This window comes from Paramisgurnus dabryanus, chromosome 1 (assembly GCF_030506205.2).
Source record: "Paramisgurnus dabryanus chromosome 1, PD_genome_1.1, whole genome shotgun sequence".
Taxonomy (NCBI): Eukaryota; Metazoa; Chordata; class Actinopteri; order Cypriniformes; family Cobitidae; genus Paramisgurnus; species Paramisgurnus dabryanus.
In genome coordinates, this window is record NC_133337.1 from 52,663,585 (window position 1) to 52,784,199 (window position 120,615).

Consider the following 120,615-nt stretch of genomic DNA (forward strand, 5'->3'; position numbering starts at 1 on the left):
ATTACTTATTTATTTCTGTATTTATTAATTTATTTACACTTAAGTCATTTTCGTCCTGCAAACAGGGAACATAAAGAAAGTCATGGCCCCTTAAATGCAATAATTAAAGATTTGGTTCAATATTAAATAGTCAGGGATATCCAATTCTTTTTTGGTCTGCAAGCCATTTTTATGTTCCAACATCCAAGTGAAAATATTTTTTTTAGCCTTGAATAATTCTCACTTTTTTCTGTCTCACATAAAGCCAAGTTTGGTCTCAGAGAAAGCCGAGCAGAACAGACCGTCGTCCCTAATACCTTCGATCGTCGTCACATCTGAATCCAGTCCCGCTCTTTTCTCGACAGGGCGTATCGGCTGTTCCTCCAGTCAACAGACAGGTGCTTTGGTGGAGTCAGAAACTATCACTGTGGATCCTCCTGGGATTGACTGAACATGGGCTAAATTACTACTGACTTTACTGCCGTATACTTCAAGACACTTTCTAAACAGATTTTTGGTTATCTGACTTTACAATCCCTTTTCCATATTATTCTTTATACAGGGCTTTAAAATAGCACCTGCTATGTTGTGTTATTGTTCAAGCAAAGCTTTGCTGAGGTAGAAATATAGGTCATGGGGTGAACAGGGTCTATAGTTTTACAAGAAAGCAGGGTGAGGACCCCACCTTTCAGTGGTACAGTAGGTTGAACCCACTGATCTATATAAATGACTGGATTGCGCATGACGTCACACTTGTGAAGCCACCGCGCCGCCATGTTGGTATACCCAAACGTTCTATTAAATCAATGGACGTTATCAGATTTTAATGATAAAACATCACTTTACTCGTCTTCGTTTTTATATGTGAAGTTACCCTGTACCAGGGGCGGAGTGGGACCAAAAAATCTATCGGGAAATTTCGTAGACCACCGGCCCTACATGGTCAAAAATAATAATAATTTCTAAGGTCTTGTATTTGTAGTAAAACTATGGTTATACAAATCGTGATCAATCTGCCCATAAAAAAAATCATAAAATCATGGCTAATTTTCCTCAATGAGTAACTATACAAAATGATAGGCCTATAATGTGGTATACTGCAAAGTTACCCTGCAAATTTTTCTTTATGATAGGCTATATGTGGAGATAAAGAAACCTTTGCAATCCATTCATGTCCTGACCACCAGGCTAGAGATTTTAAACATCCTTAATCCACACTTACTACTAGTCTATAAAATAGTCTATCTGCTGGACGGATCAGACCGCATATGTACTGCAATAATCAGGCGTTCGGCGGCTTTTTACATCAAAGGCCGACAGGCTATGCCATTTGGGGAGGGGCCGCTCAGCCCAGACGGGGTTGCTATATAACTCGCAATGTATAACTATTATAAGACCGGCCCTCGCGGCCTCAAAACACTACCGGCCCACCGGGAAAAGTCCCGACTCTCCCTATTGCCACTCCGCCCATGCCCTGTACATTATTACAACACAAACGTCCAAAGCATGTAAATAGTTATTTACTGAAAGTTGTACATTTTGCGTTTTAATCAGTTATTATACATTCATCTTTATTACAGATTCAGATCAGCAGACAGACCGCAGAATATTTAGTATTAATGACAATAAACGTGCTCATTCTGAAATCTAAATAAATAATGATACTTTGTACCGTATGCGCATGCAATAATTTGCTAGTTTTGTAATTATGTTGTAAACTTACAAGTTACCTAAACTTATTTAGAGATATAACGCTGACCGTCACAGTGTAGCTGAATGTCAAAAAAAACTTTATTTATACCCGTGTCATTAACAAATGCAACAGACACACTCACCTTAACGGTTTTTTATAAATCCATTATCCTGCCCGATTAAAACATAAACATTGCAAATAACACCAGAATTAACAAATAATTAACGTACACATATCCTAAAAATTTACCTTGTGTAACTGATACGCTGTAAAGGGGGTAAATTTTGATCATGATTTTGAATGGAAGTCAATGACGCTCTCTGCCGGTTGGGTATACCAAGATGGCAGCTCGAACTCTGCGCTGGCTTCACCTCACGCAGTTACGTCAAGCGTTCTATGCGCAATCCTTTATATAGATCAGTGGTTGAACCCCCCTCTCAGGGATAAAATATTCCTAAAGCCTTGAGTATAGTCTGTTGTTTTACTTGTACGCCAACATTTGACTCGTATGACAGCACCAGCCTGTTCTCTTGTAGGCGCATGCACAATGTACGTGTACAAAGTACATGCCATTTCAAATATCCGGTCGTGCACATATACAATACGATAATTGCGTCACATGCACTGTAAACAGACCATCGTGTACGCGTAAAAGATGGAGCATACTTTGGCCTTGCCACCTAGAAGAATCTGTACATGTGAGCTTTGACAGTGTCTCCGTTGTGGAGTTTGTCCTGCTCTTAAGATTAATTTACATTAATTTACATGAATGAGCAGTTTCATGCACAAGATCAAAAACAACTATATGACCTGAAGATGCACTGATCTGAGTACTGTATGAAATGTTAGTGTATAGGTATAATCTCAACTGTTAAATGCTCACTAAGTAGATCTTTTATGAACTTTAAAGGTGTACGTGTGTAATTTAAAGAAGTTTTCAAAATATTCAACCTTCTCTGCCTGTGGTCGGGCAAACATACCTCCGATACCTCCATCCCAAACTAATGCCGCTGGTTAAGCCATTGTTCAGTCCTTCCAGAAAAATGCAGTGTTTTTTGTGATTGTTGCGGGAAAAAATCCTTGATCTTGTAGCACGTTTCCATTAAAAAATGCGATGGAATATGTGGGATATTTATGGAATGAAATTGCAGGAACTTGCCAAAATTGCAGAAACTTGCAAAAACTGCGGGAACTTGCAAAAACAGTTTGCAGCTATTGCAGCTTTTCATTGATGTCCACGTCGTGTAATTACGTCACTTACGTATTTAAAAAAATACGGCCCCTGCATAAATATGCGGACTTTGGCTGATTATGCATTGAATCATGCAATGCATTTTTCTGGAGGGACTGATTGTTGCTGTGCTATGTTGATTGGGATGCCAAACAATGTTAGATGTGCCGCAAATCCACTGTTTACATTTTATCAGGGGAGTCAACTTAAAAATTACTTGCATTAAATTTTTTCTGCAATTTCAGCTGAAATAGGAACAAGTAAGAAGAAAATATACCTCACCTTTAAATTAAAGAAGTGTTGCCACCAATGTTCTCATGACAAATCAAGCATGTTAAAGGCGGGGTGCATGATTCTTAAAAACACTTTAGAGAGTCGGGCCGAGTACCAAAACTCACTTGTAGCCAATCACCATTTCGTTGCCTGGTTTGCGTGTTTGTGGGGCGGATCTATCAAAAGAAGGTCCAGATTCTATTGGGGTAGGGGTGTGTTTGTTTATGTGATTTTAAATATCAACATTGTCTTTCAGAGATCATGCACCCCGCCTTTAACATCCAAGACATTTTCCTGATGTTACGAAATGTTGTAAGTGTCTCATTTTGATTATTTTTTTAGCACTAGATGGTTAACACGCATATAAAAATATATAACATTGAATATTGGAAGTGTTATTGGAAGTATGTTCAATAGATGATATTTACTATATAATTCCTTCAATGTTGTGACGCTCCTCTACACTTTCTTTACTCAAAAGTTGTCACTAGGGTGTTATCTTTTAAAAAGGTCCTAATATATACCATTTTGGTACAAATATGTTCTTTTGAGTTACCAGTATGTACATCTAAGGTACCAGTTTGTACCTTTGAGGTACTAATATGCACCTTTTAGGTACAAAAGTGTACTTTTTAAAAAGATACCGCCCCAGTGAAAACCTTTTACCTTTTTTTGAGATTGTACTTCTGTTAATTTTCTTATTGTAAGTAATTGCATGCATTTTTTATTAAAAAAGCATATTTGGTATAAATATTTGATTTGAAGGTTCTCAACTGTCTGTACAGGCTACAATTCGATTAAAATGTGAAAATTGTCCAACTAAATTTGAAATGACTGATCGCAGAGGCCATGTCTATACCTTTCAGATGCAGATTTGCCTTTCTAGTGGATTTTGGAGATGCTTTAGTGGGATTAATACACCAGCATCTCCTAAGGGATTAGAGGAGAATGCTTTTAACAAGATTAGTTTTTGAGGTTGTGCTCAGTGATATCTTTCAAATGACTGGTGTGCACTTAACTTTACATAAACACTTTCACAAACGTAGTGTAAATCACAGCTCTTGTCTCTGTTCAGTGAAACTTGTTTATTAGGTAAAGTTTGTTAAATGCTGTTGTTCTTCTGAAGGTTGCTTCCAGTTCTAGTTGCTCAGCTAGTAAAGCAGTAATATGAGTAAACGCTAGGGTCCTGGGTTTGATTCATAGAGAGCATGAGCTGATTAATACAATGTATGTATTATGCTTTTTTTAAACATTTTATTTGTCCATGCATTCCCTTGGAAAGAAACCCATGACTCTGGTGTTGTTATTTCCATGCTTCACTAGTTTAAGGAATTTGCACTTTGCTACTTTGGAAATAAGTGTGTGATGAACGCATAGACAGTAAATGTATGTGTAAATGCTCGACTGGTACAGTATACTTTCTAAAGTTACCAGGGTGCTCTCTTGATATTATAAATAGCCTGTTGATTTTAGTATCCTATCACTTACAATCAGCAAGGGTTAGATTGTCCATTTTAAATCATATATAATATTGTAGTTTGGTGCGTACATGTATATGAGCACTGTGTGATAAGGGCTGCAGGTTGTGAAGTTAAGACAAGCTTAAAGGAATATTCCATTTTCTTAAAAGAAAAATCCAGATAATTTACTCACCACCATGTCATCCAAAATGTTGATGTCTTTCTTTGTTCAGTCCAGAAGAAATTATGTTTTTTGAGGAAAACATTGCAGGATTTTTCTCATTTTAATGGACTTTAATAGAGCCCAACATTTAATACTTAACTCAACTTTTTCAACAGAGTTTCAAAGTTCTAAAAATGATCCCAAAGGAGTCATAAGGGTCTTATCTAGCAATACGATTGTCATTTTTGACAAGAAAAATAAAAAATATGTACTTTTAAACCACAACTTTTCGTGTACTGTAGGTCCGGTCCAGCGTGACCTAACGTAAATGCGTAGTGACGTAGGGAGGTCACGTGTTACATATATAAAACGCACATTTGCGGACCATTTTAAACAATAAACTGCCACAAAGACATTAATTAGTATCAGTTGACATACAACAACGTAGGAACGGTCCTCTTTCAGGACGCTTGTAAACACTGGGGCGGAGTTTCGCGTTCGTCCTCTGTGACCTCTTGACGTCATGACGTATTGCGTGGGGTCAGCTGGCGCATCACGACCTGATCTACATGACGAGAAGTTGTGGTTTAAAAGTGTATATTTGTTATTTTTATTGTCAAAAATGACAATCGTTTTGCTAGATAAGACCCTTATGCCTCGTTTGGGATAGTTTAGAGTCCTTTGAAACTCCGTTGAAAAAAAAACGTTAAGTGTTGAGTTAAGTATTAAATGTTGGGCTCTATTAAAGTCCATTTAAAATTAGAAAAATCCTGCAATGTTTTCCTCAAAAAAACATATTTTCTTCTCGACTGAACAAAGAAAGACATCAACATTTTGGATGATATGGTGGTGAGTAAATTATCTGGATTTTTCTTTTAAGAAAATGGACTACTAATCCTTTAAGCTTGAGAGCTTATGAGCCAAAGACAAAGCTAATATTGAAATCTGTCAGACAGTCTGCATCACCCCTACCCACATTGAAAGTGAAAGCGCACATTCTGCAGGGCAATGATTTGTTATGGCACGACTTCGTCCCTGAGACCAAAGCAATTACATGTGTTCCCTGTCACAAGTGCTGCAGATTAGATGGTGACAAAGTGCTGGTGGCTGATGTTGTGAACCTCAGGACAATGTGCCTGAATACACCAGCCCACATCAATTAATGTCCCACACCATCTTACAAGTCTTACAAACTCACAAACTCTCTTTCCCTCTGCATTTTTTCAATGTTTTTTCTGTTATCACTAGACAAAAATATGTTTCACTTTCGTCATTTTTACTGCATGCATGTTTTCAATAAGTATTATGTGTTAATAATGCACCTTTCTTAAAAAGTCTATAGACCCTAAATTTAATTTATACATCCCAAAACCTTGCATAGATTATGTCAGTGTAAGCAGTAGGGATGTGCATTTATGTCATTTTTTCATTTCGATTAATCCATAGGTCTGAAGAACGAGTACTCGATTAACTGGGGGCGGGGCAATCAAAGGGGCGGGGCGTACACGTCATGGTGAAAATGAAAATATTTTGATTGAAAAACTCAAATAAAACTTAATTTTGAAGAAACTACGACAGAACAATGAAAACAAACTAGATTATTAATGAATTAAATGTTTTTAACAGAAACCTCTAACAGGAAAAGCTGCGTGATGAAGTGAAACTAAAGGGTTAATAAACACAAACCGAAGCCCTTTCTATTTGACGCACTCTGCATAATATTAAGCCTTTATACAACATAAATATACAACGTGCATCTATCTGCATAAAATGCAAGACTTCAACTAAGGTTTCAACTAAGTTATCTAAAAAAAAAGAAAGTTTAATTCCCTTTGTGGATGTGCATCAAAAACAGCGCACTTTTAAACACGTCCAGTCAAAGTTCAAGCTTCATAACATTAAGCAGCTTTAAGTATTTTGCTATCATGCGCGTTTAGCTGTGTCGTGTCGTCCTCTTACCTCAGTCAAGATGTAATGGTAATGCTGTATGGCTCTCTGGTATCTCTTGACATTTGATGTTTAAATATGAGATGATAATCCATTGAACTTTTGACGGCGCTGTACATTTTGCACCTGACTGACTGTATTTCCGAAAATCACGACATCCTTTTAAACCATAGGCCTCAGTGATGTGAGTTGTGGCTGGCTTCACGGGATCGGCGGGCTGGCGGGCTGCCGCGCATTGCGCGGATCGGCGGGTTTCTGTTGTGCGGTCGCGCGGAATTATCTGTTTGTTTTTGAATCACGCATGGTAATGTTACTGATGTCATACGTCGGTCTGCGTAGCTTGACACGACGTCAAACACGCATCTCCAGACCCAGTCTTTACTACCACATGCGCTTGTAATGCTAACCAGACATCCAAATGCCGCCATATCCACAATAAATAAATAAATAAACCCACATGATCATCGTTTTCGTGATCGATCATCGATGCCACGTTCGAGTACTCGAGCAATCGAGTACTCGTGCCCATCCCTAGTAAGCAGTAGGGGAAGTGTGCCTGTGCATTTATGTAACAGATTCAGAAGTGTCTGTCTCACTCAACAAGGTCACAAGCCTCTGGAGATAAGATTAAAGAGTAAACAGCTCTATGGCATTGACTTGTTCAATTGCAGCATCTTATAATGGAGTAGAAACTGTAGCCTGCATGGACACAAATTAGGGGTCATCCGAGTATCTGAGCTGACCTTACAGTGAGGGCCACCATGTTTAATGTCTGTAGACTGAAATGTGTTTTTATTTATTTCAGTATGTGTATTGTTTCGTTTAATCTGTAATTCTTGTTTGATGCTACTGTCTTTGCTTTTCCCCTTTTTTGATAGCCAAAAGCATAAAAATGCCTTCATAGTTTAACTTGCAAACACTTTAAAACATTTTTAAAAATTAGACTGATTTGTTAAATGATGAGTGATAGGTAATAAATATTAAATTCTAATGTGTATTATGCATTATGCCTAATTTTTTGTATGAATTTGTATTTATATTAAGTGGTATGATTTTCACACTTTACAATAAAGTTGTTAAAGTTAAGGTATTAGCTAACATGTGTAATACTATATAACAATAAGCAGTATAGTTTTTCAGTATTTATTAATCTCTGTTAAATGTAGTTAATGCCAATACAATTGTTCATGTTAGTTCATTGCGCATTAACTAATGTTAACAGTTACAACTTTTGATTTTAAAAATGTTTTAGTAAATGCTGAAAATAACATAAGATTAAGAAAATGCTGAAGAAGTAGGCTATTGTTCATTGTTCACGTTACCTAATGCCTTACCCAATTTTAAGAAAAGCAACCTTATTGTAAGTGTGACAAAAATAACTTAAATTGAGCAATGTAGTTCTGTGTTCTTTTAATGTTCTGTGGTCATTTATTTTTTAAATAAACCATTTACACAATTAGTGAATCAAAATGTTGCATTCTGTTGTGAAGATAATAAATATTTCCATTAAATACAGTTCAGTTGAAAAAGAAAAATAATCATTTACTTTGTTTTTTAAATTCACTGAAAACCCTAAAAAGTTGACTGAACTCTCCCAAAAACTTACATGTTAAAGTTCACTTAACTTGTTGGCCACAGAGACTGAACTTAAATGGAGTTCACCAAACTTGGAGTTTGTACAGTGCACTTTAACAATTAAGTTAACTTGGTGTTCATAAAGACAGAACTTAAAATGTCATTTAACTTTATATAACAAGGTGTAATGAAAAGTATTCAGGACTGACACTTTTCATACAGTATGTATCTTGATTATAGACCCTTTTAAAGCTCACGTGATCAAATAGCCTGCGCACGCATTTTGGCAACAGAAGTGGTGTTATTCCCCATTGGTTCTAATGTGTTGCAACTCAGAAAGTTTATTAAAACGGTTTCCCAGCATCAAAATGTCTGGTTGTTGCGTTTGGTTGCACTAATACTAATATACGTATATGTATCTGGCAACTTTATTTTTGGCCATCTGCTAACGTCTTCTATCCACTCCACTATAGTACACAGATCTGGTAGCTGTGTTGAAAAAGTTGATAAAGTCAACTTTTGAAAATAACTTTCTTTCTCTGTGTTGCTTCACTGCTGATTCTTGCCATACTTCCGATGCCTAAATGCGCGCGCATACGCTGTCATCATTGTGTACAAACAGTAAAAGGGTCTATAGTGAAGATAAATACAATAAGTTGAATGTGATGCATGGGTACCACCACGATCCTGCCACATGAATTATGAATTACTGTGACAGACTGGCAGGATCATGACATAAACAAGGTGCTTAGGCCATGTGGCTTGGGGGCAATTGTAACACAATATTACAATTGCCCCTGATGTATGATAAAATCTCCAAAGCTAAATTAGAATAGGTTAGCAATTTTTTTTTATCAATAACCCAAAAAAAATCTAAACTTTAGGCAGCAGTACAAAAATACTGTACTTCCAAAATTTGTCATACCTTTAATTCAGTGTTTTGTTAAAAACTTCTGCTCAGATGAAATTATTATTTTTCATATGCAGAGAGAGAATCCTACTGAGCATCTGCAGATTCAGTGTCATCGCTCTAGCTTACTTCTGATTGGGGGAATTGAGTAGGTTATTGCCCTCTGTTACAATTGCCCCCAGTCTCCCCCATCTGCACAGTGACCCAGCATATATGCTCTATGACTGGAAAGAAGCCATCTGTACATTATGCAAACTTGTGTGTTTTGATGTGATTTAATTTGCATTTGCAATAAATGAATCACATCAACTCAGTATAACGTGAGTTAGTTTATGACTCAAAGGGAGCTTACGTTTTCACCAGCATGGTTTTGGTAATAACAGTTGTGAGGATGAAACCAGAATGCTTTTGTGACACTACAATAAAAGCTTCACTGACAGGGTTCACTCAGTCAGAGTGACCTTAGTAAATGATAACTTGGATCCTTCATATGAAAGCACCGTGGATGGCACAGGATGACTGATGGAGTTTTTTTTTGAAAGTGCTGGCAATGTCAGTCATCATTTCTGACAATGGACTACTTTCATCTCAACTGTTGACGACAACGAGTTCAAGAGATTAACAGACATGTTCGCCAGTCTCGCAAGTGACCGTCTTTCAAACTCTGTCTGATCCCTGTGTCCCTCACAGTATTAAGAAAACTTATCTTTTCCCAATCCTACCTTTCTTCTCACAGGTATATCTATAACAAGTTTTGAAATGTATTGATTCAATTCATTGCCTGCTAGAATGAATTACTTTTTTGAGAAAAAATAAAGTGATAGGTTTACCAATAAACTAATCATTCTCATCATTTATTCAAAGCTTAGCTATAGCCTATTAGCAGTCAGAATAAAAGAGACTTTAAATCTATGATCATATATATATATATATATATATATATATATATATATATATATATATATATATATATATATATATATATATATATATATATATATATATATATAAATCTTTTAAAACAAATATAAATGCTGTGGAATGCTTTATTATGATTGGTTGAGAAATGTTCAATGGGAATGCATTGTTATCAAAGAGTATAGAAGTACAAGAAGGGAAACTCTCATTCGTTTTTGCAACAGTCACTAGGTGGCGCTTCAGTAGCGCGGCCGCCATTTTGGAATGAAAATTCTCACAGCCAATTCATTCTCAGCGAATCTCACAGCCAAATCAGAAGCGCAATAGTAAGTTTCTTAAATTAAAATTTTGTTCACTTGCTACACCTACACGAAACGATGTACTGTCTTGTATGTATGTGTTGATTTGTTGTTGTTATCAGTTGTGGATTCCAATCATTAATACACATTTGAGGTAGTTTTTTCTTGCTTTATTATGTAATTATATTTTATGCTACTTTACCCAATTACGACTATTATTAGTTACCAACTCCACTAGGTATGAAATATATTTTGTTCATATTAATCCCCTGGATCCCGCTACAAACATTATAATCTTATAGAACATCATGCATTGTTCTGTCTGTTATCTACATAAGTATAGTATAATTGCCACTTTTGGACAGTGGCTGTGTTTTTTTTACTTAATCCATTTCGAGCAATTCAGATGTATATGTGTGTATATGTATGTATATGGAGCCAAAATATTATGTGTGGATGAGTTTATGTCAGTGTATCTATGTAAAATTAGCCTATATAAAAGTGGAAGACTTGTCTAAATATCTGAAAATAAGCTGTAAAAAGGGATTCATGATCACTGGTCTGATTGTATGTTATTCTGTGTAATCATCATTCAGTTTGAATTTGATCTTTTAATGTACAAAGTAGCTGATATTGCCATTGCTAGTTGACTCCCGATTCGCTTTCATTCCAAAATGGCGGATTAGTGGGGCTCCTGCTGGGCGCTGGTGTTGCAATGGAACGTTCTATTGAGTTTCCCCTCTTGTGCTTCTATACTCTTTGTTGTTATATTGTATTCTTGTCTAAAATTTCTTCTAAAAGTTACACATCGCATCTTTAAGCTAAAAAATTATCCTACAACACATCCATGAGGTCGCTTTAGAGACTGAGCATGCGCACAGGTTGACAAACACCTCATCACACTATAAAGAGCCCATCCCCCTTCTGAAAAAACCAGCATCAAACCAGCATGGGAATTATGCTGGTCTGTGCTGGTTTAGCTGGTGGTCACAGCATACCAGCACCAAAACACAACATATGCTGGTATGACCAGCATGGGATGCTGGTGCTAATGCTGGTTTAGCTGGTGCTAATGCTGGTTTGTTGCTGGTTTAGCTGGTGCTAATGCTGGTGCTGATGCTGGTTTGATGCTGGTTTAGCTGTTGTTCACTAGCAAACCAGCACCAAAACACAACATATGCTGGTCTTGCTGGTATGCTGGTTTTTTCAGCAGGGCCCACCGGGGAATGGTGGGACATTCGTCACCAAAGCGGCCATATTGAGTGTTGAATACAGTATCCTTCATTCAGTGCTCAATCTTGTTATATCTATTATCTTTGATAGTAGAGGACCATTAGTGTTTTTCCTAAAAATAAAAACTATTACAGTATACGTGCAGCTTTTGATACTGTAGGCTTGGATGAATCAACTTTACAGAAGAGATGGCTGTCAACACATTCACACAGGATTTGTAAATGTGATGTCTCAATCTCTTGAAATTTAAAGAGACCTGGAACAAAGTCCTCAGAGGATTCACACGAGAACGAGGTGCCAATGTGTTGCATCACTGTTATGAGGATAAGAGTGTTCCTGGAGCTGCTAACACCAGAGGTTTGAATCCAAGGACTTACTGCAATAATACATCAAATGATGTTGCTTTTTATATGTCTGCCAAATGGAAATGAAGAAAAGGCTGTAGATACTTATGGTACAGCTGTAATCGGTCTCACAACCTTAGTCAAGTTTGCCACAAGAGTTCATATAATGGCTTCTTTTGGTTATTAGTTGCTTAATATCCACACTGCCCTGTGAGTGGGCGACTATAGGAGTACAGTGGAAAAATGTGTTACCCTAAGAAAAGGCTATATTCGCCATGTGAATCATGGGGGGCAGGCATCCGGGGGTGTCCCCTTACACACCATATAAGGGCCCCCCCGTGCTTGGGTGTTATCACTTTCTGCAGAAGAGATCTATTCTTAGGCTGTCTGTCCAGGCCATCCGAGCAGGCAAGAACTCTTCTCCTTATGCTTTTTAATTGACTGAAAAATCTGTGTAAACAGCAGTGGGCTTGAATTCTTTGTTGCGTTAAAGTCTGATCAATTGTGTGGTATGTTTTGATTTTGTGTGCATAGGCAGACTGTATATGGTTATATCTGGTGTATATGATTTTGTGGAGACTAAAGAACATAAGGTGTCACTTTGTTTTTCACTCTGTTGGTTTCTTTTTGTTGTTGTTCTGTTTTAGAAGCTTCTCGGTGCCTGCGCGTACCCGGGGGTTTGGTCATCCCGACTGCAGGGAGAAAGTAAGGAAGTAATTGATCCAAAAAGAAGATTGTCTTCAAAATGAGCAATTACACAGTGACTCTGAGTGGACCTGCACCATGGGGATTCAGGCTGCAGGGAGGCAAAGATTTCAACATGCCCCTGACCATCTCTCGGGTGAGACCACAACGCTGTCTTGTCAATAAAATATCTTTATGTATTGATATTGAAAACATATCAAACATTGGTTTGACCTTTTCTATAACTTTTTTTTACATTTTGACCTTAACTAACAATAATAACGCAAGCAGCCAGTCACGTTAGGTTACATCATACGTTATTATTATTATGTAACAATACGGTTCAGCTGTTGTATTGGTTATTGCCCAAAGAGTTTTGGCCCCTTATGCTTAAGAAAGATGAGAAGTGCTGTGGTGTATTTACAGTGGAAAAGTCTATTAATAGCAAATGTGATGCAAGCCATTAGAAAACAAATCTGTACATGGCTCAATGACAAAACAAGCTTCGAAAAACTAAATATCTTTTAAATATTATGTAATGTGTGTTTTGAGTCAGGCACAATGTGTTTAATTTTTTGTTTTGTTTGTTAAACAACATTTCAGTACATTTTTATGATTTTTTTCCACAATTGTTTATATCCACATTGCCAGGTGGTACAATCAATCATTGTCTATTTGCCAGATAAGTTTTAATGCGCTGCCCATGCCATGCTGATTGCTTGTTTATTTGATAGTGGCATTTACAATTATATTCCTGAAAATAGTTTACCAATTTTACCATAAAATTACCATTTGATCTAAAAATTTAAGAACCATAAATAGTATCATAATAATTATAGACAACGTTAGTTTGTATTTATTAAAACTTAACTAAGCTTGCATTTATTTAAAAACAATTAGCTAAATTATATAGCTATTAAATTATTAGCTTAATGTTTTTTTTATTTCTTATGGGCATAACAGTTGTACCCTTTTGACTTATTGACTGATTGCACCACCTGACCTCTGCAATGTATTTTCATTTAACATGACTTCTACTTGGATGCTGGTATATTTATAAATATACTTTTTAAATACAATTATAATGTGTTTGATAAATATAGTATTTTTTCTAGTTTTACATTGGTTGTACCACCTGACTCATAAAGCGTTCCAGGCTACCCATTATAATAAGGAGCTATCTATTTTTTCCGTATTTGAGAGAAAAACTTTATTCAGTAATAAAGACGTCTGGGGTTCACCGGAAGAGTATCTCAAAATGTCATTATATAGTCATGTAAATTTTTGATACATTTTTCGTGATATTATCACGAATTTACGTTTTTTCGTGATCGTATAATGAATTTCTGTTTTCGTGTGATTATCACGTATTGTCCTATTTTCTTACCATTGTCGCTTCGGTTTAGGGTTAGATTTACATAAAATGACATCCTTACCCAAACCCAACTCTAACGCTAACGGCAGGTGACATATAAAAAAAATTAATCAGAAAAAATAGTATAAACTAATACACAAAGTGACTTATAATGCAAACACCAAATCTAACACTAAACCGAAGCGACAATGTTTGAAAATAGGAAAAAGCAGTTGAGTGACCAATACGTGATAATCACACGAAAACAGAAATTTGTTATACGATCACGAAAAAAGCGAAAATCCATTATACTATCACAAAAAAAATTCAAAAATTTACGTTACTATATAACGAACTTACGTGAGACTGTGTAGTGATATCATGTTTACTATTTGAGAATATCCAAAATGTTGGACAAAAACTACTGATATTTGTAGGTAAGAAAGGTTTCGAACATAAAATAATAATTTTTAAAAAGTCATATTTTTAATTTTTAATCATTTAAACACCATTTTTAACAGTTGTCTTAAACTCATAATTTGTATGGACATTGCCCCGCCTGCCTTCGAGGTACTTATACACTGTAAAAGAAATTCTGTAGAAATTACAGTATTAATGGATATTACTGGCAACCAGCTGCCAGTAACTTACTGTAGATTTTACATTTATGTTATTTACTGGCAACAGTTTGTTCAAAGTTAAATGAACATGAAACATTTTCAGTCTTTATCTTCTACAGTAAGTTACTGGCAACCAGCTGCATAATTACAGCTACTTTTTTTACAGTATAGGAACTCTTTAGGTGCAAAAGATGAAAGGGTACAACCCCGTTGACAACAAGAGACAATTTTTGACCATTTTCTGACAGTGAAGTGTCTTATGAGAGTGCATTGAAGTTCATGAAATTCATGTTTGGTTTGTCTCACTATACTGTTGGTTGTTTAGGCTGGACAGATGTAAATACACTCATGTTTTGTGGCTCAAATTCTCCCTGGCCTGCACAGAACAAAAATTGATCCCCATTCAGCTGAAGGCTGCTTTCCAAGAATCTCTCGGTCTAAATGGCTTCACAAAGGTGTTGTCTTACCTTGCCAAGCAAAACAATAAGCTGTGCTATTGACAGAGCAGCACTTATGCCTTATGTAACAGTATTGTTAATACAAATCACCTTGTGCTCCATGACATACTTTATGACAGTCTTGCACTCATATAGAAATTCTCATTTCATGGCCGAATCCCTCAGAAGTCTCATTATGGATTTATCGAAGTGTATACTCTCTCAAAAGATTGTATTGTGTTGTACTTTCATAGGGTGCAGTGGTTTCTATCTGCTCTGACAGTAAATCACTGACCTTTCATAATGAATCAAAAGGCGTACGTGCGTTTCACACCAGATACCTTTCTTGACGTTGATCAGCTTTAACTTCAATTCAAGGAAGAATCAGTCTTTGTTTGTCAGGGTCGTGGTATCAATAAAGCTTCTCCTATGAGATTATGCAATGTCAATAAAACGGACATCAGGCTCGGATTACCTTTATTTGATCAGAATAGTCTGTGGTACATTAGTTGAGGCATCTTTCTGGATTTTAGATCTATAGTTTCTCCCAACTCATGTGTCACTGAATATAGATGTGGATTGAAATGTGGAAGGAGTCTGTGTGTAGGACTGTTAAGCATTATACAATCAAATCTTTATAAAATGTAATAAGAGATTTGCCGACTTTCCCAAAGCACTGCACAGACAATCTACATTAAATCTTAATCCTGGTCCCAAGGCAGATCAGTCTGCTGGCTTCCACAAAGACAGCTGGTAATTGCATGCTATGTTAACTACATTTTTTAAACACTCTAATTTTACCCTGTTTAGCTATATTATAAAAATATGCGGTGTGACATTTATTTGGCTGAAGACATATAGGAAGAAATTGATCTAATTTAATACTCAGTAAATCTCGACAAAACTAAATGATTTTTTGTCCTTAGTCTGAATCTTTATGTGAAAATACCCTTGGATATGTGATATTAATGTCAACAGAGGTTATAAACAGCTAATGATTAGATTTTTTACTGTGGCTATTGACAAATGGATTTACCCTGCGGTGCAACCTTTTGAAATATATCTCAAACTTTTTCAATTTCAAGTTTTGACCATGCATGCAAACTGCAATCCACCTTTAATTTAAAAGACCTAACCTTAGTTTTGTGTTAGACAAAGACAATATTGAGTGAGTGCTGTGTGTGTGTTTTGTAGAGAAGGGTGCATATTTTAAAAATGCCATACCACACTCATAAAATAAAGGTGAAATAAAAGGTTATTCAAAGGGGTGCCATAAAAGAACCATATCATCCTTTCCATTTGATAATGTAAAGAACCGTTTGTGAAACTAAGTAATGGTTTTTTAAGGAACCATAGAGCCAAAAATTGTGCTTTGATTGCATTGCATAGCACCTTTATTTTTAAGAGTACATGATCCTTGTGAAACATTTTAACCTGCTATAAACTAGAAATTCAAAAACTAATGACTTCTGAATCAGTAGCTGTTTAGTCTCATTTGCTACCAGATATAACCATACAGTCACATTGCCAGACACTTTTGGCCGCTGGCTGCACGCCTGACTTATGGGCAGATTTTAGCCAGCACTGAAGGTCAGGCAAGCAGAAATACATCTGAGGGCCATATTGGCAAACAGTACAGAGACAATGGTTTATAGGAAACAATAGATGTACTATGATACAAGCATGAGGTCATTGTGAATAAAAAAAACTGCATTGAAAGCGTTGCAGAAAAAACATTTCGATGAAGAGCTACGTAGACATTCAGAAACACCGAAATAGTTTTTAATTTAAAACATTTTTATTTTATTCATACTTCTTGTGTCTTTGTGTGAACCAAAATATTGCATAAGACAAATGCAGTTTAGAACCCAAATAGATCTCATTTACGGCAGCTTCCACATAGTGGCAATAAATGTTGATAAGAGAGCTTGCTAATGATGCATTTAAATGGTCTGATATTTTTTGAGAATCTGCCAACGCCAAACAGCTTTGTGAAGACTAACACAGACAGCAGAAAGTGTTTTGACTATGTGCTCTCAGTTTTTCCCGGTATTACATAGTGTAAAATATTGTTATTTTATTACAGATGCATGCTTAAGTGGCTTTCCTTTAGCTTTCTCTATATTTTGTGCTCCTGTGTAGCTCAGTGGTAGACCGACCATTACTTTAGCAGCGCAAAAGGTCATGGGTATGAACAGAACACACGTACTGAGGAAAAATAAATGTTTACTTGGTATAGTACTGTAAGTCGCTTTGGATAAAAGTGTCTGCCAAATGCATAAATGTAAATTTATTTGCATTTGTCAATTGTCACCTGAAGCCTGTGTATGGCAATATTTTTTGAAATATTTAAAAAATGTTTTCGAAGCTGCCTGCTGTATGACGTCGGGTAACATTAGGCCTTGACAGAGGCATAAAGGTTGACAGGGTCGGGCCCTGTTACACATACAAGTGTGCCTGTGCTTATTAACAGAAAATCTAAATTAATACATTGCCTCATCCTTAAGAAATATGCACATAACTATTAGCCAAGATCATCTGTCCAACTTATGCTCCTTCTAGTCAGATCCAGTCAAAAGCAGACAAAGCACAATTAAAGCTGACATTTAAAGAGCTCTACCTACAAAAGAGTACCACGAGCTCTGGGTGCCCAATTTCTCTCTAACCAACTGACAGTGCAATTCCCCTTTCCACTTCTGTATTACTAAACAGTCCCAGCTTCAACAAATTGTCTATGGTCTGAAAAGCATATTGGACTAAAAATGCTGGGTTATTTTCAAAAAGTGGTGAACCTAACCACAATGTAAAAATATCTAGTGTTTTTGTCAAATCAACATATATTTTTGTTACTTTAACTTCATTTTTTAAGTTAAACAATATCAACTTGATTTTATAAGTTATGTCAACTTTTCACAAGCCAAAGCTTAAAATAGTAGGCTGAATTTGACTTGCAAAACCAAGTTGTTTTAACTTCATGCTGCATTTTTTTACAGTGCAGTTAGGTTGTAATTTAACCTATGCTGGGTTGGTTCAACACAAAATGCTTGGTTGAATTAACCCATTGTTAGTTTAAGGGAGGCAGCTTAATTTAGTGGTTCAGCAATGTGCACAGATCCCATTAATCCATTCTAACAAAAATGAGCTAGAATGTATTTTAAGTTGCTTTGGACAAAATCTGGCAAATGCATATACTAATGCATATACTTTAAATCCTTGCTAATATACACAGTATGTTTGTGTTTTATGATGTAACACACCAGAAAAAATACATATGCAGTTATACTAGCGTGATTTATTCTATAGCCACAACTTTGCCGTAATGCAAACCTCTTCATTATACACTCTCAAAAAAGATTAAAGAAGATGCAAAAGTTGTCACTGGGGCGGTACCTTTTCAAAAAGTACAGTTTTGAACCTAAAAAGTGCATATTGGTACCTCAAAGGTACACATTGGTGGAACATAATGGTACTTAAAAGGTACATATCTGTAAAGGTACCATTCCAGTGACAAATTTTGAACATTTTGATCTGAGAGCATGCAATTAACCCTGGCCTTTTTCTAGTGTATTTTTTGTTGTATTTACTTGTTTACCCAAATGCTATAGCAGGAATATTAAACTATATGAAAAGCCACACTGTAAAACATTAGCTGTAATTATGCAGCTGGTTGCCAGTAACTTACTGTAGAAGATTAAGACTAAAACATTTTCATGTTCATTTAACTTTAAACAAACTGTTGCCAGTAAATTACATAAATGTAAAATCTACAGTAAGTTACTGGCAGCTAGTTGCAAGTAATACCCAGTAATACTGTAATTACTACAGAAATGTTTACAGTGCATTAAATGTTTGAAACTAAAATATGAAACCAGGAAAGACACTACAAAAAAAAAAACATAAGTTGTGTAACTTTTTGATTCCAAACCTTACAGTTAATGAACTATATATGACCTATGAATCTTTTGACAGATAGATTTGATCAAAATTACACCACATACATTTATCCTGCTTTATTGCTTTTTGAATTTATTTGATGTGATCATGAAATTCATGCTGTGAAGTGTTGATTTTGAGTTGCTGTTGAAGACCCCCTAAGTGCGCTTGACATGTTGTTTCCGTGTAAATGAAAATTTTTATCAGACTCTTAATGGGTACCAACAAACCTGGATTTCTTAATAGCCTGTAGCCGGGATTAAGTGGATTTGAAATGAAAGTATTTGATAAACGTATAATAAGTTATCTCATTTTTGAAAGAGTTGGCATTTAGCGGCTTTTGCATCTGAGCTTCCATGATAAATAAATCAGTGCTTCCTTATTAACAAAACAGATTATGTGTAGTTTGGCTGTAGGATATTTACTAAAATATTACATAGAGGAGAAAAGGAGTATATCTGCGTCTGGGTTGAGTAATGGCAGCAGGTGCGACAGAAGGCCTGGCGGCAGGATCCCAGAATACAGGGTTAACGCAGTGGGCGTCAACAACAACCTTTATTTTTAACTTTTTAATGAGCTGCCTGAAAATGCAGCCAACTACGTGCTTCAAAGATGGGATTTCAATCTCTGTTCCTTTTTGAGATTCTTCAGTTCTTTATGAATATGTTTACCATGCATAAGAAATGAGAAATAATTCATAATTAAAATTAATTCACTATGTCTGTTACCAGATCTTACCAGGCAGCAAGGCGGCAAATGGAAGCCTCAATCAGGGTGACATCATTACAGCAATTGATGGAGTCAGCACTGAGGGCTTGACCCATCTGGAGGCCCAGAACAAGATCAAGTCTGCCACCTCTAAACTCAGCCTCAGCATGCAGAGGTAAACATCAAAAATATCCTCTCAAGCTATTAACTATTAATGCTTTAAGCCAACACAAAACTTACAAAGAACGTAGATTCAACTTGACATTTTGTATCATGGGGTCTTGTATCTATGTTTCACATAGGCTGTGATTTTAAAAAGATTAGCCGAGCTGTTTCTTAAATACACAGGTGGTCAAAATATATACCCCAGCTGTCTCTGGAGCATTTATCTTTTAAAAGGGTCTAATAAGCACCGTTAGGTACAGATATATATACATTTGGTATACATTTGAGATACTAATATGCATCTTTGAGGTACCAATAAACTTTTGTAGTACCAATATGTACCTCTTAGGTACTAATGTGAACTCTTTAGGTGCAAATATATACTTTTTGAAAGGGTACAGACCTTGTGACAGCCAGGGTACATATAACCTTGACAGTGAACAGTGAACAAAATTAAACTGGCAGCTGTCACTTAAATTGGTTGGATGAGAATTAAAGGAACTCTTTCTCCTAAATGTGCTGATATAAGAATTGTTGCACACTGTAAAAAATACTTTGTGGCCTTAAATTTTTTTGTTGAATCAACTCGGATTTACAAGTCATTTCAACTTACTATTATTTATCTTGACTAGAGATGAGTTGTTATAACTACAGGTGAGTTGTTATAACTTATAAATTTTTCTCAACTATATTTTATAAGTTGTGACAACTAATCTCTGTTGACATGACTTGTAAATCTGAGTTGATTTAACAAAAAAATTTAAGGCAGCAAAGTTTTTTTACAGTCCATATAAAAAACTGATAAATCTAAGATTATTTACCAAACATATTTACAGAACAATCTGCATTGAATATCTTAATTGCATGAAAAAAGCAAGAAGATTTGCTCTTCCAAACAAAGCCATTCATATATTGATGAAATCTGTCACAATCTTTTTATGTCAGTCTCCAGTCAGGGTTCATCTGACTGTATATGCAGTGTTAGCTGATGGATTCCAGGAAAATGTCTATGCCCACTGACTTGTAAAAAGCCCCCCAGTGTTACAGCCTTAATTTGCCCTTGCAACAATAGTGAGGATTTTTTAAATGAGATACTAGGAGTTCACTCCAGAATCTTTCCTTGTAGTATTTTTAATGCAATGGCTATGGATAAAGCATCTCCAAAATACATAAATAAAAATGTAGGTAAATGCAAAATCAATCTGTACAGTTTAAATCAGCTAATTTTGAAATCAAGCCATGTCCGTGTCTATATTTGCTGGTAAAATATATGTGCTTTGTACAAGAAGAAATTTAGAAAATGTCCATGATGTCATGCCTTTCAACAAATGATGGAATGCAAATAAAAATCTAAAATATTTCTTTCTCTCTATTTTTTAACCATTGGTTATGGGCATGACATCAATTCAGTTGTCTTGGTTTTTAAAGGCATAATTAAAAAAAACTTAAATCACTGTTTAAAAGCTCAACCTAGTTTTGCCAAGTGAAAGATGTCCTCAGGGCAACATAACTGAACTGAACCCTAAAATCAGAGGGAAATGGTGAGTGAAAAACTATTTTCTAGATGCAGCTAATCCTGGTTTTAAGCTTAAACTTGAAACAAACTGTAAGCTTATTTTTGAAATCTGATTGGTTGCTTGAAATGTTGTCCCAGGGTCAACATAATGTTGCCCTGAGGACATCAACCACTTGGCAAAACCAGGATAGCCATCAAGGAGCTCACACAGTGACTAAATTACGTAATCACTATGATTTAATGGGGATGCAACATGACCCACTTGAATGAATACAATCATTAATTTAAAGTAACTGACACTGAAGTTGACTTATGACGCATATAAAGTCTTATGTTTTACTATTTCTGACCTCTGCTTTGAATTCCACACTGGTCCCAGGTCGAGACGTCCCGCTCCTGTACCCACAGCCACTCCGAGAATGGACTCACCCATGCCAATTATCCCTCACCAGAAGGTAAAGTCACATTCTCTCCCACTAAAACATTCCCTGTGTCAAGTGTACATAACTAAACAGATTATTTCCTCCCTTGATTTCTGATGAGTGAGATGCAAAATATGACCTGCATCTCAAAATACTGACCCTTTTATAGAGGGGTCTATGTATTAAATATGTACCCCAGCTGTCACTAGGGCTGTAACCTTTCGAAAATTACAGCTTTGGACCTAAAAGTTCATATTAGGTATTTTGGTACCAAAGAGAGCTTATTAGTACATCAAAGGTACATATAAGTACCAAATGTATATCTGTATCTAATAGTACATATAGGACCTTTATAGGGGTACTGCCCTACATTTCTTTAGAATCATCTTAATCCCTAATGGAAGATCCGAGTGAGAAGGTAAAATGGGAAGAGATTGTAAAAACAAACATTTTCTCTGAAGCTTAACACTCAACTCCCTCTACAGGCCTCTGCGGGGACTTCCTACAAGCTGTTTCTCTCAAGTTTCCCACTGGTCCAGATCTCATTTGCATTGTTGTTGCCTAATGAATTCTGTTTGATGTTCTTGTGCTTCTCCATACCTCATTTGCAACTCTTTCCATGGTTTTCCACAGTCCAAGAAACTCTCCTAAAATCTCTCATTGCAAACCTGAGGTGCATCCCCAAACCTGAAGGAAAATGCAAAACATGCCAGTGTTCCTCAACATTTTATTAATGATCATGCTAAACCCCATGTACCTCCATATTTCCCGCCTCGAAACCACCTCCAACCAGAGGGGGCAGTATAACTCTCTATATGCTTCTATTCACCAGATACTAGTCAACAGGGCAGGGCAATCTAAATGCAAACCTGCCTTTCATGGGCTAGGTAACCTGATAAGACATAACTTACATATTTGCATATTCATGAGTAATGCCACTAAGTCAGTTACATATCCACATGCTAGCTGCTAGTGCTAACTTTCCAATAACAAGAACTGTGGAGACATTGACTAGCCTCACCTGTATCCACCCATTTGGGTGAAGAATACCCAGAATATCCATCATTCCCTCTGGACATTCCGCTCACACATGCAATGGATCAGCTGGGAATGTACTTGGCAGCAGGGGACCAGCGATCCGTTGAGCTTACCTGACCCCCCTGCCTGCAATCCAAGCGGGGCCCGGCCAACTCATATCTGTATCTATAAATGTAAGCTGTTTCCAAATGACAACATACTACGGTTATTTTGGTCTTGTGAGGTCTACATATCCTGCAATTATATAAGGATTGACATGCTTGGAATATGCTCAGAATTGGCATATAAATTAAATGGTCTTGTTAAACATATATTAAACGTTATTTTAACAGGCCCAGAATGTCGCAACTCATTGATCACAATGATGCCGTCAAATCTTCCAGCTTCTACATGCAGCTCACAGAAACAAGAATTCACTGAGCATATGCATCCATTGACTTTTTAACCTATACTGTAGCAAAGTTTTAATGCCCCAAATTATTTGTCAATTTCTTTATTAAGATACAAACAGAAAATACAGGAAATATGTACACACACTCACACAAAAAAACAGAAGAAAATTGCTTTTTTCAGGCAAAAGTCAGTGTGTGACCTATCTTGCACTCTTTTGAGAAGCTTGAAGTCCTAAAGTCGTTAGATTAAAAATAAGGCTTTCATTTCATTTAGGTTTAAGAGAGCGTGGATGTTCCTGCTATTGCTCAAGTGTTCGCTCTTTATACTTGACACTTTTATTAATTTTTTGCAATTTAAACCTTGATGTATTATATAATGCAGTTGGTAGTGTAAATCTTTGAGCTGTGTTTGGTTATTTGGTTCAATAAGAGTTAAAACGCTGTTTAGCTTTCCATGACCGTTGTCCACTCCGGGGGTCCCGCTGAAGCCCAGCACCTGTTCCAGTCAATCATTCTGTTCTGGGAACAAATCAAGATGTCACTTATGAGAAATGTGACCAGTATAACCATCTGTATTATGTCATCTATATTATTTACAGATTACAAGAAATCGGAATAGTGTGTTTCTCGTAATGTCTAATTGGAAAAATAAGCAGGGTGCATATCATGAATATGTTGTGCATACATTAGCAATCATTTGCTTGAGATATAGCAATTCAAGGCTAACGTTGGCTTTTTTGTCTCTTGTTCTCTGTTTGTAATCTCTATGTTGTCACAGGTCATTGCCAACACACCTGCCAAGTCAGTAACAGTTTTCTGATATAAAATAGTTGAGTGTGAATGTGTAAGCTCTGAAGCATGGCGAATTGTATTCATAGTTGGCATGCATATAATTTTATCTCTTGAATGTTCAGATTTGGACGTGATGAAATCCTGAATGCTTGTTAGTGAAATATTTGAAATATTTAAATCTGGACCATTAAACTGTTTAACTGGCAAATAGTTACATTAACCTACATACCTAGTGTGTGATGAGTTTTTAGCCTTGTGGCTGTTTATGTTGTATAGTAACCCACTACATAATGTCAGTGCTGCATCCCACAAATTTGCACTAAACCATATCATCTTCAGGATAAAATGGTCTCATATAGTGCTGTTTTAGCTGTATGCTTCAGATTTTTTGCTCACCCCCAAGTTTTTCATAATTTTCTCACCCCCATGGTGTTCCTTTATAAATAAAACCTAAATGCATTTCAATCTGAAATGCGACAGTCATCATTTACATTCATTGTGTCTTTTGTTCGTACATGAAAGCGAATGGAGACTGAAGCTTTCAGCTATTAACATTTTGTTTTATAAACCATCCCTTAAAGCAGTGGTTCTCAAACTTTTTAGTGTGTGGCCCCTCTTGTGTACGGTGCATTTCTTCGCGGCCCCCCAAAAGAAAATGTATGAAAAATGTGTTTTAAAATGTAAACATATTAATGTATACAAAGCAGTGCTGTTGGTTAGTAGCCTTATTTTTTATGTTTAATTACACAAATTCATGATAAATTTATGTATTTTATAAAATGTCATAAAGCTGGGGCCCCTGGCACCATCTCGCGGCCCCCAGTTTGAGAACCACTGCCTTAAAGAGTTTAATAGGATTAGTGGCTTAAACTAAATGTTACTTCACGGTTAATGATTACTCTTTAACTGAGTACATATAAAGTAGCTCCAATTGAAATAAAACCACATATGATACCCTGTTACTGCAATTTAGTGCTATTTAATTACACAAGCGCATGTAGTAAGTCAATGCTTAACTTGCTCTCTCTCTGTCTGTCTCTCTCTCTCTCTCTCACACACACACACACACACACATATTTCTGATTTCACATCTAACCCTCACATGGTTTCTACCCATGGCCCTCCTTCAAACTCATCTCACCTGAACACTACAGCCAAGAGTACGTTCCCAATTTCAACCCCATCGCACTGAAGGACTCAGCATTGTCCACTCACAAGCCTATCGAGGTTAAGGGCCCCGGGGGAAAAGCTACTATCATTCATGCCCAGTACAACACTCCTATTAGCATGTACTCTCAGGATGCCATTATGGATGCCATTGCTGGTCAGGCCCAAGCCAGAGGAAATGAGGACCCCGCTGGATCTCCCCTGTCGTAAGTAGTGTATCACAATTGCATTCATACAACATGTTTTCTTTTCTGTTAACAATGTATTAACTAAACAGTGAAGTGAGCTTCTTTTTGGGTAAATTATTTCTCCTCGTATGAGCACTCTGTATCCAGTTTTATGAACGTCAATTGCTGCGTGTCTACATCAATTTAAAGAACACAGATAAACGACTTTTCATGCTTTTGTCTTTTCTGGGGATTAGTTCACTTCCTGTGAAGGACCCTCTTGTGGACAGTGCTTCTCCTGTTTACCAGGCTGTGATCAAACCTGATAAGGACCTTGAGATGTCAGAGTGGGCCCGGCGTGCTGCAAACCTGCAGTCCAAGTCCTTCCGCATCCTTGCTCACATCACAGGGACGGAATATAGTAAGTCAAGTATTTGTGTAACACACTGTTAGACACTCTGACAATACTGCACTGTAAAAAAAACTCAGCATGAAGTTAAAACAACTTGGTTTTGCAAATCAATATAACATATTTTAAGTAACATAAAATGTATGTTGATTTGACAAAAATGCTGCATATTTTACTTTCAATAAATTTATTTTGAAATTTATTTTTGGAGACTGGAGTTCCAGGTTAATAGAGAATCATCATTTTATTCATCATTATTTATCTTTTCTCCTGTAACAGTGCAAGATCCAGATGAGGAGGCTCTTAGAAAATCAAGGTAAATTACTTTGCTTTGACACTTTTGAGCCATACAAAGTTTTATTGATTAATTGAAATCATTATCATGTGGTTTTATTTCAATTTTCCTCTCTTTGCACTGCTGTCTTACAGGGAGAAATTTGAATCAGAGGTAAAAGGCCCACGGTTCGCCAAACTGAAAAACTGGCACAATGGTCTGTCTGCACAGATCCTTAACATCCAAGGGTAAATCCCAGCTGATGTTACTGGATAGAGGTTACGGAGGAGATAACAGTCAAGAAGAAAAGGGGGATGCAAAGTCAGGGTGTGATAGGCCGAGAGGAGGATTCTAGTGACTGGAATGCGAGTTAGAGTTATAAACTAGCCTGTAAGTTAATAAACTGAAAGCTTTGTGTTTGATGTTCATACGTCTGTTTATTTAATGTAACTTTCTGCCACTGAAGCATAGTGTGTAGTTCACAGTTGTCTTTTTTCTTTTCATTCTTCATTCTTCTTTTTTCATTCTTTTTTCTCTTTTGGCTGCTCTGTTTATCCTAAATTATTGCTGAATTACGAATTGCCTAAATTAATTGCTTATGTACAAAATTGAACCTGAGAAAAATGATAAGATATATGTACCACATCCATCGCAATACACCACAGCATACACTGAAAGAAAACCAAATGTACTGTTGTTCATGTGAATAAAATATTATTCATTTTAACCAAATAAATGTGAACATTTTTGGTGTGCATGCTAAAAGCATGTAAATAATAACAGAATTGATATTTTTGGATAAACTCTATTCGCTGTTGCTCTATTGGGTGAACTCAGACATGCACAACACAAAGACTGTGTGTTTGCTGCGTCAGAAATGATCTACTTTCATATTTTATAGTAGGTGAAAATCAGTAGTAGGCTATGTTTAACTCCATAGTATTTGAAAAACAGAAGCCAAAAAGCACCCGGATGCCTACTACTTCTTGCTTGATTTTTATGTGTGCATTTAATGGACACTTACTATCCCATGGGGCCATGTGAACTAAGGAGCCGCCAAATTCAAAAAGGTGAATGTAATAAATATATCGGAAATCTTTGAAGTAGTTTGTTCGTTAAGTTAATTAGGTACCAAGAACCATATTTTTGTAAAAAGACTGTACCAAGAACCCGAGTGTAATATCTAAAAATGTCCTTAGTTTCTACAAATAGAGTAACGCAGAGATGATGTATTCTGTAGGTCAAACTGAACGTTAGTGGGACAGTTTAACGTTTTAACGTTTTGTCCAACAAAATAATCTTCACAGATGAACACAACTTGAATTTTTAAGTCTAAATGCGATTATTAGAAAAAAAGCTAACCATATAGGCTACAAGTGAACTATACTATAGAGTCTCTCGACATCAACATCATCATCACCAAGCTTCAAACAGCTCTTTCAAACTTTATTAAACACATTTAAAACCATGTTTCCTGATAAGGAAATACTCTGTGAATGAATCTTTGTTGAGAATTGTGCCCATGTTGCATTGTTTTTGAGATCTTTATGCAGGAAAAGTCTCCAACTGTCTGTAGTTATGTAGCAACTTTTTAGCAACTGCCCTAAAAAGTCACAAGTTGGGGTATACCTGGTATGTTGAAACATGAAAATATCTTGGGCTTATGATAACCCAAAATCTTATTTGAGAAGTTTCACCAAAACCCTATTCCAAAAACCCATTGACTTCAGGAGCCTAAAGTGCTAAAATGCTACCTTCCTACGGGGTTTTGCCTACAAAAATACATCATCCCTGGCATCCCTCTTTCCACACCACATGGACTCTTGAGACTCAGACATCTTGCAAGCCCATGATGAAGTGTAGTGAAGTGCTTTGCCTGTAGGTTACGTGTATTTTTATGTTTAGCGTAGCCTATATTTACTAATGTTTATATTTACTAGTATAAAAAATTTGGTACTTTTGGTATATTTAATTAATTATTTCTGATATCATTCCAAATTGAAGACCCATTGTACTTATGCTTTGCTTTGTTTGACGCAATTCCAATGAAACAGGAAGTTAGGATGGGGCATATTTCGTGGCTCCTCCTCCCTTTTGATGAGAAGAATGATGTAATAAAATCTTTTATCCAAATTGTTGGAAGTGAGAGACTGTAAAATTTGAATGCTTATATCTTATAAATGCGGATTAAGTCAATGTTTTGAGCATTTATAGATGTCTAAAGGATATCTATACAACACGTTTATACTAAAAGCCAAAACTATTTCAATTTTGATTTCATGGGGACTTAAAAACATTTGAACGTCAAAATAATTTCCCCCCATTTGTACACCAGATGGCGTCCGCGGCTCTCATTTATGTCGGACTCCCTCCCATTCATCCATCCTCTCCCTCTCCAGAAAGTCCGTCTAGCTTGTTTTCACCGCACTAGTCGGCGAGAGAAACGCTTGCGTTCCGTCGCGCTTCCGTGATTGGAGGACCGAAGAAGCGGGCTTATGTAATTGGAGAACTGAATCAGCGCGCTGCTGTGATTGGAGGACTGTATCAGGGCTGATCGCGTTACGCTCAAGAGTGGAATGTGCCCTCACAGAGGCACTACTAGAGAGAAAAGATCGAGAGAGATCGTAAAATCAGAGATAAACATCCACAAACCTGGGGAATATAATACAAAACTTAGCGCGGAAAGATATATGTGATTCACGCTGTAAGAAGACCTTCGACCGGAGTCAAATCTATACTCATTTTTTAAGGATTTTAAGTTGTTTTCGTGGCTTCATCAATAGGTAAGTGGGAATTCCGGATATTTGCGTGGTGATTCGCTATCTTTCCGGTAGTGGCGGGGGGAAAGTTTGCTTCTGTTGCCGTGCTTTCTTTTTATGGTAAATTGACGAAACACTAACATGAATGTAATGTGTACAATAACTAAAAAAAAACGAAGTTCGCGTCTACAATGCTTTAGAAATGTGTCTGTTTACTTTATTCGTGCAGTGTTGCCTAATAAATAGCAAGCTTCTGTAAATGGGCCCAAGAGCTCTTTAGCCTTCTTGATTTATTCTGTGTTTAAAGCCATCTGGTTGTTATATTACCATATATTGCAACATACTAGACAAACCCACGCAACTGTGTTACTCCTTGTGGTTTGTGTTTTTGTATAGTGTTGCTTTGATATCATCCGTGTTTGTGTTTTGTTGTCGCAAGTTCCAACGTGCAACGTATAAAATCTATCTTGACTACTACGTGCTCGTTATGTTGTGTATCTTAAATGGACTACGGGTTATAAGTTGAATAAAACGTTTTCTTTGTTTTTAACTAAGGTCATGGAAGTGTGTACTATTTGCCAGATTTTTACTGTAACCCAGATGTGGTAGTATACTTTATTATTGACTACAGTGAGCTGTGGAAAACTGTAGTATACTGGAGTATGGGCAGGATTAACGATTAACTGATGACCTGTTGTAAATACCATAGTAATTTAATATTTACAAAACACCGTATTAACTAGGACTAAACGCAAGTATACTACTGTATTTATTAATGTAGTTAATTTTCAGATTAGCTATTTCTTTATCTAACTGTTAAGTTGCTTAAATCAAGGCTGTCAATATCTATACTATCTATGTGTATGCAAAATATGACATGCTTTTTACATAAATTACTAAAGGATTTTGACACATTTGTTGCATTTTTTGCCTTGATTTCTTTACTTCATACATGTATTTTCTGTGTTTATAGGTTGTTTTAACTGTGTTACACTTGTTGTTTTACCTTATTTGTTTGCAAACGCTACAATTGTGTCGTCATTATGGCCCATTTTATGAAAAAGAATAAGATAACTAATTGCCTAATAACTGATTCATAAGATAACATTGTTAATAGTAAGGAATTTCAATGAAGTAATATTTGTGTTTGGCTATATGTTGTTTGTTGTAGCTGGATGGGTTATTGGATTGATACAGTTTGGCCTGCTTTGTTAAACTCGTGTTTGTCATAATTTGTTTTAAAAGAGGTTTTAAAGTGTGTGAGTCTTTTAGTAAATCTTTTTTGGTCCTGACCCTCAATTTAACCCAGAGAAAATGAACAGACTCGTGATTAGTCCCAGGAGCAATTAAACATGGAGACAAGGATAAATCTCTTACAATGAGAGCGCCGGCTATATTCATATGTCTTAATTTACCGTGGTATTGGCCTTTCAGATTTATGGAGGGAAAAGGGGGGAGAAATGAAAAACAGAGAGAGCTGTGCTTTTCTTCTGGCTCTTTTAAGGAGTCTATGTTCAGAGTTTGTGTTTAAAAACACAAATATAGAGTTTATTTACCTCGATTTTACATAGTCTTTCAAGTAAGCACAGTACACTTTAGCTACTTAACATGATTCATTTGTGCTTCTAAATTTGCCACAGAAGTAGAAGCAACAAAAATACAAACCACGGATATAAAGGCATAACCCATCAACACAGACCTTGCCTTGTGGCGGTTTAGTTTATCAGTATTTTGGTACTGATGTGATGTGCGAATGATATCTTACTGGTAAAAGATGTAACATTGTTGCATGTGTGAAAATCACGTTTTTGTATTTATAGTACATTTCACTTTTTTTAACTTCAGTTATTGTGTAATGTTGCTGTATGATAAACAGTAATAAACATTTTGCAAAGTTACAATGCTCAAAGTTCAATACAATATATATATATATATATATATATATATATATATATATATATATATATATTAACAGTAATCGCTTCTTATAAACTACAAACAAATGGCTGGCTGGACTACAGTGAGCTTCTTCCTGGGTTGGTGACATCACAAATACTCCCCCCAGCTGCTTGCAACAAAAGGCCATTTTGGGCTGCTTTTTGTGTTGTTCAAAAAATGTAAACAAAGGACAACTTTGTCTGGATCTGTTAGCTATTTAGCTAAAGGCTGATTCATAATGATCCGACAAACTCTTAAGTTGGTCGCACACCGGCCGCGCAGCTCAGCATCGCGCCACGTCGACTCGCAGACAACTCTGAGGTATCGTAAAACGGAAGTGCACATTAAATAGCGCAAGCTTTGTCAGATAGTGTCTACTTCAAAATGCAAAATATACGTTAGCAGCCAATGTTAATCCTTAATGATTTGTGACAAATATGATGTTATTTAATGTTAAACTATGTGAGTGGCTCTGTGGCGCGACAGGGATTTGAGCAACTTCCTCAGTCGTAGCTGGGCATCATGGACAGGTGCCACCTGTCGGCGCCAGTGTGCGTATACTTATAGAAAGCAATGTGTTCGAGTTTTTTAGAATGGCACGGTGCTGAGCTGCACGTCCTGTGTGCGACGCCTTTACAAACACCTGCTTTTTTATATCTCACCAGTGAACTTCGAAAATTAGCTGCAATGATTAATCGCATGTCCCTTAAAAATGCCTCTGAAATCGATTTTGAATCGATTTTGAATCGATTCTGTGTTTCATGCACAGCTTGTGCGCATACTACAGCATTTGGTCAGTAGGAAGTCCTTATCAATCTAAAATTATTATGAGTCGGAGTCGTTTATAACTTGCATTTAAAAAAAGCAAGACTCGTTAAACAAAATCACTCAAAATATTATTTATTATCATGAAAATACCTGAAACAATTTGAAGAACAACTATATAAATATTCCTATAGACATTTTCTGGAAAGCGTTTGTAATGCTGCTTCTTCTGTGGCACAAAGTGAGTTTCTGCACAAGAACGCCCCCTGGCTTTGGGATGTGCTGGGATTTTACCATAATTCATTAAAATTCATTCATTGAGAAAACACGCATTTGCATGGTTAATCCTTACACCCCTAGTAGCGGTCACTAGATCCACGGTCTGTAATAAAATAATACCTGCAAATAACAGCGTGTCTAAAAAAAGATAAATACAAACAAAAACATATATTTTTAAAACGTCTTGTAAGACCTGTGCTAGCAACTACCCGTACTGGTAGGACGTGTGATGTTTTTACAATGTGTGGGATGTTTTAACGAATTGCAACACACTGGACCAGCTAACCAATATGAGCATTTTGCTTATTTCTGCTTGTTTTTTGGAGAATGGAAACAGTGTGGGTGTAGAAAGGTAAAATATGTGAAAAGTAATGTTAACACGGTTTAACGCCCCTTTAATTCATTACATGCATGTGATTTATTAAATGCATGCATTGTTTAAACAGACATATAATCAGGACTCTTTGCCTGAAGCATGTTTATAAGGTCAGCCTTGCTGCCGAAAGAGGAATTCACGTACACACTCCGTATCAGATAGCTTTGTCCTGTGAAAGTGCCTGTTCGTTCTCACCACTGTTTTGCGCTGATTTCTTGACATTATCATCATGATTGTGAATCTACTTGCATGTTTGTATGTGCAGGATGTGGGCTCAACAACAAAGCCAGTCCCGTCATCCATGGGCCTGAAAAGAGCCTGTGCTCTGCTTGCAACTAAATTAGAAAACAAGGAGTGGGAGGGGAAGAGAGAACCAAATCTAATTTTCTCGCTAAGAGCCGGGCTTTCTTTATTTATATATCGTTATGACCGTATTTAAAGGAGAAATGGTGGCCCGGTACCTCCATGCATAACTCGCTCTTTATTTTTTAGCCCGTGGGTCTTCGTCTGGCCCTGAAAGTGCCTCTTTTCGAAAAGGGGGGAGGAGGGAGAGAGGAATATGGGGGAGAGAGAAAGAGAGTCAGGTTTCGGCCCCTATTTGCTCTAAGCCGAATCCGAGAAGAAAGCAATATCACTCAGACTCAGATCTTATGTGCTTTGATTTGCTTATGGCTCAGTGTAGTCTGTGGTGCTTTGTAATGTACTAAGCCCCATTGTGTTTGCACTATGCAGTAGCCACTTAAGATGGTGTTGAATTGTTTTCTGTTGTGCACTTCACCCTGGCTGTAATAAGACGTGGTAGTGAAAAGCCTAGTTTCGCAGCCTTGAATGGCAGCTGAAATTGAGTCGGGGGCGATTGTATCACTTTTTGCAGTAACAGAGTGCCTGTTCATTTTTTTCTTTTACTTAAGGGAAAGGTGGAGCACACATTGCTTGGTCTATCTTTTCTCACTAAAAGATATCTTTGAATCTTAATGAATGCCAAGTGTACAAATGGCCTCTGTTGTGTTGGCAAGTGAAAAATGATTCGGTTGAAAAGTTTTGAGCACAAGTTGCTTCAGGTAGAAATAACACAAGAAATCTTGTTGTTTTAATCTGAATCTCCTTTTTATGCCGATTGGATGAATTCTTCAGTTTAACATAAGAACTATTTTACTATAGTGAGATTAACAGAAAGATATGCTGTATTCAGAAACCGCAAGCAAATTACCCCTTGTTAAGCCCTTACGATGCAGAATACCCCTCATGCTGATACAAAGCTCTGTGTAATACCTTACATGTCACTCTTTATCTTTCTTTGTATAGAGAACGCCATGTCTTTCAGGAGCTTTTTGTTGGGGGGTGCGGTTGTGAACGCGCAGCACAATAGAGTAGAGTTGGATGCAGTTAGCTGAGCGTGCAAAGTACACACACTACCATTATTGGCAGAGCAGTGTTTAGTTTTGCCATATGCCATTTCTGTGACTTTATACTAACATTAATCAGGTGGTGACTTGCTACTACGCTCACCTGCGTGGCATATTGATTTTACTTTATAGTTATTCTTTTTTGCATTTGTTTTCTCATTGTGCCCTGTTTAGGTTACTTTTGATACAGTTATGTTTGACATTTTATATAGAGATATTTCCATATCCAGGGAGCTACACTGCGACCAAGATGGTCGCATATGCGACCTTTTGAACTGCCGTTGCGACCCTAATTTTTAAGGGGTCGCAAATGTGCTACCTAATGTTTTAGACAGTATGCTTGATTTACTATGAGCATTTATTAAAACAGAAATGTGGATTTTAAGAATACGTTTTATAACGTGCTCTGAGCCATCAACACGTTGGCTTAATTTTGCGTGAAAGCACGTCGTGTCTCTCCCTATCAGTGTGCGTTTGCGTGCTCAGCTGTTTCTCAATGAATTAGGTGCGACGCGACGCAAGCGCAGTGTCTTCCATGTTTCTGAACTTGAGCAGAGGTCTTTCTTCACTGAGGACGCGGGACCCGTATGGTTCCGGGTTTATATTTTAAATGGTCTGTCGGGTCCGGTTAGGTCCTAGTTTAATTACTTTGGGTCCCAAGTCTGATTAATGTTGTGTTTATAACCCAAGTCGATCGGAAAACGGCCATGAGCGCTACCGCGCTAAAGCTCAAGTGCATTTTCAGCGTGCCTCCGGTTTCTATGGCGATGGTTTTTGTTACGACCACGCGCTGCGTTTTCTTTCTCGCATGTTTTTAATAATCTTATTATTAATAAACCATATATTTTCTAAAACCATATCCATATTAAGTTTGCACAGAGATAGTAGCAAAAAAGCAGTGCTAATGTCAAGCCCATTGCACTAAACGAGCAAAGCAATGTAAAGTTTGTCACCGGGACAGCAAGTAGACTTTTAAATCTGAAATAATAAGTGGATTAAGCTTTTTAAATCGGCAAGAGAGAAATAGAAAGATAGAGCAGAAGCAGTAAAAGTGCCTATTTAATAGAAATTATTACCATTATAACACCACTCATAACATCAGTCACATTTATAATCTATAGACCTGCACTGTCTATTAATATACTATACATAGTATTGTATTATATTGAGTTTGATAAAAGGGGTCTAATTGCTTCATATATCAGTGCAAAAACAGTAAGTGTTTTCGTGGTGCTTTGACAAACAGTGTCAGCTTTGTTAATGGCAAAGAAAGTTTGGGGTGGTTAGATTGATGAAATATAATGTGAAATTAATATTAATTTTCAATAAATCAAAGTATTGTGTTGTGTCACACATTATTAGTTCTTCGTCACATGTATAGTAGACCATTATTTGTCAGTGGGTAATGATTGCCCTTTTTACCGGTTACCACCACCAAGTAAATTTCAGATCTGTGAGAAACACTGACTGCAACGTTTAAGAAAACAAGAAGGCATGTGGTTAAAAAGATGGCAAGTAAAATAAAACGCATATCTGTATGCAATACAGTTTCATTATTGTTCATTATTATCCAGAGTGCCTTAATATAACTTGAAAAAAATATGTGCGACCAAATCATATTTTGCGCCAGTAACTGAAAAAGTTGGTAGCGCAAGTGCCACCAGTGGAAAAGGTTAGTGTAGTTCCCTGATATCAGAGAGAGAGCTTCAACACCCATTATTGCCTGCAAGCAATGTTCCTGCTGTCTGCATATTTACATAAGTGCATAATGTTAGGTCTGAGATAGGGCTGTGCAAAAAATCGCCATCACCTGCTTTCAGATGGAGCGGCATTTACTACACATAGTCGTATTTTACAGAGAAGCTTGGCAAAATCGCATTCATATGAAATTAATTAAATTGATATTCTGTGCGATTTTGCCTAGCTTTTTGGGGAACTACGGCTCTGTGTAGTAAATGCTGCTCCATCTGAAAGCAGGTGATGGTGATTTACTACTAATAAAGGAACTGGCTTTACTAATTAAATACGCATGAGAGTCACAGACAATTTTTTACACAGCCCTAGTCTGAGATGTGTTTGGCATCTGCACAGAACCACACAGCTATAAAATGGTGCATTTCCAGATTTGGAATCTCTGTCTGAACTTTGCATGTGCCCAAAGCACAACTGAACCTGAAAAAAACTCTCAATAAAAAGCATTCATTATCACTGATCCCTTCAGCAAGTATAACCCCCACAGTCTAATTTCTTCATCTATAAAGGTTAAATGGTTATAGAACCAGATTAATAGCAATGGCGAAGGTTTGAGACCTTAACCTAGTTACACTAAAATTGTAAACAAAAAATTATTTACTGCAGTTAAGCTTGAAATACTTCTCAGTTTATTCATTTAAAATATACGTATGACTGAATTTGATAAGTAAAGGATAAGTAGGGCTGTGACGGTTATCTTAACCACGCACTGCCGCTGTGGCGCAGTGCCATCGCGATGATGAAGTGTGACGTGGCACGTTTTTGGTGTGCACTTCACAGTCTATTAAAAATATAAAGTACAATCTCACCCAGCGAGATGTCTTTCAGTTCGTGTCAAGCAAACACGTTAGAAAGAGTTAGTCCGCTATTTGCAAGGGCAGGTTACTGATATCAATGATGATGACCCGCTGGATTGGGGACGGAATATGAAGCAAGTTATTCTCTTTGGTCACTCAAGGTTGCGAATAAGTTTCAATCTGCGCTACCAGTACACCATCAGAATGCGTTTTCAGTGAGCCTGGAAACATTATAACCCCAATAAGATTCCTTACTGGATCCGTGTTTTGTTTCACGGACGGAAGTGCTGAACTTTAATACTAAAACCATGTGGAAAATGTGAATGTGCCACTTCTTTTTAAAGCGCTTGGGTGCTCCAGAGCGTCTGCAGTTGCTATGTAACCTAACCCCGGATTTCCACCGACTGCGGAGCAGCTGCAGATCAGCTCCGCTGCGTTACGTCTCCGCACTCTGCCGTCCGCCAATACCCACCAGTTCCGTTTTTGTTGCAGAGCGGCTGCGTGCTGAAGTGACGAGGTCTCGCAAATTCACGTGATGATCGCGCGATACCTAGTTCTGTCTCTGCCCATTATGCCGTTGAATTATGACGTTTTTACAAACCAGCCTAGATCACAACACGAGATCTCGCATAGACAGAGCAGTACAACAAATCCATTCAAAATTCAAAAAATAAGAAGGCTGCTAAAACATTTATATATGCTTTATCTTTAATGTATTTATTTGAAACTCCCCTGGCTCTGTTCCTGTCTATTATTTGTTGTTTCTGTATTAATGACTTTCTTTGTGTGTGTTTGTAATGTTTGTATTGCAAAGATTTAATAAAAAAACACGAGTTCTCGTGAATTCAGGTATGATCACGCGATAAAGTCATGGCTCCGCCCTGCGGAGCTGTCCGGCATCCGTCAAAAATAGAAGCTCTGCGTATTTGTGCCGGAGGGCTGCGGATGGCCGGAGCTGTGACGGATTCGGAGCGCAGTCAGTGGAAATACACACATTGACTTGAATGGAAACCGATTGACTCCGCCGCCGTTCCGCAACGGATCCGCAGCCGTTCCGCAGTCGGTGGAAATCCGGGGTAAGCATTGCTTCACGTTGTGACAAAGCACCCACAGGTGGAAAAAGAAATTGGAGCATATGCATATTTGTTAAGAAAATTATGTGTATATCTGATCCCTGTTTACATTTTCATATTTCAAAATATATGTATGCATTATGTATAAGCCTACATGCATCAATGCGTGTGTTCACATACGTACATGCACCCCCTCCCCATAGACACATTCTATAAACACTGCATCACATATTATATTAATATAATAAACACATTGTGTTTACTCCTTAACAGCTGTAACCTATATTAATGGACGATGGATGGTTGGATTTCCTTTGTATTAGATCCATACTTTGTGAAACAAATGAGCACAAGGGCCTAAAAGTTAAATATGAACAGATGTGTTACATGGGAATATTTTTTATCATCACTCAACTATTCTGCGAGCAAAGGTAATGATTAGGGTTTTTTTCCATTCTCCCTTGTAATATCACATACAGTATCTCAACCACAGATTTTTATTGTGTTATTACTTATTTGTAGGCTTTGAAAACATGGTCTTCTTCAAGCATTTGTGTTCCCACACCCAGCGCTTCAGTGAACCATGCTAACCTTCTCATATCATGTGCTTTAATTTCAATTAGCTACGGCTGATCGTTCGCTTTGATCGTATTAGTTTCTCTTCAGAGCCTCGATTGCCTTTTAAACACCCTCGTACTTTCCTGTTGGTTTTACTAAACCCTTTGGAATTAACAAGGGTGATGGAATCTTCAGATCTTAGAAGCCCACTTCCTACAGCTGTCCATTCTCATGCTCTCTGCAGATGTCTATTAAATTTACGGTTCTAAGAGTTTGTATGCAGGCCATTTTGATAGAAAATGTCAACTATTTCCTTATAACCTATTTACTGTTTAGAGGAGACTTATTAAAGAAATCACTCCAGAAGCATCCGATATAATCGTTTGGGATGAAGTCAACATTCCAGGATTCGGGTAACGGATTTTAATCCGCTTTCTTGGTTGAGGGCTAGGGTCTCAGTTCATCCTGAACCTGTGCAGATTTGGATGTCTCCGGCTTGGTGACACTGTGTCTGAGGAGCATTTTAACTCTTTCCGGGACACTAATCCTCCTTTGTTAATTTTTTTAGGATGGCAAGAGTGATCCTCGAGAGCCCTTTTCACACAGACATTCTGGAAAATACACAGAAAATGCATCCTGGATTTTTCCGGGATCGTTTGATTTTTTTTTTTGTTCATTCACACAGCCAATGATTTGCCGGCACCTGCAAGGTCCCGGAAAGACATGTTACCTGTTTAAAGGTCTGCACTTCTACGCAACGTCTGACATTTGCATATTATTTATTATTTCTCTCTCCAGAAACCACTCGCGTGCATTTTTGTTTACTATAAGACTATAAGGAGCGCGTGATGTGCCGTTCTATGCTGGTGAATGATTTAAGCTTCAGAGTGGATATTTGACAAGCTCCCTCATCTCTGCTTTAATCCAGTTTGCAGACATTTCTCATCGTGATTGTTTATATGCATTTAAAACCCACGTTTTGAGGAGCTGAACGATATATCTTGTTGGGATGCACGCAGGCATTTTTTTAATTATAAGCTCAAATGAGCATGTGACGCAATATTCTTTTATGCTGCTGAATGATCTCCGCTTCAGCGCAGTAAGTTACGAGCTAACTTTTCTGAAATCTGGATACCTGCCAGTTTGCTGACATTTCATGAATGTGAATGTTGCATGTATATCCCTCATTTTAAAGAGTTAAACCAACTTCATGTTGCCATGACATGCGTCTCATTTATAATTTCCTGATACTTGCTTCAGTCTAGTTTGCGACATTTCTCGTTGTGAATGTTGATATTCATGTAAATCTCTCATTTTAAAGAGCTGAACCATAACTTTTGTTGTGATGATGCGCGCATCCTCACTACGACACCCATAACGGCATTGTTTCGGCTTCTTGTTCACACAGAGGATTTCCCGTGTATCTTACTAGGTCCTCTTTCCGGCAACGATCCCAGAAGATTTACGGGACGTGTTTGTGTTCACACATAAGCTTGTCTGTTAATTTTATGGGTATTTTCTGCGAACAAAGGTCTGTGTGAATGGGGTTTAGCTCTTATATAGGGACTGATTTAGTGAAGAGTACTTTCCGTTTTAGGGTTTCCCCCAGCCAATTTGTTTTTCAAATTTGTTTCCGTGTTAGTAGTCGGTTGTTAGTAGAGGTGTGAATCCTGACTGATCTCACGATTTGATTACGATTTATTATTTCAACCGTTTGATTCCATTCAATATCTTGATGCATCACAATGCGGTGCATTCTCAATTTAAAATATTACAAGGCAAGTCTGTCCCACACTTTTACTGTTGAATTTTTGACTCTTTTTGGTGATTCTCGCTTTATCCATCTGTATTTTGGCTCTTACTCTGTGAAACTTTCACATGCTGCATCTTATTTCACTTATGTCATACTGTACAAAGAGAGTCTTCCTCCTCTTTACAGATGGTGTGGCACATGACAATTTGCATGTTATCTTTGTTATCAGGATGGCTGGTAAAACCCCTGACTCCTGCTCCTCTTTGATCCCTTATATGATTCATTTACCTGGCTTAAAAGCATATATGAATGCAAGCAAGGTTGTTGCACAAGTAGTATAAGTGTCTAATCTGTATCTTTGTTTTTTAGATATTTCTATATGCTGTTATGATGTAATCCTTTCTCTCAAATAATATTGCCTAAGCATTGTTTTCTTTACTTTCTATTTCTCTTTTAGGTACTAAAAGGTTTTTCTTTGACTTGGCGGCTTTGCCCTGTAGAATCGTTCCAGTCAGAAGCCTCTTAATGTGGACACTTATGAGTCTGATGATCTTTTACTGTACTACCCCAGATCATCATGAACTTCCACACTTGCTACCCTGTGAGGTAAGACTTGCCTGTTTTATGCAGCATACCCTTGAATCAAGCTGATAAATCGGCTGGTTGTTCTTGCTCTCCTGTTTTTAGTTTGGAAGTGAATTTATCTTCTGTTCAGAGACTTGGTCTTAAATGCTTTACTTTTTCCATTGTAAATAAGGGCCTGTTGTATTTCCCAAAAGCATTTCTTAAGTTAGCTGAATGCTTTGTGAAATAGGACTGTTGGTAAATGGTTGGAGCGCTCTGCTTTCAGTTGCCAGAGGGTCAACTCTTTCAAAGGCTTACTACACAGCCAACTACATTAGTCTCCAAATCAGGCTTCTGCAATTTTTCTTTAGGCTGTATTTTTGGAGGGAGCGTACAGCAACCCTGATTACCAAAGCCCTGAGATTAACCCTTAACCCTGTGCCTGAAACAGAGACAGACGTACGCAATCAGCAGGTTTCCTGTCTTATAATTATTTGCGCTTGATTGGCCTGTCAGAGACCAGATCCCCTCGCAGCCCAACTTCACATTAATGACCCCCTGACATATGAGATCTGTGTTTACATACAGAAATTTATACTGCCGCCCTGGCGGGGTCACCGTTGGAGCCAGCACGCTGAGATTTTCTCAGGTACTTTAGGGCTTTAACTTTGATTAGGCTTTAGTGAGTGTTTAGTTGTTGCTCAGAGCTATAGTTCAATCAGGCCGTGATGTAGTGAGCCGTATGGACCTGGGATGTTTACGTGAAGCTGTTGTCATTGCAGGCTGGAGGGAGGGGCTGTTCCACTCAATTGCAGCCACATGTTTGCGAAGGATGTGGAGCTGAACGAGGCCGTGTGATCTGGCAGACTTTAAGCAGGGCCCTCGCCTGTGGGCAGCTCTGAAGTTTGCCAGCGTGTTCCTTCAGCCTCTTCGTTACTGTGGTTTCTGGGCAAACACATTGCCCTGGTGCTGTACAATTTCGCATTCATAAACCGTACTCCAGAATTCTCATAGAGTCGTTTGGACAAATCTGTTCTTGTACTGACTTACACGGACCACACACGTATGCTGGGATGGCACATGGAATATTTTGCAAATGGTGGTGAACATATGGAAAGAGCAGAGGTAGGAAAATTTGCAAATGTGCACAGAACCTAATGGAAGGTGAAAGTGGGTACATTTCTGTTCAGAAAAGTATGCTCATATTGTTACAAATCACACCTACTAAACTGTTAATGTGGATCTAAACAGATTTACTATTAAAAAGCAGAATATGATCATTATATTGTTTAACATAAGATTTGATAACATATTTGGTCTTTGTAGGTTTTGGGGCATTTAATCCCAGTTTTGATTTTAACTTGTGATCTTGGTCGACTGTTGTGCACCTGTTTTTATTTGTTTGTCGGTGCTGATTTTTGGATCTTGTGCCCAGTCATTGCCCTCATGGGTGAAATTTTCAACCAAATCAGCTGTTTATCATCAATAAACATTATGTCATGGAGGCGGTGCTATGAATGGTTTTCTTTTCGTCACTGTTGGATCTAGGATCAATGTGTCCAGATGTCACGCTTTTATCTTAAGTGAAATCTTCTACTGCTATTTTCAGTCAAAAAGAGACAAACCCAGATGTTGGGTTTAATCAAAGTGCTTTTAATTAAGTAACGTCACTCCGCCATATTTGCAATGTTTCCAGTTCTTTTAAGGGCGCACTCACATTATCCAAACCAAACCATGCCCCAGCGCGATTGTCACCCCTCCCTACTCCCCCAGGTGCGCGCACTCACACAGTACTTTTTAACGACACGAGTCCGGCACGCTTTCGTCATTAAGATGCGATTGTTTTGAAAAAAGCAGGAAGTAAAGCTCTTTCTTAACACTGGAACCCACTGTAATGATAAGTCTGTGTTTTTTATTCGGAGACGTTTGGTACGCGATTACAGACAGCCCTCTCACATGTCATCATATTGCTTAGTTGATCTGTCAGGTGTGCAGCTCGGACATTCATGTAATCCCGCTGCGCGCATCAAAAGGTTTTTACGGAGGCAGATGAAGGTGAGTGGTCGCGCAACTGACGTCTTCTTCTTTTGAATCGCGCTCAGGCGCAATTGCACTCACACCACAGCCTTCCGCGCCTGAGCCCAAGTGAACCGCGCTCCAGCCCACCTCTGCAACCTGGCCGCGGCGCAATTAACCAATCCGCACCTGGGCGCGGAACAGAGTGATCACACTAGTCAAACAAACCAGGCTTTGAGGGTCAAACGCCCGAGCACGGTTTGTAGTGAGTATAGTGTGAGTGCGCCCAAGAACAAAGTAAACGAGACATGACGATTCTGCGCATGTGCCTCTATCAGAGGATTCACGATTGGCGATTGGCTCTTTTTACTGGGATGCAGGACTAGTGTGGCCATTCTGACCGATGCAATTTCCTCTATTCAAATCAATACCAGTGATGCAGCTTGTTAATATTAAATATCATTATTATAATTAACCCACAAACTGTTTATATTTGACCCAACAGTGGGTTAAAACAACCCAGCATAGGTTAAATTGCAACCCAACGGGTTTAATTTGTCCCTTTTTGCCACAAGATTGGGTTGAACCCAGCATTTTTTTGAGTGTCGACTTTAGTCATCACAGCCATGAACCCTGATTTGCTAGTTGGTTGCAGGGGTTTTGGGGGACTGGCATTCTGTTTATAGCATTTGATTTGAAAAAAACAAAAAAAATAATCTTTGTAGTGCAAGTTGAGTCGTCATTACTTTTGGTTTGTTTTCATGGGAGATAAGTAATACATTTTAAATGCATGTATCTGCTTAAAAAGTGAAGGCAGGAAGAACATGGGCAGGAAGAAAGCCTGCCACCAGTGATAAAAACTATCATCCCACCCACGTGGAATTTGTGAGCAGGTACTGGAAAATACACCACCCCTTCCTTTCCTTTGTAATGTCATGCCTTGATGCCTCTTGAAGGAAAGCGGTACAAAGCCTAGAAGTAAACTAATTTGATTTCTATGGGAAAAACAACACCACCACCTCACACTGATAAGAAAACAGATCTCCAGCAGTGCCCCAGTATGTCTCCTCAAGCTATGTGGATAAGAAAGAAAAATAGCATGCTTTTTAAACACAATGTGGCAGACATCTCGTTCAAAAACAGTTGAACAGACATTCTGGCAACACAAGCTCTGCAGAGTGTGAAAATGATCCGTTTGAAACAGAGGAGCCTCTTGCCGCAGCCATTAAACGCCATGCCTGGAAAATTGCAGACACCGGAGACCCCTGCATGAAGTGCATTTTCATGCTTGCCTCATCAGGGCAACGTCCTTCAGCTCAAAACAATTTGCACTTAGTGTTTTTGGGGGAAAGGGGGCAATGTCACATTCAGTTGTCAGCTAGAAGACATGTGTTTCTATGCACAGAGGGACAGAGCACTTAGTAATATGGATTTTGGATCCAGAAGGCATTGGCAGAGTGGCTTACTCTCACGTCTGCACTGCGGTCTGTGATCTGTCAGACTGGAATCCATACTTGTAAAATGTCTAAATTAGGAAACTCAGCTAACCATCAGCTTGGTAGAGATCCCTAAAATGATGGAGAGGTAAACTTTTAGGCACTGGATAGTGGAGAATGTAATCTTAAAATACACAGAATGACAGATATTACAAACAGTGATCTACTAATGTACAACCAAGATTATGACTCATGCAGCTCCTAGTATTTCCAGAAATCTTTTGGTGTGTTTTTTTTCTAAAAAGGTTTTTAACTCTTTCCCCACCATTGACGAGTTATCTCGTCAATTAGGGGGAAAACGCTTCCCTACCATTGACAAGAAATTCCGGCTTTTTGACGAGTATCTCGTTATCTCGTCAATTAAGAGAAAACGCTTCCCTGCCATTGACGAGAAATTCCGGCTTTCCACAATACCGTTATTATCTTCTGCAACACTTCTGCAACTTATACAACCCAGAAGTAACGTCTTTTTAGACCAATTTTCTTCCAATTTGTCCAACAGAATGTAATGCCACATTGCGACACATCTGTGGAAACTGCAATAAATATGGCCACAGAACCCTGGAGAAGTTTTACAATTTATATGGTAGACATTTTGCCCAATTTCTGTCTAAATTCCATGACTGTAGATTAGAATGGGCCTTCTGGTGCGCTGTCCAGTAACTGACCTCCCAACCATATGCGCAAGGCCCTCTCTGGAGATCTACATTTGGCTATGGAATGTGCTAGATTGTGTGCATCTGCTCAAACAAAGCCTTATTTTCAGCTCAGTGTTGTAATTACAGACTAGGATGATTCTTTTCGTCTTGTAAACCCACAGTAGCCTCTGTGCAAGTTTCCCAGGATTTGCTTAGGACTTGGAGATCAAAATAGAGAATGTCATATGCATGAGCCGCCATTAAAGCAACACTATGTAGTTTCCATGTAAAAATGACTTACAGCTCCCCCATGTGGTTGAAAAGCGCAACAGTGCCTGGTATCAGACACTCTTCTGCAGGCAGGGGAGGGGCGGGGCTGTGTGCTCTACCCTCCACCGCCACTTTCAGCGTGTGCTTGTAGCAGCTAGGAGGCTGCTCAGGTTGCAGCAACAGTACAATTTGTCCAGTTAAAAGTTGTTCTATCACTGAAATAATTATTTAAAGGTAAAAAAACTACATAGTGTTGCTTTAACACAACACCTAAAGCCCAATGTATACTTACTTCCAATATGTAAAGTGTTTATGCGTATGGACATTGTGCCGCTTAGAAATGTTTGGTGAAGCTAGGTATTGTACTGCTCATATTTGACCAAGTTTGTGAAATCCAGGCTAAAGTCTCATAATCCAATTATGAGATTAGCAGCAACAAAGATTGATTTAAGTCATTGACTTCACATTTATTTCAAGCTTTGACGTGGCCTTACTCTATCAATCTTAAATATATCAATGTTGTATTTTCAAAGAATTTTCTTTTTTATTATGTAGTGTGATTTTATGTAGAAAACATCACAAAAATGACTTTGGTTGGTCACTTATGCTAGTGTACACAATAGAAAAAATGTATACTTTGGGCTTTAAGTAAAACGTGACTTCTGTGTAAGGGAATGTTATGCATTAAAAACATAGAACCACTGTTTGTTGGAAGCCTGCATTGGTAGGTTCTTAGTACAGCAGACGTCTCCTTGAAGTAAGGCCGAGACTAGAGAGAGGGCTGAAGATCTGGAGGCGGGACATCCCAGCATAGCTTGTAGTCTGATGCTCGTCTAGACATTTGGGTCGATGGGAGTTGGACTTTCCCTTTCTATAAAGAAGTGGTTGCATTTGTGTTGCTGCATATTGCGAAACTCACAGGCATCAATACTTTCCCTTTTTACTTAACTTGAAAAAATATATATTCTCATAAAAGAAACTACAAATCAATCGAAAACCAAAACTATTAAAAACATGTTGATTTGAATTGCTTTTAGAAAATTAATACCAGTTTTAAGAAAAAAATTGGTATGTCAACCATTAACATCGATACAGAAATAACATATCTGTGGTCTAGACCCTTAATAATAAGTCATGAAAAGGATGAAATAAAGATTTTAACACCACTTGGGTGATTGGTAAAAACCTCTGTTGACGATACACAACATCATCATCATCAGTGTACTCTTAAACACAACATTGTCTGGATAAAACAGCGTCTGTTACCGCAAAGCTACCTCCACCCTTATTTTCCTTCCTTTGAAGTTTCTACTTGTTCAACGTAATTTAACTTTTGTAGTCGTACCCACAAAAATTGTTTTTTTCTTCCTACGCTCTCTTCTCACATAAATCAGATACCACCAGTTCTAGCACATCTAAACTCACGTCTTTATTTCCCGGTAACCCAGTCATATTTCCATTAGTGTGTTCTTTGTCTCCTGAGGGTTGTTCAGACATTTGATAAGCCGCAGATACAAACCAAAAAAAAAAACTGGTTGCAGATGTGTGTGAGAGAGAGAGGGAGTGAAACCAAAGGCAGGGTAGAAGAGAGCTTTGCTGTTAGAAGAGCATGACTGAGATATTGAAAGAGCTGTGACCAGCAGGGAATGATAGATAGATGAGGGCTGAGAAAGAGAGAGAGAGCGAATACAGAGATGAGGTGCAGCAGGAGGTTTGAATAGGAATTGCTCTACAGGAACGTTTCAGTATTCTTATGGTAATCCAGCCTTGGATGAGCCTCAGAAGCAGCCAAGCAAACAATGCGAGTGGAGCCAGGAAGTCTGCTCTCCCTGCTGGCCGGCATGACTCGAGAGGCAGGCGAGGCGCTGGACTGCCTGCAAGGAGGGGCCCCCAGGAGGGGCCAAAGTAACGCATGCCAGCACACATATCCACACACCACATTTACTCCATCTATGAGAATATGGTAAATTGTGGTGAAAAACATGTTTATCTGTGTTCGTCTGATGATGAACAACACTTTTTTTACTTGAGTATTTCCTGGAAAAGATAATGTTTCAGTAACATTATGATTTGTGGTGGTCTTACTTTTGGCACTTCTTTTTAGATGAGATTCTAATAGTTTTGCATTGCACTATGGTTTGTCTTTTCATATATAAGGGTCTGTATTTTTTTTTTTTAGTAGGGCTGTACAGCGGTAACAACCACAGACTTAGCAGGATACCTGAGGTGATCCCTTTGCTTGTTAATCACACCTGCCTTTCCAAAACCTGTCTGAAAGGGGATGTTTGGCGTCTTGCGGTTATCCTTTTGTATTATGTGGACTTACCTGAACAAACAAAGATATTCAAAGGCCCTGTCAATGCAGCATTATCTTTGGGAAACAAGTGACACGGCTTGGTCTGTTCTTCCTCAGATTTCTGTCTCCAGAGTGACTTCCCCTTTCAAGCATCATATGATTGACGACTGTGGGAATGCCTTCCCAGAAACCACATGCCATGCCTCAGTGATTTGCTATAAGGTGTGGTCATTCTATAGGGTGGCTATAGCTCCTCTACCTTTTACCCGTTTTCCTCATCCCTCTGGCTTTCATCCATCCCAAGTAAATTAATGAGGGCTTTTCTCTAAAAGAATGCGGAGCGAGGCCATAAATTATGGCCATATTTATCTGAACAGCTCTGTGAAATTTTACTCTTTTGATTTAATAGTACCCCATCTGCTATAGAGATTATTGCCAGTTTTCAAGCTATGCTATTGATATAAACATTCACATGTCATTTTTTAAAAATGTTTTCCAAAAATGAAATTTGTGAGGGGAAAAATTGTGTTTGGCAATCCTGAAACCAAAACAAGCAATTCTAAACCCTAATTGCCACGAACGCACAACATTGCAAAGCATAGATAATTTAACTCATACAGGTGTGCTGACGTTCAACGTATGTACATTGCGACAAATTGCATATACATCTCTTGTCCTTCATACTCTTGTATATGTGTGCGACCTACCCATGCAATTTATGCAAGGTTTCAAAAATCCAGTGGTGCATGTACAATGTTCTAATAAATAAATTTGCATCACACAAACTGTGTACACCCACCCTCACGTATGCATAAAAATGCACTATACTTCGGCCTTTATTGGTTCTTGCATGTCTCGTGACTGATATAATAATTCGTCACTAGGCATGCAAGACGTTATCAACGTTTTTGAAATGACAAATTGATTTTCCAAACCAGGACTGTACCTGATGGTGTAACTATAAGAGAATTTTATATTTGTATGGAATGTTTCTGGATTCTTTATTGATCTCTTTGTTGTATTTTGTCTGATGTTTATCTGCATCTTGTGTGCTGTAAGTTTTGGGAGGTGTTGTTCACAGATGGTGGAAGTGTATGTGTTAGGGTCCCCATGTTTGGAGTTTAATTCTTTTAGTGCACTTCCTATCCTCAGGCCTTTTAATTTTTTTTTGTGACTAGTACTGACATGCAATTACCAGCTTTAATGCTCTTGTAAGGCCTGTGTACACCAAGAGCAAAAGCACAGAGTGAATAAAATGTATTGTTTGTTTGTGGTACAATTTGCAGCAAAAATTCACGCTTTGTATTATTAGGAATTTACACAAATAAATATTCTCGCCAGGCCTACACAGCAAATAATTTTTTTTTAAACACAAAAAAAGTATTTTCAAGGTTTGTGATTACTACAGCCTGGAGTATAGTTTGTTCTTGATTTGTATGCGAACGTACGCACGCGGTCGAACACATAGCCTTGCAAAGCATTGTTTATTTGACTTGCACATGTACGCCGATTCTCGATGCATGCGCATTGCGACACAATCTCCTGTATGCACATGCACAACCTATGCATACAAAATAAGGGCGTTTACACAAATCCAGCGATGCACGTCGTACAGTGTGCACATACTATTCTGATGATTCTCACATTTGCTCAAAAACGGGAATCTATTGTTATTTTCTTGACAAACATGTCCTGTAAATGTTCTGGGATCGCTCCCGGAAAGAGGACCTAGTAACATTGCCGTAAGATACACGGAAAGTGTTGTGTGTGAACAATACGCAAAAACAACGCCGTAAGGGATGTGCCGTAGTGAGGATGTACGTGTCATTGCAACATGAGGTTATGGTTCAGCTCTTTAAAGCAAGGGATTTACATGCAGACTAACATTCACAGCGAGAAATAACTGCTTCAGTCCAGTTTGCAGACATCAGGGAGCTCTTCACTATCCGCACTGAAGCGGAGAACATTCAGCAGCATAAAAGAACAGCGCGTCATGCGCTCATATCTTGTTATAAACAAAAATGAATCCGCGTCATCGCAACAAGAAATATTGTTAAGCTCTTTTTTTTAAATGCACAGTAACATTTACGATGAAAATGTGTACAAACTGGAATAAAGCAGAGATCAGGGAGCTTGTCAAATATCCACTCTGAAGCTGAGATCATTCATGCGCTCCTTTATAATCTTATCTTATAAACAAAAATGCACGGGCATGGTTTCTGGAGAGAGAAATAACGAATAATAAGCAAACTTCAGACACTGCAGAGAAAAAAAACCTACCAAGTGCAGGACTTTAAACACATCATATGCCTTTACCGGATCTTAACGGCATTTTTGAATGCACGCACAGAATGAACCAAAAATCAAACGATCACGGACAAATCCCGGATGCATTTTTCGTAATGTCTATGTAAAAAGTCTATGTGCAGAGAGGGATCCGGCCTGTCTTAAGGGGTCGTCTTGAACCACAGGAGCCCTGGCATTGTTTTCCCATTACCAAGAGTCAGGGAAGTGTGAAAAGTAGGTCGCAGGTCGGTCCTCTTTGTCCCCCGTCGCCAAATAAAATGTGACAGACACCAGCCCCCTCACCGCTGCTGTTAATTCAGGCCCCCAGTCCCACAGAGCCATTGGGAGCCACTTATTGCATAGAGACAAGTTAGAGCTATGAGAGAGGAGACACATTATGTTATTAACGCTGGACAGAACCCAACGGTGGCCATTCGAAAGGGGCACTCTTTAAGCTGACTTCCAGACTCAAAGGCTAGCTTTCTAGTTCTGCTCTGGTGTGGGGTCAGGGGTCACGACACTAAGATGGATTCTCAGAGGAATTTGAAAGCCACTTTGGTCTCTCCATAGAGGCTGCTTGGTTTATTTCCGCTGCCGTGCAAGGGAAGTAAGTCATGATGCAGTGATGGATTTACAACATTTAATAACTATTCCTTCTCTTCATTACAGGATTTTAAACTAGAGGAGGCTGTAAAGAGGTCTTGAAGCTTCGTCCCACTCTCTTACCCGGCCCTGTTGCCCTCACAGCCATTGGCAACTTGAGTTGTCTCAGAGCACCACCACGACAGCCACAGGATTCTGCATCTCAGCCAACAGGATGAAAAGTGACCCTGTCTTCTTCCTTGCCATTTTGGGAGCTGGTGTCCTCCTCTCCCTGCAGGCCGAGGGTAAGCCTGTTTCTTTATTCTAAAGTGTCAACACTTGGCTATTGGTTTCTTCTTCAGTGGACCAAACAGAGGCTTGGCAGTAGCTGCTCGTTTGATGCAGGGTGTCTGTTTTAAATCACAAACGAAAATGTGTTTTTGTTTTGTTTAGTTTGAGAGAGTAAAGTAAAAACTGGAGATGACTGAAAGGGTCGTCTGTTTTGTTTCATCTGGATGCATAATAGCAACATAGCAGTATTTATAATACAAAGCAGGCCGAGGGAGTATGAAACCTGATTTGCCCATATTTGGATGATACCCAGTGTTTGCAGAAGCCTTGCTGCCTGGTTTAATGGATGGTGGCCTTTAAAAACATAGCACGAGTAATGGTCTTTCTTTTCATTCCCATCAGGCCCAGAAAGCTTACAATCTGTCTGTTCACATTTGCAATGCATTAGCAACCAAACGCCGCCTGCCAGGATATCCATCCAAATTTCATTTAATTTTATTGATTTGATGCATTTCAGATCTTCTCTTTATGGGTTGCTAGTAATGGAGGGTTTGTTTCCATTTTAGGTAAATGCAGAAGGTTCTCTCTCACATAAAGGGCTGTATAAGAATGTAATGGCACAGCGTGGAATTCATGTAGATGTTAGGTAGTTCATTCATCCTCACCAGAGCTTTCTGTGATTTGTAATGTGACAATACGCATCTTAGTGCTGAGGTGTGAATAGGCCGTTGACTTAACATATGCAGAAAAACAATGAATTGGTGATCAATGAATTGGTTTGAATTTGTATGTGCTTGCGTGTAAGAGGGGGAAGTGTGTGTCAAGATTTAACCACTCTCGGACCCGTAAAACATAAGGCGGTTTCAGGGTCATGAAATGCCGGATCCGTCTGGACGAATCACCAATAGGATATAAAATTTGTACGTATACAGCTAAATGTGTCTCTGTGTAGACATGCTGTGTTTTCATCATGATGTTCTGGATTAGCACTAATATGTTAATAAGGTCAGTTGTTAAAGGATTAGTCAATTTCTTGAAAAAAATCCAGATTATTTACTCACCACCATGTCATCCAAAATGTTGATGTCTTTCTTTGTTCAGTCGAGAAGAAATTAAGGTTTTTGAGAAAAACATTCCAAGATTTTTCTCATTTTAATGGACCCCAACACCTTAACAGTTTTAATGCAGTTTAATATTGCAGTGTCAACGCAGCTTTAAAGGACTTTTAATGATCCCAAATGAGACATAAGGGTCTTATCTAGTGAAACGATTGTCTAATAAAAAATATGCACTTTTAATCCACAACTTGTCTTCTTCCTCCGGCTGTGTGACGAGCCAGCGCTATTTCATGTAATTGCGTTGTGACGTGGAAAGGTCACATGTTACATATATGAAACGCACATTTGCGGACCATTTTAAACAATAAACTGACCCAAAGACATGAATTAGTATCATTCCACATACAACAACGTCGGAACAATCCTCTTTCTCCACACTTTAAAACACTGGGGCATAGTTTTGCATACGTCATCCATGACCTCTTGACGTATTACGTGAGGTCGTGCTGGCGCGTCACAGAAATGAAGGAAGACGAGAAGTTTTTTCTTGCCAAAAATGACAATCGTTTCGCTAGATAAGACCCTTATGCCTCGATTAAGATCGTTTAGAGTCCTTTGAAACTGCAATTTTAAACTGCATTAAAACTGTTAAGTGTTGGGGTCCATTAAAGTCCATTAAAATGAGAAAAATCCTGGAATGTTTTACTCAAAAAACATAATTTCTTCTTGACTGAACAAAGAAAGACATCAACTTTTTTAATGACATGGTGGTGAGTAAATTATCTGGATTTTTGTTTTAAGAAAATTGACTTTAACAAAGCACAGATTACAGTTGCCGCCTGACCTAAAAAAAAGGACACTAGTAGGACTTTTTTTAAAGAAGCTATGAGTCAAGGTTTTAAGTGATTTGTTGCATAATATTTTATTTGGTCAACAAGATTTCCAGGAACACTGCAACAATAATGGTCCACCCATTTTGCTTAAAAACCGTAAAGTCTTGGTTTACTTCTGTTCTGACTTTAGAGTATGTTTGTTTCCAGCTGATGTCACATGGTTTTTCACATTTGTTTTCATTTAGTCCTCTGAAGTTTAGCCTATTTTTCAAAATGCCTTTCTATTTTTTTCATGATATAAGTCATAAACTCTGTCTATTTTTAGCAACAGGAAGGCCATAGGAGAGAGCCTTTTCCTGCTTTTAAGAATGAGACAAATAGCTGTTAGAAAGAAACAGATCAAAAGATTTTAAGATAACACTCAACATCAAAGATTAAATGAGTCTGTCAAAGCTTACAACCCCATTAACTCCATATAGAGTTAAGCTTGTTGCAAATGGAAAGAAACAGTCGTGTCATATATCTTGTGTGGGAGAGCATTTTACGACATGAATTTCTTACTGATATGAACTTCGGTTGTTTTCATGAAATCACAGAAGTTAGTTTTGTTTAATGCAACAGCACTGAAGTGGTTTTATGTTTATTATTAAGCCCGGAGTATAGTCTGTTTTTTACGTGAACGTACGCGCATGGTCGCACGCACAGCTTTGCAATGTATAGTTTATTTGACATGTACGTTCGACAAAATGCAATGCATCTTCTGGGCTTCATACTACATTCTCCTGTAGGCCCATACTTTGGCCTTTAGTTGGCGTGGTCACTGTGATCTAGTTTAGCCTAGCAAACATCTTTAAATATATTCTTCTTGCTTCTGTTTCACTCCTCGCAATGAAAAAAGTCACGTTAAGTCAACTAGAGGCTTTAAAACAAAGGGTAACTACTCTTGTTTATTGCAAAGATTTCTGTTAAAGACACTAAAGGGCCTTTGAGAACTAGATGAGCGTTGAACCGCAAATGAATGTTGCCGAGCGTGTTTTTATGTTTATTTTTGTGACTGCTGATCTAAGGTCAGGTCACGTCTGACACAAAGTAATGTCTACCGACTGCATATGGTGGCAAGTTTTTCCGATAAATGTCATTCAAGACCTCTTACGCTGACTTTTACTCTCTTGCTAATAAATAACTTTGTGGAATTTTCCCCCAGGAAGAGAAAGTGAGGTTGAGATTTGGCTTCATAGCGCAGGAAAACTGGCAGCACAAGGTTCTAGTTACTCGACTTTAAGGAAGCCCAAACAGGCTGAAATATAACAACCAAACTTGGTCATTTTGGTTTTGATTTACAGCAAATTCACACAGGTGTTACGCTAAATACTAAGTAATTTGCAGGCCCTCACAGAATCTGCAGTCACATTCGTGTCGAATCTAGGGCTGTCAAATTTAACACGTTAAATGCAAATTCATTTTAACGCCACTAATTTTATTAACGGGTGATTAACACAACACACAATTTCTGTTTGACCCTTGGTTTAGCCCATAGTTGTTTAAATTGAGACGCAGCCTTAGACAATAAATGTGTAGTAGATCTTAAAGTTGTCTGTCTCAATGTCAATCAAACAATAAGAAAACATATATTGATATTGTTTTTGACTTTGTGTGTGCTAAATATATTAGTTTTACGGTGATTTTAAGGTATGGATGTAGTGATTTTTGTGGTAATTTGGGATTTTTCTTAAAATTAACTTTGTTGACTGTCAAGCTCAAACAGGTGTAGTTCTGTCATGTTTTGTCAGATTCTAACACATCATGCATTGCTTTGAAGTTTTTTAATAATTTTAATAAATTTGCTCATTCTGACTCAATTTGCCAGCACGGGTCACAAATGATGAAGCAGCGAACAGAAATGGAGAAAGTAAAGGTCTTCTGAAAAGAAAATTCATGTAAAAAAAACAATGGCTGATGGTTTTGTCCAAAATGTAAACCGGCTGGTGTAAACATACATTTGCATAAAGCATCTATATTTGTCCACAGACACCCATGTTGACTAGAGTATCAAAACTTGAAAAGTGGCACATTTAGAAAAGATAAAAATTTGCGTTTATTTCGCGATTAATCGCAAGTTGACTCAGGACAATCATGCGATTAATCTAGATTAGATTAAATATTTTAATCGATTGACAGCTCTAGTAGAATCACAATGAATTTATCACTCACAACGCAGTTTAACACATTTTATCAAAACTGTTTGTTTTAGTAAAAAAAAGTGATCTGTGACAAAAATGTGTCTACTGTTTCTCTCCCCTAATTTTCTATTCTGCACCATGCTGGGCCAGCCGCCCAGATCCTACTACAGGAAGCATGTTGAGTCTATTGTTGGTGCTCTGCATTTCCCCAACACTTTAACTGTTTCCTGTATTGCACTGGCTGTCAGGTATCTGACTAAATACTCGAATGCGCTCCGTTGTCCGGAAATAATCATTACTGTCCGAGTACAAAGGCCTGTGTTAATGTGCGGGACTGTGTTTCCTTGTTTTCGTAGGCCGTGTGTTGTAATGCATTTGAATAAGGACTGTATTGAGCCATTGTGCATTGACGTGTAGGGCAGCACAATATATATTGTTTGAGCATTGCAATGTGTACATCCTCAATAGTCACATTGCATAACGTGGTAAACATATATCAATCTACAATATGTATACACTTAATCAAAACTACTATTATACCCATCTCATATAATGTGATTTACAGGTCCCTGGTTTCACAAGGGAATTTGTTGCAAACTCTTTGTGCGATTGACGAATTAAAGTTGTCATACCAGCTGTATGAGAAAAGCAAGGCATATATTAAAACAGCTTTTTATTTTCCACGATGATGCATTGCCCTACATAATAATTCTTCGCAACTACCACCCATACCGCAATATACACCGAACGAAAACAGAATATTGCATGTCGGTTTTTACAGAAATGTGAGTATGTGTTTGGCAGCACTGCACAGGGGCCTGTAAAAGGCCTTCTGAACTCTTACTTTTACAGCTTGCCGTTGGGAGCCTGGCTCTAGAGGTGTCTCCGAGCCCATTAGGCGTTAACTTTCATAAAGGCAGTCAACTTTATTAGTCTGTGTCAGGCAGGCCGTTGTTTTCCACATGTTCTTTTTTCCTTTCTTCGTTCCATTTTTTAACAAGCTGGTCTTTAAATAGTGAAGGATTATTATGTGTCGTAAGATTTCGCCCTGAAATGGGAGCCCCCGTCCAGGAACATGCGATAATTCTAATGATCATTATTAAATGATGAAAGTGAATAAATAATAATGGCAGGTTCACGTTAATGGCCACTTAGAGCTCACATCGTTCCTGCCAACCTGCACCCTACAGCCACATTGTTCAGTGTATTTGTCGCAGAAAGTGAAAAATTGTACAGACGTTTTGAATAACTGGTGTGTTAATCAAACAAATGCCTGCTGACATAGTAGAGCAAAACTCTGACGTACTCGCTCTGCAAGCTTGCATGATTCAAGTGTTATTTTGATATATCTAATGGATACCCAGTAGTGTATTTTGGAAGGATTTTTGTGTTTTTATTTACTCTCTCCTACGTTTCTGCTTCAGGCACTGAGAAGTTTGACTAGCGTCTTGATTATAGGATTGCGATCCAAACGCCCTCGCTGGGACTTGGCTGGCTCATTGCATCATTTCCTGTTAAGTCTCACTGTAGCACTATTGAAATAATAGCCACAACAGAGAGAACAGAGGGAAACTGATCTGTTTTTTTATTTTGTTTTTGAAGCTTTGCTGTCTACGAACTTTGTGTAAAGCATTTTACTTTGGCACTTTCACAGAGTTATAGCTTATCATACAGGAGACTTCTATATAATATTGCTGACACTTTTTTTGTACCTTGCAGCAATCAGAAACAGCTGGACTATTTATGAAGGTGTGAACTCAACATTTTTTAGGATCTGAGAACCCATATTCTCTCTCACCTTATGACCAACCTCCCATTACACCTTCAAAAATGACTCAGAGGTGCCTGTTCCACTCTCGACTTTAATAGGGTCAAACCCCAGATGTTTACCCTGAAGATCACAGTAAAGCCTTATACACGGCTACCACCACTTTTGACACTGCTTAACTTTTTAAGGAACATGGTGTGACTTATTAACTAAAAAATAAATTAACTAAAAATAATCAAAAATATGTTGTAAAGAAAATATAAAAGAATTGTGTTAAAACTGCCTCATTACCTTACCCTGATTCAAAATTTTAAGATTATAATTATAATAACGATTGATAATTTGGGCAGTTGGGTAAAGTTTCATTGGAAATGTCAGTGTGATGTACTTTGACTTCAACCCACGCAAAGTACATAAAGTAACCTGCAGTTTTATATTTCAGACAGGGATGGCGATGGTTGCAGCTTTAAAGGGATAGTTCACCCAAAAATGAAAGTCCTGTCATCATTACTTACAAACCTGTATAAATTTGACTGAACACAAAGGAAAATATTTGTAATCAAGCAGGGAACAGGTGCACCACTGGGTCCATTTCCATCACACTTGTAATTGCGCAAATTGACATTGTGAATTGAAAATACAGCCAATGGAAATGTATGTGTTTCCATTGGCCATATTTTCAATTCGCAATAATTGCACAATTTGAAAGGGTAAAAAAACCCAGCTGTTGACTTTCATAGAAGGAAAGAAAATTACCATGGAAGTCAGTGGTCCTTAAAAAGTGGTTTTGTTACAAACATTGCTCAAAATATCTTCCTTTGTGTTCAGCAGAACAAAGAAATGTATATAGGTTAGGACTTGAGTTAAACATTTGATTTTTCCCGTTTTGGAATCCATTCAGACGATCTCTGGCACAATGATATTACGCAGTGCCCGAAAATAGTCCCCTGTTATTGAAAGTTCCAAGGGACTATTTTCGGGCACTGCGTAAAATCATTGTACCTGCAGCAGCCATGTTACAGCAGCAACATAGTTGGCACCATAATGTTAAAGCTAAAAATGTAAAACAAATTGAAGTAATCAAGCAAATATTTATTGTCCCACCATGTTTGTTCCCCTGTAGAAATTGATTCATAATTTAATAAAAATGAAACATTGGATTTGGATGTGCTATTTGCGGATCCACTGCTTTTCAGTTTTGGAACACGAGCGCCACATTTGGGGTGACTGTGTGGAAAATGGAGGCAGAGAGAGGCCGGTTGCTCCTGTCTCTTTAAGAGGCTGATGCTTAAATGTGAGTCGAGCTGCCTACAGGCTGGGAGAATGCGGTCAGCAGGCCTCATTACTGCCTGAGTACTGCCAGACCTCAGACTCCACGGTGACGGTGAGCCAGAATCAAGCACACATGTAGGAGCGTGGTGACGCTCTGATGCTCCTTCTCCTCGAGCCAAAGAAGGAAGGGGAAAATGTATTGAGTGGCTTCATACTGTCAATGAATCACTCGATGCCTGAGAGGTTCTTCAGAGCAGATAGCACAACACGCTGCATCTGCTCTGATTTAGTAACCCTTCTGGCTCGAAACCTGTTTTATGTGTTTCAGCTCGGATAACATTCCCGAGTCCTGTGGTTGTTTGTGTGGTGCTGTTGTGGTTGTGGGAATTAAGCTTGGTCTTATCTGTTCATTGTAGATGTTAGGACGTGTAGGACTCAACACATAACAGATTTACAGACTCTTAAGTGTAATTTCGGCTTCTCGCTAAGCTAAAGCAAGGGGAAATAGCAGGGCTTTGTGTGGGCAGTTTCAAAGAGATATAGACCTGAGAATGTTCGACTAGCAGAAAGTATTTTCTGTTTTATTCTCTGTCACTCCTCCGTGATGTTTATGTTACCGGTTTCCACCTCTATTATCGCACAGGGCCCTGTTAGACACCAAAGGCGCCTGGACTAAACTGTGAAGTGATCAAAGATGTAAGATCAAATGCTTTCGACATGTATTTTACATTTTACCCTAATGGAGGGGGCCATGGGACGCCTTCATGGCTTCAAAAGAACATTTCTCAAATGCAAAAAACCGAATCCTGACACAAACAGAAGATTTATATCGCATGCAGGGACGCGGCACATGAATGGAACGGCTTGACTGAAATGGTTACGCCACGAGAGGGAAAAACAAGCCTGTTCGGTGTGTGTGTGTGTGTGTGTGTAAGAGCTATATAGACACACAAGAGTGCAATGTTGTTTGGGAAACAATAAGCTAGATATTGTTGATAAGTCTCGAGAGCTCAGTATTGCAGCTCGTGCCGCCCGACCAGGTCTTTAACCTCAAATTTACACACTTTAATCCCATCTCTTGTGTTCTTAATCTGCTCTTTCACTTTCCCTCCAAATCCCATTTCTTACTATTTCACCCCCAGGCCATTGAGCACAATGCGCAATGCTTTCGTGACAAGATTATGTGTAAGCGACGTTTTACAAATTGACTTATTGTGTTTGTCACATGTTCCAGCTTTTCTCTCAATACAACTCATTATAGCATCTGCATTGTTAGCAATGCTTTCGTTCCCAGGCGGAGTTTCATGTTTTTACTTATATAGTTTTGTTTCAGATGAGCCAATCTGAAAACCAGGGCAAATACAAAACCTGGCAGGGATGTTTTGGAATGGGTCATATTGCACATCCCAATCAAAATATTTTTTTGCAGGATCACTTTATTAATAGGATTGTCGGTTACACATATTGGAACAAAAAATATGTAATTATTTATATATATATATTATATATTTATATTTATATTTATATATATATATATATATATATATATATATATATATATATATATATATATATATCAGCCAAACTTTGAAAAAAGTGCAACTTATATATATATATATATCCCCTTCGGCCGATAAATCTTTTTATTGGCCAGTACATTTTTCTGTTACCATATTTTCCAGACTATAAGTTGCACTTTTTTCAAAGTTTGGCTGGTCCTGTGACTTATAGTCAGGTGCGACTTGTATTTCAAAATGAATTCATGTGAACCAAGAGAAACCATTACCGTCTACAGCCGCGAGAGTCCGCTATATGCTGCTCCTGTATTTATGTAATTCAATGGATTCAGTGATGTGGAATGACTTTGGGAGCTTGGTGAACTTGATTTGGCTTGTCCTGTTAACTTAGCCTTTTCAGCCTCCCAGGTATTTTCCGTATGCTATTGTTTATCATGTAAATAACTGTTAATGTTACTTGCGTTTCCAGATTAGATGTTTGTTCTTGGGCTTGGATTTTGTGAAATCATTTTCTAAATAAACACAACATATAGTCCAGTGCGACTTATAGTCCAGTGCAACTTACATATGTTTTTTCCTCTTCAAAACGCATTTTTGACTGATGCGACTAATAAAAAAAAAAAAATCTGATGTAAAGCCAAAGTCTGACATCATAACGTTATGTTGTGTTACACACACTACTCTGGTGTGCAGCAAAATTGTATTCAAACGGTACCACATTAATTAAGTCTTGTAAATATGTTTTAAGTATTTAAAGGGGTATATTTATAAATATTATGCATAACAAATGATAATTTAATTTTTCGGCAATTTTCTGTTTGTCTCTCATTTATTGTTATTACATTTGTGTTTTATCGGTCTCATATCGACCATACTGTTTTCTTGATATCGGTATGTGCATCGGCCTTCATCGGTCAACCGCTAAAATAGGCATGCACCGATATAAAATTTCTGTGCAGATACTCGATTACCAAGATTTTATTTCACGATAGGATTAATTTTATATCATGATAACGATATGTATCACGGTAGAGTTTTTTGTCTTTTGATAAGGCTTTTATGTTATTAAAATATTTAATGCTATACAATTTTTATAATTTCTCCAAAAAAATTAATAATTGCATAAAAAAGAAGATAAAACAAACAAAATTCAAGTTCACTGAAGATAACAGTCAGTTATGAAAGAATAATAATAAACAATAATGTATATTATATATCTTATTACACGTAGAAAAGTGATTTGCTCACAAGCTTTGTTGGCATTGTCACCCAATTCAAAATAATTTCACATTATAAAGCATTTTCCCACCCTTTTTGATTCCCAGGATATAATCTTTCCAGATTATTGGCTGTTTGAAAAAATTGGTGCATCCCTGATTAATTTTTCATTAGTTAAGCTGTATTTGATTTGTGACATGCTCAATGCATTAGGCAGTCTATTGAAACCATCCAACAGCTCTTTCAAAAAAACAAAAAACTCCCTCTGACATGAATGTGCCAAGTCTTTGTTTTTCCCCTGGTTAATATCAGCTCTTGCGGTTTAAAGCTTCTTGCCTTCCTGGCTCCTCGCTGCTGGGTTATCAGGCTGTATATCAGTTTAGTGGTCTCCACCCCAACTGATCTGCTTGAAGGTGTCGCTGCAGTAAAATCGTGCTGATACCATGTAGGATCTGCCTACTAGATGAAGTTTGTCATTTAAACACACTGGATTTCTACTGATTGCCCACCTAGTTTGGGAAATGAGGAACTCTTATTCTTATGTGGCCTTGAGATGAGTATAAAAATGAAAGGTCTCGCCCTCTGTCTGATGTTTATGTTAAATGTCACAGAGACCTTAAGGAATCTCAGACATGGACCAGTCTGAGGCACAGCTCTTGTAATGGGATCCTAGACGTGGAATGTGGTGTTTCGCTAAACAGCAGCACGTCTGTTTTAACGTGGGTTTATTTTGACGGAGTTTATTCTTCCAGAAGGCCTGCCCGGACCTGCACAGCGAGCAGCAGGGCTTTAAGAGGAAGCACCCGTAGCAATGCTGAACACATAGGTCTTTGTGCCCGGGGCTGTATGCACCCTGCCTGTCTGCGACACATACTTACGCACTCAGACGGATCAGGTTACAGCATTGAGAAATCTGCATGTCTGCCTTTGTCTCTCGTCTTTCGTCCCCATTTTAAATATTGTATGACTGTTTTACTCGCAGTCTGAAGTGATCTCTTTTGTGGAGTCTGTGTTGACTCCCACTTATTTGTCTAAGATCGCTAGATTGTCTGCAGCATAATCGAGAACAGGCTGAGGGGAATGTGAAGACTTGTCTCCATGTGTTTTTTTTGTGTATGTGTGTTTTCATAGCATTTTAAAGGTGGTGCTGTTTTGTATTGTTTCATAAAATGCAGCTCTAAATAAGTAAGGGATAATGTATAGCAAGGGATAATGTATACCAAAAACTGGAGGGCTGCTTTTTAGACATTTTACATTTAGGGGCTGGACACACCAAAACTTTTAAACCCGGCTGAAAACGCCTTGAGGACGCCGAATGCCAGCTGTTTTTCAGCTGAGTGCCAGCTTTCTTCAGCTGAGCGCTTTGGTAGCTGTGATACTTCAGCTGCGAGCCGGTTGGTTGCTGTGGTAATGTCCCGCCTTTCCTCCACTGTGATTGGGCGGCCGTGTGAGAACTGACATTGACGAGCGGAGCTTTTCTCCCCAAGTTGAATCTCTTTCAACTCTCGACGCTCAGCGCAGGTTTTCAGCGCGGAAAAAAAACGCTAGCTGCTGGCTTATTTGAAAAACGCCGAGCTTCCATTGGAAACAATTGAAAACATGCGCCGGCCGCGGGCGTAAAAGTTTTGGTGTACACAACCCATAAGTCTACTCAAAATCAACATGTAAACAAAAAGGTTTTGTTTTATTTTACTTGTGGATTTATATAGATATATATTTTTTAAATGTTAAAATACATAAAAGAAGCCAAGCTAATATAAAAAATGTAATAAATATTAATATTAAAATTGAGGCTATAAATAGAATCTGCCTTGGATGGGTAACTCACAGACTCTGTGTGGGCCCGGGGGCACCATGTTGGAGACCACTGATATAGGCAGCAGGTTGTTATCGCAATAAATAAGCCCCGACATTGTGATCAGGGACTTGTATCACACTGAAGGTGCTTTTTTTGCGATAACAACCTCCTGCTTGTACATTACCCTGCTATTACATAACTATTTACCTCATAACTAAGGTAAGGAACATTAAATATTGATTCGAAATAATTTATATTCTAATAACAAATGCAGACTTACGCAAGGAAAACCTGTTTACTTTTGTTTTTAAAATAAGATGTCACAAACACACTATTTGGTTAAATCATTTGAAAATATATATGTAAATATTAATTTATATATGTTATTAAAAGACATATTTATATTAAATTTTTGTGTAATATTAAACTGCATCTGTCAATTATTTGCAGCCTCCGGGTTACTGTGTGTTTATTAGTTTCAGGCAGTTAAGGGATAATGTATAGGCAGCCGGTTGTTATTACAGAAATAAGCCCTGACAGCGGGTCTATCACACTGAAGGGGCTTATTTCGCGTTTGTCTGTACATTATCCCCCCTTATTCCATTGCTATTATCCTCATAAGTATGTTAAAAACTTTGGATATTGATTGACATATTTTATATATAAAATATTTTATTAGTTTCAGGTGGTTGTTATCTTGGAATAATATACCTTGGAATTCGATTGTGGCTCTGTCTGTAGTGCTATCAAAACATTGCTTTGTTGGTTAAAGTATGACAGGTCTACCTGTACCGGTTTGCTGACCAATGGCAGACAGTGGAAGTGCTCACTAAATGTTTATTGAAATTAAATGTGTTATTTCATTTGTGGATGCTAGTGAAACACTTATTCATTTTTAAACTGTTTTTATGTGTATTTACACTACACACTTGCTTTAATGAGTGTCATACTATTGCTTCCCTAAGATGACTCAATGTATTGTTTTTCTTTTGGATAAAAGTGTCTGAAAAAAATGCCTAAATTGTATAGACAAAAAATTGCTGTTCATAACCTTGTTTAGAACGAAGGAATGCTCTTTAAAGTCCTTAAACCACTAGATATTTGAACAAAATAGATGATTGAAAAAGATAAATTAGATTAACACCCATATTTCTCTCTTCTAGGTGGTCAGAACCCAGACTACGTGCTCCACGGTACTGGGGTCAAGCCCGGATCGGATCCAAAGAAAGCCCAGTCAGGTGACGGATCCACTGTGGCCCCCGAGGATGCTGCTCGTTTCCTTACCTGCTATTGTTCGGGCCACTGCCCCGAAGATGCAACAAACAACACCTGCGAGTGAGTAAACGCTGCACACACCTACAGCTTATTCTATCTGTTAATCTTTATTCAATTAAATTGTGTAATTTAAATTGTGTTTGTGTGTCCACGCAGGACAAACGGCCAGTGTTTTGCCATCATAGAGGAGGACGAACATGGCGAGGCTGTCCTCACTTCAGGCTGCATGAAATACGAGGGATCCCACTTTCAGTGCAAGGTAACACTCGCATAGAGAAACTGAGAAAGTGCATGACAATGTTTTTTATGATCAGTTGTGATGAACTGCAACTTATGGCTGTTTTATATCCAGGACTCCCCTAATTCACAAACCAGGCGAACTATTGAGTGCTGCTCCACTGATTTTTGTAACCGAGATCTTCAGCCCACACTTCCACCTTTACCGAGTAAGTAGCACACACTGTTTATATACGTCTGTATGAGTGCCTTATGTATATATAACATTTATGTTCACGTCCCTTGCTAATTTAAGTGGCTGTGATCGTTGTCTCAGATCTTCCTTTCTGGAATGCCCACTTGCTGGCTTTCCTAGTGTCAGTGACCGTGTGCTGCATAACTCTGGTCGCTATAACCGTGGTGTGTTACTACAGGTGAGACTTTATTAACTAATGTTCAACTGTTGATATGAATAAAAGGTGAACTTCAGACTGCTAATTATTAACCAGCACACTGACATGACACATCTACATTAGATTGAATTTGAATTTAGCACCTCTTTTTGAATGTATCGATATGCAGGTGTTAATGATAAGTAACTAAAGCTTTGTAAAACAGATTATGTAAAGTGATGAAGGTGACGTAATGCTGTGTGTGGTTGTTTGATCAGGTATAAGCTGCAGACAGGAAGGAGACGGTACCAGAGAGACCTGGAGCAGGATGAGGCCTTTATCCCTGTGGGAGAATCCCTCAAAGATCTTATTAGTCAATCCAGCACTGGCTCTGGTTCAGGGCTCCCCCTGCTGGTGAGGAATTGCAAAAATTGCAATGGGCATAGACACCGAGTTATAATACATGCTGATCCAATTTTCTCTCTTGACAGGTCCAGCGCACAATCGCAAAGCAAATTCAGATGGTACGTCAGATTGGCAAGGGGCGGTATGGAGAGGTGTGGCTTGGTCGATGGAGAGGAGAAAAGGTGGCAGTAAAAGTGTTTTTTACACGTGAGGAGGCCAGTTGGTTCAGAGAGACCGAGATTTACCAAACTGTGCTCATGAGACATGAGAACATACTTGGTAGGTTCCCAATGATAGAGATCCGGAAACATATAGTTTAAAATATAATTTCATTTATTAATTCTGACCTAATATTCACGCTTGTTGTTCCTGATTTCTTCCAGGCTTTATCGCTGCGGATATTAAGGGAACAGGAGCTTTTACACAGCTCTTCCTCATCACAGACTATCACGAGAACGGCTCTCTCTATGACTATCTGAAAGAGACAACCCTGGATACACAGGCTCTGCTGAGATTGGCCTATTCGGCAGCCTGCGGCCTGTGCCACCTGCACACAGAGATCTACGGGACACAGGGCAAGCCTGCCATCGCTCACAGAGACCTAAAGAGCAAAAACATACTCATAAAGAAGAACGGTACCTGCTGCATTGCTGATTTAGGCCTGGCTGTTAAATACAACAGGTGAGAACGCTTTTACATTCACTAAAATACAGACTAATATAACACTATATATACACCACTGTAAATTTCAATAAGCAGCACATTTTTTATATTCTGTATTAATACAGTTCAGTCAGTCGTTCTGACAACCCAAGATTAGTCACATAAAGAGACACTCATTTTCCAGATCCCCTAGAGTTAAACATTTGATTTTTATCATTTTGGAATCCATTCAGCTGATCTCCGGGGCTGGCTGTACCACTTTTAGCATAGCTTAGCATAATCCATTGAATCTGATTAGACCATTAGCATCGCGCAAAAATAGCCAAAGAGTTTCGATATTCTTCCTATTTAAAACTTGACTCTTCTGTAGTTACATCGTGTACAAAGACTGACGTAAAATTAAAAGTTGCAATTTTCTAAGCCAATATGGCTAGGAACTATACTCTCATTCTGGCGTAATAATCAAGGACTTTGATGCTGTAACATGGCTGCAGCAGGCGTAGTGATATTACGCACTGCCCGAAAATAATCCCCTTGGTTACTTTCAATAGCAGGGGACTATTTTCAGGCGCTGTGTAATATTATTGTGTAAGTGGAGTGTCCCTTTAATATGTAGATTTGCACATCACTGCTTTGTCTTAACAGACATATTTTATAATTTCATAGTGATACCAATGAGGTGGACATTCCTCTGAGTACAAGAATGGGTACACGGCGATACATGGCACCAGAGGTCCTGGATGAGACGCTGAATAAGAACCAATTTCAAGCGTACATAATGGCCGATATTTACAGCTACGGTCTCATTGTTTGGGAGATGGCGAGACGATGTGTGACCGGAGGTATGTTGTGGGTTTTCCTGACTGTGTGCATTTCCAATAAGGTGCAAATATAAGATGTCATTGTTTTAATATTGGCGTTTTGTATGTGCAGGCATTGTTGAGGAGTATCAGATGCCATACTGGGACATGGTACCTTCAGAACCATCCTATGAGGACATGAGGGAGGTGGTGTGTGTGAAAGGCAAGCGACCGGAGGTGTCGAATCGCTGGAACAGTGATGATGAGGTAAGAGTCAGTGGTTACAGTTTTTTTTAAGGCCGTGTGAAATGGCATTTATATGTTTGCTCTGTTGTTGTATAACAAAAATACATTTTCGAATGTTAAACGTCAGTGGTGGCTGATGACTTCTTTTTTTTTCGAGGGCGCTCGATGCGAAGTTCATCACAACATGTATGTAGCCCATTGTGTGTGGTTCCTTATTTCAAAATGTGTGTTCTGCGCTTCGAGAAATCCTGTGTGCATCACGTGTCTTGTCAAAATAAGTGCCTGCTGCAGACACGTCTAAAGGGTTTATGATAAAAGAGACGTTCACGTTTGCCAGATACTCACATAATCTCATGCATAATCAGAGTTTATACTGTTAAGGGAGTGTCTTGCGTGTTTTTGTGAACGTGAGCGTCTCTTTTATCATTAATGGTTTTGATGCGTGTGCTCAGGCACTTATTTTGACATAACACGTGATGCACATGGTTCACATGACGCAACAAACACATATTTTGAAAACGCAAGCAACACACATGACACCCCGAACACATAATTTGAATTTGCGCCCCTCGGATGAGCAATCACGAGCCACCACTGTTAAACGTGCATATCGTCACTGTTAGCAATACCGTGCAAAATACAAAAAGCTTACATTTTGATTTCAACACAGTCTTTAACTCTCATTGTATCGTAGCATTTAATAGTTGATACTGTATCCTTGAAACTTCTCTTTTCTTTATCTCCACACAGTGTTTACGGGCCATGCTTAAACTCATGTCTGAGTGCTGGGCCCACAACCCAGCCTCTCGCCTCACAGCTCTTCGAGTCAAGAAAACCCTCGCCAAAATGGTTGAATCGCAGGATATCAAAATATGATCAGTTCATCTTCCAATGTCAGTTGCTAAGCATACCAGAGGAGGCGCTGCTGAGCAGAACATTTACCTCCCTGCATGACTGTGATTCGTCACACTGTTGCAGTTACGCTGTTAGTCTTTTAGCACCCTCTGCTGGACAGTGCGTGCCACAACACATCCCCTAGTAGGAAGTAAGGATGAAACTTTTATCAGTTGTCCTGCTTTCCACAACTCAAACTAGAGGAACCGGTACTCGCATCCTCCTCGTTTCCAATAATTTCCTTCTGTACTTCAGGCATTCTTTTATGTATTGGGAGAGAAATGATGAGCATATGGTGCTTTCTATGAAAGCCGTATAATACGTTACATCTGTATGTGAGATTTAAGACTCGGTGGCAGCGATTGCGATTGGAGAGCAGTAATGGAGCAACGTTTCCGGAGTATTTGGGAGAGGACTGACCCATCTGTCTTTGACTGAGAAGCGGACACATTCAGGGTGATCACCCTCAGTCATATGTTTGGGATGTTTCCCAGTGAGGCAAGCTAGCATTACAAAACGGACTTGAGAGAATGCATCCTTTTTAATGACCATAGCAAATGTCCTGTGCCCCATATTATCGTATATGTATAAAACATTAACTTCATAATGTGATCATTATCGTTTTTTAAGAATTATTCCTTCAAACATTTTTCATTTGAAATGATCAGTCCATCAGAGTCACAAATACAAAATTGGGTGCTAGCAATAAAGTTTGCTGTGTTTGAATGTATTTTGCAAAGGCGAAAGATTAATTTAATCAGACATGTGTCCACTGTTATGAAAAGGACGTTTTGTTCAGGAGGGATCATAACAACAGCTCTGGCTTAAAGGAATAACACCTGTTGAAGATTGCAGACGCTGCAGCTACAAAAGATCTGTTCAGCTGAAGGATGGTGACTGATCATTCTGAATGGCAGATCTGATTTGGCTTAATGCAGGTGTGTCTTTGCACCCACGTCTGATATGCCACATGACTTTTGTTTTATTTTACTCAATAGCCACCTTGGTATATCACATCTGACCTATAGGTATCATGCTGGATTTCCTTATTTAAACAGTTCTGCCTTTTATCTAATGTTGTCACCACCTGGGAATCATGTGACTGATTTCAATTCAAATGCATGTGCTATTTATTCATGTCATGTCATATAGTAGGAATTATTGTGATAAGGATTCTTTACATGCAAGATTAATAACTGACGTTTGAGCAGCTCAACCTTACAAATATTAGTATAAACTTTTTGAGATTAGCTGTTAACTTCCTCTTCCAAGTGTGTGTGTGAATTATAATTATTATTATTATTATTTCTTATGGCTACCTTCGTTCCCCTAATGTGTACTGTACAACCAGACTTTTATGTAATTTACTGAAAGGTTGAGATTTTTACTTCATCTTTCATTTACTATAAAACAGCACATACAATTTTTTATTATACTTTAAAGACTTTGAGAAAGCATTTTTACAGAACAGCTTAGTAACAAATTTAATTCAAATAAAATGTATTATTGGCATCCATGAAAAACACATGCATGTCTACAAGTCTGTAACTAAAGCAATCTGGGAAATATATGAAGATTTGACACTTCTATTGTGTATGTTTGTGTACAGATTTAGCTTATAAATAAATGGCAAAAACAGATGCGTAAAATGTTTGTCAAAAATGCTTGCAAGTCGGCCGAATGTTTTTTTTTTCGTGATATTGACAGATATGTGTTAGGGTTGGATATGAAAGGATTTTTTTTCATTAAAATGATATGATGTCCTATATAGTCAAACAAATGTGTGTGTGGATGGATGGATGGATGGATGGATGGATGGTCAGTGTGAAGATTCAGAGCGCTTGTCATCCCCACTGCATGTGTTTGTATTTTCTTCCTGTATGAGCTGCAGGTCATGTCTAATCTGTCCATTACAATGACGCCAGTTACCTTGTGAATTTAGATTTGATTATCTAATTTAAGTTCATCTGTAAACCTTTTAAAATGATTATTAAACAATGTTTTGTCTTAAAAATGTAATATTATCTAATTAATAGGATCCTTTTATTTGTATTGTGCACAACATCTGTTTTTTAGACGGGTGCATTATGTTTACCACAGAAAGCTGTTCTGTACACAGAATTTGTCCAATGTAACAATTTTTAAGTAAAGTATCTTATTTTAGTACACAGTCCTCTCGTTTTGTCTCTTGATTGCATTCTAATGATGGCATTCAATGTAGGACTGTGTATTGGCAAGACTCTCGCGATACAATACAGATCACGGGTATATTGGGGTATTTCCTATTTTGAAAATATAATAGGATATAATTTTAGAATAGCTGTCATTAAGAACACAGCACAATATGCAAAATAAATAAATAAATGTGATGCGGTCCTATGCAAGTACTTTCTATCACTGTTCAGCAATAAGGGCCGTTTCTTAATCTAAAGGCTGCAGCCTCCGGAGGTCGCATTCGTTGGCTGCATACGTCATCAAGATTATATTATTTAAAAATACGAACAATTATAAAGTTGACTGTTATTCTTAGTTAATAGTAAATTATTGTAATATGCTTATGATTTGCGAATATAATGCTCAATTAACTCATAATAATAAATAAACCAGACTAAATGACATATGCAGCCTGCATATGCGACCTCCGAAGGTTGCCGCTTTCAGAAGGAGAAGAATGCCATCTAGTGGTTGGGATGTAAACTCCAAGCGAAACAACTGCAATTTATTTATAAAACATATGATATTGCAGTACTTTTTTTAGAATCGATTGCCAAACAAAATATCACAATACTGTGTTTTTTCCTGACAAAGATTGTAATGTCCTCACGATAGGTACCATGTGTTTATTTAGGCTACTTTGCCACCGTGAAAATAATGACCGGTTTCTGTGCTTTTCATCTTCCACTGTTAAAATAATAAAACAAAAACAACAAACACGATATCACGGCTATTCGTACATAATCAACCACATTCGTACGTTTTTGTATGACTTGCTATCCCCCCATGTTGTGGCGTTAGGGAAGGGGTTTTATTGTTTTCTTGAATGTTTCGTACGATTCACTTTGTACGAATTCATAAAAATTAGCCAGCTCATAAAATTCCTTTGTGAGACTGAAAAAAAACATTTTTGCAATGATTTTTTTTATGTTGCCAATGTTCCTTGATTATATATTGTCTGCATGTTACTAAAATGTTACTACATAGCCAGTCGACATCTAATACAAAAGTAGTCCGCATCTTTACAACAAGAATGCATGTTTACGTCATATGTCTGGTGGTGATGATCCTGCTCGTGCTTACGTAACCCCCCACCCTTGTATCTCATTCAGTCATCCTCTCTTCAGAGCAGATCCTCGTGCTTGGTAATATAGAGTAACAGTCCAGACAGTGTGTTAACCCCAGGTTGTCCTTGACGTAATGATCCACGCATCAATTCTAACGTGACTGTCTCCCCTGGTCGAAGCTCAAGCAGGATGACTCGACTCACCGTCCCCCCTTCTTCCTGTCTGAGAGAGGCCACTGGGACTCCACTGCGGTTCAGCACAGCCAATGAACGGCCCCTCTGAAAGTCTAATGTCACTACGAAGAGATAAAGTCCAGCCTCAGGGGCCCGAAACATCTGTGATGAAGGACTGACAGCACCACCGTCGTTTACATCCACGTTTCTCGATGTGAGCTCCCCTTTCGGCCCTGTTCTGTGGTCCAGGCTTGCGACGAACACCACCGGGGAATGTGGTAATAAAGCACGTCCTAAGGAGATTAATTAAAAATGTTATCAATATTTGTAAAATATTAATTTTCATGTAAGAACAAAATGCTTCGTCATAGTGTAGTTCCAGTGTTGTCCATGGAGGGGCAGTACTGTTGTGTGCACATTATAATGCAGGTACAGTAGTGGCCAAATGTAATGTCGGGGGAGGAGGAGGGTTGTACAAAATACCCCTTAGGTTGAATGAAACCTTCAAAATATGAGGTGTATGATACAAAATGGATAAAACACCAAAACTAAAGGTATTTATTGGACAAAATTATTTGTCAATAAAGCAAACCACAGCATAGCGAGTTTGGGTTTTATGCTATATAAAAATGGACAGAGAAATATATACATTGACTGCCATTTTATTTGTAGTTAATTTTCTCGATTCCCTTTTGTGGTTATAATTTTTAGTCTTGTCCTGTGCTAGGTCTTTATAAACTTTGCAAATGTGTATATTTTTTTGTCAAACCTCCTTAAATTCTTCCTAAAGTTTTAACTCAAAACACCAATGCAACATGCATGCATACAACATGTTTAATCCATCTTTAATAAAGTATTTGAACAATAGCGAAGATGTTAAATGACATTACTTTTGGCCACTACTGTACTGTACTGTACTTGTCTACATTACCTGTTTTACTGTGTCTTTTGCTTCGCCTACTGGAAGAGTTGTCTTGTACTCCTTCTATTTGTTGTTTTTGGTTGTGGAGTTGCCTTCTGTCCTTCTTGTTTTTCTTCCTAACCATCTTCCAGACTTCATCTAGGTTTAGGCTTCTTGCAGAGCTGACTAGTTTTTCTGTATTACTGAATAGTTTTTCATATGTTTCTAAATGATCCTCCAGGCTCTGTCGTAGTGATGTTATATCTGCCTGCAGTTCCACAACCGAGCCACCGGGGGTCTCAGTGCAGTTGCCACAACGCTCCTCCAGCAAGTTTATTCGGCCTGCCAATTGCTCCACCTCTTTTCCTAGAGTCCAGAAGTCACTGACTGAGTAGTCCACATCTTCATCCTCTCCAGTAGACGGGTCCAATGAATCCCGATCACTGGCCACTTGGTTCTTTGCGCCGGTCCAGTCTGAATATGACACGGGGTCATCACTATGCATCTCACTTTCTTCAGGATGCTTTTTCCGAAGAGAAGCTAGGTACTTGTTGTGGTTTTCAATTTTTTGCTGCATCAAGTGCATTTTCTCTAAAAGATTTGGTATGCTGAGCTCTTTCTGTTGGCTTTGTGACCACTTGGTGAATTCCAAGACCTCCTCTCCTAGTATCACCTCCAGGGCCTCGGAGTGCCGTACGGCGTCGCTCAGAAGAGAAGAGAAGGTGGCCGACAGGCCTTGAATTTCATCCGTCTTCTCCTCATCTTTCTTTTTCAGATCACGGATCTCCTGTTGGCTCTCCAGAAGTGAAGCCTTTAGCTGGGATAGATTGTTGTTTATAACCCTGCTTTTACTTTGTTCAAAAGACAACGATTCTTTCATAGTCAGCAGACCCTGATGAAGATCTTCCACTTCTGTCGCCCATCGAGCCTGATTCCTCTCTACATCTTCATCTGCAAACTGGTTTGTTCTCACTAAACGTGTCACGTTACCCACCTCCATTTCTAACCTCAGCAGGGAATCGCCGATCGACCCGCAGTCACAGGTTTGCTCTGCAATCGTCGAATCATTTCTTTGTAGTTGATGATAGATGTTGTCCATGTCTAGCTCTAGCTCTCTCACCTGGCCTTTGTGTGAACTTAGATTAACTTGAAGCTCACCAATGCTGTTTTGCACCATGACGCGAGCGGCTTCTATCTCCAAACCCGTTTCTGTAAATTGGACCTCCGAGTCCTTTTTGAACTCTTCTAATTTCTTGCCCAATTTCAGTAGATCTCCTCGAAGGTCTTGGACGGCTCTAGCATTGTCTTCAGAGGTCTCAGACAAGCTGCTGAGCTGTGCCGTGTGTTTTAGCGTCTCTTTATCCAGGCGAGCGATGGCCTCCCACACTCTTGACTCCGGCGTTGGCTGGCCACCATCCATGCGCTCTCTCCGCAGTGTCCCTTCCAGCCTCTTCTGTTCATTTCTTACTTCCTTAACCAACACACTTATGGACTGGAGATTCATCTGAACAAAACACAAGTCGTTTTTATACACTGAATACTTATTCCTATCTACAGTATTTTATTTTGTTTAGTTGCAAATGACCTGTACATCCTGGCTCTGACTGATCTGATCATCCATCTCCTCCTTCAGTTTTGTTAGGTTCTGCTGTAGCAGTTCTTGCTGGATCTGTAATGCCTTCTCCATCTGATCTTTCTGTGTGTCTAGTTGAGCTTTCATTTGACTGATATGCATATAGCTGTACTCTAATTTCTCTTTAATAGCTCCACCGTGAGCTTCAGTCCTGCTCTCCGCATGCTTTTCCAGCCGCAACTGCTGCAGGTCCCGAGACAGCGCGTCCACCTCGCCGGACAGACGTTGCAGTGTTTGATTGAAGCTTTCCAGGACTGGCTGAAGTTGACTCATCATAATTGACATGAACTGTTGCATTGACAGTAGAATGGATGAATCGAGTATTGGCAGAGGGTGTGAGGCAGGGATCCCATCTTTGGCATCTGGAATATATTGATAACAAGCCTCTGTAAGTTGCATGCAATTTCCCTTGTTTTATTTTAGGTTATACACATTTCTGCAAGCATATTTTAGCAAAAAAGAGATTTAGGTCATGCTCATGCCAGCACAGAATCCCTAGAGGATATCATAGCGTCTGTGAGACCCAAACTGATCTGGTATAGTGCTTATATTAGAAATAAGCCCATCTCTGCTGGTCTCCAAACACGTAGCACTTACTAACACATTTAACTGTGTGACTGACTACAACAACAAATGTATTATTTTGATGGATTTTTCTTTTATAAGCTGTAATTGCATTTGCTCATTGGCTCAATTCGATTTTCGTGAATTAGCCTCTTCAAATGTCAGACAGCCGGAGAAGCTAAAATCCCATTTAGTGTTCTGTGACTCATCATGAGCACCGGGTTCAATGACTTCTCGGCCTTTTTTCTTTGTCTGCTTCCGTCAGTCTACATCTGGGTGATTGCATCATGATGGGGTTTGTTTATAAGAAAGAAAGGATATCCTCCAGCGGAAGATGATATTGTTTAAGTAGTCTTGTTCACCCGACGGTGGTAAAAATCTCACAGTATGCTTATTACAACATGTCAATCAAAATGTTTCGCCTGTTTGTTTGGCTCTTGTGTTGCTGGAGTCAAAGCAGTGATTCTGCTTCTTACCAACAGGGCTGTCAGGAGGTTCAACAGGAGTTGAAGGATCATGGATAGGAGGCTGCCGTTCAGATTTCTCATCCCAACCTACATCCTCTAGCTGGTCAGTCAGGATTTTTTCTTCTACAGGGAAAGAACCCAGAGTTTGTTTACAGGAAGAAGGTGGGAGAGAGGTTAATCAAAACATTTTAAACTTAAGGACAAATATGGAAATGTTTATACTCATATGCTAAGTTTAAAGGTTTTTTAACCTTTAAAGAAAAGTGTTTTGTATATCTTTAGAACATTTATATTTTATGTATGTAATGTCACTCAAAAAACAGGAAGTAAATTAACAGGAAGTAAAACATAACAAAATAATACTATATATGATACAATTTTCAAATATTATTTATTTTCCTTAGTTTAAGTGGAAGAAAATAGTTATAATATAGGGCATATGTATATTATTACATACAAATAATATAATAAAATTGGTAACACTTAAAATTTTTTGTTTCTATTCTGTTTTGGTTATTAACATTATGTACAATAAAAATTACGTTTTTTTTTAGCCTATGGTACATAAACATAATCGTTAGTTTAAATTTATTGGTGTCTATACTTGACCCAACCATGGGTAAAAACAGCCTAGCATTTTGAGTTTTTAACTAACTGAAACTAATCTACATGTCTGTTATCTAAAACGTCTGTTAATTGAAATGAAATAAAATGTAGCATAAAAATGCATTTAACTTAAAGGCAGGGTGCATGATTTTTTTTTAAAACACTTTGGAAAAGGGAGTCAGGCCGACTACCAAAACACTAGGGGTGACCCCGAATAGTCGAAGATAGAATGCATCGATAGGAGAAGCCTGATTCGACTACCAATCTCACAGTCGAATCGTCGCAGATGTGTTACGAAATGAGGATCATTCAATTTTGGCCGTATATGGGTGCACACATTATCTGATCTCACATATAACAGCTTTCTCACAATATATTAATATACTGCATATTATGATAATGCTGCAAATAATATGTGATGTAACAGCTTTCAATAAATATTTTTAAAATGCGTTAAGAAATCCAACAACCCCTGTGACCGGGCTACACGTCCATAAAGTTTCTATGTTAATAAACTATTGCCTCTTTGTTTCTACATTTAAAAGACAAAGCTGGCAAATTATATTATGCCTTTCGTTCTTTTAATAATTTCTATATTTTATTTTATTTATAAATCACTTTGGGTTATCTGATTTAACTATTTGGCTTGTGTTTTGTTTCCGTGCACTTGAGGCATTTTGCATATTTGTTCTGCACTTTGTTACTTCTGACCTTATTTTATTAACAAAATTGTATTTATTATAAACGTAAATTCTGATCTAATTTAAGTATGTAAATTTTGGATAGCTTTTCGTTGTATCGATGTTGCGCTATTGCCTGCGGGCCATGCTTGCATGTAATTTAGCCGAACGGGCTAGGTGCTCTGCGTCTCATATTTAGGAGTTCATCAAACTAAACATTAAAAAACGGATGTTTTTCGACGAATATAAGTTTTTAAAATGTATTTAAAACAGAGTGGTTATCTTCAAAAGTCAAAAGTTAAACTACAAAAAAGGTAAGCCGTTTTTTTTTTTTTCGGTGATGAAACGGAAACTAGTATCTGCACTGAACCTATTTCTGCCTGACACGAATGTCTTTCTTGTGATTTAATATTATTGTCGGTCGGTGTTCACTTTCAAATGATAGCAAAGAGATTCCTGAAATAAATAATATCATCCGGTCTTTCTGTATCTAAAGTGAATACAGAGATGATCAAAGTCAAAGCAAGCAAGCAGTATTTCTGTGCTAAATAATAACGCGTAGTGTCTATAAAATCATTAATTTCAGTGTTTTTCTTGTTATAAATTAACGTTTTGTATATATGGTTATATACAACGAATTGTATATAAAGATTAGTTTTTATCATTTACAGTCACAATCACAAATTATTTGTCATTTCTCATTTGTCGGGTTTTTTTTGTCATGACTGCTTTGACAAATCTCCAAATTAAATAAAAACACTTAATTGTAGCCGGAGTTTCCAAGGCAGGAACATCTTTGTTATTTTTTTAGGTTTATTTATCAAAATTTATTTTTGTGTGATGTTCTGTAGATCGTGGCTTTAAAATGTTATGAGGAATAATTAAACAAATGTTGCCTTACATTTTACCTTAAAAAAAAAAAAAATATATATATATATATATATATATTAGGGCTGTCAAAAGATTAATCGTGATTAATCACATCTAAAATAAAAGTTTGTGTTTACATAACATATGTGTGTGTAGTGTGTATAATTAATATTTATATATAAAAACACACAAAGGCATGTATATATTTAAGAAAAATTGGTTATATTTATATATAAAATATTTATATTTCTATATAATATAAATTATATAAATGTTTATACAGTATATAAATGCAAATATTTCTTAAATATACACATGAATGTGTGTGTATTTATATATACATAATAATTATACACATTACACACACATATGTTATGTAAACACAAACTTTTATTTTAGATGTGATTAATCACGATTAATCTTTTGACAGCCCTAATAATGACACATGCTTGTAGCAAATTATTTAAATATTAGAATAAAACTCAAATAAAAGCTTTAATATCTCTGGTTTCAACAATCCAGACGAATTTAAACCCAACAGTTTATCCATATTTTACCCGAGCCGAAAACAACCAAATGTTTTTTGTGTTACAACATTAACTAACAATAATAATTTTCAATAATAATATTTTTTATAATAATCATTAATAGTTTGATTTTAAAGGATTGCAAAAAAAATTACCATTTTATTATTAATGTATCAATCTATCTTACATGAATTAACTCATTCCCTGCCATTGAAGAGTTATCTCGTCAATTAAGAGAAAACATTTCCCTTAAAAAACGTGTTTCTGATGAGTTTTTATGGTAATCTGTATCTGTAATACTGTATTACCAGATGCCACTTATATCTAATTTATAAAAAAACTGAAGCAAAAATTATTTATTAATTTTGCACTCTGTGTATGTTTTGAAAATCATTCTGAATCTGATCTCTAACAAAATTCCTTTACAAAAATACAATTATTTCAGCTTTTTGCAGGGGCGTTGCACAAGATCTCGTGCCCTATGCATAGGCAGTCCTGATGGGCCCCCATGCCCCACCCCATAATATATTTTAGACTTTTCAAGGGCCCTCTCTTCCTTTGGGGCCCTGGTAATCAGTACTGGTTTTATCCCCAGTCCGACGCCCCTGGCTTTTTGCTCCGAATTTTGTGTGTTTGAAGAAAAATATCCATATTTAAAGGTGCAGTGTGTAAATTTTGGTGTCATCTAGTGGTGAAGTTGCGAATTGCAACCAGCGACTCAGCCCACTGCCCAACCCTCACCTTTAAAACGCATAAAGAAGCTACGATAGCCACCACCGGACAAACATTTCATCATCGAAGACAAAAAAGTTTGTCCATTAAGGGCTTCTGTAGAAACATGGTGGCACAAAATGGCGACTTCCATGTAAGGGGACCCTCTGTGTATGTAGATAAAAACGTCTCATTCTAAGGTTATAAAAACATAACGGTTCATTATAAAAGGTCTTTATACACCACTGATAATATAGTTTTGTATATTATTTTGCATTTCTTTCAAGAGATACTTCTAAAAATTACACACTGCACCTTTAAGACTAAGAGTTTGTAAACAGTGAAAAAAATCAAGATAGGATGAAACGTTTTTCCCATTTTGTTTGTTTGAAAGCAGAGGGTCTGTTCTTTCATTTGATATATTTGTATATTTTAGAAGAAAATTTTCCTGGAGGGCATATTTTTTAAAACTTTGTGAAATTGACAAAAAATGCTGGCGTGCAACTTTTCAAAAAAAGCTGGCGCGGAATGAGTTAAAATATAATCAAATTTAAATGTCTGTTGCACGAAGAAAGGATGTTCTCATGACCCAACCCTACACAGGAAATCAAGGCATGTGGGGTGTGTATGGGCTGGTCTCTTTTAATAGTCTGGGAAAGAGTTTTGATTGTTTTGCCAGCCATAAAAATATTAGCCTGCCAGTTATTTGGGATAAAAAAGACAAAAATGGCTTTTAAGCTGTTGCTATTCTTCCTTTTACTCACTGGCATAAAGCACCACATCTCCAGCTATTCTGAGTGCCAGCTGACTCCCTCTTTCCTGTTGAAGGACACTTACGGAGCAAGCAGCCCACGGCTTATTTCCTCTTTTTGTTAGAAGCAAAAAAGGTTACTTTAAAGAAGCAAACATAAACAGAAGGAGGTGGGTATGAAAGATTAAAGGTGAAGCCAAACTTGCCCCTACCAAAACAACAGACTTGCCTGGGTCATCGTTGTCATTAACCTTAGATGGTCCAGAATTTTGGCTTTTTACTTGGTCCTGTTCAGACTTTGAGTCATGGGCCTTATCTTCTGGAAAAGAGTGATTTGAAAGAAAGAGTCAGAATATTAAATGTGGTCCAATATGGCAGTCACTATTGCAGCTCTGTGATTTTTCATAGGCTATTCAATAAATCATGATCATGGCATCGTTAGCAGCCGAAGTAGAGGAACGCCCAAAAACCCTTCTTCTGAAATCAACAACTGTAACTGAGGTTGTATCTAATACCTTTTTCCAAGCAGTTGTGTCCTCTATATCCCGGGCAGCACTGCCAATGCAGTGAGGAGAGCGTAGTGTGCTTCTGTTTGTACACAGGCAGTGAGGACAACCGATACCTGAATATCATAATCATCACTATTATTAAGACATACAGTAATGCATATACTGTATATAATAACATATATACAAATATATTTATGCATTGACTTGCGTGATGTTTTGGCAATCTGGAGCCCCATCAGGACAGGGGCTTACTGATTTCACTTTCTGGGTCTCAGTACACAGTACAGCTGTGGTGACCACACGGTGATTCACATACGCACACCAGTTTCTGAATGGAGAGAAGTTTGGGATGAAAAGCTGAGGTCAGCCATTACAGCAACAACAATTATTTAGACAACATGTTGTTCATATCTTGGTCAGAGACAGAAAATATCATGTTAAAAAAGCTTTCATGAGCCCACTTTGATGACAATGTTTTGCATTCCCACTGTGCCTAGTTTGGCTAGTCTGTGTTTTCTATAGACGGTTTCAGCAGCAGCAACATGAACAAATGGCTTTTGTGGATTAAACGCAACTTCCACTACACTTCTACATAGAATCAATAACAACAGAGTCCTTTTACAGTAGTATATTTTTGATAACAAGGGAAATAAATGACCATTAAATTAACTTTCTTTATCTATTTAACTATTAAACTGAGCTAACGTTATTGTGTAAAATTAATGTATACAATGTTAGCTACAGATCTCTGAATTCTTGCCTGGCTGCCAAACCTCTCCGCACAGTTGTGATCCATGCTCGTTGTCATTACATTACATAAACACAAAAATGGACAAAAAGTATATCATGAATATTGAGATCTGAATATTCGAGAGTTGGCTTCCGGTCATATCTTAAAACATGTTTTGCAAAGTTCTACAAATGCTTTCAATATGAATGCAGAGACCAAAATTAGCATTAATAACCTGTCAATAACGGTAATTTTACTATAATAATATGTCTTTCTTTCCATTAAACTGTATTTTTCAGTATGTTATGAATGAAATGAAATGATATGCTTTTGTTTAAATAATTGATATTGTTTCTTTATAAATCACTTGTGTTGCTTCACTAAGTCTCCGATTATAGTTTTTGCATTCCATATTAAACCATTTACAATTACACAATAATGCTCTAAACTTTTTCAACCAGCATTTCTTGTCTTTTTTCAACTGACCTTTCAGTGTCCTCTGCAAAAAGAAAGAGGTTATATTTGAGTGATTGTCACGAAATCCAGATTTAGAAGGTGTCCAGCATCAGAATTTTTAAAAAACCCTTGAAGCTATTTTCTTCACATATAAGATTAAGGTCTGAACTTACAATAACCATTATTTTTAGAGGATTTAAAAAATATTTCCTATAGAATTATTTAATTTTTTTAGATTATCATTATCAAAAATTATCATTACCGCAACATGATATTACATTAAATATATGCATTTACAAACTCATGTTTCGGTAATGAGAACTAAAAAGTTGTCTTATTACTATAACAAACTACATTTTAACTTTTATCTGGGTAGAAAAATAAGAACGGCTTACCTGGTAGCCATCTTGAGCGTCACAGTCAATTATGTCCCTTCCAACATTTTTTTTTTAAAATGATAGTTCCTTGAGGGCTTAAACAATGATTGAAAATTGTTGCGGAGGATGAGAAAACTGGTCTTGGACACATTTATACTCCTTATTATTGTCTCTACATTTACCAATGATCACCAAATGCCACATGTTTCTTTACTGTAATGTTTATAGTATAACATGAACGAAACGTTGCGGTAATGAAAATTTTCCCCTTAAAGGGATAGTTCGGCCAAAAACGATATTAAACCCATGATTTACTCACCCCCAAGCTGTCCGAGTTGCATATGTCCATCGTTTTTCAGACAAACACATTTTCGGATATTTTAGAAAATATTTTAGATCTTTCTGTTGATTAAATGTAATGTTACGGGGTCCAGCAATAGTCCACGACCTTCAAGTCCAAAAAAAGTGCGTCCATCCTTCACAAATTAAATCCAAACGGCTCCAGGATGATAAACAAAGGTCTTCTGAGGGTAATCCGTGCGGTGTTGTTGTAGAAATATCCATATTTAAAATGTTTTTAACGTTATTAACTACCTTCCGGTAGCGCCGCCATCTTAGTCGCGTCCGCATTCAGGATGAGCGCTTACGCAGCATACAGCGGTTTCTCTGTTGCTGCTCTGTCCCCCGCCCTCCGAATTTGTCATACGTCACTAAGAAAAGTGCGTACACTACGCTAATACTCTCTCCTGAGTCTAAGATGGCGGCGCTACCGGAAGGTAGTTAATAACGTTAATAACATTTTAAATATGGATATTTCTACAACAACACCGCACGGATTACCCTCAGAAGACCTTTCTTTATCATCCTGGAGCCGTTTGGATTTAATTTGTGAAGGATGGACGCACTTTTTTTGGACTTGAAGGTAGTGGACTATTGCTGGACCCCGTAACATTACATTTAATTAACAGAAAGATCTAAAATATTTTCTAAAATATCCGAAAATGTGTTTGTCTGAAAAACGATGGACATATGCAACCTGGACAGCTTGGGGGTGAGTAAATAATGGGTTTAATATCGTTTTTGGCCGAACTATCCCTTTAAGTGGAAAAAAAACTAAATTGTTTTGCATGATGTCATTTGAAATCATGTGTAAAATAGTACATGAAGAGATGTTTATTACTGTATGCTTCTTATTTATACACTCTTACTTTCCATTTACTTTTTTATCTAAATGTTTCATGACACCTCATAAGTCTAATTTCACCAGAATCACCCATTTGTATTACAAACGGGCTGTCCTTGAACCATGTACCATTGTCCAGACAACATCAGCCCTCATACAGCCACTGAGTTGGTCATAGTGACTAAATACAATCCTCTCTGTCGCTTTAATGACTTTATCATTAATCTACCTCCATGTACCCACATCTGAACATCCTTCATCAGTCCACCATTCTTTCATCTCTCTTCATCTTTTATCTCCGTTTCATTTAACTCCTTTTATTTTTCCTTAAAACACTTTTGATGAACACTGCTGTGTCTTTGGTGGACATATCTTTGGCTTAAACTCTTTTTGTTCTGGTTCAGACTAAAAGGCCCTTGTAAGGCTCCCGCTTTGACACCCTATCAGACTACAAATACGGACAGACGGGCTAAACAGCTGCATCCCTCCTCCTGTTATGAACACAGGACCACATCACTACAGCTTGTGTATCATACTGAACGCCATTCATTTCACACCGTAACTTCCCAGGAAATTTCTTGTATTAGTGAAGATCACTGAAGCTTAAACTTTCATTTTCCTCGTAAGATTACTGTAATTGGACTCTCAGGCAAATTCATTAGTGAGAGAGAGAGAGAGAGAGAGAGAGAGAGAGAGAGAGAGAGAGAAAGAGCAACAGACCAGATTCAGTGTAGACATTAGATTTAATTTGATGCTAATGAGGCTGAGGAACAGAGGTAAAATCTCTTCAATAGCATCTACTGTGTGTCAATTCAGTCATGGACATTGAATGCCAGTCAAATGTTTGGTAACACTTGAAACAAAATTTCTTGTGCTCTGTTGATTCACATTTATGCATTTGTCATTCAAGCTATTCATTTTATTATATGTGTTTTCTCTGGGGATCAAACCCACAACATTTATTTAGCAACTGACGTACAGGAACACTTTTTGATCCAAAGGCTTAGGTTTAAATGTTTGAAAATAATGTTGTGCACATAAAAGTTACACTTTTTGTTTTGTTGTGGGCTAGACTGGATAGTGAAAGTAAGTTAAACAATTTCAACTTGTTTTTCTTAAGTTCAACTTATAACAAGTCAAAACTTAAAAAAAAAAAATTTGAATTAACTTGCATAATTAGGTTGTTTAAACTTATGCTGCATTTTTTTTACAGTGAAGATGTTTGCTTAGAGAAGTTGCCTGGCCTTTATATTTAATTTTTAATTTTGCATAGTATTTTTCAACTATAATTGTTCATTTTTTTACATGACACAATTCCCATGCATTTAGAGGCTTCAGTAATAATAATCAAAAGTAGCTGCCTCCAATGTTTGACCTAATTTGACTCACCCTCTATGTACAGATGGATGTATTCTCTCTCTTGTGGGGTTCGCAGAGTTTTGAGGGGTACCAGCAGAAGCCATCGAGACCGGGGTGCCGGGATGTCGATGGTTATGTGGCATGGGTAGGTGAGTTGTCCCAAATGTGCCAGGCATTCGCTGTGCCCTTCCATGGCCCACTGTCTCTTCTTCCTCCACGTCAGGGTCCCTGGCCCTCACCTCACTGTGGCAGCTCAGAGCATTCAGGACCGCAAGCATCAAGAAAGTCAACGTCTGTGCCATCCTGCTGTCCGTTTAAAATTCTCAATGAGGTACTGAAAGTAGTCTTTATCAATCCTGGAAACTTCTCTCTCTCTCTGTCCACACTAGCCCGTATCCTCACCAGCATGCCTCAGTCCCCACCCTCTCATTTCCCACTCCCCCCTCTCTCTTCTCCTCCTCTCCCTGGACAGTATCAACACCCCCTAACAATAGGAGGAAACCGGTTGTGTGTTAAAAACCATAAATCTGTGTATTGCGATCTAAGAGCGCCCTGACCGCACACAACTTACACTTTGCCATCTCATGAATTTTATGACGAAATTGAGCGATAGTGTTTATACGCATGCATTTGACAGACAGTTTATTCAAAGTGACTTGCAGTGCATTTTGGGATATAAATATTATCAATGCACTCTCTGTTCTTTAAACCCATGACTATTCAAGCTATAAAAATAAACAAAGTCATGTTTTGTTTTTAAAAGCACCCAGAAGATTGTAAAAAGATTTTCAGAATTGACAAGATCTTTTTGCTTCCTCAGCTGTATGTCCTTATAGTTCATATTTTCTAGTTCAACATAATGTTTGGATAGAAAACAAGAACTGGCTTTTACATATATATGCCGTGGTTCCACTCCCGAGATTGTCTGCTGTGATAAATAGTTTTTATAACACACAAGGGCCCTTGTTTTTAGTACTGACCCTATTTCATAAGTCATGTTTCCCAAACTACTTCATCATTGAGGCAGACATCAGCTGCTCTTTCTCAGAGCGGACTCAACACATCCCACCTACGAAGAGGTCGGACCTGATTTAGGCTGCTTGAGGAAGGGTCTAGTGTGGAAAGAAGGGATCTATTGTCAAACTAGGATTAGGAAGGCATTTTCTCTTGCGGTATGGTGGTCTTTAGGGTCTTTGCCTTTATGTCTATGCTCCACCGCTTCAACAGTGTGCAGTTCAGCTGTGACAACAAATGTGGGGTCTCTTAGGCCAGGCACTCCGAACCCAGCGCCCAGTCTGTGCTTTACAATGTGGCTTTTTGCCCTCGTACCCCAGACTCCCTGACTATTAAAGGTGTCTGGTGGCCATGTGGACTTTGAGCAGGAAGCAACTGTGACCTTGTATATGACACATTTGTGTTTTTGAAGAGAGTAAGTTTCATTATTGTATCCATTCTTCATTTTTGAAAGTTGTGACCAGTATTATATAGATACATCAGGGGTGCCCAAACAATTTCCTACCAAGGGTCAAAAATCAAACCTGACTGAAGGCTGTGAGCCGAAAGTAAATGTTGCTGTGTTATATTAAAATTAAAGTTGCCCTGGTTCTCCTAATTAATAATTAAGAAGTGAAACTTGTATATTATATTCATTTATTGCACACAGACTGATATAGTTCACTTTTTATTTTTATTTTGATAACCATAACTGACAACTAAGGAGTATCTCAGAAAATTATAATATTGTGAAACGGTTCAATATTGAAGACACCTGGTGCCACACTCTAATCAGTGAATTAACTTAAAACACCTGCAAAGGCCTTTAAATGCTCTGTCCGTCTAGTTCTGTAGGCTACACAATCATGGGGAAGACTGCTGACTTGACAGTTGTCCAAAAGACCACCATTGACACCTTGCACAAGGAGGGCAAGACACAAAAGGTCATTGCAAAAAAGCTGGCTGTTCACATAGCTCTGTGTCCAAGCACATTAATAGAGAGGCGAAGGGAAGGAAAAGATGTGGTAAAAAAAAGTGTACAAGCAATATGGATAATCGCACAGTGGAGAGGATTGTGAAACAAAACTCATTCAAAAATGTGGGGAAGATTCACAAAGAGTGGACTGCAGCTGGAGTCAGTGCTTCAAGAACCACTACGCACAGACATATTCAGCTGTTGCATTCCTTGTGTCAAGCCACTCTTGAACAACAGACAGCGTCTTGCCAGGGCTCAAGACAAAAAGTACTGAACTGCTGCTAAGTGGTCAAAAATTATGTTCTCCGATGAAAGTAAATTTTGCATTTCCTTTGGAAATCAGGGGCTCAGAGTCTGGAGGAAGAGTGGAGAGGACCACACAATCCACGTTGCTTGAGGTCCAGTGTAAAGTTTCCACAGTCAGTGATGGTTTGGGGTGCCATGTCATCTGCTGGTCCACTGTGTTTTATGAGGTCCAAGGTCAACAAGCCGTATACCAGAAAGTTTTACAGCACTTCATGCTTCCTGCGGCTGACCAACTTTATGGAGATGCAGATTTCATTTCCCAACTTGCACACAGTGCCAAAGCTACCAGTACCTGGTTTAAGGACCATGGAAGAAGATGCCATATGCCAGACCCAACAATGCAAAAGAGCTGAAGGCCACTATCAGAGCAACCTGGGCTCTCATAACACCTGACCAGTGCCACAGAATGATCGACTCCCTGGCGCATTGCTGCAGTAATTCAAGCAAAAGGAGCCCCAACCAAGTGTTGAGTGCTGTGCATGCTCACACTTTTCATGTTCATACTTTTCAGTTGGCAAAGATTTCTTTGTAATGGTCTTAAGTGATATTCTAATTTTCTAAGATACTGAATTTGGGATTTTTCTTAGTTGTTATTTTTCTGGGTTAATGTTTATATTTGACCCAACAATGGGTTAAAACAACCCAGCATTTTGGGTTGAAATAACCCAGCATAGCTTAAACTACAACCCAATAGGTTGGGCTTGTCCCATTTTGACCCAGTGATGGCACCCAGAGTGCAGTTGCTGATATATAAAATAGCATACACCAGACTGTCATGCGAATCAAATGGATGCCCTGATGTACCCGGTAAAATATTTAATCCTCATAGAAACATCTGACCATGTGATACGGTGGGATAAAAGCCTGTTCCCATGTCATCAGTGATTACACCTTCTGTCAGTCATCATCTACTGGCTTGAACCAATCAGCAGCCATCAGGAAGGCTGATACTTACCCTCCTCAGCCAATCACATTGCATTACAGAATTCTTGCTGACCTGTGACATTTAGCTGACTGTAAATATTTTTAGCATGGACAATAAGGAATGATTCAGCTTTTTTGCAATAGTATCCAATTTTGCAATTGGGCATCAATTGCAAGACATATAGATTTTTGTAGTATATTACATCCTAATAACAATGTTATATCCAGGTGATGTAAAGTGTATAAACCTTTAAAAATTATTTAATCATCTTCACTACCCAAATGTGATTTATTGCTATCCAAATATTAATCTTCATAACCTTTAAAAGCAAAATAATTTTTTACGTTCTTAAAATAAGATAGATGGTAGTAATATCTGTAAAGATCTGGTTTTAATGCACTCCAGTGTAATAAATATGTAATCAGACTTAACCTAGCTGTAAGAGGCAGTGCGTGTCTGCTGTGTCTATGAAAGAAAGTGTGTGTGTGTGTGTGTGTGTGTGTGTGTGTGTGTGTGTGTGTGTGTGTGTGTGTGTGTGTGTGTGTGTGTGTGTGTGTGTGTGTGTGTGTGTGTGTGTGTGTGTGTGTGTGTGTGTGTGTGTGTGTGTGTGTGTGTTTGTGTCTGGGAGGGGGAGCTGTAGCCGCAGAGCGACTTAAATGCACTGCAGCATCCAGCAGGTTCTGTCTCTCTGCATCTCGTTCTCCTGCGCCTGCTCGTCGCTCTCTCTCTCACATATTTCGCTGCTCTCTCCATCAAGAGCGTCCGTGCATCCGTCTGTCCCAGCAGAGAACCTCGGTGTTCCTCTCTTACCATCTGAAGCTTTTCAGATCCGCTCACCCTTTGCAAACCTAGCCAGGCCTCGTCTATCTGCAGAGCTTAATCTACAAACTCCAGAATCCAGTCCAGGATGGATGTTTTCATGAAAGGATTCTCCATGGCCAAGGAAGGAGTGGTGGCCGCCGCTGAGAAGACCAAAGCTGGGGTTGAAGAAGCAGCCCTTAGGACCAAAGAAGGAGTCATGTATGTAGGTAAGTGCAGATGTTTGGAGGAAACGAAAAAGAGGGGAGCTCTGTGCTGGGACTTCCGAGTGTCCCACGCAGGAAAAAATATGTAGCACTGACAATGGTAATAATAGTCTTGTTCTCTAAAGGTCTCTGCGATTATTCCCTGTAGGTTTAACGCAGTTGTGATGGATGGGACTGCATTACATTAGTAAGTGTGTGCGTGTGTGGGAGAGGAGGGTCTCTGTGAGGTTGCTGTGGAAGTGGGAGAGTGTGATGGATGCAGCTGTGAATGTGGGTTACACGACCTGTAAAACAGTGCTGCAAAGATGGTGCATGGAAAAAAACTGGGGTGTGGACCGGGAGAGGTGCAGACTTTGATTGGGACGTAGTAAAAATTCAATGCAAAGATCAGTATATACCACTGTCACAGATAACATCGCTTAATGGAGAACTTCCTATCATGATTGCACACCAGCAAATTGTAGTATTTATAATCTGTAAATGATCCACTGCCTTATATAGTAGTTATTAAAATTGCATTATTCAAAATGCATTGTGCACACTTTTAATTTCTTGCATGCATTATCTAGTATTATTCAAGTGCATGAGGGAAAGTTGGGGGGGCATATAGAGGTATCAGCTGAGCACTGCAGCATTTACTCCCTCCCTCTCTGCACCCCTGTGTCCATGCGCGTTTGTGTGTGACGATGCAGCAGGATTTGCTCGGTTGCGAGTCGAATCTGATGACTAACGCTCGCCATCCCCCCTGTACCACAGAGAGGGAAAGAAAGAGAGAGAGAGATGCAACGCTTGCTGTGTTATGTCATACATGTTCATCATCAGTACAGAAATGAACAGATGGTCAGAGGCAGAATATGCAAAATACAAATGGGACAAAGAATTAGAATGATTATGTAATCATCTTTTATCTTTAAAAGAAACGTCTAGGGAATGCTTAAAAAAACTCAACTCTATTTACCCATTGCAATTTTCATCACCTATGACTCTACAGTTGTAATCCAATCATATCAACGATCACCTCTCAGCTCCTCCGCTGCCCGTCGGCCCAGCATGCAGTGGGGTGTGATGTAATTTTTATAACCCCTCCTACATCAAGGGCATCTGTTCTGAGGTCACAGCCCTGCTCTCAATGTATTTGCGTAATGTCAGGAGGCCTACAAGTCATTATGTGCACCAGGGTGTGAAAACCATTCCCAGGTCGATTGTTGCAAATGCAGCTTTCCTTTTCTTCACCTACAAGATGTGTGAAGTTACTGTTGGGAATTATGTGCCATGAATTGTGGTTTTATTTATTAGTCAGAGCATGATGAGATTTTGATGTTCGAAAGATTTGGTGTTATTACGAACAGTGTATGACGCAGATGTCTTTTACACAGACTGCATAACGTTAGTGCAGCTTCGCAGGGCATGGAGGACAATGCATGTGCTAGATTTATACTCCGATCAGGGTAATACACAGAAATATATATATATATATATATATATATATATATATATATATATATATATATATATATATATATATATATATATTACAACTATACATAGATTTTGCTTTATATACTGAGAAAGTAATAGCCTTAGCAAAAGCGAATACAGAAAGCCTACAGGAGAGCAGTGGCCATGCATATAACTGGAGAAAGCTATTCAACTCAATGGCAATTGCTTGGTTTGTGCAACAGCACCGGACGTATGCAATATGAAATTATGAAACATTTGTTTATTGGGGTTAAATGCAGCCGGGTTGCAAAGCTGGGTTGCAAAGGCAGGAAAATGTCTACTTAAAAAAGCCTTTAAAAGAACAAGTTTTGATTAAAGAAAGATGGTTTTGCAGCTTGATGGTATCTAGAGATGCGCGGTTGGCGGTTACAGCCGCGGACTCCGCGGATAAACCGCGGATCGGGCGGATGACGTGACGAAAAATAATATTTTAATTAGATTCGGGCGGGTGGCGGATCGACTGCTTGTTAGCTGTGTCCTTCTAAGCATGCAACCTTAAAAGGTGAGCACTCTGTCTTTCAGGGTGGCAGCCTCAGAAGTTCTCAAAGAGAACTGAAATGAGACGGTCTAGCCTTCTGAGGACCCATAATTTGCGTCACCTGTTGCACGCGCCCCCAGTAGCCCCCACCGCGCCTGTCAGCAGAAAACAGCGGAGACATTTCTGACTTATTAAAATAAATATGTAATCAAAAATATTAATTTATTTTAGAAAATATGACACATTGATGTAGATTAAACTATTCAACAGTATATCAAATAATCAACCTTATGTTGCAAATATACGCAACATAAACAGAATAATATTAACACAAAACATAACTTATAATACTAAAACAGTGACAAGAAAAAGTTTTCTAATACACTTTTATTTAATAAAGGTTTTAATTGTTTGGGATAGCCTCGGCATGTTAAGAATCCATTCGTTCTATCATTAACAGCGCAGAGAAATGAGGACGCATTTTGACATAGCTCTTATCAACGCCTCAAAAAATGAGAATTAAAAACAAAGGAAATAGAAGGTCAGAAAAGGTTTGCCTGGAATAAGTTTTACAAAGTGGTAAATCAGGATGACACCAGTGCAGACTATGTAATTTGTGCGTTTAATTTAGGCATTACTTATTTATTTATTTATTTTTGTCCCGTGTGCGCCGATCGGAGACTGAGTTCACTGCTGATATTCTAGAGCTTTCTAGTCTCGCGGCTGTCATCAGCAGCGTCTTGCATCGCCCAGTCAGCGGATGGCGGGCGGGTGCGGTTTTGAAAACTGGTCAGAAACGTTGGTGCGGATGGATGGCGGACGGATGATGAGTTTTGTGATGCGGTTGCGGATGAAATAATAGCCCATCCGCGCATCTCTAATGGTATCCCATAACGTGCAGACGACTGTGGGCCGGATGCGTCCCAAGGTCGGTAGCTCCTGTGCGTATATGGTGCAGATCCGGCCCAGAGTCGTCTGCTGTCTGATTTGACATCTGCTGTCTGGGATATTTGACATCTGCTAGCAAATACCAGCAAAACATTGACTCTTTGGAAAAGAATGGAAAGTAAACAATGGGAGAACAAATAATAAAAGACTAAATATTAAAGGTGCAGTGTGTACATTTTAGCGGCATCTAGTGGTGAGGTTGCGAATTGCAACCAACGGATTAGTCCACTGCTCACCCCTCGCTTTTAAAACACGTAGAGAAGCTACGGAAGCCGCCACCGGACAAACATGTCATCATCGGAGACAACTTAGTAAAAAAATTGTCCGTTAATGGCTTCTGTAGAAAAATGGTGGCACAAAATGGCGACTACCCTCTGTGTTTGTAGATAAAAAGGTCTCGTTCTAAGGTAATAAACGCATAACGGTTCATTATGAAAGGTCTTTATACATCCCTGATAATATAGTTTTGTATATTATTTTGCATTTCTGTCAAGAGATCCTTCTAAAAATTACACACTGCACCTTTAATTGAACCCACCAGAGTAACAGCTGTCACTGAGGGGAAATCTATTTATATTGCACTTACAGGCTTACAGATATTATCTTTAACTGTGTAATCTGTAGCCAGCAAAACAAGAGAAAGATGTAGGTTTACATGGATCAGAGTGCTATCACCCATTGATTTATCACAGATATTTCAGTCAATAAAATGGTATTCATTCCATCTGCATTATGAATGACTTTATTTCGAACATAGAATAAAAAAATAAAAAATAGATTTTACATGACATGCTTGTTATTATGATCTTGGGCTCATTACAATTAATAAAGGTGCCATAATATTCTGAGCATTTCCAAAATGTTACATTTGGTCCTCCCAGTCCTAAATATTTGACATCCTTATATTTTGACTCCTCAGTTAAGGAGTTAATATATTTGTGTTTCAAAATGTTTCAAGAGAAGTTTTTGAATGTTTTTTTTTTGTGTTTTAGGCAACAAGACGAAGGAGGGGGTGGTATCAGGTGTAAACACAGGTGAGACAAAATAAACACACACCACAGCCATTGTTCATAATGCCAAATATTATTGTACAGAAAGCTGACGAGCACCTTATCCTTATTGACATACTGTCTGTAACACTGGCAGTTGCCCAGAGGACCACCGATCAGGCAAACATTGTTGGTGAGACAGCGGTGGGCAGTGCTAATGACATGGGACAGAAGACAGTAGAGGGACTGGAGAATGTGGGTGCATCCAACCCGGTGAGTCTCCACCACCACCAATAGATGTCACTCTTTCCCAATTAAAGAAATTCGATTTTTTTATATATTGGTATAATTTACCTTTGATTCATTTTTAAATTACTGTCTTGTGATTTGAATTAAATTCCTTATTTAGCTTGATGATGTAAGTCTACCTCAAATTCCACATTTATTTAATTCAGTTTGTAAAAACCTGGCTAAAGTCATTTTGTGTTATTTATTGTTACATAAAATCATCCTACATAATGTAAACACCATTCTGTGAAAATATAAGCTTGATATTTTTTATATTGATTAAGTAAGGTCATGTCAAAAATGAAATCAATGATTGCAATCAAATTTGTTGCTTCTTATCTCATCTTCATGTTATATGACTTTAGCTTGGTTTTCACAGACTGGATCACATATAAGCAGTTTGGTTTGTTATGTGGTTAATCCACTGTAAATACAACTGTAAAATTGCTGTATTTTGTGTCTAACATGTGCTGTCTGTTTTTCCTTTGTGTACAAATGTGCGGTTGACAGGATGAGGCTTTATATGAGGTGCTTATTAAAGGGGTTGGGTGCTATAGACTGCTGCATTTGAACCCAAGCTTTAACCTGACCTTCCTTTGACTGACCGCTGTATGATATTTTAAATGGATGGGGTGAATGTGTGCAACCATCCATCTAACAGCAGCTACCCCGCATTAAATCTCCTACTGGAGTCATTATATTTAGTGTGCCAAATGAGATGACTCCACTGATTAAATGAATTCCCATCATTGCCTGTTGAGTTATTGATTTTCTACGGTCAGTGGTTGCCAGGTGCAGTTGAAATGAATGACGGACAAGCCTGTATTGATCTTTAGTCACTGGCAACAAAAGAAAACACTGTCGTGATTGAAGTGAATTAATGTCATGACAGTTGACATACGTACCTGTCTAATGTAGTAATTACTAATTGTATTGCACTTTAGTACAACATTACTAATGGCATCAAAGCATGTAGTGTTAAAACAAGTGCATCATACTCTATTTCCCTGATTGATTTCTGTTTGGTTTTGTTTCTTTTTTATATGCTTATAAACATTAATACTAACAATTTTGAATGTGTGAAGTTGTGCATGCAGGAGTAATGGCTTGGCTAGGAAAATGGGTTTGCCCCAAAACAGGAACTAATGCATGTATTATTCAATGATAATTGTTATAATTACTGTTTCGTGCAGCAAAAATGGTCTTCTTCCTTTTTTAAAGACAAAATAAAATAAAAGTGCTTAAAAGATTCTTTACAACAATGTCATAGAAGAACAATTGGTAACATTTTACTTTAAGGGGTGTTCATAAGACTATAGCATGACACCTTTAATCATGACATGACACGTGTCATGAACATGAAGAAGATTTTCAATTGTTAGTTAGTGTCATTTGTTCCCTTATGTCATTTGTAATGCAAAAATTACATTGTTTGAGATGCCTTTGTTATGACAACTTGATATAAACGAATACATTATAATTTGTCATAAATCTGTCATAGACATGACATAGCAAAATAATTATCAAACTTAAGAAACTACCTAGCTTTATGGGTTAACATTACACTTAACTCATTTAAATATCATTATTACACGGCTCTCTGGAATGCTTGATTCTGATTGGTCAGTTGAGACATTTGCAGGTTCGTTCTTTTCGAATAATAACCGCTCCAAAATAATAACGCATAGCCGGTACTACTTTTACGAGTAAGATCGCTCCGCGCCAATAAAGATCAATAAAGATTACTGTTTGTTTGGCGCCATCTTGTGACAAACACTGGACAACCACGACAAGACACCGACAGCTTACTGAGACTGAACTTGACAAAATAGAGCATGACAGCTACGAAGCCAACACACAAAAAAATACAGAATGGGCATTAAAACTTCTCAAAGACTGGCTAAAAGAGAAAAAAATGGAGACAGACAAGTATGAAGCAGAGGATCTTAATAAGGTATTACGATCATTTTATGCATCTGTGTTTTCGCGGAAGGATAAAAATGTTAATTTAAAACAAATATGCCAATAAAATGTTTCAAATTCATATTCATGTCCAGTTTTTTTTCTTATGTGGCAAGTAGCCGTGTAATAAGCGGGATAATGTAGAGTCAGCCGGTAGTTATCGGGAAATAAGCCCCTTCAGTGTGATACAAGACCCTCCGCTTCGCGTCGGGTCCTGATCACACTGTCGGGGCTTATTTCCCAATAACTACCGGCTGCCTCTACATTATCCCTTACTTAAGTAGTAATCATTTTAAATACCTTGACAAAATGCAACAGGCACTTCAAAATATTATACTTTATATAACTTTATGTATGTGCACAATACACAAAAAAAAAAAACTGACAACTAACAGAACTTGTTCTTCCTCACACAGAGGGTTCTGAAATTTTCTGACATAGAAGAAAAAACTAACAAAACATTTAATTAATTTAATTTAATGTAATTAACTTTGCAGCAATATGGACCCAACGCTAAGGCTTTAACCATTATTGTACTTTTTTATGTAATTTTTGATGTATCTGTCTCCAAATGCCATAAAATATAATTTTGCCAATTTTAATTATTGTTATTATTATTATTGAATGATTGATTTAATTGGTTAAACACATGGAGGAAACTTTAAAAAACATTTTGAACTGAAGAATATTCATGAAGCTTTTATAAACCTATTTGGCAGAGTATTAACACTTAATGACATTTAAATAACAAATTTAATTTGTATCATTGGTAAAAAGTGTTCAGTTATGTTGTCTTGGTAAGGTTAAGTTGTCACGACAAGTTATGATGTATTGGTTTATGTCAAGTTGTCATAGCAAAGACATATCAAACAATGTCATCTTTGCATTAAATTTCCTTAATTAAATGAATGACACTTAATGACAGTTGTCACAAACGTGCATACAATCTCCTACATGTTCATAGCATGTGTCATCGTCATGATTATGAATGTGTCATGTCAGTCTTATGAACACCCCTTCAAGTAAAGTGTTACTGAACCATTTTTTGGTTCCTCAAAGAACCATAAAGCCAAAGGCTCTTATAGAAGAACCATTTATTTAATACCTTATTCACTACAAAGAACCTTTTAAATAGAAAGGTTATTTGAATGTTGTTTATAGAATACATCAATGGTTCTTTTATGGCATTGTAAAGCACCCTAATTTTGAAGTGTGTTGATATCCATTTATGAAATAGTCATCATGAAACCAAAATGTACATGTTTTATACATTTCTGGTTTGTGCACAATTTATGTGTTCACGTTATTACATCAAAAATTAGGTTTATATTTTTTACCAAAATGCAAATGACTTTGCTTATGTCACAAATTCCAAATTCATTTCATCCTGGTATGTAACACAGCCACTTCTAATGAAATAGAGGGGTGATTACTGAAAATGTTCAACTTAAAGTGAGTACAGATGATATACATAGTAACTAAGGCTAGTTTTAGACCTCCTGAGGGGGTGAATGTTTTTGGACTTGATTGTGACTCGGCAGAACAGGAGAGAGAGAGACAGATAGACAGAGAGCACGCTAGCGAGAGAGAGAAAGAAAGAGAGAGAGAGTCAGTCAGACAGACAGTGTAGTGGGTGGGAATGACAGACGTGCTGGCACTCACCTTCCACAGCAGCTCCATGGCAAGTGTGTATCATTTTTTCTTTATTTCTGCAGAGAAACTCATTGCAGTTAACAGACATTCTCCCGTCTGCAGTATTATTAGTCTGAGCACATCCGCTGCATCCATGCATGTGTGAATAGATGCCATTTAGTATATGCTCATGTTTACCACATGACATAAGCCAAGATGCTATTAAGATCCACTGATGAATGGAGTAATCTAAAGCAGAGAGACGCCGTATCCTGGATCTAATTGTGTGTGTGTGTTTCACAGGGTGACTTCTCTCATGGGGGTGGCATGGAAGGAGGAGACGGTGGAGAGGTGAGACCTTTTGTACAATAATGAAATAAATAGCAAAATGTGAGTGTATTTAAGGTATGACATTTTAATAAGTTGGTATTTGTGTCCCTGTCTTTAAAATCTAGGCTAAATATGATTTTAATCTCTGTCATGACCTTACTCAATTAATAATTAAGATATCAAGGTTATACTTACTGGCCACTTTATGAGGTACACCTGTTCAATTGCTTGTTAACACAAATTTCTAACCAACCAATCGCATAGCACCAACTCAATGCATTTAGGGCTTGCATGTTGTACCTAATAAAGTGGCCGGTGAGTGTATGATGTCAGATGAAATATGTTAGTATCAAATATAAAAACAGCAAAATGTTAACAACAAGAATGTCATTCAATATTTTATTTTTATTTTTTTAACAGGGTTATTAGTCCAGAGATGTGAAGCTTTTCCCTCTGACCTCCCACCTCTGAGTTTCTGCTCCAAAGTCTCACCCTCGACCAGACTCCAGATGCTACCAATATTTTTTTGTGACTGTACTGAAAACCAGAATCGAAAAAGACTCTCCCCGAGCCCTTTAGCCTTTAGATGTGTGACGCTTCCCCTCTTGGCCAGCTGTTCATCTGTGATGTCATCATGCTGTCTGTGTTATTCCTCCATTCACTTCCATCCACTGTACAACACAAACATACACACACACACACACACACACACACACACTTCACTCCTTACACAAATTATGGTGAAAATGTAAAGCTCAGAGGCTAGACATGGTCCTTCTGGAGGATGACTGAAAAAAGATAACCGCATGACCAGTAATGTAAGAAAAGCAATACATCTCATTTCATCAGGGTGTGTAGCAAGGTGCGTCTGGATCTATGTGAAACCACAGCCATGTTCGAATTTATTTAGTCTTGAAAATGCTGCAATGTACGCGACGACAAGTTGTGTGTACATTAAGAGATACATTACATTCCTTTAGTTTAGTATGTGTGACAGAATAGATTTACTGTGTGCTTGACCAATAGACTTACTGTGTGATTTGTTAGAGTATTTTAAGAATATGTTTATTCACAGATGTGAACGCATAAACAAAAATAAAGATCTGTATTGATGTAGCAGTGCTAGACTTATATTTTCATTAGGCTTGCATTTGTGAGATTTGGTTTTAGTAAGTTGCAATTTTAGAGAGATTAAAACAGGGAAACCAGTGTAGTTGTCGGTTTTGTCTGTTGAATGGGTCGTGAAACCCTTCAGGTGCTATGAGGGGAAGAAATAAGTAACGTCTGTTATGTGGAAAGAGATCAAACGCTCAAACAAATGCCTCTTTATTACGTCTCGATTTTGTTGCAATGCATGTAAAGTCATTTGTCATGCCCGCAATGTAAAAGCAATACTACAGCGCCACTGCAAAGTCTGTCAAATGTCTGTTCTGTAGCACTGTGTTTTATTGAGGAAATGCTAAGAAGTGTCAATCCTTGCTTAAAATAAGTGTTGCCATTTTCATTAAACCTTTTGCCCCTCCCACTTATCATCTGGGCCACCAAAACCCCGCCCTTATGTGTCATTCAATAGTGTTCATGCCCACACCAAGGCTTGTGTCTGCTGTAGATGCTAGGAAAACATTATCAAACATTGCAGTTTGTTTTTTCTTTGAAGCCACAAAATCCCTGACTGCATGTTGCCTTATTAGCACTCCGATACACACACACACACACACACACACACACACACACACACACACACACACACACACACACACACACACACACAAAGCTAATGATTACAATACAAAAACGCTATTCTATCTTTCTTTCTTTCTTAAGCCTCTCTCTTACTCATCTCTCTTTGACACACACACACACACACACGTCCCACATATCTTTTAAGTTGGCATCCACGCAGACATGCTGATTTTATAAACTGTACAAGTGAAATAAAGAGTTTTGTTGAAATCTACACTGCTGTGTCAATTCTGACATATTTTGTACTTTGTGAAAAACATCCAGTATGCGGCAGTCCTGTGGGCGAAAATGCCTTGTTGATGCTAGAGGTCAGAGGAGAATGGGCAGACTGATTCAAGCTGATAGAAGAGCAACTTTGACTGACATAATCACTCATTACAAACGAGGTATGCAGCAAAGCATTTGTGAAGCCACAACACGCACAACCTTGAGGCGAATGGAAGAGTCAAAATTTGGTGTAAACAGAATGAGAACATGGATCCATCATGCCTTGTTACCACTGTGCAGGCTGGTGGTGGTGGTGTAATGGTGTCAGTTATGTTTTCTTGTCACACTTTAGGCCCCTTTGTGCCAATTGAGCATCGTTTAAATGGCACGGCCTACCTGAGCATTGTTTCTGACCATGTCCATCCCTTTATGACCACCATGTACCCATCCTCTGATGGCTACTTCCAGCAGGATAATGCACCATGTCACAAAGCTCGAATCATTTCAAATTGGTTTCTTGAACATGACAATGAGCTCACTGTACTAAAATGGCCCCCACAGTCACCAGATCTCAACCCAATAGAGCATTTTTGGGATGTGGTGCTTCGTGCCTTGGCTGTGCATCCCACAAATCTACATCAACTCCAAGATGCTATCCTATCAATATGGGCCAACATTTCTAAAGAATGGTCTCAGCACCTTGTTGAATCAAAGCCACGTAGAATAAAGGCAGTTGTGAAGGCGAAATGGGGTCAAACATAGTATTTGTATGGTGTTCCTAATAATCCTTTAGGTGAGTGTAAACTTTAAGTAAACTTTAAAGGGGACATTTCACAAGACTTTTTAAAGATGTCAAATAAATCTTTGGTGTCCACAAATCTTTGGTGTCTAGCTCAAAATATCAATTTCTTATAGCATGTTAAAATTGCAACTTTGTAGCTGTGAGCAAAAATGTGCCTTTTTTGGGTGTGTCCTTTAAAATGCAAATGAGCTGATCTCTGTACTAAAAGGCAGTGCCGTGGTTGGATAGTGCAGATTAAGGGGTGGTATTAAACCCATTTGACATCACAGGTGGAGCCAAGTTTCAGTGACCTATTTTCCACATGCTTGCAGAGAATGGTTTACCAAAACTAAGTTACTGGGTTGATCTTTTTCACATTTTCTAGGTTGATAGAAGCACTGGGGACCAAATTAGAGCACTTAAACATGAAAAAAGTAGTTTTTTCCCTTTAAGTAAAAAAACGTAACATTTTCACTTTAAGTAAAATGTTTAAGGTGAAAAGGGCATAACCAATTGACATTATTTTTTAAGTTGATCCAACTTTTACTTTTTATAGTGTAGTTAAGAAAGTTGAAATGAATTGTAAATTAAAGTTGATTAAACTTAAACATGTAAGTGCAAAAAGGAATTTTTTACATGTAAAAATAAAGTATACTTAAATGTACAGAAAATATACTTAAATACTTCAGTAAATTTTTTAACACATTATTTTATGCCAAATAATAGTGTAAAAGTTATCTACTACAAATATACTAAGTAAGTATAGTTCTATGTCAGCAGTACCTTATTGCACTTGATGCAAGTAATGGTTAAACAGATTTTGTGATAAATGATAGCACAAATTAGCACACTGTTTTGTTCATATACATTTTTTTGTCAATTATTTAATTAATAATTGTACGAATAATTAATATTTTCGTATTAAGTGCATGAAATAGTACATAAAAATGTATTTGAGTGCACTTTTTTCACCTGGGATAACGACTTACTAAAACATGCTGAAACTTCAAGTTCTGAAATTATTTGAATCATTCAGGAACTGTCAATCTAAATACCAAAAGTTTATCGTTACCCATAGTTGTTAATGTGTAATGTACTTATTTTAAAAAGAAAATGAGGATATTTGTTTCCTCGTGATTCCAATTAATGCGACATGAGTAGGCTGTGCCTTTTCTCATACACTGCCACCCATGAAAGACTTTGTTTTGAAAATAATATAAAGTAGCCTGTCCAGTAGCAGTTTTATTACAAACTAACCAAAAGTTTCAGTATCAGTCCCTAAAAATACCCACATATTTGTGCCCCTGAGCATGTAGTTCATCTACTGCAGTTATTTTCTGATTCATACAACTCTTTGTTAATGAATTTGACGAGCTAGCATTGCAGGTTTTATATTTAATCTGAGACACTAAACATCAAGCCAAACCCATTCATACAGACCGCTCCTTAAGTACAATACATTTAGGGAATCTATGAGGGTAACACCCCTTATAGACGGCAAACCACATAACCCTTATTCAGGTCATTTGTACAATAACAAGTCTGGAATCAAACCGGTCTTTATATCTGACATATTTTCATAATCTCATGAACAGAAATGTTTTTCAGTCACTGACTTGTTGACACATTTGGTTTTATTGCATGTCAACTCTACACATTTCAACCAACCTGCTTAGTCAACATATTTTGCAAACTACTAACTAAGGTATGAAGAGACTCTCTTCTCATTAATAGCTTTGGCTATTTTAGCTACACTAGCAGGTGTATCAGCCATGCACCCATGCAATTTCTACAGACAAATATAATACAACAGGACAGGACAAGACAATAATGTTGCTGCTCCAGAGAACATAAAGAAATATTTTACTGAATTTGATGTAAAGCATGAGTGGCCCTATTTAACACCTTTGAGATTAATTTAACCACTGACTGTGAGCTCATATCTACAAATATCACCGCCTGTCCTCTCTGTCAGGACTGAATTGCGTCTGATCAGGAGTAAATCTCAGCAGACATTGCAACCATTTAGTGGAAATTTTGGCCAAAAGATTAACTGGAGGAACAACTCTATTCATATCCATGCTTTGAAAATGAAATGTTTAACATGCACATAATGGGTGTGGTTTTGGGCGTTCACATGCTTCGTGTACTGTATATGCATCTTACACTAGAGAGTTTTGCGGTTTTGCTCAGGAATTCCTAAACTGCCCTCTTGATGAATCATATTAGGGTTGTAAAGTTTACAACAATAATAATTCCCTAACAGCAAAAGCTAGTATTTCCTGTACTGCAGATAGTTGTTGTTGACCCACCGCATTTTCCAGATTCTCTGACTGCGAATGTTACACAGCTGAAAAGGGGGATTATGTAAAAGCTGAATGACTTGTGAAATTAATAATTATTAAGACTATTAAACTGTTAATATGCCTTTTATGTCTTTGAAAAGAAATAAAGAAATAGATGCAGAGACAAACAGGTAAAGCTAAAGATCCATCTGAAGGTGGGTGAGTGGGTGTGTTTCTCATGTATTTGGGGTGTGTGTAGCAATCCTAAACACCACGACCTATAAGTAAGCAAAGTCTCTGATGCACATGCAGAGATCTAAAATATTTGTTAGTTACTACAACAGCACCAGACCACACCATTAAACATGAACTTTGGAAAGGGACTCGACGGTCAGGTTGACAAAATAATTGACCAGGCTGGTAAGGAAAACTTTTTTTATCATTTTTTATTTGCTTTTTTTGTACATTTAAAGTACAGTTAAAAGAAATTACCTGAATAAAGATACACCTAATGCATGTCACCTTTGCAAGCTATCAGTTGCATAAAATTAAATTTATTATTTGTATAACACAGATAGTTCAGAGTCTAAATTGCAGATAAATTGTGACCCTAGACCACAAAACAAGTGTCGGATTTACACTGAATAAGTAAGCTTTCCATTAATGTATGGTTTGTTAGGATAGGACAATATTTGTCTGAGATACAACTTTTTGAAAATCTGGAATCTGAGGCTGCAAAAAATCAAAGTTGTCCAAATGAAGTCCTTAGCAACACACATTAAAAATGCTTTTTTAAATATATTTACGGTACAAATTAAAAAAATTTCTTCATTGAACATGAACTTTAGTTAATATCCTACTGATTTTTGGCATAAAATAATAATTTTGACCCATCCGATGTATTGTTGGCTATTGCTACAAATATAACCATGCGACTTATGACTGGTTTTGTGCTCTAGGGATACAATTTTTGCAATACGTTTAGGATTATTTCGTAAAATAATATTTTATTCAGTTAATTATTTAATTATCTATTATCTAAATTGCAGTTACCACTAAATTGTCTTTTAAAAGCAACAGTCATCCCACTACAGTGATTTTTAGGTGATTTTAGACAGTTCGCTTTGCACTTACTAACAGCTACAGTAGCCCGGCACATTGTATACAGAGATCATTAACTCATTTAAATGTTACTTCAGCTGGTGTGGCTAAAGAGAAAATTGGAGCAGCGATTGGAGGAGGCCAAAAGAAAGGTCAAAAGGATCCAAAAGCTGGAGGAGGTACGATTAACTCTGCTTTTGGAAATATTACAAATGTTATGTTTTAAGTATTATTGAGGAGGGCATAACCTAGTAACCTAGTCCAGACTAAAGTGCATGTTTGAGGTGTCTTAATTTGCACTGACATATCTTAACATATATCGTTGCCATTGTTTTGTCTCATGATGCACACCAGTATTGTTTTTTGTAAGGTTTGTTTGTAAAAACTACTTCAATGTTTTAACACAAATAAGGTTTAGTCCTAGATTAATCTAAACCCTGACCCTTAATGAACAAGTCTCCCGCTCTGATTCGTTTTGTCTCCAGGTGTCGGCGACATGGTGAGTGGGGCAATCGGCAAAGCCGCCACTGATGCTGCTGTCAAAGGAGTCAAGGATGAGGCTCTGGCATTCGGGAAAGGCCTTCTAAAATAAACTTGCATATAGGCTATCAGCTGGATTTTAACGTTGCCTAGTTCATCTTACTTTCAACGACAACATCAAACATATCTTTTCCAGAAGCTGTGTACTGTATAATTTTAAACAAAAATGTCATAATTTATAACAATTCTGTATTTATCTGAGTATGGTGTAAAACTGAATGTATAATCTGAATGCTCAGATTGGGTGACATTCAGAAATCCAAATGGAAGAAAATAAACATGAGAAAGTTATGATTGTTTCTTTTATTCTCAACAAAAAAGGCAATATTTTGGATAAGGTGGCAAATACAGTCGGTGACCAAATGCTCTCATTTAAGCATCCTACTAAGAAGAATGCTTAAGGGTATTCACTGCATGTTAAAAACTAGCAGAACAAATCTCTAGAAGTTACAAAGCTATGCCTTTAATACAAACTAAATCTGTCCTAAATGTACAAAAGTACTGCACGTCACTAGACATTTTTACATCTCTAGAGTGAAACATTGAGATTAGACAAATTAGACAATAGGTTTTGTGTGATGTACTAGTGATAAACTAAATCATTCCTCCAAGTATAAAACTCCTGCTCAAAGGTGTAAGGCATCTTTCATTCCTGTAGCAATAACCATTTTTATAGTCTCCAACAATACGTAAATAAAACCTACTGCTACATGGCAGAGAACAAAACTGCACCACGTAATATTTAGAGATGGCAGAATGCAACAAATAGGACAAAATGGCACGCTACAGTTGCATCTGAAAAGCTAACCACAAATCAATACAAAAATAAGGGACACAAGAACATGACAAAACACGAGTCATTTTGTTTCAAGACTTTAGGCCACATAAATGTACAGCGAAGTGGTCAAACCTGCAGCCTCACAACAGAATAAACAACCTTGGGTGGACGGAATTTAGGGTGCATGACAATGTGATGTTATTACAGACTAGGAGAGATTAGGGTCATCCTAATGTAAACTCTGATATGTTACGGGTTATGGGAGAATCAAGAGAACGATAAAGAAAAAGTGGTTTGCAGAGGGAATTATGGGTGATTTATGTAAAGGTCAGGCCAGCCTCATTGTACACCTTGAAGACCTTCTCTATGGCGTTGACGTAAGCTGCCGTCCTCAAATCCAAGCCCAGGTTGTACTTGTTTGCAGTGCGCATAATTTGCTGCAAGAGACAAAAAATATTGAGCATAAATACATGTGTGACCAAAAACTCATTTATATGGTGAAAAAAAGCTAAACTGGCCGTTAATGGCTTTTCAGAAAAGGGCGAGGGAATATTCTCTGTGTGATGATCAAAACATACCAGACTACATCTGCCTGAAGCTAGGGCTGAGGTTTGTGGATAACAGTTAAAAATACCACCTGTTTAACAACAACACGCTGACATTTCTGTACATTGAAAAAAGGGCGATTCCCTTCTGTCGTATCTGGTGTCACTTCATTTACATATTAATGGTTTTGTGGGTGTGGCTTCAGTGTCAAAGCTTTGAAGGGCATTATACACAAAGTTAAAAATACTCACCCTAGCCGACCTCTCCATGGTGTAGGCAAGACCAGAGTGCACAATGTCTTTCTCCGAGGCGCCCTATTGGTCAAAGACAGAGACAGTGAGTCTAAATAGGATGAGTACTAAATAATTGACTTTCAAGGGTTAGGAAGGTAAAAGGATCATGGACAATAATGGACACGTACAGCAACCCGGGCCTGGAAATCAGCAGTGGGAACAATAGGGATGGGGCCTCCCTGTTTGCCGAACTTCCTTTCAAGACTCTCTTGCACAGACACTGAAATTAAAAATAGAGATAAAGTTAATGCCAAATTGAAATCAAAGATAAATATTACATTTTTTATTACATGTGTAATTTTTAACATGCTGTCAAGAAGCACTATATAAGGACACAAGTGAGGAAGATACAAAACTACATAGACAGCTTTAGAGACAGTCAATAATTCCCTCTGGCAGATTGTTTGAATATTTGTCATGGCTGTTCACAAGAAGTTTGCATATAAAACTGACACAGAATTATTAATAAACAGCACTTTAAGTATTGTGCTCAATTCATTAAAAAAATATGTGACCCTGTCTGTGAAATCCAATCTTTGCCATGACCTTACTCAGTCAATATTAAAGATATTAAGGTTGTATTGTCACAGAATCTTTTTTACATTATGTTTGATGATTTTATGTAGACGACAGTAAACCACAAAAAGTGACTTTAGCTGGGTTTTCACAGACTGGGTTACATTTTTGTACATTTTTTTCTCTTAAAGGGAAACACCACCGTTTTTCAATATTTTTATGTTCTTACCTTAACTTAGACAGATTAATACACACCTATCTTTTTTTCAATGCGTGCACTTAATCTTTGTACAGCATGTCGTGAATGTGTTAGCATTTAGCCTAGCACCATTCATTCCTTAGGATCCAAACAGGGATGAATTTAGAAGCCATTAAACACTTCCATGTTTTCCCTATTTAAAGACAGTTACATGAGTAGTTACATGAGTAAGTATGGTGGCACAAAATAAAACGAGATTTTTTTAAGCAGATAAAAAATGAGAACTTTATTGTATGGCGGAAGAGCACTTAGTTTGCAGCACTTCGACCTTGGCGCACAGTAACATCATCACTCCTGACTACTCCCCCTCCCACTCAAACTTCTGTCAATATTACTGCACCCGAGGTCGAAGTGCTGCAAACTAAGTGCTCTTCCGCCATACAATATAGTTCTCATTTTTTATCTGCTTAAAATCGCCACATTTTATTTTGTTCCACCAGACTTACTCTTTAAATAGGTGGAAGTGTTTGGTGGCTTCTAAATTCATCCCTGTTTGGATCCTAACCGTGGGTTCACACCAGCCGAGTTTGAAGCATCAAATTCGTGTCTGCCGCATCTTGAACATTTTGAGTGTACTCGCTTCATTTGCGTGTGAAATTCTATTCATCGAGACATTCACGTGGAAATTCGCATCATGGGAGGGGCTTCTGCAACTCCGATCGCTGCCTGTAATCAGAGCACCACTAGAGCAAGCTCCTGATTGGTTTACGCGCCATGTTTTTCTGCCAAAGTTCAAAAGTCCCGCGGCAACGCTCAATTCGCACGCACGAGATGGAATCGCGCCTACCGCGCCGTGCTTAATGCCTCATTCGTGCCGCGAGACCTCCAGACGTGCGTCAACGCGTCTTCACATTGACTTAACAGTTAAATCACTCGTGCTGGACGCCTCTACCGCGACTGGTCTGAACACAGCATAAGGAATGAATGGGGCTAGGCTAAATGCTAACACATTCACAAAAGAGAGGTATGTATTCATTTTTCCAAGTTTAGGTAAGCACATAGTAAAATATTGAAAAACAGTGGTGTTTTCCTTTAAATGGACAGCAGGCTCTGACACAATGAAATTCATAAAAAGCAGGATAAAACTAGTGAGATGTGCAGAATCGTGCGACCTAGAACATACATCATAATATGCAAAAGCACAAACTGTACTTCAGGGAAGAGCGGCACACCCTGCTAATCCCGACTGCACCTTGAACCTGTCGGTATGCTAAGAACAATGCCAAACAGGGGTAATAAAATAATCAAGAACATGGAGGGCAGAAAATAGACTTGAAATCACGTCTCTGTTTTGGACAAATTAGTTTTTGCAGCTAAGCCCGTTAAGTGTCTGAAGCGGTCGATGTAGAGATGTTAAGGGAAGCATGCGGTGTTGTGGATGCTTGAGCACATACTGAGCAGGTGGTAGTTGGAGTCTCTCTCATACTTGAAGGTCAGGCGACCGTAGCTGACATGGTTCAGGTTCTTCAACCACTCGAAGTAGGAGACTGTAACACCTCCAGCATTAAGGTACATGTCCTACAAAACACAGCGGTCAGTTAGTAGAGGACAATCCAACAATATTTACATTATAAAAATTATTTTAAAAAATGCTTTCAGTGAGTGACAACATTCATGTCACTTTCCACTTAAGGATTTCTAAATGTTTTTCATTCATATAATGACCATTAATATTAAACTAGTGAAGTTTCTTTACATTTTCTATACACAGAAGAGTTTACTTTTATTGTCCGATAGTGATTATAGCGCTGCATTTCTAATAAAAAGTATATAAATATATCTACAAAGCATTTTTATATAAAATAAATGACTACAATTACTTGTGTAAATGTTTTCTTACCGGAATGACCATGACGTTCTTCTCCAAGAAGATCTTATCAGCTTCTGGTGTGGTGGGACCATTAGCACCTTCAGCAATAATCTGGACCAAAACAAAAGTCATGTTTACATTGATATCCAGTAGGGATGCATCGATACCGATACTGGTATCGGGTATCGGCCTCGATACCACATTTTCTAAAGTACTCGTACTCGTTAAAAGTCCCCCGATACCAGGGATCGATACCACGGTCTGAGAAATGTCTATGTTTGAGTGGCGTGTAAGGGGTTAATGCCTCTTGTGTTGTCCAAAGAGGCAGAGTTTACAACAAACTGGAAAACTAGTCACTTGTTTTTTTGTTAAATTATATGACTAAAGCTGTTACCTGTAAATTTGAATCATGTTTTTTATTAAGTACTCAGTATCGGTATCGGCAAGTACTGAAATGCAAGTACTCGTACTCGTACTCGTACTCCAAAAAAGTGGTATCGGCGCATCCCTAATATCCAGCTATATACCAGATTGTTGAGCAGAATATAGAAGCTACAATTTCTTGGATCTAGATGATGGATATTGATGCTGTTGATGACTGACCTTGGCTTTAATGTTATGAGCGTTCTTCCTGGTCAGCTGTTTCTCTCCAGCGGCAGGGATGAGGATATCACACTGAGCTTCCAGAATGTTTCCCTCATAGGGCTGAGCGCCCGGGAAGCCCACAATAGTGCCGTGTTGCTTAAAGTAAAAGACAAAAATTTTCAAAAGCCAGCTCGTATAGAAACAGATGGCTAGAGTTTTGAGGAAATGCGATTCTGTACTGACCAGTTTATAATCCTCCAGCTCTTTTGGGTCCATGCCATTGGGGTTCCAAATGCTGCCATCGATCTCTGCAATTCCCACACATTTGGCACCATAACGGTGAAGATAACGCATGGAATGCAGACCCACATTACCAAAACCCTGAAAGACAGGAAGAGAGAGAATATAAAACTGAGTGATTGTTAAATGATTTAATGTTTACAGAAATGTTGTCTTTTTTGTGGTAGTGGCGCCCCTGTGTGGTTTGATTTAGCATAGCAACTACAAACATAGATCTAGATACAGCATTACAATTTTGGTCAAATGTATATTATTTTACAGAGGCAGTTGTGACTGGTTGTGTCTTTCTTTTGTGTATTTATTTTAATGACCTTTTGCTTTTATATTGTCATCTGAAATGGTCCTGTCATGTCAGTGCTCAATGGATAGAGCTCTGCGTTAGCAATGCAAATATATTAGGTTTGATCACATTTTGATAAAAGAAATGCATAGTGTTGACAATTTGCCAAATGCATAAGTGTAAATATAAAAATTGATTTTTATGAATTAAAGTGTAGTCTTTCACATTGTACTGCACTGTAAGATGCTTTGAATAAAAGTGTCTGCCAAATGCATACAGTAAATGTCTACATGTATAATATGAAATTAACTGCATGCCTAACAATAAGAAAAGAATGGCGACTACAAGATATTTAAAGGTGTACAGCATCAAACTACTTCATGTGATTCTTGAAAGAGGAATTGCATGTGACTGTCCACATTTCTAAAAGCCAAAAGGGAAGCAGTCATACCAAGTATAATGAAACATGTAATGCACTTCTTTCCTAAGGCGGTCTCTTACACTTATTATCATCCCTTCTGTGCCATTATAAATCCCCCAACCACTATCTGTACACATCACTGGATATATAACAAGAGTCAGTAAACCCGTAGCATCCTCTTCTCTACCTCACTTGTACCACTGATTGATTTGACCACAGTGTGATTAAGATTGAACTGCATTAGATCCAACAAACCGCTGGTCTTGTTCATTTGGCCCTGATTCTTAATCTTAGAGAGGACATCTGCAGGGTCCCGTTGACGTCAACAGAGCTAAAAACGAGAGCAGGGATTACATATTGGTGCAGTTTCAGAGTCTTTGTGAAACATGATTTCATGGGAACTGAAAGATCTATAAGATGCTGACAATTGATGAACTCTTCCCTTTTTTTAGACCAGCGAAAACAGTCAGCATATCATTTCTCAGGCCCAAGCGTACATGCTTTATCAAAAAGCTTGCAAAGTCTATTAGGTGTTTTTGTAGTTTTGCATTATGATAGGAGTGTATATTAGCATGTATTTTTGGATATTTCCCTATGGCATTTGAGATCAGTTGTACCTGAAGCGCTGCATGACGTCAGGCCTATTAGGCGGATAGCAACCTTACAGGCCTTACACTTTAACTAGTTTTGCCTACAATTTTAATTCGAGCATGTACCTGAATGATAAAGGTTTTGTCTGCAAATCCAGGGGTCAGGCCCAGCTTGCTCATGTAGGAGGCTTCATTGATGAAGTTCTCAATGCCGTGGAAGACTCCACGACCAGTGGCTGAGATTCTCCCATGGATACCACCCTGGCTGATGGGTTTACCAGTTACACAGGCATGAGCATTGATATCCTATAGAGAGAGAGATAAACACAAAATTAGGCAGATTATAATTGGACTGCATTTATAAAGGGACATTTCACTTTTTTTGACAATATGCTCATTTTCCAGCTCCCCTAGAGTTAAACATTTGAATCTTACCATTTTGAAATCCATTCAGCTGATCTCAGGGTCTGGCGCTAACACTTTTAGCATAGCTTAGCACAATCCATTGAATCTGATTTGACCATTAGCATCGCACTAAAAAATAATCAAGGACTTTGCTGCTGTGACATGGCTGCAGCAGGCGTAGTGATATTACGCACTGCCCGAAAAATAGTCCCCTTGGTTACTTTCAATAGCAGGGGGACTATTTCTGGGCAGTGCGTAATATCACTACGCCTGCTGCAGCCATGTCACAGCAGCAAAGTCCTTGATTATTACGCCAGCTTGAGAGTATAGTTCCTAGCATATTTGCCTAGAAAATCGCAACTTTTAATTTTGATGTAACTACTGTACAGAAGAAGAGTCAAGTTTTAAATAGAAAAAATATCAAAACTCTTTGGTTATTTTTGAGCGTGATGCTAATGGTCTAATCAGATTCAATAGATTATGCTTAGCTATGCTAAAAGTGCTAGTGCCACACCTGGAGATCAGCTGAATGGATTCCAAGATGGTAAGATTAAAAAGTTGAACTCTAGGGGAGCTGGAAAATGAGCATATTTTTTAAAAAAGTGGAATGTCCCTTTAATAGACATACTTAAAAAACACCCTAAAGACAAAATAAAATATTTTATTGCATCGTATATAGATCCAAATATTTTAATAAAGATGACTTTGTAGTCTTGCACCATATTTGTCCCTCGACAGCCTCTGTTACATATGTAAATCTGTAACTAATGCTTTGTGGATGAAGTAGCAGTAGTGGTGAACTGGGATTAATGTCCTTGATAAACTCAATAATGTTTCAGTCACCTGATATTATCAATCATTTACTGTTCCCTTGTAGAACAGAGACAGATTTTCTCTGCTGATTCAAACTTGTCAGCTGTCCACAGTCCACATGTCTAATGCTCCCTTTTAATTAACCACACAGTTTGTTATTCTCGATTAAAGCACAATGGCTCTCTTATTAAAAACTACGGAGTAATGAGTCAGCAGTGAACTGTGAAATGCTCTTGTTTGTCAAAAAGAAGCTACCAGACAGAACAAATCATGCGAGATGGAGCTCCTGGAATCGACCTTGAAATTATACATATCCATGGGATATTTTTACTGCAGGAATAATTATGTGTTAAAAGAATCTCAAATATCTTTCTCTACATGCAGGACATGCCTTTGACCACTACCTCACCAAGCAAAACTAATTATTCACTGTCTGAAATCACATTCTGTCAGAACAGGCACTGAATTAGTACTCATACTGCTAAGAGTACAATTTACATATTATGCATGGATGCAGTATTAGTGTTCATGTAGCTTAACTGTTCGAACATTGCACTAGCAGCAAATTGTGGGTTTGAACATGCATAATAATAAAATTCAGACTTTGTAATGCATTGCAATTCACTTTAGATAAAAGCATCTGAACATCTTAAAGCATCTTAATGTAAATAAATACATTTCGGACATACGGCATCCAAAAAAAATTATTGTCATGTGACTTAATTTCCTTTGACGTTTGACGTAATCAGAAAAACTGCAACCATAATTTACTTGTTTTGTTTAACAAGTATAATTAAAACACAGTTTTGAAATTTACAGTATTTTATTATATTCAAATTTTTTTATCTGGCGGCACCTCAGCTTGCGTGCCTTCACAGGTTTGTATCGAATGCACATTTAAAAATCAAGCCTGAAGTAGTAGGTCATCCAAGTACTTTTCCGAGTACCATGAATCCGGACATACTACTTGCCTTGCATACTGATGGATTTGAAAACAGGTCACTAAAACCCTTATTAACCCAACTGCAACAGGCGAAAACAAACAAACAAAACTCCTGAAAATATACCATTATTTGAGACATACAGCCGTCTCAGTTGCATATTAGGCTGTGATCTTAACATCACGAAACATCATGAAAATTTGCACACTTCAGCTAATGTTACGTAAAATGCAGTATTCTGAGGTTAAGCTGTTGAGAGGGTGGTATTGTGTTGGACTGAATGCTGCACTCCTCCGCCTTCTCCTTTTCCTGACCAAAAACCTTGAATTTGCCCCCAAATGAAAGCCGCCTTTCCGCTGTACACGACAAACGACAGCCGATAAACTAGAAGTCATTAATTTCCTCTGGAGAGTCGCAAAGGGGTTACGTGAGGTGCCGACCATCTGCGGATGTGTAATTTTCGGATCTGTTTTGAGCATTGGATCCGTTAAACATTTTTAACTTGTGTGACATGCGATATGCCAAGGTGAAAATTATTAATCCCTTTTGTTTAACTTTATCAGTAACATTTGAATCCTTAAGAAATCTGTTAATCTTAATATGTTCTCTCCAAAAAATATTGTTTCGTTCATTTATTTATTCCACTATAGTAAATATTGGAATAAAGCCCTTGCGCTGGAATGAGCTTCTCTCCCATGTTACGATTCAATTGAAACTTCATTACGACTGAAGGCGAAGTCCGACAATCATGTCTGTATGCCTGTAAGGTAGATTAAAGGGACAGTCCACTTTTTTTAAAAATATGCTAATTTTCAGCTCCCCTAAAGTTAAACATTTGATTTTTACTTTTTTGGAATCCATTCAGCTGAACTCCGGGTCTGGTGCTACCACTTTTAGAATAGCTTAGCACAATCCATTGAATCTGATTAGACCATTAGCATCGTGCTAAAAAATAACCAAAATGCGTTGTGATATTTTTCCCATTTAAAACTCACTCTTCTGTAGTTACATCGTGTACTAAGACTGACAGAAAATTAAAAGTTGTGATTTTCTAGGCAGATATGGCTAGAAACTATACTCTTATTCTGGCGTAATAATCAAGGACTTTGCTGCTTGCGTATTGATATTACGCACTGCCCTGAAAAATTTAATTTTCTGTCAGTCTAAGTAAACGATGTAACTACAGAAGAGTCAAGTTTTAAATAGGAAAAATATCCAAACTCTTTGGTTATTTTTTTGTGCGATGCTAATGGTCTAATCAGATTCAATGGATTATGCTAAGCTATGCTAAAAGTGGTAGCACCAGACCTGGAGTTCAGCTGAATGGATTCCAAAAAGTTAAAAATCAAATGTTTAACTCTAGGGGAGCTGGAAAATGAGCATTTTTCAAAAAAAGTGGAGTGTCCCTTAAGCCTCATGCCATGTCCTTATGTTATTACAGTTCAATGTGGGAAAACAAATTAGGAAATGCTACTTTATTGCTATAATGATACTGCTACAACATAATAACAGCCATCCAGAGTAAAAATAACCCTGATCTGACATCACTGTGAACTGAGAGCTAATTGAAATGTGTGAATTGTGATGTCTGCATTATCCTGATAATTAATGATATCGCTCTGCTTTTGAGGGTGTAATACAAAAATCATATCCCCACTCTTAATATGGAAATATAGAAATGAAAAGCAATCTGGTTGCTATTTACCATTCAAATAAATATCTGACTACCATTTATTATGGCACAAAGGTAAACACTGGACAGCGTGTTATATAGATAGCGCAAAGTTATCATAGAACAAACAAAGGGTGTAAGATTGCTGATAGTAGGATACAGCTTGAAAGAGTTAAAAGATGTTTACTACTTAAACATAAGACTCTTTAATCTCTGTGGACTGTTGTTTGTAGCCCTTATTGCTCAAAAACCCTTATAGGTACGTGTAACTATTCACTTTGTAAAAAGAGGCTGGAAATTATTTTACAACTGACAGTGATCTTTATCAAAGGGAGTTTTATGAATATACAGCACATTATTATTAGCTATAACTCTAAGGCTGTTTACAATATCGACCTAGTTTACTAACAACCAGCATCTGAGTAGTTAAACTAGCATCCTTTTTTTTTTTAAATGCTAAAAGGTCCAGAAAGGTGCAGTGCAACGGTCAAACATACGTAGCCCATATTTACATAAAAACAAGTGTTTTATATGAAGTGGCACTAAGGAGAGCTGCTTACAGTGTGGGCAATAGTGTTAGCATAGGTGTCAGCGATCCAGGACATCTCCCTCTCACCGGTGCTCATGTCAGGGGCAGGGACATCAATGCCAGGTCCTGAATAAAAAAAAAAAAAAAAAGAGCACGGATGGGTAAGATCAGATCATGTGAGCAACCACAGGTGGCCGATTCAGTTTCACACTGGTTCTCATTAAGCATACTGTGATTCAAACATGCATGCAGCATTTATTAAACCTTTCAACACATTGGAGCTCTATTGATCTTTGTGGGCAGCCTGTAGTGTTTGTGCTTTAATGCCCACTTTGATACTGTGAGAGCAAAGTTCCCATCCCCCTCGCACAAGTGGCCTGGATAAACAGGAAGGCATTCAGAAAACAGCTATGTGGGCAGTCCTGCACCATGAATACATTTCCAAAAACAACCCCAGAGGAGCCAGGGAAGCAGTCAATGTGGTTTATTTCTCACAGTGAATTATACAAGCTATTCCAGGTTGAGATTAAGGATTCAATGAGAATGTGCTTAAACTGATTGTCAGCCTTGTAACTCACATCAGTCTAATGCTTTACTTCAGACCATAAATGACGCTACATTTAAGGTATTAAGGGAACAATATGTTTTTTCACTAAAATGTCAAAACGTTACAAATACAGTGTTAATATGTGTACTTACATTATCCTAAATGTTTGAATTCAGAGAATATGTTAATTTAACCAGCGTTGCACCCCTGACATAGGGTCGCTTGTCAATGACGTTTGACGTAGGTTTGTTTGACTTCATGTGGCATGCACTGCGCAGACCCATCGGCTTGTGACATGAAGAATCACGAGATTGGTTCAAAATCAGTACTGTTGCGTTAAACTTTATTGCATTATATAATCCATGATCATAATTTGTGAGTCCTGCTGGATTGGGAACTGCCATCGATCCACGTTTTTTTCAAAGCGACATCAAGCTATGCGCCACTGTTTATATTTTAGCGACCTCTATAGGCAATAATTACATATTGCACAGTACATACATAAAGGTGCAATGTGTGACCTCTTGACAGAAATGCAATATAATACACAACTCTATAATCAGTGGTGTATAAAGACCTTATATAATGAGATGTATTGTTTCTATTACCTTAAAAGGACCCATTTTTATCTACATACAACATCGCCGCCATGTTTCTACAGTAGCCCTAAACGGACAAACTCTTCTAAAGAGCGCGTTTTATCCCTTTGTTGTCTCAGATGATGACATGTTTGTCCTGTGGCAGCTACCGTAGCTTCTCATAGCATTTCGAAATTGAGGTCAATTCGCAATCTCACCACTAGATGCCGCTAAAACCCACATTACACCTTTAAGGAGTGTACCATAATCAGTAAACAATACAGGTGCCTGGATGCCTTTATGATGTTTCGTGTAAACTGTAAAATGAGGTATAAAACAACTCACCAATGAATCCCTTTTTGGCCAGCTCAATCGTGAATCTTCTCGTGATTTTTTCCAACTCGTTGTCCTTAACAGCACAAAAAGATAAAAACAAATGCAGACTCAGACACAGATAATACACAAAGACGAGAGCTATTTAAATGCATCGCACATCTTTACTGGATATAATATAAATCTATATCTATTCTGGATGCGCATCACATCTATTGCTTTATACAGCATCAAACACACTGCACTAATGGATAGATAATTCATTCAGGACCCGACCAGACAGCAGATCCTTTTGACATGACGTAAGACAGCCCGCAGCATGAACTGAATTTTTAGTCCATTAAAAAAGCCTATAGACATGATAAAGGGACTATTTCTGATAGCTAAGAAAGATGATCTGTGTGTTCAATGTATGTGTTTTAGGACTTACAGAGTAATTCTTGGGGTTGATTTTCACACCAGCTTTAGCTCCACCAAATGGTACATCTAAAAGAAAAAAAAAGGGTGAACAAAAACAACTTGATGACAATGAAACCAAAATAACAATGTAGTTGTATTGTACAGTATTGCAAAGTATATATGCATATTAAGGAATTATGTGACCCTCTCTGTAAAAAAATGTTTCTATAAAAAGTCATTCTACATAATGTAAAGAACCGTCTGTGAAAAATAACCTTGATATTTTTAATATTGACTGAGTACGGTCATGTCAAAGATTGAAATCAACATGAAACGATGCCATTAATTTTAAAATTAGATTAAGAGACTTTTTCCTGGATTTCACTAACATGGTCACACAAGGTTGCATATAAATGACTGGTAGGTAACATGAGGCTTACCCACAACAGCACACTTGTATGTCATCAAAGAAGCCAAAGCTTTAACCTCATCCACGGACACATCCATGCTGTATCGTATACCTGAAAAGAAAGAGCAAAAAGGCTTATAAAACTGGACTTGATTGCAGCCATTATAGAGAGTCAATTGGCTAGGAAAAGCTGGAAGATCTTTCCACTACTGTCTAATGTGAATCAAAGCCTGTGAAACATGAAGAACAAACAATGGGCTTTACACAAACAGACACTGTGAAGCTGTACAGAGTGTCGCCCCATGTCCTGAATTGAGCAAAGATAAACAAGACGAAATACGACCTCAACCAAAAAATTAGATGCCAGGATAACATTGTGTGACACTTTGCAAACTGAAGTGACAATAACATCTAATAAAAATAAATATCAAGTAATGCTGTTTAATAATAAACTTAAGTTTAAAAATTAATGCTTTTTGCACCTGTTCAGTTTTTTTTATTTGGTTTATCTGAATAGGGACAGATACAATATATATCCATATTCTATATATAAAACTGAAACCAACAGCCATCAAGTGCAAGTACAGTATTATAGTGTCTGTATCAATACTAATCTGCAACACTCGTCACTAGACACAATCATGTGCTCATGACACCGGTCACCTGCTACGCAGCTAATGTTCCTGCAAAACTTTTTCCTCTAGTCACGCTCCATTGAGACAGGTGCTACCATCTCTCCCTTCTAGCAAAGCTGGCACTTACAGTTGGCTTCCTAAATTCAGCCAACAGCAGGGACGTGACCTCATGAACAGGCATAGACACTGAGCATCTGATACCCTACACATACATCTCACTGTCATTGAACTATGAATATTTATTTAAATAAACAATGTATTTTGAAAACTACCAAATCAGGGTTACAAGAAGATCTCCGATATCTTGATATGTATAATATAATAATAATTATTATTATACATACTTAATATGCAGTAAAAATGAAAAGGTATATACAGGGCTGATATATGCATTATTCTGATTGTTTGAGAAATATTCCACATCACGGGTATGCTTTTTTCTATAAACACAAACCTGACATGTCAAATGTCTTAAAATAACCACCAGAGCAATGTCTTAATGTCTGTGGTAACCGTGTTATAAGCGGATAATTGACTCAGTTAAATTATTGGAACATAATGCATACTCGTGTAATGCATTACCAGCTTGGGTGTGCATTATTTTCAGATAATTTAGGGGTGCACCGATAAATGGCGATATACACTAATTATACGTGGCCGATAACTATTCTTAATCGATATTATTCAACGCTATTTCATGTACTATGGCTTTTGATCAGTAAGTCCTTATCGATTTGAAATCGCTGTTAGTTTGACTCGTTTATAACATGCATTTGAAAAAGCAACACACGTCAAATATAATCATTATTCATATTCTTTATTATCATGAAAATACCCGAAAAGATTCGAAGAACAGCAATATAAATATATCCTTAAGCCATAACCTGGAGCTGCCTGTCATAGCTGCGTGTGTATGGTTCTTCGTTGGCAGCGCATATTGAGTTTCTGCACGACAGCGCCCTCTGGCTTTTGGATGTAGCGGCATTTCACAATATTTCATTGAGAAGCATAGCAAGCATCATCAGCCGATCGGTGCACACCTAGGATAATTTAATGGTCCATAGTCAATTATTCCTTACTTATACCACAGGGCTATTGAATGCTTTATTGTTATTGGTTGAGAAATTTAGTAACGTAATTTACGTCCCCTAATGGTAATTTAGGGACGCGTAAAGATTAATTGAAATTAATCTATAGCAGAATAAAAGTTTTTGTTTAAATCATATATGTGTGTGAACTGTGTATAATAATTATGTATATATAAATATGCACACATGCATGTATAATTAAGGGGAAAAAAATATTTTTTAAAATATATACATGCATTTGTGTGCATTTATCTATACAAAGTTATTATACACAGTTCACACACACACATATATGATGTAAACAAAACTTTTATTCGCGATTAATCATTATGCATCCAGGTATGCATTATTTTCGATAAATTCACATCTGACCTGTCAAATGTCTTAAAATAACCACCAGAGCAATGTCTCAACAATATCTGTGGTAACTGTGTTATAAGCGGAATAATTAATATTAGGTAAACTTATTAGTAAATGCTCAATGTTTTACAGATTAGCCATTTCATCACAATTTTAATATTCCCTGATATTTCCAGTGTCTGACCTTGTAAAGTAAAGGGCAGCTGAATATCCTGTGCACTGTGTGTATGTGTGCCATGATTTAGTCCAGGCCCAGTCACATTCTCTGCCAGGCTAAACCACAAATCATCTGTGTTAAATCTCCAGCACACACTGTCTGACGCTTGGCAAACACATCAAGCACATTTTACAATAAAACTCAAATCACACTGCCATCATTTAAATCCAGAAGATAATGTGTGAATTGAGATACAGTGACTACGGTAATGGTGATATTTATGGACTACATTTCTGCTAATGAGGATGTCCAGCCCATAGCATTAAAATGATCTCTCTAATAGTCATTCATATTTAATTTTCATAATCCTGATGAGAAAGCTGTCGACACACATAGCATCAAAGGTAGACTACAGCAATGAACAGGAGCTGATATAATATATAATAAAAAACAAAATGTTGAGAAACTAAAACCAAATGAATAATACTAAATTGCACCCTCATCAATTAGGTATACATTTAGCATTATTAGTAAGTGAAGTCAGTGTATAATCAACACTCTTGGGAGGCTTTTTTTCAGCATTTCACTTGCTCAACAGACCTGTTTTAACCACATGCGGGGGGAACAGAAGAGGGAGAGAGAGGGAGATGATGGAGGCTTCGAAGTACTGGAATGACTCAGCACAGATGGAAAAAACACAGGAAACTGGACAGATCCTCATTCAGCTCCACCTAGTGAACCCATCCGAGTCACAAACGTGCTTCATCATAACCAGGAAGTGAACATGGAAGACCACAAGTACCACGTACGCCATCTTTTTTCATTACTCGTGCACAAAGAGGCTAAGAGTCAACGCATTTCTGCTGATCCAGTCGTTTCTATCCTTCACGTGGATGACTTTAGCAAAGAGATGATGAAATTCCAAAATGGGTCATTTGCTGACTATGTACCGCTAGTTAACCTCTGTTTAACCTTCATACAGCCCCTTCCTCTGAAGTCTATCAGTATTATTGAGACAACTGAATTGCTCTTGCACTTTGTAATTTGTACCTGATCTTGTCTGTTACACAAAGAAGATAGTGTCAATGAAAGCACTTTGAAACCCAATAATCCTCTGCAAAATAAATGATTAAATGCGTGCAAGGGGTTTTAGCCATTTTGCTAACTTGTCGTGTCCTTGGCAGGCATGGTATGAAGCACTCTGATTGGCTGAAAATAAAGTGTCGACTGTTTTCCTGAGCCTGTTCTGCTGCTTACAGAGCCCATAGCCTTCACAGAGACAGGTGTGACATCTGAGGGCATCTATTTCAGTGGTATATCTGTCGAGCAGTATGTATAACAAAAACATTTTGCTAATGGGCATTTGTTTGTAATAATTAGTTAAAATGCAATAGTTGATGGTAACACTTAAATGGATCACAGTAATGGAGTTAATAATAATAATCCAATTACTACCCAGCCACATTCACTGCAAGACTTTCCATACAAACCCCCAACCATAACCTACCACTGTAATTCTCTCTCACGATACGTCACCCTGCCACCCCACATATCACCCACAATGCACTGCCATGACACGGTCCCTCCCACACTCCATAGCCTCAATCTCTTTATTACCACATCTGCCATTTTAAAGAAAAACCCTGCTTCACCAAATAGCTCACAGCAGCTGTCAGTTCAGAATGTGAGTCTGTGTGCCTTGTAAGATTTAAAACAAGATGATGGATGTTAACATGGTTGTGAAACCCTTCTTCCATACGTATATGCTTTTACATGCAGTGAAGAGATGCGGACATTTCCAAATCTCATGCTTTTGATAAATGTAAGATTGTATAGCAATCTCCTCCAACACGGTGTAATATAAACTAACTAACCAACACTATAGAAAGACATGGATGATCCTTCCTGCTGAATCCTTCAAAGTTTGCACTGACAACACACAGTTGGCTTCAGACAACATGCTTTTGAACTGCATAGGAAAAGTTAAACAGGGCTGTTCACATTCCAAGCAGGAAGCATATTGTGGGTTGTACATCATCAATGGCGCGTATCCAAACACAAAAGTAGCAAACCAAGGCACACAGGAAGAACTGTAGACTTTTAGCCCTGTTTAATAGCTTCCCTGCTGGGTATTACGCACACACACCTGTGCAGGTGCAAGAAATTCTTGATTTAATGGTTATAATGGAAATTCTATTGGTTTTAATGGAAGCTATAAGGGTCTCTGCTAATAATGTGTGTTGGGTCCTATTGGTGAGATGTAATCTATAGGATCCAAATAGAACATCATCCAACAGGGATAAGGCCTAAAACAGACTATATAGAAGGAATTGTGTTACAATTTTATAGTTATAATTGGAATTGTATTGGTTTTTATGAAAACTACTGGTTTCTGTGGGTCTCTACTAGTAATTTGTTGGATTTTAGTGCTATGTATTTAATAAAAAAAATGTATTTATGTCTTAATTTGTAACTAAAGCCATTAGAATTTGGATTCTATGTTTTCAGCAGGCAAGACTTAACATATTTCATATTTGCAACCATGCAAGCATTGAAAAACAAAGTAAAATCAGACGCAAGTTACTACGCAGACCATTCTCAATCTAAAATGTAACTTCAAAGAGAGCTGTTGCGCCCTAATTATTGCCCCCAATGATGAAACCCCATCTTACCCCCTTTGCAGGGTGTTCTGTGCTGACTGTGTTGTGCCCGATAACCCTCGATCACCTCCCACTCCCCGTTGTCTCTCTTGATGGGGAAGGATACACTCAGGACGTGGTTGCAGGGTTTGATGATCCCCAGGATCCCACGCACACGGAGTCTCTTCTGCTCGGGTGTCTCGCGGGTCTTCAGGTCCTCCACAAGCTTGTTTTCGACAATGGCAGCGCCGCGATCAAAAAAGCCCTCCACCATTCTGAAGAAGTTGGGGTCGTCCTCCTTGTCGGCGGCATCGCTGTAGTGGCGCGTCCTCAGCAGAGATGAGGAAGCCGGCAGAGCGGACTCGACGCATCCCGAGGCCAACGCGTTACCCGCTGTGCGAGTCAGCAGCTCCCCGAAATACCGGTACATGGCGACACGGTGCTTTGAAAATGACGGCACGATAGACGAGGAAATTAAAAGATAATGAGTCGTCGACGGGGGGAACGGAAAATGGGGGTAAATGAACGAGACGACTGAAGCTCAAACGCCTGCCTCGTTCAGTGTCAAAGTGACAGCGCTCATGCTGTCTCGCGCTTTAAAAGGCAGCGGCGTGTTTTGAGTCGCGCGAGCGCTCATGACGTGTCAGGGGGAGGAGGAAACTCACGCGCCTCTTTTGAATCTTATGATTTTTGTATTGGAAATTAATTTTTACTGGTTTTATATTGATAAAGTTGGACGTTTATGTTGTTGTTCAAATACTTATATTACATAAATTGTAATTACGCCTTCAAAACCATCTTTCTTTCATAAAATGATAAGCCTATTTTCAAATAATAAATTACAATTTAAATAAAATAATATTATCCGATTTAAAAACATGACATTTCTTTCTTTCTTTCTATCTTTCTGTTACTAATCTAACATCACACACAACACAAGGGCATTGTTAAATTACTGTACGATAATGCAATAATATAAAAGTGGTCTATAAAACGTATTAAGTTATTTGTAATATAGGCCTACTGTTTATCTTAAGGACTTTTATGACATTGTCTAATAAACCAAGAAAGCCATCTTTTCATCCTGGCTTTTTTTCATTTTAGGTCCCTCCCTGATACCCCTATATTAACTCTCAGGACCAGCAAGTTCTGCTTTTTCAAGGAATCCAATAATAAAACGTAACATAATAGCTGTGTTTTTTAACAAACCGTTGTTTTTATGTCCTTTCACTACTGGAGAGCATCTAATCTACAGCACTTTAAAATCATATCACCATATGCATTCAAAGTCCCTCAACTATCTGTAGCTTTCCCCTGCACACATGAGACAATATGGGGGCACTGTTTTGCCAAACACACTGCAGCTTAACCGTCCCACTGAGGTTACATTGCCCACGTGTACTCTGCACAGA

At 37.9% G+C, this 120,615-nt stretch overlaps 6 protein-coding genes and 1 long non-coding RNA gene across 21 annotated transcripts in view; 5 read left to right on the forward strand and 2 right to left on the reverse strand.

Annotated features, from left to right (window-relative positions):
• usp54b (ubiquitin specific peptidase 54b) overlaps positions 1–922 on the forward strand; it is a 192,239-nt gene extending 191,317 nt beyond the window's left edge. For 5 of the 10 annotated variants that reach the window (XM_073815529.1, XM_073815519.1, XM_073815524.1 and 2 more), the window contains one exon: positions 245–919. In XM_073815529.1, coding sequence (XP_073671630.1) covers positions 245–430 — 186 coding nt within the window. In that variant the 3' untranslated portion in view covers positions 431–919. Of the gene's footprint in view, positions 1–244 lie in introns of all 10 variants that reach the window. The other 5 variants (XM_073815522.1, XM_073815520.1, XM_073815521.1 and 2 more) reach the window with 3 other exon arrangements.
• Positions 923–12,297: 11,375 nt separating this feature from the next.
• ldb3b (LIM domain binding 3b) lies at positions 12,298–26,839 on the forward strand. 2 transcript variants are annotated; one of them, XM_065242247.2, is made up of 9 exons: positions 12,298–12,433; positions 12,673–12,866; positions 19,785–19,936; positions 21,822–21,897; positions 24,073–24,095; positions 25,241–25,459; positions 25,678–25,841; positions 26,109–26,145; positions 26,259–26,839. In XM_065242247.2, exons 2-9 carry the CDS (start codon positions 12,771–12,773, stop codon positions 26,353–26,355), a joined length of 864 nt encoding a protein of 287 aa, XP_065098319.1. In that variant the 5' UTR covers positions 12,298–12,433; positions 12,673–12,770; the 3' UTR covers positions 26,356–26,839. The 2 variants fall into 2 exon arrangements, with proteins under 2 accessions (XP_065098319.1, XP_065098318.1); XM_065242246.2 differs by having other exon boundaries at positions 12,381–12,534.
• A 1,841-nt stretch (positions 26,840–28,680) lies between these two features.
• Positions 28,681–68,704, forward strand: bmpr1ab (bone morphogenetic protein receptor, type IAb). 3 transcript variants are annotated; one of them, XM_065270510.2, is made up of 13 exons: positions 28,681–28,886; positions 40,017–40,165; positions 49,795–50,012; positions 62,806–62,977; positions 63,074–63,176; positions 63,270–63,363; positions 63,450–63,567; positions 63,804–63,939; positions 64,017–64,209; positions 64,314–64,611; positions 65,260–65,435; positions 65,527–65,660; positions 66,390–68,704. In XM_065270510.2, exons 3-13 carry the CDS (start codon positions 49,943–49,945, stop codon positions 66,513–66,515), a joined length of 1,620 nt encoding a protein of 539 aa, XP_065126582.1. In that variant the 5' UTR covers positions 28,681–28,886; positions 40,017–40,165; positions 49,795–49,942; the 3' UTR covers positions 66,516–68,704. The 3 variants fall into 3 exon arrangements, with proteins under 3 accessions (XP_065126582.1, XP_065126584.1, XP_065126583.1); XM_065270512.2 differs by having other exon boundaries at positions 63,471–63,567; XM_065270511.2 differs by lacking the exon at positions 40,017–40,165.
• On the reverse strand, positions 67,254–78,378 carry mmrn2b (multimerin 2b). The gene is made up of 6 exons (XM_073815541.1): positions 78,213–78,378; positions 77,927–78,016; positions 73,562–73,675; positions 72,474–72,883; positions 70,919–72,392; positions 67,254–70,280 (listed from the first exon to the last, which is right to left on the reverse strand). Exons 1-6 carry the CDS (start codon positions 78,334–78,336, stop codon positions 69,871–69,873), a joined length of 2,622 nt encoding a protein of 873 aa, XP_073671642.1. The 5' UTR covers positions 78,337–78,378; the 3' UTR covers positions 67,254–69,870.
• LOC141282499 (uncharacterized) lies at positions 70,140–86,087 on the forward strand. Of its 2 annotated transcripts, none has more exons than XR_012337195.1 (4): positions 70,140–70,265; positions 73,568–73,655; positions 82,355–82,460; positions 82,535–86,087. It is a non-coding gene; the product is annotated as an uncharacterized lncRNA (long non-coding RNA). The 2 variants fall into 2 exon arrangements; XR_012337194.1 differs by having other exon boundaries at positions 82,355–82,456; positions 82,535–82,631.
• A 70-nt stretch (positions 86,088–86,157) lies between these two features.
• On the forward strand, positions 86,158–96,620 carry sncgb (synuclein, gamma b (breast cancer-specific protein 1)). Of its 2 annotated transcripts, XM_065270430.2 has the most exons (6): positions 86,158–86,539; positions 90,455–90,496; positions 90,609–90,724; positions 91,250–91,267; positions 94,637–94,684; positions 95,084–96,620. In XM_065270430.2, exons 1-6 carry the CDS (start codon positions 86,419–86,421, stop codon positions 95,090–95,092), a joined length of 354 nt encoding a protein of 117 aa, XP_065126502.1. In that variant the 5' UTR covers positions 86,158–86,418; the 3' UTR covers positions 95,093–96,620. The 2 variants fall into 2 exon arrangements, with proteins under 2 accessions (XP_065126502.1, XP_065126503.1); XM_065270431.2 differs by lacking the exon at positions 91,250–91,267 and having other exon boundaries at positions 86,165–86,539.
• A 4,984-nt stretch (positions 96,621–101,604) lies between these two features.
• On the reverse strand, positions 101,605–119,788 carry glud1b (glutamate dehydrogenase 1b). Its single transcript, XM_065242256.2, has 13 exons — positions 119,237–119,788; positions 114,356–114,436; positions 113,947–114,002; positions 113,529–113,592; positions 112,090–112,184; positions 107,825–108,004; positions 106,351–106,488; positions 106,126–106,263; positions 105,553–105,633; positions 105,107–105,230; positions 103,066–103,157; positions 102,896–102,958; positions 101,605–102,535 (listed from the first exon to the last, which is right to left on the reverse strand). Exons 1-13 carry the CDS (start codon positions 119,631–119,633, stop codon positions 102,416–102,418), a joined length of 1,629 nt encoding a protein of 542 aa, XP_065098328.1. The 5' UTR covers positions 119,634–119,788; the 3' UTR covers positions 101,605–102,415.
• Positions 119,789–120,615: the final 827 nt, after the last annotated feature.

What these genes read in the sequence shown, in the direction of transcription:
- ldb3b (XM_065242247.2), top strand. Translation starts at nt 12,771, where the DNA reads ATGAGCAATTACACAGTGACTCTGAGTGGACCTGCACCATGGGGATTC. An exon ending in ATTGCCAACACACCTGCCAA is followed by an intron (nt 24,096 to 25,240) that starts GTCAGTAACAGT and finishes TGAACACTACAG; the next exon opens with CCAAGAGTACGTTCCCAATT. An exon ending in CCCGCTGGATCTCCCCTGTC is followed by an intron (nt 25,460 to 25,677) that starts GTAAGTAGTGTA and finishes TCTGGGGATTAG; the next exon opens with TTCACTTCCTGTGAAGGACC.
- mmrn2b (XM_073815541.1), bottom strand. Translation starts at nt 78,336, where the DNA reads ATGATTATGATATTCAGGTATCGGTTGTCCTCACTGCCTGTGTACAAA. An exon ending in TAATGACAACGATGACCCAG is followed by an intron (nt 73,676 to 77,926) that starts GCAAGTCTGTTG and finishes CTTTCCCTGTAG; the next exon opens with AAGAAAAAATCCTGACTGAC. An exon ending in GTCAGAGCCAGGATGTACAG is followed by an intron (nt 72,393 to 72,473) that starts GTCATTTGCAAC and finishes TGTTTTGTTCAG; the next exon opens with ATGAATCTCCAGTCCATAAG.
- bmpr1ab (XM_065270510.2), top strand. Translation starts at nt 49,943, where the DNA reads ATGAAAAGTGACCCTGTCTTCTTCCTTGCCATTTTGGGAGCTGGTGTC. An exon ending in GCAACAAACAACACCTGCGA is followed by an intron (nt 62,978 to 63,073) that starts GTGAGTAAACGC and finishes GTGTCCACGCAG; the next exon opens with GACAAACGGCCAGTGTTTTG. An exon ending in ACCGTGGTGTGTTACTACAG is followed by an intron (nt 63,568 to 63,803) that starts GTGAGACTTTAT and finishes TTGTTTGATCAG; the next exon opens with GTATAAGCTGCAGACAGGAA.
- sncgb (XM_065270430.2), top strand. Translation starts at nt 86,419, where the DNA reads ATGGATGTTTTCATGAAAGGATTCTCCATGGCCAAGGAAGGAGTGGTG. An exon ending in AGAAGGAGTCATGTATGTAG is followed by an intron (nt 86,540 to 90,454) that starts GTAAGTGCAGAT and finishes TTTGTGTTTTAG; the next exon opens with GCAACAAGACGAAGGAGGGG. An exon ending in GGTATCAGGTGTAAACACAG is followed by an intron (nt 90,497 to 90,608) that starts GTGAGACAAAAT and finishes TAACACTGGCAG; the next exon opens with TTGCCCAGAGGACCACCGAT.
- glud1b (XM_065242256.2), bottom strand. Translation starts at nt 119,633, where the DNA reads ATGTACCGGTATTTCGGGGAGCTGCTGACTCGCACAGCGGGTAACGCG. An exon ending in CAGAACACCCTGCAAAGGGG is followed by an intron (nt 114,437 to 119,236) that starts GTAAGATGGGGT and finishes CTTTCTTTTCAG; the next exon opens with GTATACGATACAGCATGGAT. An exon ending in AGCTGGAGGATTATAAACTG is followed by an intron (nt 106,264 to 106,350) that starts GTCAGTACAGAA and finishes TTTTACTTTAAG; the next exon opens with CAACACGGCACTATTGTGGG.